General features: G+C 43.2%; 1 protein-coding gene across 2 annotated transcripts; it reads left to right on the top strand.

Annotated features, from left to right (window-relative positions):
- The first annotated feature begins 46677 nt into the window (after window positions 1-46677).
- KLHL14 (kelch like family member 14) lies at window positions 46678-111453 on the top strand. 2 transcript variants are annotated; one of them, XM_049823742.1, is made up of 9 exons: window positions 46678-46715; window positions 48426-49408; window positions 65355-65476; window positions 95871-95960; window positions 100460-100538; window positions 106947-107137; window positions 107296-107454; window positions 110210-110367; window positions 110841-111453. In XM_049823742.1, the coding sequence occupies exons 2-9, from the start codon at window positions 48471-48473 to the stop codon at window positions 110979-110981; spliced, it is 1878 nt and encodes a 625-aa protein (XP_049679699.1). In that variant the 5' UTR covers window positions 46678-46715; window positions 48426-48470; the 3' UTR covers window positions 110982-111453. The 2 variants fall into 2 exon arrangements, with proteins under 2 accessions (XP_049679699.1, XP_049679707.1); XM_049823750.1 differs by lacking the exon at window positions 46678-46715 and adding an exon at window positions 47364-47403.
- The last annotated feature ends 32726 nt before the right edge of the window (window positions 111454-144179 follow it).

Here is a 144179-nt window from a genome sequence, read left to right as displayed (position 1 = left end):
AAACAAAAGTTTTCCTATGGGATGAAATGGAAACTGTTAGGAAATTGGTTTGCATGGAAAGAGGGGGGCAGTTAGAAGAAAATCAAGCATCGGATGCTCAGCAGGTACTAATTGGGTGGTTAGTTGTGAAGAAACTGCTTCCCCCAGGTACTGGTATAAGGCAGCACAGAAATGACTTGAAATATGGATGTGACCCAATACCTCCCTTTTAATTCAATCTTTTTCCAGCCCATCGCTGGAATTTACACAACGTTTTATTGACTATGGTATCAGAAGCTATCAATTTGCTGCAGCCTCATAAAAATAAAATAGTGATACAGAAGAGAAACTGCTGTGTCAGACACACTTCAGCTATTCCCAGCTTTCCTCGACCCCTTCATCTACCCTCTCATCATAAACATCACTATTCTGTTTGCCTCTTGCTTCTCCTAACCGTTAAAACAGGGAAACAAAAACGTAGCCCCAGAAGCTGTTAACACAAGCCCCAGAAACGTGTCAAATATTCAGTATCTGAAATATTTGTTGGCATCTACTAGTAGGAAGGAACAAACAAGCAAGCAAATAGCATAAAACCAGGTGTGTCTGTGGGTAGGAGAGAGATAAAAGCAGGGCTATATATTTAAAATGGAGCAAGAGTGTTGTCTCATACCATGATTGCTGTGGTAATTACCCATTTTAACGCATATTAGTGCAAACAGCTGTGTAAAATTCATATAAATGGTGGAACATAAGTAATACTCTTTAATTAAAAAAATTACAAGGGAATTTTTTTTAAGGAGTTAAATGTATTTTCTCATCATGCTTGATCCCTTATGACATGAATATTTCCCGAGGAACAGTAACAGGGGTGCACAGTAACCATTTACCTCTTGGTTTAATTCCACATGTATTAAAAATACCTTGGTTTGGTGAATTCAATAGTATGTTTTGGAACAATACCTTTGTTTTGACGCTGAAAATCACAGACCTTCTGCAATACCAATGCTGTTTATCATACTTTATACATGGCCATGTGTCAAAGACAGAGCATTTAACAAAAAATAAAATAGCTTGGGTTTGGGGGAGTTATAATGCTTCTGTTGTGACTGTGCAAAGTGGGTCTGGTAAAATATATTTAGCAGCAGGAGCTGCAGGTATTTGGACAAAAACTATGGCCCTGGGTGACTTGAAGCCATGAGGAACCACAACATATTGCTTTCTATAAAGAGGCAAAAATGTTTAGGGCAAAACATAAGATGAGATCCTAAAATTGTATTTTAGGGTCTGTGCTTAATAACAACTTGAGGGGAAGGCCTGGAGCATGGAGCCCCTGTTAACCTCATCGCTCAAACACTGGGGCTTGCAACATTCCCCAGGAAGTTTCAAGTCCTTCAGTACATGCATTTGCTGATGAGAACTGTTCCCTTAAGTATATGCCCAAAGAGATAAACTTTATGCTGTATGCCAACTTTATGATGTGATAAAAGTTTGTGTTTGAGGTATCTTACTGATTATCTATTAGGTGGAAGAAAAAGAATAAAACAACCAATTAAACAGTAGCTCTCATATCTGTATCTTAGCGAACGTGGTAATTGAAAAATGGCCCCCATTTTTCCCTCCCCCACCCATTTCTATGTAGCATTTCAAGAACTCTGTCCAAGAATATCACTATATGAAAAAAAACATCATCTCAAAATTATTAAAATCTCTGTGGGAATTCATGATTAATTTTAAGGCCTGGCAGATTAAAATACATTATTATGTACACTCTAGTGCATCCTTTCAGATATTTTCAGAATCTGATTTTGCTCTCTTGATACACACCAATGATTCTACATGTATCTAGTAGATTGCAAGGAATAGATTAGCATTAAAGAGGCAGTATTGTGTTGTTAGGTTGTTATGTGTAACTTGTGCTCATACATTAAGAAAAATGTAGCTGGCATTCCCTTGGACATGACCAGACCCCTTAAAAAAAGGAGAGAATTATTAATAGTTGGTTGTAATGCATTTGTAGAGTACTCCTGAAATTTTGACCTTTAGTACATTAACTGGCTGTTTTTATCCAGCTACCAGGCAGAGTAAGATCTACGGCAGCCTGCTTAGGAAATGGAAATAATGGGCTTATTAGTAGGACTTGTTAAACCTTCAATTTGTGAACATTCTACCTTTAGCTCTGGACCTAACTTTGCAGCGAATCTATCACTCTAAACAGCAAAATCAACAGCATTCAACATCAAGAAGACAGAAAAAATATTTTTTTTATTTGTGACAGACTGACCAAATTGATCATTACTGCAAAGTCATTCATTCACAGTTTAGCTTTATAAATGTTAAAGTTCCAGCTTCAGGCCCAGCAGCTGTTGTATTTCTGACTAGAAGTCTGAGGACCCATCTAGCATCAATTTTCCATCATTCGGAAACTTCTTTGTCCTCCATCCTGACACGGTAAGTAGATAGAGATCCTTAAGCCTTTTTTTTATTAAGGCATGTTTTCTCATGTAATTCTAATGTAATTATCTTTGATGCTTTTCCATGTTCCACCTACAGCTCGGTATCAACCTGTCCGAGTTGTGGGCACATAAACAGGACAAAGGACTTCGACAGCATTATGGCTGACATAACCAAATCCCTCTGTCACTGCATAGTCTCCTGTTTATATGCTTGGAGACCACACCGGGTGCAGGACAATACTGGAGTTCATGACCAGTTGACCAGTCATCATGATTTCCATCTTTTTCACTGCCTCTGTTATGAAGATAGCCCCTCTCTTTCAAGTAGTTTCCCCCCAGATACTGCACAGACAGCTTTAGTGAAATTATACTGGTTGTTTGCACCCATTGTCCTAGCAATCAGACCCTCCTGCGGCAGAGATCTCTCGGGGTCATTATTTAACATGGCCCCAAATGTCATGTCATCTGCAAACTTTATCATAATGATTTTATGTTTTCTTCCATGTCACTGATAATGTTAAATGATATACAGCCAAGAACCAATCCCTGGAGAACCCCACTAGCAACAAACACACACAGTGGTGATTGTTGCTTATTATTATATTTTGAGACATATCTTTTAACCAGTTTTAATGCATTTAACATGTGCCATATTGGGTTTGTATTGCTGTAGTGTTTTAATCAAAATACTTTGAAGTACCAGGTTAAATACTTCACAAAAATTGAAGTATACTACATCAATATAATTATCAACTAAATTAATAATCTTATAAAAAATGTTAGGAACTTAGTTTCACAATAACTGTTTTCTATAAAACCATGTTAATTGTGCCTAATTAAACTACTTTATTTGTTAATCAAATCCTCTGTCAATGATCCTATTTCAAAACTCCGGACTGACATCAGACTGAGAGGCCTGGAGCTAATGGGGTCATAGTACTTGCTGTTTTTTAAACATTGGCACAACACTGCCTTTCTATTCCTCCTCTGCAACATCTGGATTGTTTCAAAATTTATTGAAAATCAATGCTAACAATCTAAAGAGGTCCTTGGCTAGCCCTAAATAAAACATCTGATGATTTTAAACATCTAACCTTCATAATGGCTACCGTCAGCCTTACAAGCTGTTGGGAATGCTGGGAAATAGTTCAGTGACAGTTTCATATCATATAAATATAGATCTATTTTTTTCCCAAAATGAAAAAGAGAGAGATTCCTTGAATGCTTCCACCCTTTTATATTATAAATGTTTATTCTAACATTTCCATCTTCTTTAAAAACACCTTTCAGTTCAGACCTGGTTTATTCTTCTAAGTCTAAAAATATTCTTCTTTTATTTTTCTTTTAACTCCTTTATCTGTAAATTTCCTCTTTGTGTCCACTGGCTTTATTATTCCATTTTCTGTATTTTTCTGCTATTAATATATATTCATTGCTTTTGGCATCTCATTTTTTTAACTTTTTCGTTTCGTCTTGGTATCTACAGCTGTTTATATTTCCATGCTTTCTTAGCTCATACAGCCTTTCTTCTGGACTTACATGAACTTGGTGAGGTAACTATGTCTTAAACAATTTACAGTTATCATTCATATTTTTCAGCTTAAATTACGTGGCTCAGATATTTTAGGCTGTGTAAAATACACCGTTTCTAAAGCACCAGACAGATGTACTGGGGGTTCGGGCTGTATTCTGTTTTCCCATAACAAACAGCCAATTTACAATCCTGAGCAGTTGTCAGATTTTATTTCAGACATAAATTTCTCTTCCGCTGTTAGATGAACTCCAGTATAACTTTCAACATGTTGGATACAACCGGTGTGGGGTTTTCATTTTTTTTGGAAGTTATGAAGTTGTCATCCATGCTTTTAAAAAATTCCAAGGACATTTTAGTTCTGCCAGCCAGATACTTCTTACACATGTCAATCAGATTGAAATCTGTTCTTCTAATACAGCTTCCCCCCCCCCGCCCCCCTACAACTTAAATATAGAAAGATGTTTAAAGGACTGGACATCCTGTTCTCTTGTGTGATTTGGTAGCCCAGAGTAGTTGTCAATTGTCACTTCATTTTGTTCCTTATCTGCTATACCTTTGATCATAAGTATTTAAGATCATTTGCTTTAGAGCTGCCAATGACTCAGAAGCAAGTACTGGTGTAGGTGATACAGAGTGCTTTTCTTTCTCTTCCTTTGAGTGTTTTTCTTTCTATTCCTTCGCTCATCTGGTCCTTCCTTAAAAAAAAAAAAAAAATCTTAACTTACCAGGCATGAAGTGCTTTCTATTTCATAATAACCACTAGGTCAAATAAAAGAGTTATTTGGAAAGAGGACTGGCATTTAAAATCAAGGGTTCTATTCCTACTGATTCACAAAAACATTTTCTACATAGCTTTATTTATAGACTCAGGACATTCCCAAACCAGGGGGACTGTCCAAAATGTGGTTTGGTCTCATTTTGCAAAGACATAAGCAATAGCAAAGTGCAAAACAATGCAGAATCAGGTTAAAGAGAGGGTAAATTACAGACAGTGTTATTTTCAAAGGTGGCTCCCCCTCTGAGTGCCTCAGTCCCTGGTATCTGAGCAGCACGAGGGTATCTATCTGCACTATCAGAGGCATTGTACATCCCATTCCCACTGTAACTTATTAAGATCTCTGAAGTGCAAACTCTTAGGCTGGACTTACTTCATTCCCTCCTCTCTCAGCCTTAGGTGTCCTCAAGGTAGAAGTCAAACATTGGCCATGTGAACTCTACTTCCAATCCCTACTCATGAACCCAAACTAGAGACTGGTTTTGCTAGTATGGCTGTTTTCCTCCCTACGCTTCAATGCACCTGCTTCTATGAAGCAGAAATAGCGATAACACCTGGTGTGGAGAGATAATACTGTAAGGGGTCTGACATCTGAAGGGACGAACCCTGTAGAAGTATGATTATGGGACGTGCTCCTGCAGCTCCAGAGGTACCTTCTGAAAAATGTAGAATGTCACCTGCTGTGAAGGTCAGGAGTGCTGATGACACTTAGCATCTTGCAGGAACTGGCCTATTGTCACCTGTTACTTTTTTTTTTTTTTTTTCCCTGCTTTCCATTACCTTGCAGATAAATTATGTCTGTGTCTTATTTAGTGCAGCTCTGTAGAAAATCTCTCCCTCCTCTGCCTTTCTAATTGCCTGAATCTTGGAGCTCAGTTAAGTAGCCCCAGCATTTTTGATGATCCCCACAGCTAAGCAGTTGGAAGGGGCAGGTCAGCTTTGTATCCTGTCACCCTCCCATAATGACCAGGTTGACTGCGTGGGCAAAAGGAGGGAAATAACCTACACCACTTCAATCAGAGAAATAATGTACGTATGCCTAAATAAAGGTTGGAAGCAAGGCATCAGATCCTGGGTTAGAACAAATTTGTGACATTTGCTTGATACCCAGATCTGAGACTTGCATCCTTACTACAGTTGTTAAATGAAAGACAGAACAGCAGGTTGATGGGCTGATGCGGTATTCTGCGCCACAGGGCTCGTCTCCTCACCAGCAACCATGGGAGAACGAGAGCCAGGAAAAAGGACAAAATGGTAAGGCAGTGATACAAGGTCAGCCTAGACACAGGAAAGAAAACAAAATAAAATCAACAAACAGATGAAGTGGTCACTTCTTGAGCTGTATCTGAAGGTTTGCTTTTGAGCTATACTGCAAATTATTTGAAAAGCTCTTTTCTTTCTTTTTATTTTCTTGGTTATGTGTGTCAGAGACTGAAGAAATGTATGCAAGAAAGTAAGAAGGAAAATTAATGTAATCAGTCATGAAATGGAAATGAAGATTTATAAGAGAATCACATAAGAATCTGCCAATAATGCTTACAATCACTTTGATTTATAAAAAAAATAATTCTGGCATTGGTGTATATTTTATTGCTCTTGAAATATTTTGAAGAATTTTTTTTTTTTTTTTTAATTAAAAAAAACCCTGCAAGAACTCAAGCCATTTGTGGTCTGGATTCTTTCCTCCACAATAAAAATGGCTGAATTTTTTTTTTTCCTGTGTAGAAAAACCCAAATCATCATACCGTACCAACTGTCTGCTGCATCTCCAGGACTCTACTTCAGACAGACCTCCTCTTCCTGCCAAACTTGTGAGACCTCATCTTCTCCACCAACCTGTCCATGCCTGGCTAGGAGGTACCATTATTTTGTACTGCTCCTTTGCACCAAAATTGACCCTCAGTTTCATCTGCCAGGTGGGAAGAACAAAGTTTAAATATACAGCGTCTGCAGTGACTCAATAGGTACATTTAGTGCTTAGCAGCTTAAATATCTCCACAAGGAGTTTCATTCTGGGTACTTATCTGTCAGTGACCCAAATGGACTAGAGAGGAGGGATTTGGGCATGGAGGAGGTCAGGGCGGGAAAGTTATAGTACTTGTGTCAGGAGGTGATCAGAAAGCTGATGCTGTGCACTTTCCTGCTCCTCAGTGAACTGATTCACTTTGAATGGTTCATTTATTTATGTGACCATCTAGGGGGAAAAAGTCTTTAATTGCAGGCTCCATAATGTGTTCTTCACATTAAATTCCAAAGTGCTGATTTCAGTTGATTCTGTTTAGAGGTCCATATAGTTTCGTTGGTGAGCTGTGCTCATTCTTTAACTCTCTTGGTTTTGGTGACATTATATTCTTTATAACAATATAAACCACCTTTGGAAGGCAGCTAAATATTATGAACTCCTCCGTACAGAGTAATGTTACAGTAATGTAAATTTGCCCCAGTACAATCTAAGTAGGGACAAAGTATAACTAAATATAGGAATGAGAAGTGAATTCTGTATTTTGGAGTAGCGATCACCTTCTTAAGTCCTATTGTTCATGGAGGAAGATCCATGTTTTGGCAAAGGTAGATATATTCCCCTCTCTTTCTGCAGCCAAACTTGGACACAGCATGCAAGACTTGTTTCTCAGAGGTGATCTGATTGCTTTGAAATTCCTCCCATGAGAGCTTGAATATCCAGGAACTGTGCAGTGCTGTTTCCTCATCCCTCTTCCCATCCTTCAGCAAGTTGGTTTTTTGGCCCCCAAAGACGTTATCTTTCCACGTGTTAACACTGCTCTTGTAGCTGTTCTTACAGTAACCAGGAACAACGGTGCAAAAAGGCCATCCAAATGCTTGCTGCCTTTCGCTGCAGCCAGAGATCAGTCTCCAGATTGCAGAGACCTCCATGAGGACTGAAAAGCAAAGATCAGTCTTGGAAGGTCAGCTTTTCCCAATGTTAGAGATAAGTTCTTCAGGAAACAAAGGCCTGCCAAGGATTGTTCTGACACAAGTGTGTTTATTAATGAGCAAACTTGCTTGCATCTCTTTTCCAGAAACGCAAATGTTGTATATGACACATGACCCATCTTCTAGGTTGTGAACTACACTTAAACCTCTTTCAGAGGTGCTAAACTCAAGGGTGACAGAGAAAAAAACTGTAAGGTGATCTTGCCATGCAGCTCAAGATTTTAAAAGCATAATAACTGTACTTTTTAGATAGTCAGAACTTAGTGAACCATTGAAAGTGACCCAGTTCATTGAGCGGAGCTGAACAGATGGAATTCCAGCCTCGCCGTGCTTGGGTGACTCTCTGAACAATACAAAATCTTCCTTCAAAGCCGTCTCCACCAAGCTTCCAGCCTCACGCACGTAACATTTGGGGATGTTCTGGTCACATCTCAGTTCAGGTCACCATGTTTTGGGGTAGAGTAAGTGACAGACTCTTAGCATTGGGCTATTGCTTGGGTTTTTTCCATTAGGGCTTTTAAAACTTCTGCTGTTTCATTTCAGCCTTTTTTTTAAAAAAAGAATCCTATAGTACGGTGGGTTTTTGTTGGAAAATGTCTCACCAGGCTGTAGCCCCTGAAATGCAATGGCTACTTTTTCTTTTTTCATTTGAATTGCCTATCACTGAATGCTGACAAAATATATTTACTGCATTTTTGTGATTTACCGCAAGCCCCTTGCTCAGCAACTCTGAGGGACATGGTGGGCCCGTGGCTGCCAGACAGAAACCACCAGCTCCACCTGTAAGCTGCCTGCTACAGCAGGGAGATGAGAGGGAAGATAAAGTAATTATGGGGAAAGTAAGAATAAAAATGGACAGAAAGCTGCCATCACTTCCTATGGGACAAGAGCAGAGAAAGATGATGGATGGAAGGCTTTGGGTAAGGTATTGATTTGCTAAATCAGAGCTGAGAGTGGCAGAGACCTCCTCTTGGAGCTGTAGTATTGCAGGTTCTCCTAAGAGCAAACTGTCCAGGGCTTGATGCTCATGGACTGACAGCAAGAAGCAAGCTTGGGTGAGGCAGGCTTCAAGCTAAGTGCAGGAAGGTGTGCACGGAAATACTGTAGGGCTTCAATCTTCCCACATGCCTGAATACCTAAAAAAACTGGCTCTATTTCAGATTCATTTTGAAGTGCCTGTAGCAAGCTCTACGCTTCTCTTGGTTAGAAAAGTTTTAGGGTCTCAGTGTTTGTTTATTTTATGGTAAACTGGGAGTTTATTGATTAGGTATGGCTTGGGAAGAGAAGGACCTGTACTAGTGCATCAAAGGGTGACTATGAAAAAACAGTGTGCTGAAGCCATGCCACCTGGAATGAATGTATCAGATCAGATAATTGTGGCACACATAGGGCACTACTCATCCACGGTGCAAGGCAAAGGTAACATCTGAAAAAGTGATGTGATTAAAACCCAAAAAAGGAGCATGGTCTGGGCAGGTACAGAGAAGGGCCGGGAGGCTGGTCAGGGAAATGAAGATCCTTTTGTATGTGAGAACAGAAGGTATTAATTTGTGTAAAAAACAAAGGCTCTGAAGAGATATTTTCCTTCTGGCTGTGTGCATCCACAAGGCAAGGAAAAAGATAAACATGGGGATAGAGAAGAGCTCTTTAATCTAAAGGACAGTGTAGGCAGAAGCACATAAGGGTATAGGCTGGTTAGGAGGGTTTCTAGCCAACTAGAAGGTGGCTCTGAACCACAGAATAAAGCTCACTGCCTTCCTGCTAAACTGGGGCAAGCAAGACCAAGTAGAGCTCAGTGGGTATATCTGGCATGGCTTCGCATGAGGAAGGGGTCCCTGACCCGGGAGACCTTCCACTCCAGTCCTTCAATAAAGATGCCTGCACCTGTAGCTAGTACTTGGTATTTCTCCTAGTGGAGACATCTAAAAAAAGAGACAAAATCCTCCCTCTTTTCCAGGTTGGTGTGACGGCCCACTTGAGAGGTGATGCAGACCAGGTTTTGCCACCACCTTTGCTATAGCCGTTCAGCAGATAAAAGGCTGTTACTCAAATGCTTTTCACCTGCACTTTGTTCGCTGACTTTTCTTTAAGAACAGGTCCCTGAAGTCTGCCTATGTGGTAATGGGAGACGGTAGAGCTACCTGTAATCTAATTAACCCCAGTACCAATAACAGTTGCTAATAACCTTAACTAGTTCCTTGGCACGTGGGCAAGTTCCTGTCTTCCTGGAAAGGTTTTAATCAACTTGCACAGGTCTCTCCTTCTGCTGTTTCACCTCGTGCGTACTATAGTTAGGTTACAGATAGCTCTGCTGCATGCAGATGGCTGCAGCCACATCTGCAATAGCACTGTTCATCACACAGCCTTGGTCAGCAGCCCCTCCTCGGACAGGCACCCAGTGCTGAGTCATGAGCACATCTGCTCTCTTTTGGGGAGTTGGCAGAGGTACCTGCTCTATTACCTCCTGGCTGGACCAAGAAGGGAAATTAAATGCAATGAACTTATTGATCATCAAAAATAGTAACTCACAGGAGAAGAGTTCTCCTCTGGTAGCTGTCAGCTCAGACTATAAAACACTGGGAGGATGCTCCAGTGGCTGGGTGAGGTTTATATCCATCCCCTGAACTCACCAAGTACTCCTGTTTGTGGTACTCTGAGATTTAGAAATGCTAGGTGACCTACACCGTAGCCCTGCGGTAGGTAAGGATCATACAGGTTTGATACCGTACACTGCTCCATGGCAAAGCTGAGGGTAACATGGCCAGACGGGATGCTAGAGTAACCTGACTACTGCCTCACAGCCCCCTTTTCTGTCCTGTCTGAACGGTGACAATAGGCTGTCCTGGCTACACGGCTCCATGCAGCCCCTGAACCTTGCAGCAGGCACCCTAAAGTCTGGGGGGCGGCTGATGGCACAGCCGGGGTTCAACTTGCCAGCTCATAACCCCTTGGATGTGCTTTCCTCGCCGGACAGAGGGCAGGGGAGGCACTGCTGACCCCCCCTGTCCAGAGTGCCCTCCCCTCTTAGTAGGCTGCAAATTCTTTTCTGGAGGCAAATAATCTTTGCTAAGTCTCTGCCCCAGCCACAGTGGCATCCATTTAACCGATAGAGAGATGCAAAAAGCAATCATCTTGTTTGATCCAGCGGGAAGCTGGACAAAGAGAAACTATCCCCAGTACATTAAAGCCTGGCATGAGCCTAGTAAGTGTTACAATTAGGTGGCATTAATTAGTGCTGGAAAAGACTGTCATGTTTTATACCAAGCCTTTGGTTAAAAGATAGGAGCAGAATACTTTTCTTGAAAAAATTCCATGTATATTTTCTTGTTTTACTAGTAGGGATTTTTAATCAGTTGAATGAACTTGTATGTACTAGTTAACTTTGCTGGAGTTTAGTGGTTGTATTTAAAGCAGATTTTATCCTAGAATGATATTAATTTGATAGGATCCCTGATCTGTAAAACCATTGGTTATCTTGGTCTCTCCTGATAAGAAAAAAAAAGTGCCGAGGGTTTCCAGTTGGTGAGCACATTTGGGCAGAATCTTTCACACGTCACAAATTGCAGATGGGAGGCAGTGATCTCGAACATGCAGTCACATTGCGTGACCATCTGACACCTTCCATTTAGAAAAATAATACTTTCCTCACAGCATACGCTCCCTGCTGCAACCAGCACCAAAAATTATGCCTGGGAGAGCTGTTCCTCCTAGACTAAGGTCTTAAATATTTCTTAGGCTGCTTTTAAAAGATTCATGCAGCAGCACCACCTCACTCACATCCTGCTAAACCAGAGAAAATACTGAAATTCTTCCCCAGACAGTGTTAATCACAAAATAGCTGAAAAGAACAAAAGGGGGGAAAAGACAGCAGGAAATATATATAGATATATACTCACACTAGCAAGATGAACAATGGAAGGCTCTTGTTGTATGTGTAATTCAAACATACCCATGTAAAACACCACAAGGAGTTATTTCCTATCGCTACCAGTTTCTCAGCTGCATAAAATCCCACAACTGTGGGGAAGTTCAGCTTTCAAGCGCCCTGGTTTTGTGCATAATTCCTTTTGACAATGTGGTGTACTGACGCTCATTCATTTGAAATAGCAATGACCATTTCAGGGTGTCCTTTGCTATATATTGAGGTGTCAGTAGTGATAAAAAAAAATCTTTACTGTTTAAGGACAAAGCCACGTGAATTTAAAGGCTGACATCTCGCACTAGCCTATTGTGTCCTCTTTGTTACTATGTCCCAGTAAATACCAAGAATAAAAATTAACCAACACTCATTCTTTCTACCCAAATTACAAGATTGACTAGGAACACATTTTTTTAACCTATGATATTATCAGCAGTAGGGTGGTGTGACCTGAAACAGGAGGCAGCTCCTGCTGTCCTACCTGACCTTACCAAGTGTAGCTATCTTAAAGACTGGGCCATGTTTTCCCATTTGTCAGCTGAGCAGATGTGCCCCAGCAGCCACGTCAGGCAAGCACTTAATTTCTGCAGAGCGCCTTCCTCCCCACATCACACCGTCACCATTTCAGGTCTGCCAGCCCGTGTCTCTTTTCAGTCTCTGTGTGCTCGAGTGCCATTGATATGTCTGTGAAAAAGAGGTGCCCGTGGGTGTGGGTGTCTTCCTAGGGAATGGGGCACTGGTTGGTTGTTGTCCTGGTGAAATTTAGCAAACTGATGGTAGGGCAAACATATCTCCCCACTCTATACAGGTGCATGACCCTCTGGCTGCCGTGGGTGTGACATGAGCCATGGCACGGCTCTGCAAGAGTCTCTCACACCCACCCTGGAGGGCTAAGTGAGGCCCCAGGGCACATCCCTTCCCGACACCCTAGCGGGGACTCCTCCAGCCTCTGGGAGTTTTAGTGACAGTTTTGTCTCGCTGCAGATTTCTGGCCGTCAGGGCTGGCCTGAGCCCACCAAGCAGCGTTACAAACACCCATCATGCAGAAATAGCAATTAGTGTCTGCTACCATGGGCCAAGTTTGGACTCACAGACCAGAGAGGAAAGGCTCTATCTTCTCTCCTGTCTTCTGGCACAGCCTTTCAATGCCCCAAGCCCTGAACCGGCTCTTTGAGTGATGAACTTCTCCAAGCTCTATCTTGTACTTTCCAGCCCAGACCTCAGCAGACCTCCTTCCCACAGCATCCTCTCCTGTGAGGTCCCCCTTGCTAAGCAGGTGAGAAGCTGCAGCTGTGTGAAGACTTTGTGCTGCTTTCACAAGACAATGGTGACATTCTGGGTGCGGTGTTACCTCCTGCCATGCTCCTGGCTGAGCTCACAGGACGGTGAGCACCCTCCCTGGCAAAGCGATGTGTGCTGCACCTCTAGTGCCGAGGTTACGTGTGGTGTGTAGGTGATATGTCTGCACCAGGACCTACAGACTAGGGGAGCACTATGCCTGAAAGCTGGGAGGACAGGGAAGCACTGTTTCAGGGCAGACGGCCAAGGTCGAAGTGAGGGAGATGTGCAGCTGCTTAACTACTCCTCTAGCCCTGCTGTGGACATGCACGCTACCGTGGCTGGTGCCAGTGTCTCTCACACCATCCTCACAGGTGGGTCTCACTCATGTGGTGTCTGGTGAGACAGAGGCCCCTTCTGCCCCTTCTACCAACAGCTGTGCTATATGTGCTGCTTCTTCCTAGCCCTACAGTTAGCTCCTCCATCTACCTACAGGACTGCCTTGTCCAGCCTTCTCGTAGGGCACAGGTTGCAGTTTTAGGGTGCTGCAGGACTGATCAAAGGGTCCACTTTGTGCACCAAGACAAAATTTCTCCCCTTGGAGCCAAAAGTGTCAGATCCTGATGTATCTCCCTCCTGGGACTGTTTAAGCAGAATATGGACTTCAACGTTTTGTTTTAACAGTTTATAGGCACCTATTTAGATCACCACAGCCTGTGACTGTTGCCTAGTGAGGATTACAGGCCTCAGGTTTAGTTCCCAAAAGCAAAGATCAAGTGGTGGTCCTAATGCTTGTCAGAGGAAAAAAAAAAAAAAGACCTAATGATTTCCCAGAATGAGCCCTCCTTCCCTGCTGTGGTACCACCTGCAGGGAGGAGTGTGGGGCACTCGGAATGAGAGCCAAGTCCTCTCTGTGGCTCCAGACAGCCTATGTTATTTTGGGGCAGATGGTTGGATACCCAAACGCCAGACTTTTCCCCCTTGAATCCCACTTTTCTGATCTGTTAGCTTAAAAGTTGTGACCTGCTGCTTACATCTCATCCTTGCGCCTGCCAGGAGTCATCGCTGTGTCTGGATCAGTAAGGCTGAGCCAACTGGTGAACTTGTCTCATTATCTCCTTGCTGAAAACTTACAAGCGTTACTTATTCTTGGATACTTGTAGTATTTATGCTTTTCCTACCCAGAAGATTAGCTCAGGCATAGCAGAGCTCAGAACACAAACCCATCTTTTGGCATTAACTTAGCCTGGGCTGGCTGTCATTTTACAGTAGTTGCACAAAAAGAGTAACTAGCAGCAGCACTTACAAATCATAGATTATGTTGTATTGGTTTAGCTCATATTGTTTGCTTTAAATTTATATTGTGCTTTAAATGCCAGCCATTAAAATTATTAGGGCAAGGTTTGCCCTCAGTTTACAGTCCCTCTTCCCAGCAGCTCGTAAGAGAAGCTGCTGCGCAGTGGTCCTCATCCCTCTTCAGTTGTGCAATAGAAGTTAGAGAGGGTGTCCAGAGAGTCGTAACACAGCCTGGAGCTGTTTCACTTCCATACAAGATTTCCATTTGGAAATCCAGGTACAGAACCAGTCAAAGTGCATTAGAAAGCTGCATTTCATTTGCTCCACCTATTCACCCCACCCTGACACCCACCCTAAATCCCTGACATCTTGTCTGGGTGCACTGATGCAAAAGAGATTAAGGGACTGAAAAGCCCCACCCCACATTGTCTTTGGCAATAGGTTTTTCTGAGTTGCCATCTAAGCCTAAGGAAGACCATTCCTTTTTCTAGGAGATTATTTTATTAATGTATTCTTTTTGACTGTTATTATCCTCTCTTGTATTGCTTTGCATTTTTCTAGTCTGTCCTCACATTTCCTGTAAAACATAGTTCTTAAATAGCTTCAGTCGTGCATACAGAACTTTCTGTGGATGTTCTTAATCTGTGAAAACAAGATCTATAGCAGAGAAACTAATGCAGCCCTAAGCACAGAGATGCCAGTGACACTTCTTCAGGGCCTTTAAACTGGTGGATATGATCTTATTTTGGCTTGTGACAAATCCCAGTGATGAAATGTCAGCAATGTTTACACAGAAGTCTCCCTATCAGAGACAGCGCAAAATTAACCCTTTCTAGCACTGCTGTCAAGACAACAGAGCCGTTGTGTTCTTCTGCAAGGATCAGGCTGGCAGAAAAGAAGGAAACGGTTGTGGAAGTATCGCCAAACACCAAACTGGAGGGCAGAGACCCTGTGAAGCTGACCACACTCTGTGTGACAAACTGAACAAGACATGACTTGCTTCAGAGTTGTCCTGGGCAGAGTTTTCCAGACATACCTGGTGAGGGCAACGTCAAAATTTGTCCACAGTTCCTCGGTGGAAGTTTGAACCAAGATCACAGCTATCTTCCAGGCACAGTTTGCCACTACATACGCGATGTCCACGTCTCTCAGCTTCTGTAGGATAGTTTAGGTGTGAGACAAAGCTGGACAAAGTTTCAGTGGGAAACTTGAAATATATTTTGACATGTAAACCCCTGACTGTGCATTAACAGCACACATGGCGGTCTAGGGACATAAAGGCAGACACAGCCCATCTCAAGGAGCAGGCAGCGGAAAAGAAGCTAACAGGTTCCTTCTGTCAAAGATCCTGATTTTGTTGAGCATTAGGTCTACAGTGTATATTATATCACTACAATGACTGAAAAAGTCCATGAAAGAAGCAGAGGATCTGCAAGAGCAGGGAGTGGGTAGCCAGAGCTGAGCTAGTCGGTGGGTGGCAAGATGGGAGGAATACACGAGTGGTAGAAAAGCACTAACACTTCCCTTAGGAAGAAGCACATCAAAACGGCCTAGGAGAAAATGGGACCTGGAGATCCAGTTGTAAGAGAGCAGCCAGTGGAGGTGTCTAAGTGAGGAGAGCTGAAGGTGTCTCTGCAGGGGGAAAACCACATGTGACAGGTACAATGGTGTCCCACGTGAGGTTAAGGTAAAGAGGGAGGCAGCAGAGGAAAAAAGGAAAATGTTTTGTGCAGACATGATGCAGAGGAGAACTTTTTGTAACTGCAACATTAGAAAAAAACAGGAGGAAAGAAGAGGATTTTAGGAGCGTCAGAGAGGGTGAAAGAGTGGAACTGGTCCCCGCGTGGGCCTGGGAGAGCAGAGAGAGGACAGCCCAGGTTTGTATGGTGGGGAAGCACAAGGAGACGGCAGCAGCCCAGCCATGAAAAACGCTGTTGTCTCGTGCCTCTTGCTGGAGATGGAGATGGAGCTCTGGCAACAGCTTTGGCTGGAAACTGTGCTGGAAAATCACAGAGCCTCTCCCGCACTGCAGCAGGAGCAGTTTGTGAACTGTGTCACCCTGAGGTCAAGAGATAAAGGGAGCAGGGGATGCCTTTCACAAAACAGGCAAACTCTGGGAGGCATGAAGCCTTGTGCAAACCTGACGTTTTACTGTTGCTAACTGAAATAGCTGTAAGGCTGAGTTGTAGGAATAGGCCAGCTTTGAGCTTATGTGGCAACACACATATAGGTTTATAGGCTTTGCTGCTTTCTCGTAGGCTTTTTGGGGGGCAAAGGGGACTGCTAGCTGTGCCAGAGAAGCTGTGGTGTTCCCTGCACTGGTAAGGGAGGAAAGTGTTAAGAAGGAAAATATTACTTAGTCAGAACTATTATCCTGGCTCTTTCAGAGACTTTTTTACAGCATCACCATCTTTCTTCTTCTGGATATGCTGAGCAATTCTAGATCCTGTGAAAGTTTAAGGTAGGTACAGACATTTAGCTGCTCTGAAAAGTATTCAGAGTAATCCTCCCTGTGTGAGCTCTGTCCTTAAATGCTGTATGGACACAACTGCCCTATGCCTCGACTCTAAAATGCAAGCTCAATTAACATAGCCACCAAAGGCCGTTACGGCTTCTGTGCCTCAGTTCATGCTTTGGCAAAATGCAGGTACCTTTTACACACAGACAAGTATGACAAGGCATAAGCTTCATACCTAATGCCAGACACGCCGAAAAGCCAAAACACAGTGAGAAGAAAGAGAAAGATAGGAAAGGGAGGGCTGACCCCCCCCCAAAAAAAGGGGGGGGTGTGGTGTGAGAAAAACAGAATGAGCATATTGGAAAAAGAAATTGCCTGTATGGGGGTGGAGAAGAGGCACAGATGAGGGGCAATCTAGTGCCGACAGGATCTTGTTGAAACGTCCCATATGCTTTGCCCTCCCCTGCAGCAGTGGCTCTTCCAGGGAGCAGGGAGCCGGCGCTGCAGGGGCTGAAGCCTGCCGCCGGCAGGCAGGGCAGGAGCTGCTGGGCCAGCCGCAGAGCCCGGCTGTGCCTGCCGGCTGCTGCGCCAGCAGTGCTTTTCCAAGTGGGGTTGGAGTCAGGAGGCAGCTCATTCTCCGGGCTTCACTGAATTGTGTGGCCGCCTATCAAAAACATTCAACAAATCCAGCCAGTGCTCTTTGTGCTCTATGATGTCACCGGAAAAAATAGATGGAAATGTGTTCTACTGGGGACAGAAGGGGTCTGGATGTTCCCTTCCCAGCCTTCTTTTCGTCTTTTAGGGCTTTGCTTTAGGTTTCAAATGCCCTTTATAGAGAGAATCTGCAGCCCTGTTCCTGAGGCGTTCGGGTATCCAAACTCCTCTCTCCTTGCTTTTTGGTCACTGGTTGTGCTCCTCAGAGGCCATTTCGTCATGTTGTAAGGTACAACAAGGCTGTGACCCAGATTCTGGTCTCTTGGGTGCTGTGGCTCAGCTGCATATACTAATGTTGCTTGGGGTTTCACTGTTTCCACCCTTCCTACTGTTCTTGTAAATTTGATTTCCCACTGCAACACATAAAGAGCAACAATACACGCTCCGAGGCATCGTCTCTCACCTCTTTGTCCTCAGCCATGAGAAAAAGTCTCTTTTAAAAACACCTTGCTTGTATTCATTTGGCTTCTGCTCTTTTTCATATTATTTAATATTTTCGTTGCATTTTTTCTGGGATTCCCCAAGACCTTAGATAAACCACAGAACACTAAACAGAGCTGCAGTTGCTTCCCAGGACAATAAAAGCTAAGGGTCAAATGAAGAGGAAAACATCACTTCAAGGTAGGCCTATAAAATCTTGTGCATTTCAGGGGCAGTGCGGGAGTCTGCAGCACAAGTGTCTGACTAACAGCTGGTTGCCATGTCCTACAAACACTTTTCCTGCTGCAAGTACATTGGAAGGCATTTTTAAGGCCAGTGCCAGCTAAGGAGAGTCAGCCCAACAGGCAGCACCAAAGGATCACGGGAATCTTGAATGCAGAATAATTCCCAGAGGAGCCTTTTGTATTTCACATGCCACAGTATTCCTCAGAATTTCATAGAGCTTTACACCAAATAACAATACGTCATGTATCTGTGTTATTCTGTATTTTTCACTGGTTCCTTACAGGGCCCTCCCTGTCCCTCTCCACTTGTTTACTCAAGGGCAAGCAACTGGAATTACATATCCCTTGTGCTCATCAATCGAGAGAACAAATTATTGCCTGCAAATCTTTCTGGTTACCTACAGAGCAGGGAGAGCAAAACAAGCATAGAGCCAGGCATGGCTTGAGAAGAGAATCCCCCTAGTCATGGCCAACTTATTTGTTGTCATGAGAGACAATAATAATGCTAAAGATGAAACAGACAACACAGTGATGACAACTTTGTTCCTTAGAAAGGGATAAAGGATTTTAAAAGGTTCTAAAATGTTTTCCAAAGAGATTACTTTGCCCATGACAGAAATGTGGCAATTGCTGTGGTAGGACACCACAGCTGGGGAGTAAGAGCTCGCCGCTTCATTCTACTGTCTGGAAGGGACATATGAACATCTGATCCCATTTCACCAAATCATCTTCCATGCAAAGCTTGTGTCTATGTGCTGTTTCTTTCTTAACAGCAAAGAGAGGCTTCTGAATGTGCACATCGCATCTGACCCACACTAATATTTTTTAAAGGCTTTAAGGTTTCTGCCCGACATCTTCTCTGCATGAAGTCCCTTTCTTCAGACAACTCAAGAATACTTTGCAAATATTTTTATTGTCATTCCGGTGCCCACAGCATAGGGAGCATTCAGAAGGACACAGTTCACTGGACTGGAGCGATGGGGAGGGTGGAATTCAGCCCCCTGCACGCTTCACCAGGCTGTGCCCTGCCAAGCTTTCTTCTGCCTTGCCTCCTTGGAGCTGCCCTGCGCTTATGAGTTAAAAGAAAACTGCAGCCATATTACAGAGGCCAGCAGCATGAAAGTACAGCACGAGAAGCACTTGTCACCATGAATAAACAGTGAAATGCATTTTTTTTGAAGTTGCTAATTCCACTTGGCATTTCTGAGCCCAGCGTTGGAAACATCCATCTTGTTAAAAACTGATGTCATTTGTGACACTAGTAGTATTAGAAGAGACTGCAAACAAGTTTTCAACCTGCTTTAATAATGATTTAACAACCAGGAAAGTAATCAATATTTTAGGGATAAATTTTCCACTGTGCCTTTAGCAGACTCCATTTCTGCCCATACAGAACCATGTCTACAGATCTGCAGGTGAAAATACCTGAGTGCATGTGTCAAAAATGTACACGTGAAATATTACCCATGCAACACCTACTGCCCAACACTGAGTTTATATTGTGAATTTGTAAAGTGAATTAAAAATCCCTTTGTCTTTCCCCAGTCTCTGATAAAACCAATTCTGCCTATCTCTCCAATGAATCTATAAAATAAGTCTTTAAACCTGTTTTCTCTTACATATTTTTGTGTTTAAAAAAAAAAAAAAAACACAAACAAAAAAAGCTGGGGAGTTTTTGATATAGCACAATATCTAGCACAAGGCACCATAATGTCATTTACTGATAGAATTGGATGACATTTGGATTTCACATCCTGGTCACAAAATGAGATTATGGCATTCTAAACTGCTTGGGTAATTGATGTGCAGATGCTTTTTAAAAAAGTGGATAATCCAAACTGATTGGTTTACAAAGGAAAAAAAAAGGGAAAGGAGCTCAAGTTTCTTCCTTTTTTAATGCTGATTCATTCCATAGCTATGTCACTGAAAGCAGAAGCCTTTCACATGGCTTTGGGGGTCTGTTTGTTTGGTTTTGCCGAGTGAATTGTTCTTATGCAATTTTACTCCTACATAAGAAATATTCTTATAAGATTGTTTAATCATTGGCAAAGTTCCTGAAAAGGTAAGTGTGGAATCTATGTCCTCCCTTCTTGGGAGACATAGACTAATATTTTCTGAAGTACGTAGTAATTAGATTAGTTAGTGTCTTAAATTAGCCTTTTTTTTTTTTTTTTTTTTTTTTTTATTGAATAGTGCTCTGAACTTTCCAAACCTGAGTCACTCAACATCACTACTCCCCTCCAAAGTCTTGGTCCTGCAGTAAAATTCTGTGTATGACCACATTTCCCTAAGGGTCTTTTTAATGTCTCGCCAAGCTAGATGACTTTTGGATCCAAAATACTCACGTTGTTATTGATAGTAAGTCATACCAAAGCTAGTAGCATAATGAACTTTTGTTGGTTTGTGAGACGCTTAAAAAAAAAAAAAAAAAAGATTATTTTAGATAGTCTTTTAGATAATTAGAAAATAATTAGACAAAGTATATCTGAAGTGTCAATTTCTGAGGGCCCCACTCCATGTATGTTCAATTCATTAAGTCACATTCTCACTTGGAAGTTAATAGGAGTCTCTTTACCTATAGCACTGTAAGATTTGACCCAAGGTTTTGGACACCACAATACTGATGAATAATTTTGCCAGCTTTTCCCACAATTAAAATCTTTGTGGGTATTTGGCCAGCCAATGTCTCGTGGTGGTAATGTTAAAAATCTCGTTTACGTCTAGCAAGACTAATAGCTACATTTTCATTTTAGAGCCCATGTGAGAAAAACACACCTCTGGAAACTGATGCTTAGCTCACCTGGAGCTGGATTAGTGACTATTATTAGGGGCAAGGCAATTGGATTATGCCATGCAGGAGCTGCTCTGAACTTAAGCTCAAAACTTGATGTCACATACAATAAAGTGCAAAGAGAACCAAATGACCGCATGGACGGCTCTACGACGGGGAGGCTGGGAAGGCAGGGAGGGGAGAGCAGAGCGGCTGGGGAGCTGCTGGAGTCCCCACCTTGGGACACCGGTTGGAAAGCCTGGCGCGGACCGCAAGGCACAGGTGGGCACTGCTGGGCCAGGCGTGGTGGAAAGCTCCGTGCGTGTCAGGAAGAAGATGTGCACTCAGGGTTGGCACTGTGCCCTTCTCGGTCACTGCGTGGTGCTCAGCGTTGTGGGGAGGTTAGGTGGGAGGAGAAGGGGCCCCTCACCTATGGGACAGATGTTGAGTTGAGCAGCATTTGCTAGCAAGCGGCAGAAATGAATGGGGAGGTGGTGGCCAGCTGTGGATAGAGCACAGCGCAAAAAGGATTCAGACTGCAAGTGACAACAAGTGAAAATGGGGAAATCCCGACACAGGGATTTTGCTTAAATAATTTTGCTATGGTAAAAGATAGCTCAGGTGGGGGATCTGAGATGGAACTTGACAGTAGGAGTCCCAGAAAGCGAAATGTTTCCTTTCCTCTAGTCTTTACTCTAAATTTATCTCCGATTTCACTGTATGGAAAGGAATATCCTTTTTCTGACTACCTGTTCTCCAACTTTCATTAATTCTCAGAAAACAACAGATATGACCCTAGTGGTCATTCAAGACATCATTGACTTGCATCAGTTGTGTACCCATATATATGTGTGCATGTGGGTGAGCAGATATGTGAGAGAGTCTGTACTCCCAGTCCCCAGTACAAAGCACCAGCTTAGTATTTCTAACCTGACTTAAATTTGGAAATCTGTGAAGTAGAGTGTCGTGGTTTAACCCCAGCCAGCAACTAAGCACCACGCAGCCGCTCACTCACTCCCCCCCATCCAGTGGGATGGGGGAGAAAATCGGGAAAAAGTAAAACTCGTGGGCTGAGATAAGAACAGTTTAATAGAACAGAAAAGAAGAAACTAAGAATGATAATGATAACACTAATAAATTGACAACAGTAGTAATAAAAGGATTGGAATGTACAAATGATGCGCAGGGCAATTGCTCACCACCCGCCGACCGACACCCAGCCAGTCCCTGAGCCGCGATTCCCCGCCCCCACTTCCCAGTTCCTATACTAGATGGGACGTCCCATGGTATGGAATACACCGTTGGACACTTTGGGTCAGGTGCCCTGGCTGTGTCCTGTGCCAGCTTCTTGTGCCCTGGCTGGGGTTGAGAAGCTGAAAAATCCTTGACTTTAGTCTAAACAATACTGAGCACCAACTGAAAACATCAGTGTTATCAACATTCTTCGCATACTGAACTCAAAACATAGCACTGTACCAGCTACTAGGAAGACAGTTAACTCTATCCCAGCTGAAACCAGGACAGAGAGAAAATGTTTTCTTGTGTGTGGTGCAGAGAGACCCTTTTGGGAAGTAGAAAGGTTTAGGCAGGATGTCATGGGTATGAAGACAAATGTTTCAGTCATCCTTCTGAGCCTGTTTCCAGTTATCTGAGCGAGTGTCTATTCATGTTCTTGCAAAGAAAAGCCTTCAAGGTGTGAAGCAGCCAATGGCACTTGGTTCTGGCAGAGGGGCTGATGCAGCTGCTGGGAGGTGCAAATGGCGCTGGTCCATGGTGCAGGGAGCAGCATGGTGTCATTTTGTCCTACGACCCAGTCAGGCTCAGCAGCCAAGCAGGGGAGCCCTGTCCACAGTTGGACGGGAGATGAATTGGGAATCCTTGGTGTAGTGCAATGCTGAGGAAGGTCTAACTTCCCACTGAATGGGAGAGTGATGCCAAGAGTAGGGTGTTGTCCTGGTAAGCTATGCGAGCCACACACAAAAAGGGGATGAAAACAAGTCTTTGCTCTCCACACTGGGCTCAAGGGGCTGGCCAGCCAACCTAAAGTTGCAGTATGAAGTTCCAGTCAGCTGGCGATTGTGGAGACTTATTTGTTCCCCCAAGAGCTGTGGAAGTAGTTACACTGAAATTAATCTGGCCAGAACATGTACAAGAGCAGGTTTCCACTGGAATATATTACTTCCATGACGTGGCATTTTCCTACGAAATATGCCCCAAAGGTCTTCACTAGCTTTCCCACTCTTTTTTCTGGATGTGTGAATCCGCAGCCTCCCAAAGATACCCATTTCCCCACGTTCCCTCAGTCCACTAGGCAAAACATCTGCAAAGCACTTTGCCAAACCAGAACTTTTCAAAAATTTCTCTTCTGTAAGAAACAAAACAACCCAATCCCACACCCCAGCAAGCACCCCAGTTTGGGAGTTTTCATTTTTATTTGGAATAAGAAGTATTTTGAATACGTAAGCATCCCTGCATGATTCTATTGCCAAGTTGGAGGCGAATGAGGATATTTCAGATGTCACTATTCTTAATATCTCTATCATGTATGTGTCCTAGAAAGGAGGAGTGGATATGAAGAGGAGTATCACGTCACACAGATCTAGGGGTTCGCTGAAGGGTGGAGAACACTGTGCAGAGGAGACAGTCACGGGACTATACATAGACCATTAATCACAGGGCTTCCTGTGGTCCGATTTTGTTTAAGGTGTGTTTGGCCTTTGAAAGCTTGAAAAGTACAGGAGCAAGGGGTGACAAATGGTTTAATGATTACAGGATGGTAGGCCACATCACATGTTCTTGGTCCTTAGCCTGACCCGACTCCTGACCTGTTATTCGACTGTAAATAAATTCTTTTACTGTTCCAGTCCAAACCCTGCTGTCTGCATCCAGGCAAAACAGTCACTACAATAAAATTCTGTCTTGCTCAATGTTTTATGGTAACCATAATAACAATGTTTCCTTCCTCTTGCCCACAGCAAGATCTTCTGGTACCACAGTCCCCTGAAGGACAAGGCTAAATGTGGCACGATTTGGCGACAGGCTGTGATCAAAATCAAATCTGAACACCAGTGTATAGCAGTAGTGACCCACTTTCACTCTTTATTTCCTCGTCTCGTCTGTGGTTCTCGAAAATCACTTGCCTCTAGCATTGTCACTTCTTTAACTCCCAGCCTAGAAGATCTGCTGTGCCAGAGCACCCCATGACTCAGAGAGATCCAAAAAGCCTGAGCTTAGCAGCATGCCTACTGAACTGAGACAAATAAGATGAGCAGGTCAGTCTGACGAGCTAATCAGAACTCTCCTCTAGGAAAGATTATGCTTCCAGGACATACTCCACATATTGCAGAAAGCATGTGGAATAGAGCCAAGGCAGAGATACCAACTCCGGCATAACCCATGTTCCCTCAGTCTTGCACATCCTCAAGGACAGTTTGTCTTTTGACCTAATGCTCAGAACCTTTATAAGTACAAAATCTCTCCCTTTCCCTTCCTTCTCAGTGGGGGAGTCTTTCTCATCTCATCACTTTTTCTGGCCCCAATACTGGGGATTCTGCAGCTACTGAAAAAATGTCTCCAAGTGCCCAAGACAGATTAGGTACAAGACCAAGACAGACCCTCTGATATTCCTCACATCTTCATGTGACCCCTTAAGGCCTGTATTTGTGACCCTAGTGAGTCTTGGAAGGTTACTTAGCTGTGGCAATAGGACTGGAGTTACTACTTCAATTCTCTGTCTTAGGCAGGAAGAGCACATGCTGTGACAGAAGACCTGTAGATGGTACCTACTGAGTCTACACAGCTTCATGAATGTCGCTTCAAGTCCAGTAACACTGCTGAGAGAAACATCCTCAAGTCTGAAATTCATCATCCCTTTAATTTCTTTTTTTCTTAGACAACCTACAGCACATTTCTCAGTCTTGAAAGCACAACAGAAGATCTCTGTTGAAGGAGAAAATAAGCTGTTGATCTACAATTCCGTATTTTCTAAACTGAGCTCCTCTTACCTAGGCACCCTTACCAACACTCACTATTTATCAAAATATCAAGTATCAAAAATATAGCATATTGGCTAAATGCCACTCTGGGGCTCACCCACCGTTCATACCTAGCAGTGGTCATATCCATTCCACGCGTGGTTTGGCTTTCCGTGGCTTTGGAGAATGGCAGAAAACTGATGAACAGCAGCCCACCTCTGCCATGGTGCATACTGATCCACATACGTCTGGCTAACAGATCTGTGAACCCTTTGGAAAAAAAAAAAATCACACAGCCATTCCAAGAAAAGGCATTAAATGAGGTGGCAAGATTTTGTTTTACTTTGCTTCCCTTACATTTTGCTTAGGAGAGTTAGTGCTAAGTCTCCATTTCAGAATTTCAAAGGTTGATGTTTTGCTTTGGGTCACAAGTGAAACAGCCTTTTTTAGTTCCATTCTTCTTTATAATTTTTGCATTGGACAGGAATAGTAGACTTTGCACATTTTTACACACATGATAAGGGAAGATCTGTAAGAAAAATAATGCCATTCTTATCTGCAATATGCCTTTTTAATAAGACTCACCCACCACTGTTCTTCAGTTGTTGTAGCACCAAATTCACATGCAGGTCTAATGCTGAAAATAAATAAGCAGTGAGTTGTGTGTGCGTGTGGTGTGTATAGTATAGCAGATACTGGGGCAGATCGTCAGCTGGTGTAAATCAGCCTAGGTCCATTGACTTTAATGGAAACTTGCCAACTTACCCCAGCTGAGAATCTGATTATTGTTTTGCAAGTTCTTGCATTAAAGATAAGCATTCACATTTTGTTCTGTTACACCGGTGTAAGTGGGAGTAACTTCACTGAAGTCTCCAGAGTCTTGCTAGATGTACCTTACCTGGAAAGCAGAATTCAGTTGGAAATCTTAATGAGAGTTAAAGCAGTTTTTACCTCTACTACATTTCAGCTCTTCCCTTTTCCTTAAAAAAAAAGAGACAAGAAAAAAAAAAAAAAAAAGGAAAAAGGAAGAAATATCAGGCTGTCATGGAAATTCTCAACTATATCTTTTTTCTCTGACTCTCATTTCCAGGCTTTGTGCAAATAGTTTATTTGATTTGACACCTACTGCACAAAAGGTTGCCCCTTCTGTTCTATCAAGGCTGGTATCAAGAAAAGAGAGAGAAAAATCGCACAGCTGGTAATACAGAGAACCCAAAAATATACAAAGACGTACCAGAGGGAATAGTCATCAACATAAAGTGAACAAGCACCCAGACTATTGATTACATGCTGCTCACAGAACACTAGGCATTTCTGCCAACTTCTTTCCACTCTTACACTGAGCTGCAGACAGCATGTTGTACTTTGCATCATCAGTTTTGATGAATAATGCACTGATAAACACTGCAGCCAATATTCTGGAGGAGCTGAGAAGCCAGATGTCATCTGGACCTCCAATAGTTTTAACCCTGGGTCTCTGACAGACACTGAAATAAACACTAGACATGCACCGCAGAATGGGCGATGCCCAAATGCGAGGTTAGGTACAATATTAAGCTGGCAGGCATATGAAAAATGAAGGGGCATTGTAATCCTTCCACAAACAACTTCCAGAGGTGCTGAGATAGTGAGAAAGCAGCACCCCGGCGCAAGCTGCTCACTGGAAACACCTGCCAGGTGCAGCATCCCTGCGTGAGTAAGGGTGCCCAGACAAAAGAAATGCCGTTAGCTGTGTCGGCTCAGCCCTGCGAGCCGCTGCCCGGCTCCATTTTGAAGGGAGCGAGCAAAGGGCTCGGCGGACTCGACCCCCTGGGGAAGCGGGATCCCCGTTCGGAAGAGCGGATGCATTCTTCCCGCGGCTGTGGGCTGAATGTGTTAGGATGGCAATCAGCTGGGTATCTTAGCGATACACCAGAGCCTTTCTCCTCACGGGCAGCGATGCATAGCAAGGTTTCTCAAGCCCTTAAACCTCATTTGGTATTTACCTTACCTGTATCCTCACCAGTGAGACCTGGCTTTTTTTAAAATAAGGAACCTCTAGGCCCCCTCGGTCTACCCACTGATAAGGTCAGTGCTCAGGGGACCTCAAGGCCTGTGAAGGTTTCATTTCAGTGAGTCTCAGCAGCACTGGGTACCCTTTAAAATCTCACATGGTTTAGCAATATCATCACTGAGATTATGCAGTTTTGGAAGTAAGCTATTCAACCCACCCATCTCAATAATCCAAGATCGCAGCATGCCACGTAAGAGTAAAAGTTACTTTTCCTAATAAATGAGGGAAAAGGCTCTACCTTCCCCAGAATTACAGTGTAAAGGGCTCATTGCTAACTCAAAATTCTGTTTAAGGAAGATCTGCTTATATAAAAAGCCAAATTAGGCTCTCAAAGGCTGAGCGTATGCCTAAGCAACGGAAGAGTAGTTTCTGTCTGCTGGCACTGCAACACTGCTAGGGTCAGGAAGCCCCCTCATGGTTTGCTCACCAGGAGGAGGGTTGTATTATTTGAAGCATCCTAAATGTTCTGCTTTATTTTACCACCAGAATTTCCCAAGAAAAACTGCATGTAGAAAAGAATATATATGGCTTAAATATGGAGGGGGAGTGTTTTCCCTCTATTTACTTTCTCCACTTTCTTTTGCACCTGAGTAACCATTCTTGGCATAGTTGGCAAATGCTCTAAGACATGCCCTACTCCCACATTGAGGGGAAATCCAAAAATAGGTAACATGCTCCTTGTAATGCTATATCTTTTCCATTCAGCTTGTCAAATAACTGACAAATGTGAAGCATGAATAAGGACCTCTTAAAGGTATGAAACAATCCAAGAAGAAAACTGGCATGCACCTGGGAAGTGGTTAAAACAAAGTAGTAGATCAGGAAATGCTTACATTGATAAGGGGTAAGCTGTAAAAAGGCAGAGGCAGTGACTATAGTGGAATTTCAATTATACTGACATTGATGGGCATAGCAGTAGTGGAGTCATTAAGGATGGATGCGTGTTTCTGAGTGCGGTACCAAACTGTTTTTTCGGTTTGAGGAGCAATCAACAAGACCAGGGGCTATTTTGGACTTAGTCCAAGGAAATGAAACTAGGTGAAATGAATAATATAGAAGATAATAAACCCTTAGGGCTAGGTTATAATATCATCAAATTGGAAACACTTCTGAAAATATTTGTGAATGGTTATAAAAGTACAATAATTTTGAGGACAGAACGAGTTGAAGAAAGTTGATTGGAATCAACTGTTTGTGGACAATAATGGAAAAGCATGCAGTATTTAAGAAACGGAGAGGCTGCTATTTCTATTCAGTTTATTAGAATCAAAGTCAAAATGATAGCAAAAACAAGCTAATGTGGCCTCAAAAAATGTAATAAAGGTATCAAAATGCTTTCCTTATTTAAAAGGCCAGGCATCCTTGAAAAATGGGAAGGTTTGGCAGTTTTAAAATGAATGAGAACAACATCGAGAGAATACCAACAATGAATAATATCCATTAAATATTTCAATCAAGACTGAAGCCAAGTTGCTCAAGTGTATGCATGCAATGTAAATGGTAAAAAAGAAGAAGAAGAAAAAAAAGGAAAAGATGATAATGAAACATGGAGCACTCATTCGTATCTATTTCCACAAATAAAAGGACCAGTGCTCAGGCTTTCATTCAGAGCACAGTTCCCTGTGGCTGCGGCAGAGTAAGAATATGAGGTAGAGCTATTCCAGGAGTGTACCCTTAAGGAAGCTGTCAGCAGTGGGACACCAGGATAACAACTTCCATGCGGAAGGGCCTGATCCTACTGTCGCGGTGCTGAAAACCACTTAGAAGTGGCTGCCTAAGAGTTGGTGCAGGGTCTACCCTGGCAACGTGGTGGTTATTCTCACTTGCTGTGACAACGTGGAAGATTCAAGAGGAAGAAATACCTCTTGATCCATACAAATTACTCCAAGGGCATGGTCAAGTGATCAAGTGATCAGAAAGGTGGTTCAAGCACACGTATTTCATTTTGCAGAAATGCAGTCAAGTGCTCTGATCCTCCTGGGACAGCCGCAGCTTCCAGCTGAGGGGGGCAGTAACCTCTCCCAGTGAGCTGACTCAGTCCTTCCTCAGTTTACCTCTGTTTTCAGCTGACATTTCTGAGCACACTCTCTGTAACTTCTCCCGAACGCCAGAGTTTGTCACACCAGAGAGGTCTCTCTTCATTCAGCTCAACTAGCAATGTGAGGGCCACAGTCATCTGGCTAAATCTTACCCTGGGAAGGAACCCGAAGACGTTGCCTAGTAAGAGTCTAAGCAGAGAGACGGACAGACGGCAGAAGCTTGTGAAAACAAGAGGCTGTGCAGTGGGTAAGGGGAATGTGCTGAGGGAGGTACTTTGTCCCTTCCTGGGGAGAAACAAGATGTCCTTGGTGAGAGCGTGCTGCAGTCAGCAGAGCGCCTGGCCAGGCAGAGATGGGGCTGGCCATGCCTGGCTGAGCAGCACTTTGTGCCCCGTAGGGATGTGTTGTTCAGCTGGCAGCATCTCCTGCTGCTGCACAGAGCCCGTGACGGGGATTGCTGCTTCTCCCAGGCAAGGAGGTGCCAGAGCCTTCCTCCTTCTTTCGGCACAGCCACGTATTTCTCAGCCCACATCACCAGCCAGGCACACCATGAAGTTGAACTCCAACGTTCTCCAGCATCCAGAAAGGATGGAATTACTTGTTTCAGTTCAACCTTGCAAAGTGGAGAGCTCAAGATGCCAGGTTGCTTTTTATAGCCCTGATTTCAAAGCAGGCCTCGTATCTAGCACCCAAGCTCCAAGACAACTCTTCTGATTTTCCAGCGTGCTTTAGCTGAGGACAAAATGGTGACTTTTCCTATGCTGCAGTGATGACTCACAAACAGCCTCAGAATCTAGAAAAGGACCAATTTAAGTGGGTTTTTTCTTCAGCTACAATTTTTTTACTCCGTTCTCACCAGGTACCTTCAGAACACAAGAGCGTTGGTAACAGAAGAAGAGCTTTTGGGGAGACACCAACTCTCACATGGGTGAATCTCCTTGTAAAATCCTGATACCATGTGCAGATGTATCCTGAAGACACATGGTTTCTGGTTTTCATGACTTGAAGGACCTCTCATTGCTGAATCGCAGAGTTAGCCCCATGCCCAGGTTTCCATGATGAAGGCCAAAAGCAAGAACAGACTGTGGAGGATCATGAATGGTCTCTGGACCATGCTGCAATGGTTCAGTGGGAATTAGGAACAACATTATATTTGACAGAGTTTTACACAGAAGTAAACGTGGTACAGGACAGAGAGGAATCCAGTACTTAACCCTCAGACTGGCAGAAATTGTGGCTTTGGCTTCAAAGGTAAAGATGAAAAGCAGTTGATTTTGTCCAGTCACGTGTTGCAGAAATGAACCCAGCCCTAATTAAGCTTACCAAGTCCGCAAATTGTAATGGGGACCTTGCAGTTTTGTGTTGGGGTGTGAAAGGTGTCCAAATATGAGCAAGATCAATCCTTTGTGTGCCACCCTTCACCCATCACCTCTCTCCTTGAGAGAGAGGATGGCCCTGAGTGAAACTGGAGTTTATTGCACGAATCCTCTCCCCTCAAGCACTTTGGCACCTATCAAGCACGGAGCATCCCCCACCTCTCCCCACAGCCTCCTCTCCCTCCGGCTGCTGCACCACTGATTCACATGCCCTGCCGGAGCTTGCAGGACCCCTGCTAGCCTTTACGGTAAGCTGGCCTGAGGAGATGGTTTACACTGTGCTTGCAAAACCCACAAAACTCGGTGGAAATTTCAGCCCTGCGATAATGATCCAAATTTCCATGAGCCCATAAAGCGCTCTAAAAAATTAGCAGGGAGAGTGCAAGATCATGCATACCTGTGCAGAATTACTTGTCGCCTAGGCAGGGAAGCAGAGAGGAGGATGTAAAAGGAGCAGAAGCAAGTGCAACAGCAGGGCTACATCTTTCTCTCTACAAAATTTAGAACTACAGAGGTGCAAACAACTGTTCCCAAAGCAAATGGATACTTTTTTTTAAAGTAAAGCCTGGAGAAAAGAAGACTGATAGTGGTTCATAAAACCCTGGGAAGCTCAAATCAGGGTGTCCTCCTTTTCTCCAAGCATCTGTATAAAGTGAGGAACAAAGAAAGGATTGCACAAGTGTAGAAACCAGAGTAAATTTTTATTTATTTTTTTTTAAATCCTACCGCACAGCCTGGCTGCGGAGAAGTGCAAGCTCCAGCCTTTGTGGCAGTGGAACCTGCCACATATTTGCCCTGGGTAATGAGCTCAGAGGAGGAGATTTGAAAGAAGACTTTGCATTGTTCGAGGAGGCTCTGGAGCAGAGGGAGGGTGGAATTCCATCTGTTCACTTCCGCGCGGTTCAGTGAGCTGCTTCACTTTTAATGGTTCACTAGGCTGTGACACTTAGCAGAAATTACGGTAAATGTTTTTTAAAACCTTTACATTATCATTTAAGAAGCCACATGACAAGATCACTGAAAAGCTAACCCTTTGATCTCTGTCTCTTGTGAAGTTTTTTTGTGTGATAATGGAGACAATGTACCATGTGCCATTGAGGCTGGATAATGTGTTGGTGTGCTTATGTTCACTTTGCCCCCTGTCTTAATGGCATTCTCTATGGTGTTTTTTTCACGCCATCACAAAAAAAGCAGACTGTTGCCCTTAAAATCTATAGTCACCTCAGCAGGTCCCATATAGCTCTTCATGCATTAGGAGAGCTGACAAACAGCTCGCACACCAGCTCAGATAGGAAGTCCCCTATGTTACCGATCAGGTGGAATTCCACTTTGCCTGCTTGAGTGACTCTGTGAACAATGTAAATCATTAAGTAAGTCTTTGCAATGGTGCAGAAAGGTGATGGGGGAAGGGAGCTCTGTATCTGGTGCTTGTTCAATGCACTTTCACAGGAAGACTGTTTATTTTCCATAAACCTCTGAAGAAGACCAAGTAGCTGTCAACAAGTTCAACTTGACTTGAAGACAGGGATGGGAAGTCATGGTAAAATCTTGTGCACTTCTGTGTTTAATCAGCACTTAGGACATTTTTTTCTCCCTATGTTTTATCCTTTCCATCGGACTTTTCAGCACTTTCTTGTGTAAATCGGTCTTTTCCATCAGGAGAAAAATCTATGCAGTGTCTGGAAGACTTGGAGCAACCATTTGGATGTCTTCACTGTTGTAGAAATTGGCCCTTTAAGTACCAAAAGAAAATGTTTATCTTTCTGCAAAGAAGAAGGGAAACACATACAAATGAAGTCAGACTCCACACAGATCCATGGCTCACAAAGCTTTCTGCTGCCTTTGCTCTAGTCAAAGGAAATGGTTTACAGCTTCTTTAGACAGACCGCGCTCGCTCCCCCATCAACTACACTGCACAGGTGGCATGTCTGAAAAAACAGGCAGCCTGAAAAACAAATGGAGGCTACAGATTCCAGGCCTTAGAGATTATTCTTACCTTCTCCGACCCCCCCAAAATTAAACACTAAAGCCTGTTTTGGTGTTAGGGGACAACTATGGGCAGATTCAGAACCATTTTTTTTCCTTTTATCAGTTGTGTCTGACCCAGCCCAGGGGCATGGGTTCACAACATGAGTTCAAGCCCTTTGCTATGTGAAGACATCCCATAGGAAATAGATATCTCAAAGATACAGATTCTGAATTGGGATGGTGTTCACAGCAATGGCTTCATTTTGCTCACATTTTACCAAGGAGCATGGTCAGCACACTTTACAAATAGTATTTTAGCCATCGTGAAGGAAAATTCTGAAGTAAAATGTAGAAAAATAAACCCAGTGAGTTCTTGCTATAGCTCTGCTACTGTGTTGGCCCTCTTGATGAAAAATGTCCATTTTCCTCCTACAAGGTAGAATCTATCAATCAGAAGATAAAAAGGATGCTCAGACCATTTATGAGAAGCCTGATAACTACTCACTAAGAAGAGACAGAGAGAGAGGTCACCAGAGAGAGAGGGGGAAAAGGAAGCAAGGAATGCAGCTGGATTTCAGGTGGAAGAATATGGTATTTTGGACAAGCCAGTAGTAATCAAGAGGAAAGATGTAGCTGGGCCGGTTGGGATTCCAGCTGCAGTAGCTTCATATTGTCCCCTCTAGCTGCTGATTTGACTAAGGCACTACTGACCTTGAGAATTTGCCTGACATCTAAACCAGCACAAATAAATTAAACAAAAGCAAGCAGCTAAATATTGGCACCACAAGTCTGTTTTTCATTGCTCCCTGTATCATCTCCGTGCTGTGCGTTGCCCATGATCCCAGATCACCCACACAGCTCAGAAGCATCCAGGCTGGGGAAGCCCTCGCATCACACTGCTCATACGCTACTTGCCTCCGGCTGTCTCTGACTTGTCTCAAACAGACACAGAGACAGCAAGACACTCCTCCCTGCACCCCCCCCCCTCAACTCTGCTGAAATGTAAGTCCAAGTATTTCTTTTCAAGCAGTGCCCAAGACTTTTTTTTTCTTCCCCTCTTGAGGATTTGCAAAAGCCCATTTGAAATCCAGTGTCCCTGTACCGGTGCAGTGGCCAGTGAATGCTTTATGTTACAGGGACATGCTACCTCTCAATCTAAACGTGGAATCCTTCCTGCAGAAATATCCATATCTCATGAAGCTGGAAAAGCATGGCCAATATAGAGCAAATAAATCTATCTGCATGTGGACTTTGACTGGTATCAAACTGGCTCATTTATTGCCACAACTCTTTGCTGGGAGATTTTTGTTCTGCTGTAGAGCTGCTAAATTCCCCTTGAGTACTATTAGTGTTGCTGCTTTTTATGTCTCTCTCCATGACACTACTCAATGCAAGTTATAATTAACTCAGAGGAAGTAGAAGGGGATGGACTCTGTCTGTTTAGGGGGAGATGGGTACAGAACGGGAAAAGATAATGCCAAATAACCTTTGGGGTTTCTAGTATCCCCTGAACACTTGGACCTCGGTTATTTTTAGACCTCACCTTTCTACTGAGAGGCAGCCAAAGCCTGTTGTCAGCCACAAACTACAGCAATCAGGACTAATTTTCAGGGCTGAGGGAGGACTTGAATAACTTGACTTGTAAGACCTTTGTACTGGCCTTTTGCACAAGACTGGTTTTTAGCCTTGGAGAACTACAAAAGCAACCCCTGGCTGAGATCCTAGTTTCAAAGGTGAAAATGGGTCTGTTTTGCAACAACACTGGACAATCCAGAGAACAATTTATTGCTTAACTATTAAAGATTTAAATGTCAAATGCAGGACCTATCCCGACTCCCATAGATCCTCACATTTGTGCATACACACACAAGCTGGAGGGCTAGTACGCAGCTGAGGCATGCAAAGGCAGGCTGAGAGAGGGTAGCACAGCGTTTCCGAAGGTGCATGCACTTAAACAGGATCCTGGCAAGGTTTCTTGCATTTTTTAAAGTACTGCATTGTGGAAGAAGAAAAGGGTAGAAAAACTAGCAAACTAGTGATCACATTGCACGTGCTTTGGACGCAGAAATTATTCCCCTAGCAGCAAATGGTGAATGTGAATAGGATCTTAGTGATCAGCTCACAGAATCTTTGGAAGTTGACAAGAAAAAATAAAGTGTCCTTACTGACTTTGACATCTCTCCTGCAGGTACATACAGCCATAAGTAACTTTAAACAGCTGAGTAAACCTACTGAGTTCAGCAGGACCACTTTCATGTGCACATGACTCACCTGGTCTCAGTAATATACACTCACAGTCTAAATAGTTCATACTTTTGAACTATTCAAAAAGTGAGTTTCTGAACCAAGAAGCCATTTGAATAACTAGCGTGATATTTTGATCTGCATTCTAATTTGAAAACTCATCATTATTTACATGATAAACATAAACGGTGCGTTTGGAGTTGTTATAGTCCATCATGTAAATCCGTATTTAAGCATTATGAAAAAGAGGATTTGTGACTCAGTAGATCATATTAGCTGTAGAGCAGATATTCCTGTTGATCAAATCTATTTTCTTACTGCCCAACGTGCATCAAGTCCATGTGATAAAAAATTCTTATGACATATTTACTGCTGTGTGAAATGATGTGGTCATTTTTAATTTCTTTGTATTTTTCCTGTAATACTCTAAGCAGCTTGGCATTATCTGAGGAGAGCAGCAGTCTTACCCTAGGTGGCCCTACTCTGATCTCAGCTAGGAGACCACAAGTGATGAGCTCCCACAGGTTTAACAAACATGCCCACAAATATTTTCCCCCTCACTCGGTGATGCCTGTCATGTTCTGTGGGTATGTCCTCCTCACAAAAAAACATGCCGACTGCATATACTCCTTTCCCAGCCAGAAAACTTCAGTTCCATACCCTCATTTCCCCTGTTTTGAGCCATTATCCCATGAATCCGTCACACTTGCTCATCCCAATAACCTGGTAGCATTTAGAGCTGTTCTCCTTGACCAGCAACTGGTTTACGAAGCAAATTCAGTAGAAGTGAGCTTGGTGGTCCCTTGTCACCACTGCTTCCCAGGGCACCTAGTTCTAGTTCTGCCAGCGCTAACCCTACAGTGGCGGCTCAGACAGCCGCTGGGTAGGTAGTCAAGAGGCAGACTCATTTTTCCTTCCATTCCTCAGGCTGACAGTCCCATGCAGACGGATGAAGGTATCTCCCAAATGTCAGAAAGATCTTTACACCTGGTGCTGAAGGGAGAGGCAATAGCTCTTCTGTCTTGTGCACGGCAGTACACGCTTTTCTTGCTTCATACTGGGCCAAAAAGACCAATTTCATTCTTCTTGTTGCTGCTGTCAATGCTGCATCAAATACATGTGCCTTAGCATTTGGCCACGAGCTGGAAATTTTCCTTCTTGTTTCCACCCCAAGTGGAATCAGAAGATATCTGCAATTACTGTGACTTTATTTATACGGCACAAAGTTTTTAGGGACTGTTAATGAGCTAATGTTTTTAGGATACTCTTAACTGCCACCACTTTGTGTACATTCACCATGTATGCTTGCAGGGGAGACAGAGGCAGATTTTTGTCCCCTCAGCCTCCTGCAGTAGAAGTACTCTCTATTCTTTCCACTCTCTCCACTTAGGTCACATTTTTAAGGCTTGTTTTGCCAACTAAGGGGAAACAAACTTCAGTCCAGATCATCAAAGATTTCTAGAAACCAATACATTCAAGAGAGCCGATGCTTTGTTATTAAAACAGAGATTATTTTCACAAAGCCCCAACAGTTGTTGCTGTTAGCCAAAGCTTGTGGAAGACCCCCCCCAAATGCTGTCCCCATCTTCGATGAGGACAGCAAACAGCAGGGTGCCACCCCATATGCTGCTGTGCTTTTTGACCTTCTTGGGTGAAATCTATCGCAGTCAGAGAGAATTGAAGGAACAAGGAAAAGGCAAGACAAATGAAATGGCAAAATAAGGGCAACGTTCTGCCTAGCAGATGTTCGGTATTCCTACAGTCTCGTTACCTTTGTTTAAATGTTTGAATCAATGCTCTTAGTTTAATAAACAAAACAGATGCAAAATTTGCAGCTAACTGTTAGGAGGGAATGTCAAGGCACAGCGAGCAATCTGCATGTCCCCTGGGACTGTGGTTTTTGGTCCAGGATGGGAAACCTGTTGTTAGAATTGTTCCCAGATTATATCCCACTGGCCCTGATTACCTTGATGTTGGGGAAATGTCTCGAGGGACATAAATTGCCTAGAATCATTTGCAACAGCTGCCAGCAACTGCGATTCTATGTTATTACAAAAGCAATCTCCCTTCCTGGGAATTTGATTTGCAAAAATAGAAGAATTAATAGGAATAGAAAGAAAGGTTTTAAAATAGGATCGGTTTCCAAAAACCAGGTGCCCTTTTTGACACACGCAACCCTTATGCTCTCAAATGGGAATAATTACAGAAGTGACTGTCACAAGATGGTACCTGCTTATGAAAAATAAATCCCTTGAATTTAGGCAGGCTCGAGTCAATATTTCTTGCAGAAGAAATCTCTCCTTTAAGCTCAGTATATTTTCTGGAACAATGGATATTGAATTGTGTCTGTTAATATAATCACTTGACATCTACCGTTTTGTATATTTCGTGTTCCAGTGAAACCTTCTCTGTATTGCTAATGAAATAATTTTTTTATGTTCTCAATAATCATTATTCTCTTTAATGAAAAGTTAGGGCAGATCTTTCAGTCCTTACATGTGGGAATAATTTCTACCCTCACATTACTTTCTTGAGTAACTTAAGCTGACTTGAGTGAATTAAAGTTTTGTAGGGATGGCTTGTTCATAACTTAAGTGCTAATTGACATCTATTTCAGAACATGACATTCCGGAATAAACCCTACTTTAAGACATTAATGCAATTACGGTTTTTATAACAATTAGTATAATTATGTTTTGGGTAATAACTAATAAGACATTGCAGTGGAATGTAAGGTAATGTCTCCTGCCAGCTGCCTTCAAAAATCCTCTGTCAGAGACAGTGAGAAAGATCTGTCCTGAGTCACATAAAGCATCTCCCGCAAACACGGTGAAATAAAAGAATAGGAGACACAATACTTCTGTCTTTTAATTCTGAGGCATGACTAATTCTCCTGCTAGGAAATTTTGGAGTTCTAGTATCATGAACAAATCAAATTGTTTCATTTCAATGTCTTTGCATCAGATAAAGAGTCAGGTCCAGATACAGTGGTCAGTCGAATAAGTGATTAATAGCTAAAGTGAGCCACTGGTACTTTATTTCCTATCCCCTGCTCTGCCTCCTCTTTAACACTCAGGTAACTGTCAGAAAGGGACCCAGCTATTACAGATGACAAGGGGTAAATGCCTTCATGTTGTCCTCCAAAGGTTAAGGTTTACCAACCTCAGTTGGAAGCCACAATCTCCAATAACCATTAATCCACTAAACTCCAGTACGAGTGAACATATTTATGGCTGCAGTCACTAAAGGGTGAAATAAAGATTAGTTTTTAGTTAGGAACGCAAAGCTTTTTAGATCAATACAGACCCACTGCTGAAATCAATCTAAAGTTTGGAATTTTTAAGTAAAGATTTACTGGGCTTCCTTGTACAGTTAATTTTCCAAAGGGGGAATAGTCTCAGCAATGTTACATAGTAATCAAATTGAGTAAACACTAGTCAGTTCGTAAACTGACCTCAGTTATGTGCATAGCAAATGAGTGTACAGCAATAAAAACACCCATAATGTGGATAGTAAATTTGCCAATAAACAGGTAAAGCCAAAATGCACATATAGACTAACATGAAAAAATATTAGTAGCTACATTTGCCTATTTGAAAACATAAATAATCAATAGACATTAATAATGAAGTTGTTCGTGCGTTTCTTTATTGCTGTGCATATTAAGTGTTCCAATTATTTCTACTTAGTTTGATAGATAAATGTATATGCACATTTTATGCCTTGAAAAGAATATAGGATTACTCTTCAAAACAAAAGCTACTGTTTAGATGAAAGAACAAGTGGACTGGAAATACACAGCTTGTTATACCCCTCTGCTGTTCATGTTTGATGCATGTATACAATTTATTATGCAATTTCTTGAGATTTGACAAAGTAATTGTCTGGCAAACCATAGCTTTAATGATGGTTTTTCTGCTTCATACAAAAGGTCTGAAGGTAGTGTAGGAAAATGACTTAATAGATCAGTGTCTATAAATGCTGTTAATGCATATTATATATGTATGTGTGATGGTAACCCAAGTCATTTTCTGAGTTACCGCACAATATGTTGTGAGATTCCATGTGGTAAATTCGTTTTTTTGTCATCAGAGCTACTGCATGAAATCTTATACGTTGAGCTGTAACTTCCAAAATAACTCGGGTCACTACCCTAGCTTTAGTCTTGGTGTCTGTCAGTGGGAGTTCTTGACGGTGGACCAAGGGCTGTGAGAAGCCTCGATGTTATAATAGCACCATGGTAGCTTAAAAAAGCCAGAATTTCCATTGCTAATCCCGTTTTAAAGGGCTTGTCACTTGGCAGTTAAAATCCATTCAGCTCTGAAACCAAAGTCAAGGTGCAATATATAAATTTCCTTTTAATCATACTCGTTTTAAATCATTGTGGCTATTCTTGAGATAAGGAGCACAGAAATCCTAAAGTTTTATTATTTTGAACACTTTTGCAGTCTTTTGTAACTAAAATATGTCTAATTTTAAAAAATGAAATTTCTCAGCAGAGGGATGTTCTTCATTTTGCCTGTCTCCCTGGTTTATCATCGGTAAAAGACTATTGGCCAGATTCATAGCTTGTGTGAGTGAGCACTGAGTCCACTAGGACTGGCCCTTTACATCAGCAATGAACCTTTGTCTGCTGATGAGCTGTACTAGAATGAAGTTAAAATGGAAACCTTTTTCATTTTTCTCCAGTGTCATCTCTCAGCCCTAGGATATTTGGGATGTTTATTTATATCTTGGTGTAAATGAATATGAGGCATTGGGCAGACAGGAATATGTTATCTTGTAAGCAGTAGGTACCTGAAAATCACTCAGGCAACTTGAGCCAAAGAAAAAAAAAAAAAAAGAGATGAAGTTCGGTGACTGGGCTCCAACATCAAGTATCGCTTTATTCTGTTTCATCTCAATTTTTTAGAATTAATGGTATCTACCCTCATATCTGCTTTTTTGCCTTCCATATATGGCTCATGAATGAGTTTGTTGATAACAGGGAAGACTAAGACTGAAGTCTCCTCTTAACCCTCTGGTACAACAGGCTATTGATTTCTTCGCATTCCGCATTTGGCACCACGGAAATATTCAGAAAGGTGAGGGGGGGACAATTTCCAGCTGTGAATGGTTGGCATATCCTTCATGCCAAACCAGACCACAGATGATCTGCTCGTATTCCAAGGCAATGTCACTCTGAGCCAAATACAAGGACATTTTTATTATGTGAACTAGATACTGGCCTGAAACAGCTGACGGGTGACACATAGAGCCCTGCCAGCCATTCAGTGATGACTTCTTTTTGGTTTCTACTGCCTGGGCCAGATTTGAACCAGGAAGCTGGACACAGCTGAGAAGCAGAGAAACACTTCAGCAAAGGAAAGAGATTATTTTCCTGCTCCCATTTTCTCCCCTTTCAGAGTATCTGCTACTGAAGTTACATCTTCCCTGACAAAAAAGAAAGTGTATTTTTACAACACTACACCAACCTCAGGTTGCTATTTTGCAGTTGGACCTAGCGAAGACAAGGCAGAGGTCTTTGTTTATCTGAGTAGCTAGCTGGGTTAAGTCAGAGCCACTACTGGAGCTCACCAAAATCACTCTCACCAACTAGTGAGGGTCAACACCAGTTAGGGGAATAATGCTTGACCTTCACTGGCTACATAAAGTTAAAGATTACCTGGTTTTAATCTCATGAAGCCCTGTCTCCATGTTTTGTGTTTGTTGTTTTTTTTCTCTCAGCAAACTAGCTAACTTGAGTTAGCAGGTTCTGATTTAAAAAATACAGTTTGGAATATGGGGGAGAAGCAGCACGTTGACTATTTCACAATGGTGAATAGGTCTGGTTACTGAGAAAGCAATGATACATGATCTCTGTAGGGAGATCACCTTTTTCCTTTCTGCAGCAGAACAAGACAGTACTATTTAAGCACTGCCCTGTTATTTAAGCAGCCGGGTCAGAAAATGCTCTCTGTTATCTTAGAAAGATGGAGTAAAGCAAGGGGAGACCATAAACCTTAAGTTGCATTTCCTTTGCTTTTTTATACTTCTGTTTAACTTACGCCCCCAAAATGACGCTAATGAATAAGTATCTCGGTAGTCAAAGTTAACATCACATTTTATTTTAAATCATTATTTCCTCATGAGGGAGTTGACATCCAGTGAGTCCTCTCTGCTACATCCAAAGGGAGGAGACCATCTTGGGGCAGTTGAAATGGAGCACTACAGGAAAGGTTTCTGTCCCCAGAGCCCAGAGCATTTAGATGTGATGGAGAACAAAAGTCTTTGTCAGCAGACTTTGCTTGAAAAGGAATAAAAAAAAAAAATTTGCAACTCTTCTCTCCCTTAAAAACTGTTAGTGCTCCCTTGGGGCTTGTGAGAGCCGTGTTAAACCTATGGATTATGTATTACTTCAGTACAAAAATATACTCTAAATCTAGCCACTGCAATCCAGCTAGTTCCTGTTGCTCTGAAGCTTGCCCTTTCCCCCATGTGTCTCAAAATGCTGCCTCAAGAAACCAAGCAACTGGGATGGAGCACTCTCCCACTTGGGGATGTCTCTTTACAAAGCTTGACTGTGACTTTAGAGCAATCACAGTCTCACTTGGCACCACCATATCCTCCTCTTAGTTCTGCAATGAGTCCTGCGTGCAGCAGGCTGAGAAAATTCAGCCAAACTGAATGCCGAATGCAGACTACATGTCCCATTCCAGGAAAGAATTCCCTTTCAAGACAGCACTTAAGAATACGCTTTAAGAAATGCTAAAATGCTTTCCTGAACAGAAATGGACTTAAGCACAGGAGAGTATCCCTTAATTGGGAGTACGGTACAGACACAATCACTAAAGCTCGTGTGCCTGAATATTGAGTCCCAGAGCGTAAGCTTTTCAGAGTGATGGTTAGAGGGTTCCTAGTTGTAGCATGGTTCTGTACAGAAGGATTTGCTTAATCCACCTTGCTTTTAGATTGCAATTTCCCCAAGCTTAGCTGCTTCTTTTAACAGTTCTGAGTTCTGCCCCCCAAAGTTATTTTAATAACTCTTTCAGAGGCAATACCTTATATTTTGATTTTTCAGAAGCTACTGGTTTTCGACAAACTTTATTCATGTCATTTTAACTGCACAGCACTGCATTGAATGGCTTTTTTATTTTTTATGTAGTTTACCCTATTGCCTTTTCAGGGACTGCGAGAGGAGGAAGAACAGTTTGTCTTTCGGTGTTCTTAGGATCGTTCATTTAGGGTTCTGTTTAGCAGCTCCCAGTTCACCCCCACCAGACCTTTGGGAAAGCAGGGCAAAAGTCTGAATACTTAATGGTATTACGACTCTTTCTTACAAAAAAATTTCTGTTCTGCATACATTCAGGCATAGAAACAATACTTCACAATACGTCTGTGTGTATAAATAAAACCAGTCAGTATTCCTGGAGGAATCTCAAAGCACTAGGCAAGCATGGATTAACGAGGACACAACACCGGCGACCAGGATGCCGGTGACACCTCTGGGGCCAGTTGTGCCAGTCTCTAGAGCACACAGTTGCAGCAGCCACTGGCATAGCAAGCGTAATAGTAAACATTCAGAAATACCCAGCTGGGGGTGGAGCTGGGCAGATGTGCTCATCAGGGCCGACGGGCCGCAAGCTGGGAGAGTCTTGGACTGCACTAATGAAAACCCTCTTTAGCATTTGTCAGCTGAAGCACAGAGATATTAAAGGATGCACCTGCATGAAGGTTGTTAGATCTGTATTATTAGACCCAAGATAACGTTTGATTTCAGATCTCCCTCCCTCCCAGCTCCTTGCAATGCCTCACATCTCCTCAGTTTCCAGGCAAAAGGCTTCCTCAGGGAACAACAAGGTACCTGCAAGCTTTGGATGGTTCCCAGGCCCTATATCCAAAGCGTGCAAGCCAGTGTAGGTACAATCGCTGTGTGCCAGGGGTGGGAAACCAGACGTCCAGGCTCGTGGGCCCTGGCTCTAACAACCACCACCACAACCTCCTGAAATCAAGCTGCCATTCCTGCCCCACTCCTGGACTGACACTACCTGACAATAGATGAAGTGAGTAGTTAGTTCATCTGTACTCCAGGAACAGTGCGGCTGTGATGCCACGTCCACCCTCGGAAGCGTGAGCTTACAAACTTCCACATCAGAAACTTCAGGGTGGATTACACAGCAGTGTTTGACATGAGTAGCAACGTTACTGGTAACAGCCAATACTGCCGTTGCTCATCTCTTTGTACAGTACATCCACTACAAAAGGGACCTGTGCGCTCAGATCTGTCCAAACAACTAGTATGGCATGTTGCCCAAAAAACCCGATCCAGCTTACCTGTAGTCTTTACCTCTCTAGAAGGCCCCCAAGAGGACTTTCTTCTCCTGTGGTGAGAGATCCCATCCACATACAGGTGGCTCTGGTGAGTGCTATCATCTCTGTCATACCATTTGAAATGCAACAGTGGCAGAAATGCAGATGGTTGAGAGAGTTCAGCAGGCTGGACGACAGGCACAAAGGCAATTTCTGTGCCCTGAACAAGGGAGCCAGCTGAGTCTCTGTTTCTGACAGCAGTCTCAACGACAAAGGGGCAGGTGTTCAGAATTGACACTTATTTTTGTTCTTAATAATTAAGATACTGTGCACGTAACTTGATTTCTGAGCTTTGCCAGGATATCGGTGCATATTGCAACAACGAAATCTGAAAAAAAATCCCCCACAAAACATCAGTTGGGCAGAGATATGTTTCATACTACCAGCACAGATAGTAAAGGAGTTCTAAATTTATCTTTTTTATATAATTATTCTTACTGAAATACTTGCTTATTTACCAAGTTTGTTCCCTGGGATTTTAATGGCAATGCCTTACACTGTCTTGATGAAGGCCTCCTTTGCATGAAGGCTTCTTCCTTTAATTGCAAGATGTGATTCAGTTCCTTGTGCAGTATTGACCTCTCTACTACAAGCTTCTGCAATGAGGCTTCAGTAAGTGGAGGAGTCTGCATGGATGGGAAGACATGAGCAAAAGGAAGACAAGTAAAAGCACAACACCTATGAACCTCTGGCTTTGAGAAGATGAAAGCATGGGGCACTGCCCGCTGTTCTTTGGAAATCCTGCTTAGGGATAGGGCCCTATAGCTATGGTAGGGAAGGCTTGGGAGTTAGTATGTGTTCAGTGCCTCGCGGGACACGCTTTTCGCTCCCAGTGGTTTCCCTGAAGTCTGTGATGGTTTTAGGCTTATAAACCAGTTTATAAGGGAAACAAAGTCCCTCCTTAAACCAAGTGGCAAGCACATCTAGTTTTGCTCCGAAGAAAAAAATGGATAAATTTACATGGTGCAGGTCTGGGAGTAACTGCAGGAGAAAGGAAACACACAGTATTTTCTGCTGACAGCTGCTGTCTGTAAGAGACAAACTTTAGTTTTCTACTTTGCAGATAAAATGTGTAAAATTTTGAAAAGCACCCAAGTGAGTTAGAAACTTTGACGTCTCCCTTCAAAAGCATTCAAGCCCATTTGGAATATACCATACCAGGACTTTTGGAAATACTTCTCCAAATACTTGTCCAGTGTAATTCATAAGTGACCACTAATCATATACATAAGTAAGACTGAACTTTATTTCAACTGCAGTTAGTGTAGCAAAGTTAAATAAAAATTAACCAGGTCTTTTCACTAATGAGCAAAACATACCAGTATGCTGGTCCCAGAAACTTGCTACACATTGGCACAGACGTATTTTGGCAGCTTACAATGGTATAAGAGTGTGTGACACATCAGTCAGTGAAAACTGATACAAAACCCCGTGGGGATTATTTACAGCCATTACAGTAGTAAAGTTCAGCAGCACAAGCATGATATAAAAATTATTCTTCCCATCTACTACAGCTGAGAGACAACTTGCGTCACTGAAGACACCAGCTACTATCGAAATGGAGGCATCTTACAATTCACGTTTCTCTTCACCTGAACAGGGTCAAAATCTGGGTGGCCAACAGGGTAATACTGGGAGGAAGAGGAGGCACAATGGGAGCAAACCACAGAAATCAGTTTTAGAAGCAGCACAGGATAGTGTCATTCTTTTGGGAAGAATACCATGCCCTAAAACACCAGCTGCCTAATTTCTCTTGGAAATTTCTTGCAGAAATAATTGACATCCAAGGGAGAAGAAAGTGAGCTATCTGGTGAAGAAAAACACAAAGGTATGGCAGAACTTATTTTTTAAGGTCACCAGAAAATAAATAAAAACAAAAACTGCCTTCATGCCTTTCAGTTCCAGTCCTTTGCATTCCTGAGCAATCTGACTCCAGCTCTGTAAATGCATTGGCATCCTTGGCCAAGTCAAAGAGAAAGACCATGAGACCTGGCATTCAAAGTCCCACTCCTGGTGTGTATTTTAATTAATGGGAGCCTGAGTATTATCTGGGAAAGGGGATGGGGCTCGTGGCTTCCACACCAGGCAAAACTTTCTGTAAGTGCTCGTTCCAGTCTCCTTTCATGTGCATTTCATTCAAGGGCATACATTCCACCTTTTTTTTTCTCTCTCTCTTTTTTTTTTTTTTTTTTTTTTTGACAATTGGAGGTTTGACAACAGAAGAACAGAGCTATAAATGTGAGGGTGCAATATATCATGAGATAAAGTGTGGAGAACATGTCCTCTACCAAAATGCCCCTTGGTGGAAAGAAAAAGCCCAAAATGCTTACAATGAGAATTCCCTCTGCTTCTTACAACTATAAAGGAGCAAAAACCAAAACAAAGCCCCAGCCCATGGGCTGTGCTGTGCACGTTTCTAGGGTATCAGCTCTGGCAGAAAGTTGAAAGGTTACGTTTGTGAAATAGCAGCTGCTTTCCTGCCATTTGATTCAGGCTTCTGCATTGCAAAGTCTCAAAACCGAAAGACAAATCTGACAATATGCTAATCTTCTAATAAAAAAAAAAGTGACTTCTGAACCCTTATCTGTTGAAGAGCTGACAGTGAAGTTCAGAGACGGTTGTCTAACCAGACAAAACGATAGAGAAAATATGCCTTCAAACAAGATCATAAATCTTGAACAGTGCAGGGGAACAAATGTAAAGGGAACGTTTTACCACTAACACCATTTAGTAGCCTCACTTTCTTTCTCTCCCTTCCACCCCTCCAGCCTCATCATACTTGCAGGGAAGGAGGATATATACTGTCAAAACAATAATATAAATACAAGGGGGGTGGGGGTGACAATATATCAGGTACTGAAATCAGACATTATTCCCATCACATCTGGGGTGTGGAGTGAGAGCAGAGACACAAAACAAATACAGTGCAACCTGAATAAAACAGACTCTCCCCCCCCCCCCCCCCCCCCCAGCAACACACACACACACACTCGCACATAAAAAGTTTGCATATTGCACAGGGCGCTTGAAGATCATAAATCTATGCATGAGAAAGATGTAGTGGAAATTTTTGGGGGGATTAGAGTTTATTTTTGTCATCTCTGTGAGACAGCTACTCATTCATCCAGATCACAGCTAAGAAAAAAGCTGGTCACAGAAATTAGCAGTTTCAGCTCAGCAGCAAAGTCGCCAGCCTGTGAAGGCAGAGAGAAATTGACTAATTAGCAATGCGCACTAAAACTTGACGGTTCTTTATAGAGAGAGAGAAGAGAGAGGGAGAGCGAGAGGGAGGGAGGCAGAGAGGAGGGGGGGGGGGCTCGCTTTTTCCCCTTCTTTCTTCCAAAGATGTTTGAAATCGCAGTCATTTACGCTCGACAATTTTTACAATAGCCTTGAGCCATAATTTTGCGAGTCTCTCCAGCATCCATCCCCCTGTATGGTCTCTCTCCACTGGCCATGCACGACCGTTTCTCTCCCCAACCGTGGATTTCCTATTACTCTCGTTACGACTCACTGAGCCCCAGGCCCAAGGATAATGATGTGTTGTTTCTTGGTAGCATAATTTGTCACACGTACATTTTTTCTTCTTCTTCTCTTGCAGAAAGCTCTGCGCTCTCTCTCTCTCTCTCTTTCTCTCTCTCTCCTTCTCTCTCTCTCGTACATTTTCTTGCTGTTGCTAATTCATGGTGATCAAATGATGTACGACAAAATAAATTGTAAAGAGTGACTGCTCCGAGTTGGGAACCAGAAGGTTTTTTTTTTTTTTCTTTCTTTCTTTCTTTTCTCTCCCTCTTTTTTTTTTTTTTTTTTTTTTTTTTTTTTTGGAAGGAGCGAGCAAACCTTTAAAAAGGAAGGACAATTGATTTTTTGGGGGGGGAGCTTAAGTGAACCTTTACTTTGGCAGCTGGTTGTGGAGCAGGTAAGTTTCTGGCCTTGTGTCTAACCGTCTCTGTGCATTTTCTTGTGTCTCCTGATTTGTTTGTTGTTGGGGGAGAGGAAAGGGGTGTCTATGTGATCGGGTGTGTGTGCTGGAAGTGTGTGCGGGGGGGGGGGGCAGTTGTGTAACGAACGCGTTTGCAGAATAAACTCCGATTGCAAGAAATGGGCAAAACGAGGAAGAAAGAAGGGGAGGGAGAAAGAGGAGGAGAGAGTGTGTGTGTGTGTGTGTGTGTGTGTATATATATCTATGTCTGTGCATGTATGTATGTGTGTGTGTGTGTGTGTGTGTGTGCGCGGTGGGGAGGGGGGGGGATTGACCGGGTCCACTTAAAGGGAGCGGCTCCGGGAGGTTTCTGTAGCCGGCGGCGGGGCGCGGAGCGGGGCTGAGCGGCGCCGGGCCGGGGAAGCGGCTGGAGGGAGCCCCTCGCTGTGCCGATAAATGGGGGGGGGGGGGGGGGGAAGGGGGGAGCGAGGGGAGGCAGAGGAAGCCCAGAGCTGGCGAGGAGCGACTGAGAGCGCTGCAATGGCAGGAGCAGGTCTCGGCGGGATCCCGCTGAGGAGGAGGAGGAGGAGGAGGAGGAGGAGGAGGAAGAAGAAGAGCGGCGGCGGCGGCGCTCCGCCGGGCGGGATGCGGCCAGCGCGGGTCGGTGGCTGCGCAGCCCCCGCAGGTGCGGCCGCAGCTCGGGGCTGCCCCGCCGATCCCCCTCGCCGGGCCGGGCCGGGCCGGGCGCGGGGGCCGGGGCCGGGGCGGGCGGGGGCGCGGCGGGGCCCGGCCGGACCGAGGGGCCGCCAGGCAGGGCCCTGCTCCCCGCCGCCCCCGCCCGCCATCCCCCGTCCTTCCCCCAACTTGAACTTCACGTAGTTACCGGAGTTACGGCAACGGCGCCGTCTGCTGCGAGGAGAAGCGAGCCGGGCAGGACAGCAGCGGGCGGCCCCTCGCCGGGCCGGGGGCTGCCGCTCCCCCCACCCCGGGCCCTCCTCCTCCGGGGTGCGAAGCATTGCAACCCCCACCCCCCGCGCTGGGTGGCGGAGAGGGGCTCAACTTAGGTGCCGGCCAGCGCCGCCCCCCCGGCCCCGGGGACGAAGCGGGTCCCGGCGCCGCCGAGTTGCCAAAGCGGCCGGAGGGGGCCGGGGACTGGCGGCGGGCAGGGCGGCAGGGCTGCTCGCCTTCCCGGCAGAGTTTCAGACACTTCGTAGTTTCTCTGGGCATCGCGGAGTTTGGAGGGGGGGGGGGGGGGGGGGGGAAGCTTATTTTGTGTTTGATGGCTTGGGTGGTTGGTGCGGGTTTTTTTGGGGGGGGTGGGGGGGGGGGGGGGGTGGCTCAGCTTTGAAAACGTCCCCGGCTTCCTCGCTCCTCCCCTGGAGAGCAGCCCGGTTTGCACCGAGGAGGGAGGAGAAAGGGGTGGTGTGAGTGTGTAGGGGGGGCGGGAAGAGGAAGGGGGGAGGCCAAAAAAAATACATCTCCTCCAGCCTTCCCAAGTTGCGGCCCCTCCGAGCGAGCCCGTCCGTGGCCGGGGCGGGGGGGCGGCTCGTCGGGCAGAGGGGAGCCCGTCCCCCGGCTGCTCCCCCCCCCCCCCCCCAGTGCGCACACGGCCGGGATGCGCCCTCCGGGCCTCTAAAGCTCTGTGTTTATTGTTGTGTCGTCCCGTGTGTCCCCCCACCCCGCTCTCCTCCCCACCCCTCTGCCCAGGTTGGAGGAGGGTTTAAAAGGCAGGTGTGTCGGAGGCCGCTCGCCATGTCCAGATCCGGGGACAGGACCTCCACCTTCGACCCCAGCCACAGCGACAACCTGCTGCACGGCCTCAACCTGCTGTGGAGGAAGCAGCTCTTCTGCGACGTGACCCTGACGGCCCAGGGCCAGCAGTTCCACTGCCACAAGGCCGTGCTGGCCTCCTGCTCCCAGTACTTCCGATCCCTCTTCTCCAGCGGCGGCGGGAGCGGCGGGCACCCGCACGCCCTGGGGCTGGGGCCCGGCGCCCAGGACGGGCTCGGGGGGCCGCCCAAGGAGCCGCCGCCGCCGCAGCCGCAGGAGGAGCCCGGCACCCCGTCCTCCTCCCCGGAGGACAAGCTGCTGGCCAGCCCGCGGGCCATCAACAACCTGGTGCTGCAGGGCTGCTCGTCCATCGGGCTGCGGCTGGTGCTGGAGTACCTGTACACGGCCAACGTGACCCTCTCGCTGGACACGGTGGAGGAGGTGCTCTCGGTCAGCAAGATCCTGCACATCCCGCAGGTCACCAAGCTGTGCGTGCAGTTCCTCAACGACCAGATCTCGGTGCAGAACTACAAGCAGGTGTGCAAGATCGCCGCCCTGCACGGCCTGGAGGAGACCAAGAAGCTGGCCAACAAGTACCTGGTGGAGGACGTGCTGCTGCTCAACTTCGAGGAGATGCGCGCCCTGCTCGACTCGCTGCCCCCCCCCGTCGAGTCGGAGCTGGCGCTCTTCCAGATGTCCGTGCTCTGGCTGGAGCACGACCGGGAGACCCGCATGCAGTACGCCCCAGACCTGATGAAGCGCCTCCGCTTCGCCCTCATCCCGGCGCCGGAGCTGGTGGAGCGGGTCCAGTCGGTGGATTTCATGCGCACCGACCCCGTCTGCCAGAAGCTGCTGCTGGACGCCATGAACTACCACCTGATGCCCTTCAGGCAGCACTGCCGGCAGAGCCTGGCTAGCAGGTGAGGGGGGCGGCGGGGAGGGGGGGGGGGGGGGGGGCTTTCCTCACAGGCGCCCCCTCGGCGGCTTCTGCCCGCGGGAGGTCGGGGGAGCGGGGAGTCCCCGCAGGGCGCGGGGCCGAGGCCGAGGCCGAGGCGGCGGCGGCGGCGGGCAGGGACCCCGCGGGGGCCGGGCCGGGCGCCCTCCGGCGGGGCAGGGGGCGGCCGGGCCGGGCCGGGCCGGGCCGGGCCGGGCGGCTGAAGGGCGGCGACGGGGTCGAGCGGTCGCCCCCGGCACCGCCAAACTTTTCGTGCCCTCCCCTCGGCCCGGCGGGCGCGCTGCGGCCGGGGGCGGCGGGGAGTAGGGGGTGGCCGTTGGCGCCCCGCAGCGCCCTCCCCGGCGCGGGGGGGAAGGCCGTTGCGCGGAGAGCCGGCCCGGGCCCCGGCCCGGGCGCGAAGGCGGCCCCAGCCGCGGGGGCCCGGACCCCCGGCGGGGCAGCGGCGGGGGGGGGGGGGGGGGGGGGGCGGAGGCCCCCCGGGAGGCGGCCGGCGGGGCGGGAGGCCGCCGGTGCCTCCCGCGGCGTGGGGTGCCTCGGCTGCCCGCGCGGGGAGAGCGCGCCCGCCCCGCGTCCCGGCCTCCCGGCGCGGCGGCAGCAGCTCCCGCCGCCGTCGCCGCCGCCGCCGCCGTCGTCGTCGCCGTGGCTGGCCCGTGGGGCTAACGCGTGAACGTGAGGCTTCGCCGTGCGTGCGGGAGCCCGCGCCCTGGGAACCTGTTGTGATTATTCGTGGCAGGCCACGTTTACTTATTTTTTTCCCACGGCGGTACTCCCTAACGAGGAGTTGCACCTCCAGGGCGCTTGGAGCCGTAATATCCTGGTCCTAAATGTAATTAATTATTTTCGTAAATAAGCGCAGTATCCGCGCACACCCCGGTATGGCTGGTGTCCGTATTGCGCGTGGAAACTTGTGACTTCATAGTCCTTACATCTATGACATGTCAGTTATTTTCATTTAATAAGGTAATGAATCATGATGTCAAAGATTCGCTATATGAGGTTGGTGTTAGGAACTGAAAGCACAGCATGTAGTTTAATGAGCAGTAAATATACCCGAAATGAAGGGGATATTTATTTTTCTCCTTTTAAAATATGTTTAGACTTCATTTCATTCAAAAATGGAAAGATAATACCATTTTCCAAGTGCAGTGGCACGGTAGCGCAGAAATCAAAGCACACGTCGTATTTTTCAGCTTTTTAACTAAGAGGGGGATATTATTAATGACTTAGCAGCAAGAAGAGAAACTAGTACATTATTAAATATTTTAGATAATACGCTCTGTTAGCGTTAACGCAGAGGATTCTTTATATCTTCTTGTAATAGGTACCCCGATGATTTAACTTTGGAAATGCTGTGCCTTCTTTTATTATCTCTGGCTAGCTTGCTCCGTTAGTGTTCTGTCGTGCTTGTCACTTTGCTGTCCAACCGATTCTCACTCTGAAATCCTACAGTAAAAAATGAATACCAGCATTTTGCAGTGTAAAGTATTTTTGAGACGCCGCCGCTGTAGCTGGTGTGTACCTTTTGCATTTCTGTATTCAAAACTGTTGACTTTCAAAAATGCAAAACCCACCACCTCCTTCTCAGTCGAGATTGTGCACGCCGCCTGGGGCATGCCAGGGCTCGTGTCCTGGTGGATTGCTGAGATACCAGCCGGCTTGGTTCAGTGAAGATACCTTCCAGCTTCACTGGTCCATGTCATTTGAAGGATATGTAGTGGTGTTCTGACCACTGAATGCTTACAAGTGTCATGGATGCTGCAAGAATCTGATACTCCTGGTGCTGGGAGCTGGCTTTCCCTGTACGCAGGAGCGTACACAAAAGGATCGCACTTTAAGCAGACCTAGATTAGATTCAAGTTGCGCTTGCTTAATGACTTACGGGGGATCGCAAATACCACAAATACCACGTTTTTTGTTTGTAATAGGTCTGCACGCCTGTGCAGACAGTGGTATTTCAGAGACCCTTAACTGTAGCGGGTGAAAATATACCATCACCTTCCCAACTTTAACGTGTGTTTAATGATGGAATCGTAACTAGCTTCTCTTGGTTGGGTTCTTTGGTGGCAGTGAAATTGGAGCAAAACCATTTTGATTTCTCTTATTTATAAGCAGGCATTAAAACTTACTCAAAATGTTAAAATGTTGGAGATGTTGAAACGTTCTGTGATATAGCATACAATAGGTATATTTTCATTTTGGGTCTTGGTTGATATTCCTGGGAATTCATAAAGGTCACGAAGGCCCGTCTTTGAATCTTAATCATTTTAAGATTTCATCAGGCTGCCTAAGTGTACAAATGCCTCCTTAAACATGAACGAAGAAACAAAAGCACACCCAAAACTATACGGATTTCCAGACTTGCCCTTCTTGTTACTCATAGTTTCTCTAAAGGTGCAATTTTGACAGGTTGACATTCATTCAGTAAAATTGTATTTTAAGGAACAAAATCTGTGAAGAGTTTCTTAAGTTACTAATTTGCAGAAGGAGATCTTTAAAGTAACTAACAGTATGTGTGCAAATAGATAAAAATTGCTACACAGAAAAGGACGTCAAAACTTTGACTACCTTTTCTGTGAGCAATGGTGACCTTCGTAATTTGGAATTTAAAGTTTAATGAAAGGTCATTCACAAAAGGTTCACATGTCTTTAGAAAGAGATTAACTGTTTCTGTTGTACAGTATAATATATACTGCACAGTACAGTATGGGTTGGTGAGAAATACAAGCAGCACAGTGCCATAGCCACCTGCTTACTGCATGTTGAAGAAATTAGGAGAATCGCGCTCAGGATTAGAACTTGCCAGTAACTTCTCTACATTTTTAAAAAGAACGTATTTTTTTTGTAACAGGCTACTTTAAAAAAAAAAGCGTGTACACATACATATGTACATATCCATACGCACACTACCACTTTGGAGAACTTTGGAATTGGGGCTACTTAATTTCTTAAACAAGATTAGTATAATGGGAAGCTCGAAATAACGGTGATTCTCCTCTGAAATGTAACTGGAAAGACAGTGCTGGTTCTTTCTTTAAGCTTGTCCTTTATGTGGTAAATCACACATGCTCGCTTTTCTGCAAACACAAGTTTTTGCTGTTATCAGGGCTAGAGGAAAGCGATTTTGGATCATAAGAGCCAGTCTGTGCACTATGAACAGAGTTACTTACAAAGTTTGTGCTACAAATACAGATCCTGCAGCGCAAGTGGTGCTGGGGCTAGTAGGTACCCGGGTTGTCTTTTGTGCTGCAGTGAAAAATGCTGTTTACCTGCAGGGAGAGCAATTTCCCCCCCCCCCCCCCCCCCCCCCGAATTTTCCTGAGAGAAGGTAACACTTCAACGCCCTCATGCATTTTTGTAAAATTATTTTTCAAAGTACAGCAACTAAATGATCGTCATTTAAAAAGTTGAGGAATGATGTTCCTGACTTGTGAACCTTGCTGTGCACTCTGAGGTTTAGGACTTTATCGCAGAGGGTGGGCGTTTTGACTCTGATCTGGCATTTGATCAGATGCTCAACTCTAAGCAAAAAGTTAGTAATCCTGTTGACTTTGATCTCCCTTTTCCAGGTTAATGGTGGACCTTTCTGGCCTCTGTGATCCTCACCTACAGTAGGGCCTCAGCACACAAGCCGCTATTAAAGCCTCTTGAGGCACAGTCCATTTTTGACATCAGGAGGAAAAATCCCAGTTGATTTCAGCACGGAACGGGTTGGGCCCATTATGGTGACCCTGAACATTAGGCTTAAGTGATGTTTGTCTGTCCCTGAGGGACACAGGTAACTCTGTGCTGTGTCATGTTTTCTGTAGTTCTGGGAAGAAAATGCATTTATTTAGAGGAATGCTCGTCTTCCTGTTATTTATTTGACTCTCGGGACTTCACTAGAGTATTGAGTTGATTAAAATGTCTCTGTGCTTTATTGTGTAATATAATATATTTTACATAATACACGGTATATGTTTTCAATTTTTAAAAAGTTCTGGGTTAGAACATTCCTGTGTTGCTGGAAAGATTTTCACTTTAAAAGATGAGTGAGCTAATGAGAATTATTATTGCTTGCATGTTTACTTGCAACAATGAAAATGGTTAAAAACACATCACTGCTATGAAATGCCTAGCTTTTAACTTTAATTTTGCTTGTGCTAAAGCACAATGTAGCTGTAGACAGAGAATGGAGCATTATAGAAAAAAAATTTAAATTATGGAGCTTATTATTAAATGTTTTACCTAAATATTGTTGCCTTTTTATAGAACATTTCCATGATTTTATGGTTTTGCTCTCCTGTAACTATTTACAAAGACTTCTGTTCCAGGCAGACATGAGAAGGTAGGCTGGGTGGGAAGAGGCAGCCCCTTATGGCCTGGGAATTGTTGTTGGCTGCAGGACACATGCAGCTCCTCTCGACATCAGTGGGTGTTTGGGCTGGTCAGCTCCTTCCAGGATTTGCAGGCAGAGCAGCAGTTAGGTGTCTGTACAGTTGCATCAGGTACCTGGAGGCAGAGGGGAGTGAGGAAAGTAAAGCTGGGAGAGAGGGGGAAATGCAGAAAAAGAAAGTATTTGAGATACCCCAGGACGTAAGTAGCAGAAGCAAGGACTTACAAATGAGTGAAAAGGGGAGAGGAGAACAGTCTTGAAAGAAGAAAAGTGAAAGAATAGGATACCAGACAGGAAAAGACGCACACAAAACAAAAAAGACCCTGGCAGATAAAAAGAAGAGAGGAAATGAAACAAAAGGGGGACACACCCCCCCCCCAATTCTTGGCAGAAACAGCATCTGTTGTCAATAACAGCCGAGTATTTCTGTTTCTGGAAAAGCTATTTCAGATGTGGGAGAGGAAAAGTGGATGGGGATCAATCAACTGACCTGAGATGGGAAAAGGCATAGGCAGGAAATACCGAATTGAAGAGTAAAAGAAAGGAGGAAAATAAAAAGACAAAGAGATAAGAAGGCTAAGCCTGACTGTGTGATTCTCTGGGTTCAGCGAAGTCCCAGCATGTAGAGACCCAGCTGTTTTTCTATACTTTTGTCCCCTGGACTACTGGACCTTGGGGAGGTTAGAAGTGCAAATTCTGGTCCTGCTGAAGCTAATTGTAGAGGGTTTTATTTTTCTTTAATTTCAGCAGTGAGAGGGTGTCATCAAGACTGTTTGGTGTTAGGCAATATTAGTGAAAGTGACAGCAAATTAAACAGTGACAGGTGATGAAGAAGATATGACCAGTTTTCACTCAGTAGGGAGGTGGTAACTGTTGATGAAGAAGGAAAATGTAAAGTGCTAAACAGCATGAGATGCTAGCATTTATGTGGAAGACATATACCCAGTCTGTTTTACTTTCTACAGAGGAGATTAAAAATTTGAAGAAACTGGCTACATCCCTTGGCAATTAAATAATTTCCTTCTTGAATATACTATTTTGTCTACAAATCTCACAGACTGTAGTTCAATCTGACTTCTTTTTCTGCTGCCATTTTTGTAGGATCTCAGTAGGGCATGTTTGGGGGTTGTAAAAAAAATTGCGTATTTTTTCACTGAAATACATTGTTGTGTGTTCTAGTAACAGCCACCTGCCTGTCCCTTTGTGGTCCTGACACCAATATTTGGATTTTTAAACTAATATTCCTACTCAGGTTTAATTGCAAGTGAGAAATATTTCAGGCCCCAAATTAACATCCAGATAAAAAAAAACATGCCTTAAAATGTATGAGAATTATTAACATTTGCATTACGGTGTGGATGAAGTGAATGTGAGGCTCTGGCTTATTTTAGTGGGCTTTTGATCAGGTCTTACGTGCTTGAATTAATATCAGGAAAATTGTACCTGTGCCAGGACTCTCTCAGCTGAGCTGCAGAAGGGAGACTGACACATTAGAGGCTGCGGGGAAGTGAACCACAGACCTGTAGTCAGTTTAATCCTAGTTAGTCTCACCTACTTGCCTTACTTGCCTTATGTGCGTTCATTTGCCTTTGGAGACAGGCTAGTGCTGAAGCGTAAGTGGAGAGATGTTGAGTATCGAAGAAGGAGGGAGGCCTGGAGCTCAGGTTATGGTGGGAGGCAGCACCTTTGTCCTAAAAGGACTGCTGTGGGTCAGGACAGTCATTGGGAGCCTTCTTAAAGACATGTATGTCCTGGCCGGTAAAATCCTTGAGAGCTGTGGTGGCATAGGTGGTAGCCAGTTTCTTGGCCCAGTTACAGCACTTGTTAGGAGAAACATAATTTATGAAGAGCATTTAATGGCCTTTCTTCTGGACAACTGTCTTTCCAGCTAACAGCTGTAGATGAGGAAGGGGTGCCAAGTACCATGTGCAGATACTCCCCTTGCCCTGCCAGCCAGCGTCCTGGTCAGAGGCACTAGTTGGGATAGTCTCCTTTGTGAACTGCTGATTTATGTCCTTAGGCAACACATAGTCCTGATACCTCCAGCTCTTTCCCCACCTCCTGCCTGCCTTGCTCCAGAATTTCAAAATCCCCTACTTCAAAGCCTCTTTTGAATGACCAAACTGCTCATTTTCCCTTACCAGTCTGCCTCACAGGCTTGTCCTTGCTCCCAGGCCACTCTGCCAGATAGGGCTTTTCCCCAGATCCAACGTACCTGAGCTTCACCTCCGCCTGTCCCTTCTCTTGAATCCCCTCCTACCATGGCCCCCGGCCCGTCAGTGCCCCTTCCACCAGGCTCCCTACCTCGCACACACCAATGCCGAAGGCTCCAGACCTCTCACCGTGGTCCTCCAGAGGCTGCTGCAGCTGGTTGGGCTGTGCTGCTCCTTGGCTTTCCGTCACCTTGTCCTTTTTAGCACTTGAAGCAGCTTCAAGTATCTGCATCTCCAAACTCTTTTTCCAAGAGGGAAATCTTTCATTGGATTTCAAGCCGCCTCGTTCTAGAGGGAAAACTAAGTTTAAAAAAATAATCTTACTAAGCTACTCAAACTGAGAGCAAAGTGCCTGGCAGAATGGGAATTTCTTCCTCAAATACTGTACTTCAGCAAAAATGCCCCTTTCCACCACCTGCAACAGTCTGTGCAGCTCATTTACAAATCCTGCAGGTCCCTAAAAGAGTGGAGCTGTCTCCCATGAGGTCCTGTGCTGTTCTTGCCCGTGCTTCGGCAACACGATCCAAGACTGTCATGTCAGGGAGAACATAGATCACAGGTGTTGCGGAGCCTCCTAGTTAAGGAAGTTCCCTCTCAAACAAAGTCCTCCTGCTATGGTTTTTACTTAGGGTGTACCTTTTGGAGTGCTGTAGGATCATGGTGAGCATCACACACACCTGTCTTGGCTGCCTGTGTGCCCTGTCTGAAGCTTTTCTGTTCACTCTCTGCCTGATGTGCATCCCTGTCACGTGGAGAGAAGTGATGGAAAGGAGAGGGTCTTTGAAGGCAGGCTGTGGCCTGGGGTCGCTATAGTTTTTTCCTTATAGCAGAAGAATATGGAGGTTCTGAGTCTGTAACTGCTGAGCAGTAAATGGAACAGAGCTGCAACAGTGTAATTGTTTGGATTTGTTCTTGAAGAGAAAGTACAGTGAGCCTTGGGGGCAAGGGGAGTGAGGACAGCAAACGTAGAACACAAAATCAACAGAAAATAGTTTGCCAGGAAAAAAGCTTTGGTTCTGTTAAACTCGCGTTACAGAAGAAAAATCCTTATGATCTGTAAAAACACCGCTTTATCTTTTCAAACAACTCCCGTGTTTTAAAAATCAGCAGTTTCCTAAATCAGAGCAAAGTTTGTTATTATCCTTTGCATAGTGTGGCCTGGAAAAATTGAGGAGGGAAGTTAATAGGAAACCTTGAACAAAAATTTTGAGCTGGACTCCACGCTCTGTAAACATCTCTGTCACTGATTTTGTTGAAACAGATCCTGTCTGGTATTACAGGACCACCTAAAGAAATCAAAGAAGATCGGAAGTTGAAATCCATTAGTTGATACTTCCTGGCATCATTTTTCGTATTTGCTGCCTCCCTGAAATTTTCTTTAAAGACTGTCATGCCTAGTACTTAGCAGTCAACACTTCTTGCTGTATTCTTGGAAAGCAGACAATAAACTTTGAGCAAATATTATCAGCTGCCAAGTTCAATGGAAGCAGACGGTTTGCAATGAAGCTGGAAGTAAATAGGAGTTGGTGCCACAGTTGGTTCTTCCTGCCTTCCCTGACTGCCGCCTCCTTTCAGAAAAAAAAAAAGGCAGTGGAAAAGGTAACCAGTCATAGCTTGGGTGATGCAGCAGCAAGTTGTGTTTCTTCTCCTCAGCTTCCTAAGGAAAAGGAGCCTCAGTTGGGGAGAACACAGCCTCTGATGCAGAGACCTCCTGTCATCATGGACTTCCGATAGAGAATCAAACAAAAAAAGGACCTTCTTGACTTTTTACAGTCTGAAAATCAAAAAGAAAAATTGATTGAAATTTCCTAGGGGGAAAAGGAGGATTTGGCCACCCTGAAGCATTCTATGAACATTTCCATTTTACCACCTCTGCCTAAAACAACAACAAAAAAAAGAGGTGGGGAAGGGAAGGAAAATTGCAAAAGTATCTAGCTTTGACATTTTCTTTAGTTTAACTTTTAAAAGTATTCAGGATAAAGGGAATTTCTTCAAGTTTTTTTCAGAACTTCCAACAGTATGGAAAATCAGTTGTTTACGTAGTTTTGCCAATAAGATTCATGACATGGGAGGTTTTGTGACTTGTTTACCAATATAAGCTTTGCTAGTAAAATTCCTTTGATTCAAATCCCTTATAATGCTTCAGATACTCACTGTGTGGCTAGTAAGGATATCTTTATCATTCAGATCTCAGAGAATTTGAAGACTCGTGTTCAAATGATCTATTTGTGTAGATATTGTCACTATAGAAGTACTATTCATGATCTCATATAGGCAACACATCTATGTAAGCCTGTCTTAAGCTGTAAGGAACAACAGTGTTGTGTGTGAATACAGCAACCTTGGCAGGACTCCATATGGGAAAGGTACTGGGCATCTTTCTGGGGAACTGTACCAGTCTCCTGTCAACATGAAGAATATACTGGTAATACCAGGAGACAACGATGAGAAGGACATTCCTTTGTGTTCCTCCCAAAGGAACGCTGATGGTAGATGCCAGTCTTTCAGGATAGTTGTCCACCCCTAAGCTACCTGTTAGCCCAGAGGCTCTTTTCCCAAAAGGAAGGGATGTTCTCTTTAAAAATCTTCCAGCTAAAAAAATATCCTAACTCTTCAAGATTTACTCAGAGACCATTCTAAACTAGTAATGGCAGTGGGATTGGATTCATAAAGAAAAAATGGGTATTTATAGCTCAAAACAGATTCTAAGTTATTTTAATACAGGGGATGGAAAATTGTTTGGCTACTGTAGAAATAAAGGAAAGTTTAGCATATCAGATAACTGCAACAGTTAAGTGTGGCTTGTCAGACAAATTATTCACTTACCTTTAGACTTCTGCTTTTTAGATAGAAAAGGAAAGATTGTTGTTGGAGCAAACAGTAACTCTCCTTTTTTCTATGCGTTTATTTAAAAAAATGCATTGGACAAAAATAAAAAGAAATTCTAGTAGAGTCAGAGGACAAAACCAACAATCAATGTCTGCAGCGAATCATTCCCAACTTAGTATTTATGTTCCTAAACTTCAGTCTGTAAGTGGTCAGCAACATGTATTAAATGAGCAGGAGAGCAGGTTTCTTTTGGGCATCACTGAACCTCTTCAGTGAACAGTGTGGTGAGCTCTGCTGCAATGAACACTTCTACTCAGGGCCTTCTGCTAAGCTTGCCCACATTGAGGATGAAAAGATGAAACCCAAAATCTTCATGGCACTGAAGTGAATGATAAGACTGGTTTTCAGGTACAGTATTAATAGAAAGTTTTTTCACATTCTTTCAAGTGTGCCTTGGACATCAGGTGTGCCTTAGAAGAGTCACAAAAATCCATTCATAAAGTAACATTCATACATTCAGCATATGTTTGAGCATATTTTGACCCTAAGAACTAAATAATTTCTTGGTCATAATTTGCAAGAGACCTCAGCATGCTTTAGGTTTTGACAAAATCGAGATACTCTTTTAGGTCTATACTTTGCCTATAAGGAGAAAGCTATCCTGGTGGGTCAGAGGTCCAGCAGAAGTCTGATCTGCAGGACTTGGTCTGGTGGCTGTGAGAGCTCAGGTCCTTTGCCTGGCAGTGTTGTAGGATTAGGAAGAGATTCTGGATGCCTATTTACCTATAGGTTGTGATGTTCATAAATTCTTCTTATGTGATAACAAAACCTCACAAAATTTCTCCATCCAAAATAAAGTTTACATTGTATCTTAAGGCTTTCGTCAAGTTCACAGTTAAACTCCTGGATAATGATATTTTCTATTAAACATACTAATCATGGCTATCTTTGCAGTCAACTGTGGAAGCCAAAATCCATGGAAATCAGAAGTTTTCATATGACACTTTTGTTGCACTGAAATGCCTACTGTCCTGCTTTCAACTGGGATGGAGTTAACTGTCTTCCTAGTAGCTGGTACAGTGCTGTGTTTTGAGTTCAGTATGAGAAGAATGTTGATAACACTGATGTTTTCAGTTGTGGCTAAGTAATGTTTAGTCTAAAGTCAAGGATTTTTCAGCTTCTGATGCCCAGCCAGCAAGAAGGCTGGAGGGGCACAAGAAGTTGGAAGGGGACACACAGCCAGGACAGCTGACCCAAACTGGACTTATCTCAACCCACGAGTTTTACTTTTTTTTCCTGCTTCTCTCCCCCATCCCACTGGGCGGGGGGGGGGGGGGAGTGAGTGAGCAGCTGCATGGAGCTTAGTTGGTGGCTGGGGTTAAACCACGACACCTACCCAGGAGCAGGGAAGGTAATTGTCGAAGATCTCATCACATGTTCTGTGATGGCAAAACAGTTTCTTCAGTCACGCACCAATGGATGCCTGCAGCATCAGTTCAGATTTGCAGACTGCAACTAGATTCTCCATTACATTTTTTGTTGGACACAACACTCCTTCACATGCCTTTTTAGAAGAAAAAGGTTGCTAAGGACTGTCCTGGTTTCTGAAGATTAAATTAAGTGTTAAGAAACAAAAGGTCTGCAACTGAAATGCTGATTGGGACAGTCTATTTTATCTCTTTGTCTATTACCTTTAGACTGGTATCTAAACCTCACTGCAATATTTTGTTTCTGCTGCAGGTTAATATAGCCACTTTTTCTGAGATTCTTGCTACATTTTGCTTTGACAGTATCACTATGTGTCGGCCTCCCATTTCTCAAAGGCTTTGATGTAATGAGATTTGTGGATTTAAGTAAAATTCATCACCCATTCACCTGCTCTTGCTGAACCTGGGCTGGTCTTCTGGCTGGTTTTGTTTACACCTGAGTTCAGTGAGCAAATACCTGAAGTTCAATTTGGCTCTGCTGTGTTTAAGGTCAGCACTCAAGCAGGAGTGAGGCATCCCATGTCTATGAGGTCCCTGGTCTGAAGAGCCACCTGGCTCCCTGTGTACTCAAAGCCATGGTGATAGCCTATATTAAAAGAGAATTAATGATCCAGGTTTTTCGTTTTATTATAGTCCTGGGTTACAAGGAAAGTATAGTTGGATAGACTTCTTTTTTTTTTTTTTTTTCCCATCGATTACTATGATCACCTCTATGTCTAAGATGCAGTTTTCTTTCTGATGTGTAACACTACACCGAATGCATTAAGAACCACAGGATTGCCACTTCATTGTTTTATTCTTTCCATTTCTTTGCATTTGCTAATGCAGGGAGGGGAGCCTTATTGCGTTGCTTAAAAACTGGAAGAGTCTGGAGCAAACCTGTTGTTGGTGGGGCTTGTATTCTTGCCAGCCTTGGTAGAATGAACTTCTACTGACTGCCCAGATAAAGAAGACCCATCAGTGCAAGATTTATAGATATGCTAATAAAGAAAAACAACGTACAAGAAGAGTATTTCCCACTCATGCATTTTCCATTAACATGAGGCTATCAAGGTTGCAAAAGACCTTTGGGAGGCAGTGGTTGTCAGGAGTATTGAGGTCTGTTACTGTCTTTTCTATTGGTTCCTTGTGAGTTGATAAACTCCCTTGGGCTCAGTGTTTTGTCTTGTGTATTCAAGGTTAGTTTTGCCTATGGACTAGTCACCTGAGTTTCAGAGCTGATGCACATCTGCTGCTACCTTTGAAGTGACTAGGATTTAGGTATGTTGGTGGATATTCAACATCGCTAAAAATGAAGGCACATAGTTCTCAAATTCCTAGGTTTGTGTGCCTGAAGGAGATGATACAAGTTTGAAAATGTTGACTTTAAAATATACTTTGGTTTCCAGTCTTGTAAGTAGACAAAATAAATTTCACACCACATGGGATACCCTGGAACTTAATTAAGGTGAATTAAATGTTTTAAAATCTTTGCAGAACAGAAACTGCAAAGTGTGTGCAGAATAATAACAGGTGTATGTTCCTCAATGAGAACTAGAGTTTTGGATTCTAGGTACAAGAAATACTTCTGCGATAAGATATGGCTAAGTTTATCTCAGCTTTTTGTCAAGACGTCAGCCTGCCTGGTTACAGTTAACATTATTTTAGCCTTCCCTGACCAGGACCCACTGCTGTTAATTGAACACAAGATGATCACAGTAGCCGTCCTAGGGACACTGTGAACCACAGTATGTAAGTGAATATTGTATTACGCTGTGAAATAAGGACTATGAAAAGAGAGTGTTTCAGATGTAATGCAGTGTGTTTCACATGGTAATCTTGAGTTATCCAAATAGCAAACATGTAATAATGCAAGAAAGGGAGAAACTTTAAATTGCTAAGGTATTACACATGTTTTTAAATCCTGCCTTCATCATACTGTTTTACTGACTTACATTTTTATTAATATTTGGAAAAGTCTTCTGCATATAAGCAGTGATCATTTCCATGTCTTTCATATTTTAAGATGTGCTATAAGATTTTAACAGTACTGCTCAGTGCAATATGAGACACAAATATAATGTAATAAAGAAAATGTTTTTTCAAAACCTGAAATGTAGCAATTCACACCAAAACTTAAAAAGCAGAATTGGCTCCAAGAAAACACATCGGTTTAAAATATGCATATCTTTAGTCACTTATTATCTTTACTTGGTTCACTGGAAATGCTCTCAGTATAGATGAATTGGATACTTTGAGTAAAAAAACCGATCTCTGCTTTGCCATGTAAGAGTTCCCTGTGCTCTTGGTAGATACTGTGCTGGCTAAGAAGTTCTTACTAAACATTTATTAAGGGCTTCTGTTCATGCTACTTCCCATTTTAAACATGTAAAAATACTAAATATTTTTAAAACTTTCCCATATAGCAGTGCTGCTCCTTCTCAAGAAACAGTAGCTTCTCAGATTGTTTAGCTGAAAAAGTAATGTTAAGGATAGTTGCAGCTGCCAAAGTCTGGAAACTCAGAGTTATATCTGACATTTCATTCTTCACCTTAACTATTGAGCCTTGGCCATTCATTGGTTTTTCACAGTGCTTTGGAGTTAGAAGGGAGTTTTACAGATGAAAGATGAAAATCAAAATAAACTCCTTTATCAAGTAAACCTTGCAAGGGCATTCTGAATTTTACAATACACAGGGAGTTGATTGTGATATAACATACAACACAAGAGGGTTGGAATAAACAATTTATTCTCTATTGTTAGGGATGGCCATGCATAACTGACTTATGGCTCTGGTTTGCTCTGCCACTTGTTACATGTGCAGTCATCCCTAACTCATACCAAAAATAGTTTATCATACTCTGTGTTGCATAGTTTTTATCAAATGTTCTCTCATTAAAAACTTTGCTCGGGAGATTGAACGTTTCAAGATGCTGGCAATGCTTATGAAAGCTTTTCCCAGAGCTTGGTCTCACTGAGTGGAGTCTGTGCCGACATTGATCATGAGACGGTTCCTGATATCCTAAACAGATACAGTCTGGTGGGCAGGTAACAGTCATCATTTGACAGTACATAGCAGGTTCAGTGCAGAGGTCAAAGGCTGGCTTGTCAGAAAGACTGAAGGACCGCAGGGGCTCCCCCCAAGTCGGGAGTGAAGCAGGGGAGTAGGACAGCGTGGGACAGTGTCACTGCCCCCGTGGTGTAGCTCCTGCCCCTGCAGTGATGGTTTTGTTTCCTCCACCATCAATTCAGGGCCTTCCTTGAGCCCTAAGTCCGTTTAAAAACAAACAAACAAGGCTATCTGCCAGATAATTCCCTGGCCATCCTTGTGACAGATGTATCTGCAGTCTGTAGTTATCTTTTGGATAACCATTTGAAAGGTTTTATTCCTAAGCGTCATGTGGATCAAGCCTTCAGCTGCGTGCTCCCTTCCTGAAGGAGGTTCCTTTTGGGTAGTGCCTGTCTACGGCACCACCTAGTTCATTCTACCCAATCTTCTCAAGAGAGGATGAAATCCTGATGCAAATGTGGATTGGTGGTTCCCCATGACTCATTCTAGGTAGTGGTTGGAGCTAAGCCACTGGTGTGCCTCAGCAGTAAGGCACCCGCTGCCGGAGTGCACTGCTGAGGTTGGAGCTCCTGGGTGGCAGCTTGACCCCGCCGCATGCAGTTGTGGCGGTGGGCTTTGGTTCCTGGCAGTATGTACCTTTCCTGTCCAGGAGTGTTTGCTGCGGAATGATACACCGGTTGCTACAGTGATGTTGTTGCGCTTGGAAAAACGTTGGTGTTTGGCACAGGTGCTTTCCATCAAATGCATGATCCCCCTGCGCATTCGTTCATATCGATGCATTTTTTCTAGGCTACGTCACCTTCCTGCTTCACGGGAACATTTTGAGCCTTTATCTCAGCATTATCACACCCAAGCTTAGTATAACTGATGAAAGTTCAATTATATGCGAATTGACTATTAAAGCATCAGGGCTCATCTGGGGGTCTGGGTCTCCCCTCCCCTTTTCACTTACAATTGTGCTAAATCCCTTAATGTTGGAAAGAAATCGTACATTCATCAGGTGGAGCGTTGGAGGCCAGGGTGCAGATAACCGCTTTTACTGCATATGAGACATTGCAGTCCTGTTCTTAAGAACTGCCAGGCAGATTGGGAATCACGGTCACGGTTAATAGCAGCGAATTGCCAGCTCTTGATGGGTGGGTAGTCACTCCTTTCAGTGGTTGCCCCCTGGGGGAGAAGGTAGAAAAACAGAGGGAGGGAATTAGAGTGACTTTGCACAGTTGAGCAGGTTCATGCCGCTGGATCAGTGGCAAGCATTGGCAGGGCTCCACTCTGGGGAGGCTCACAACAACATCACAGTCTCATTTTTACCAATTGGTGTTGCTATAGCCAGTGGTGCACAGGGGGAGAGCAAAGAGAAGGGGGGGAGCCGGGGGGGAGAGTGAAAGCAAGAGTCTGGACTAAATTAAACAAACAAAAGTGCTTGTAAGTACCATTTAACCCATAACCATTAGCCCAGTGCTGCTAATTGTACTAAACTATATATCTGAAGTTCAGTGTGTGATTAAAGAGTTGGCTCACAAACTCTCTGCATAACCTTAATTTTTTCAAGGTTCTTTGAGTGTAGAATGGCTTATAATAATGATTTTGACTAATACGATTTTTGACATGCAACTTTAATGCTTAACCTTAGTACAACTCCAGAGCATTTCATGTGTATTCAGCTGTAAAGAGTGATGATTTAAAGGGATAATATAAGAAAAAGGTCGTTCTAGAATGAACCTCTAACAAATTGCATGAAGGAAGCTTATTATTCCATGAGTAGAGAGATATGCAGCTTTTCTGATCATTTTTCTGCTTGGTTCAAAAAATTGTTGAGACATGATTGGGGAAAGAAACACAAAAAAATGAAATAGAAAACTGCAAGCAGTGAACATTCTTTTGATGGTTATGATTTTGTTGCCACTAAAAATACTCCTCAGTAATGTGGTTGTTCATCTTTCCTCTTGTTTTGGGTGAAGAATTCGTTCCAATAAGAAAATGCTGTTATTGGTTGGAGGATTGCCTCCCGGACCTGACCGGCTACCCAGCAATTTGGTTCAGTATTATGATGATGAAAAGAAGACGTGGAAAATACTGACAAGTAAGTGGTTTATTTTTGTACAGTTGTCTTGATGAATTTAAAAACATGGTTAATCAAATTAGACACTTTATTGATTTGTTTCTCTTCAGAGATTTGTTTATGTATCACAAGGGGGCTTCACAATGGAGCAATAAATTGAGATTGCAGAAGATGCTAATTTTATAATAGGATAGGCCTAAATTAACATTGGCTTAAAATCATTCCAGTAAGTTTTTTAAGTAAACTTGTAAGTCTTTCATACTGCAACATGAATACATGCATATTTATGCACATATGAATAAAATCTGGTTAGGAAAAAAAAAAAAAAAAAAGGCAATGTTTGAGACAGTTTTCTCAGAGTCAGATCCCTGGTAAGCCATAGTACTAGAGCACACCTTTGATTCTCTTTTGCATTTTCATTTCCTTCTTCCAGCTTTATCTGTTGTCCACAATCATTAACGAAAGGTTTCCTCTGTACTGCTCTGTGTCCATTGCTGACAGAAGCATTGGTGGAATATATCAGCTACAATAAACAGTGCACAGAGGCTCCTATCACAAAAATCTTTCTCACCTTCTTTTAAAGGTTGATTGTATTTTAGAGTAAGTATTTTGCCTCGAGCATCGAGATTTGGAACTTATTGTTATGTTGGTTGCGATTCCCAGTCTGACTTGGTCATGGAATCAAATCATAGCTTCCTGAGTGCAGCAGGCTGTGTGTGCATTAGTCCCCTTGTGGCTAAACTGGCTGCATTGGTCAATAAAACTAAATTTTAACTGTCAAAATTGCCCAAAGCAGTATAGATAAAATAATAAATGAACAATTTTGATCCATAAATCAAAGCCATACTTTTAAAACTGGACAACTGGTAAAACCTGGATTTCCTAATATACCTGCTTTTTTTCCCCAAGTAAAATACATTTTACAGAATTCTGTTCCTCATCCCTTATCCAATGGCCTTTAATGGGATATATCCATATTAATATTACATGCACAGGTTAGGATGAAAAAGAATTAAAAAGACTGCTATGATGCAGGACTTGAAATGATGCCTTTGCAAATTCCTTTCTCCCATGGAAAATTTAGAAGCCTTTCTCAAAGTGCTGCAATATAAAGACTTCTTAGGTATAGATGCCCTGGACTAATAGTTGAGGGTATTGTATAAAAATGGCAATTACAAAAGGTCGTATGAACTGTACATTAGAAAAGACTACAGCATCTGTACTAGGGAACATAGTGTGCTTCACATTTTTTAGAATAATGAAGTATGATACCTGTGTGTGCTACTGCTAAGAAAATACTGAAGACGGTAAGTCAGTGAAAAATCAATGATACTACGTAAGGCAGAAGTGTTCAGGTTTTTTTAATTTGTTGTGTCTAATCCAGTGGCTCATGAGGAGAGGCAGGAGAAATGGATGTCTTGCTTCAAGATGTGAACTCTCTACTGAATTAAAGTAGAAAACTTTATTCCCAAACTTACCTATCTGTAGATATGTCAGATTTTGTAAGAATGAAATTTACTCAGCTCTTGATTACTTACATTGTGGTACTAACTCCAAGACTGTGGGATACTGGACCCAGAGGTGTGATACGTAAATGCTCTGGTTAAAAGACCATCTACGGTGGTGTTGAGAGATGTTTATGAATAATTTTATGTAATTTTATCAAAAGAATGTAATCTTTTCTGTGTTACCTCTAACAGTAAACAAAAAATCTCTTTCCATTCTGGTTAATGCATGTAACCTTCTGTGCTGTGATTAAAAGATAATGCATCTGTTACAGTCCTAGCTAGCTCATGTTCAAGCACTTGGTGCTCAGCACTGGAAGTCCTGAAAGTCCCAGGATCTGTCTCAGTGTCAGCTGAGACAATGGCTGTCAAATACACAGCCCTCTTGTGACATAGAGTAATCCTGTTCTTACAAAACCTGCTAGAAAAGGATGTCCTTTTGGCCTGGACTACTGTTCAAGGAACACAGAGGAGAATGCTTGTCTTTTCACACTGAAAAAGACTGAATGTTAACAAGCATGATTTTTTAGCAAATATTATTACTACTCATCAAATGGTAGCAATAATTATTTTTTAAAAAAGTTGAAGTAAGAGTTTGAAGTATCCAGTGCTTTATTTTGTAACTTAATATAAGAGAGGATGGGAAGTGGAGACAAGTTGGAGTAGAACTTTTGTCCTGTCCTTTCCATAAAACACTGAAGGACTCTACAGCATAGGAGTGCAGGGACTTGAAGAACTGTGACTGAGCAGTTTTAGGGAAGACCACAAACTAATCACCTTATAACATGGTGATAGTTCAGTGCACTCATGGTGTTGTATGACGTTTACGGTGTGGAGGACTTTAAGGACATTGTTCTATATTTATTTTTCATGTACTTTTTGCAATATAGGAGGAAGTACATTTATATCCTTCCTTTACCCTTTTACCTCACTCCCAGTCCACAGTTTTGGAAAATAATTGGTCTGTTTATTCTTATCAGAGATGTACAATCAGCAGTGAAGGAGGAAGATTCTTTTTTCTGTTTCTTTTTCACTTGTTTAGACAGTGCTGTCAGGCCTGAGGTTTGTGGTGGGTTGACCCTGCCTGGATGCTAGGTGCCCTCCAAAGCCACTGTCTCTCTCCCTCCCCCCAGCTAGACAGGGGAGAGAAAATATAACAAAGGGCTCGTGGGTCGAGATAAGGCCAGGGAGAGATCACTCAACCTATTACCGTCATGGGCAAAACCAGACTCAACTTGTGGAAAATTAACTTAATTTATTGCCAATCCACCAGAGTAGGGTAATGAGAAATAAAACCAAATATCAAAACACCTTTCCTCCAACCCCTCCCTTCTTCCTAGGCACAGCTCTACTCCCAATTTTCTCTACCTACTCCAGCCCAGCAGCACAGGGGGACAGGGAATGGGGTTTACAGTTGTCTCTGCCGCTCCTTCCTCCTCAGGGGCAGGACTCCTCACACTCTTCCTTTGCTCCACCTTAGGGTCCCTCCCACAGGAGACAGTCTTCCACAAACTTCTCCAATGTGGGTCCTTCCCATGAGCTGCAGTTCTTCACGAACTGCTCCAGTGTGGGTCCCTTCCACAGGCTGCAGTCCTTTAGGCACAGACTGCTCCAGCGTGGGTCCCCTGCAGGGTCACAAGTCCTGCCACCAAGCTTGCTCCAGCGTGGGCTTCTCTCTCCATGGGTCCACAGGTCCTGCCAGGAGCCTGCTCCAGCGCGGGCTTCCCATAGGGTCACAGCCTCCTTTGGGCACCCACCTGCTCTGGCGTGGGGTCCTCCATGGGCTGCAGGTGGATATCTGCTCCCCCGTGGACCTCCCTGGGCTGCAGGAGGACAGCCTGCCTCACCATGGTCTTCCCCACGGACTGCAGGGGAATCTCGGCTCTGGCACCTGGAGCACCTCCTGCCCCTCCTTCTTCACTGTCCTTGGGGTCTGCAGGGTTGTTTCTCTCACATGTTCTCACTTCTCTCTCCTGCTGCCATTTCTGTGCCTGCTGCAACTTTTTTTCCCTTCTTAAATCTGTTATCCCAGAGGCATCACCACCATCGCTGATGGGCTTGGCCTTGGCCAGCAGTGGGTCCTTCTTGGAGCTGGCCGGCATTGTCTCTATGGGGCGTGGGGGAAGCTTCTAGCAGCTTCTCAGAGAAGCCATGCCTGTAATACCCCCTCTACCAAAACCTTGCCACACAAACCCAATACAGGTTGCAGTTCACCCCCAGGTCATCAGTGCAAATGAGGAGTTTGCTCCCTGGTGAACAGGGACAGAGCAAAAGCTGTGTCCTGCTCATGAGGTTCTGTGATGGGAAGAATCTCAGTCCTTGCAGTCTGGTATTTTAGGGTGTTCTGTCTTATTATCACCTTAGGTGTATTTGATTTCCTCTTGTAGTAGTAAACATTTACAAAGTCTTCCCTTTAGCCTTTTTCCTTCCAGTAGACTCCCCCACGCACCAACAAAAAGCCAGGTTTTGCACTTAGAGACTTACTGATCCAATGTAAATGTGCACAGAAATTCCCCTTTCCCTCCTCCAAACCCACCTACATTACTCATTTTCTGCTGTCTGTGCCGGTGGCATTTGGAGGTAGGGAAGGTGGGAAAGAAGCTTGCAAACACTTTGTCCTGGGTGCAGTGGCAGGGCTGTTGAGGAGGAGATGGGTGACACGAGACGGAACCTCCTCCTGTCACCTTCCACTGAGAGCAGCCCCAGAAGCTACCCAGCAGGGCCTGCAAGCCTGTTTGAGTGGGAGCTGCTTGCCTGTTGCCTGTTTCCTTCTTAGTGTGGAGAGCAGCTGTTGCAACCACTCCACTCAGTTGCTTAGGGCTCTCTGTCCTGCCTTGTGTGATGCATAAGGAACAGGAGAAGATCAACCATCAGAAACTACTGACTCCATGTAAGCCGTGGCGCTGCGGCTGGAGCTATGAAGACAGTTGCAAGTGGAACAGCACAAGCTATCGAGTATGACAGCTCAGCAGAGGAGCAATCTCATTTTGTTCCTGCGACAAGACTAGATCTATTGGCAGGGGATACTGCCCACCTCTCTCTGCCTGGCTACCCAAAGCACCAAATGCATCAGTACTAATGGGAGTAATTCTAAAGGTATCAGGAAAACAACTTACCTTGTTCATAGATCCAGAAGAGGAGGGGAAGTATGCACCCATTTCCAATTTTTAATGTCATCATCTATAGGCAAGAATGCTATGGCTCAAGGGATCAGTAGATTTTTCACAGTCTAGTATTACTGTGTATTTTTCCTGTCTGATATTCCTAGGAGTTATTTTTAATATGTTGGCAACAAAGAATAGAGACAGAACAAAGAAAAAAAAGGAGAAAGTAAGTGTCATTTTACAAACATTTTTGCCACCTAATTTTACTTGATGTGGGCACAGACCTAATCTGAGGTTCATAATGAGCATGTTGCTGTTTAATTTGAAATACTACTTATTGCACAGTCGTGTCTGAGCAAAGCAGAGGCTTTTATAGACAGTATGGCAACGTAGAGCAAACAGATCTTCACTGCGTGGTTTCTTTTCAGGCTTGCCTACGTGTGCACAAACACCAGATCATTTTTTGACTGGGTACTACCTATGTCACGTAGCAGCAACAAGCTACTACTGCCCAGTGACACAAACTGAATGGCTGATGGGTGTTTGACAGTCCTTAGTAGCAGCAAAAGTTCTGCTCTGTTAGTGGGGTTTCATTATTCCATGGTATTTCGCAGTCTTCATAACTACTTACTGGATGTGGGGCAGTGGGGGGGGGTCTCAGTGTCACCACCTCATGCCTCACTGCTCAGAACCAGCCACTGCTGCTTCGGTTTTAATTACCAGCTACCATCCTGCCAGGAGTCCTTGTTTAATCCTAGAACTCCTTTGGTTGTTTGGTTTAACTGCAACATTTAAGATTAATTAAACTTTAAGGAAGTGAAACAATGTTTTGTTTGTTAGAATTATTCAATAATAATTGCAAGTTTCAAAATCCAGAGCCTAAAAAGATTTTTTGTGTTCAGAATTGCATAGCTCTCCCAAAAACCCTACTGCTAAGGCAATGATGTATTACTTTCACTTTCATTATATGTTTTTAATCAGAGCGTGACTTCACACTAGACAAAGCGATGCTTTATGCATGGTCTCCCTTGTTTTTTGCTAAAATCTTTTGACATGATTAATTTTACTTTAATGCTTTTGTCTTGTTGTAATGGTAAGGATGATGGGTATAAACCAGGGCAAAAAATACATGCTTTTCTGTCATAATGCCTCTAAGCATTTAAAAAATATATTAAATGAAAGAAAAAAATATCACGAGAGACTGATCCAACTGGAATTAAATTTCTTGCTACGTGAACAGAGAATGCAAGAAATAAATAAAAATGATGCAGTCATTGTTTTAGGGGTTTTTTTTGTGGTTTTTTTCCATAGCAATGTATCCATCTGTCTGATTAGAAGCGATGAGTAGGAGAGAAATTGTGTCTTACAGATTTCTAGGTATACAGCAAATCCTCCTTTCAATGTAAAATTCCTTTTTCTCTAAAGCACAGACGGGTAAAATATTGGAAATATTACTGAACTCTTACATGGCATGTTCCATCCATGTGAAGCTGCAGCTGCAGCAGATCTTTCTTTCATATCAGTCCTTTGTTTTTCAGTAAGGTACTAATTGTAACATTCCTTAACCTCCTTAGTTAACCACATCATCTGGGTAAACCACAGAGAGGATTCAGTGAGCATCATAATAGTGGCAAATACATGCATGGGCAATAATGCATTTATGCTTAGGGATTGCACTAGATTTGGATTTTAATCCAATGTAAAAGCCAACATCATTGTCCAATGAGAAATATGACACAGGTAATATGTTTGGATAGGAAAGACAGGGAAATGTCCAGAAGGTCACAAGACTGGAGAGTTTAGTCAGGATGACCAGCACCTCATTTCTGGTTACCTCTTTTCCTAGTTATCCCTTAGTCTTATTTGCAGTTATCTTGACCTTCCTGCCCTTTGCTAGGTATATTTAAGTCTGCTGTGTTTGGTTAATGTGTAAGGACAAACAATGAATCAGGCATTTCGATTTCCTTCTCCATCCATCTCCTTCATGCCAGCAGCAATCACACAATATCAAGGAGTTGTCATTTATTTGTCTTCCTCTGACTCACTGATTATAACAAGCAGCTGGTAACCTTTTCATCCTCGATGCTCCGATAAAGGCGGTTGACTTCTCCTTCCTTCCCCAGGTTGGCTGTGCTTTCATTTTTACATGAGGCAATCTCCACTGCAGGTAGTCTGGTCTGAATACAGTATCTTTTTATTCCTGCCGTTCTGACTTTTTAAATTTCCCTTGAATATGTTCCGTGACAGTACAACCTCCTGTACAGCAGTCCTCCATCTTCAGTAACAACATTTTGAATGTCAGCCAGCACTTAGGTATACTGGTGGTTCTAGAAACCCTTTCAGCATCATTATTTATGTATTTTATCCACAGGGAAGTCAAGTAAAAGGAAAGTAGAATGGTTTGCTTCATGTCATAGTCAGTATCACAGAACCTGGGTCAGTTCACTCCCCAGCCTACATTGTTTCTGCTGGAAAAGGTTATATTTCTTTATTCTCTATTTTCTTTGGCAATTCTGTGGTGCTCAGTTGTATCAGCCTTTCCTATACAGAATGATACTTTGTCCTTCCTGGGCAAATTAATAACAAAACTCCTATTCCTCTCTTTTTCTGATATGGCTTTGGAGTCACTAAGAGCTTCTCGGTCCTTCATGTGTTGGAGTACTTTATCCAGTTTTCTCTTTTCAAAGTTGGTTACTTACAAGACAAACAATATGATTTATATGCTCACATCAGAGGTTCTTGGGAGAAATTTTCAAAGGCTTAAGTGTCAGCTTAAGCACCACTAGGTGCTTAGCATATATTGTGCCTTTGGAAATGTTATGTCTTTTAAGTAAATAAATTCATCCACAGTAGCGCTTTTACTTTTTAGAAGAATGATAACATGTTAGAAGCAAAGGTTTCCTCCTTCAATTTACCCCCAATCAATTGGTAACTGGATAAAAGAAGTGGTGTTTGCAAAAAGTGAGTCGAGTCAGATGGACGGGTTCTCTTGACATATGCCAGTTATAAATTCTTTCCCCTTTTTTTTGTCACTTGTGAGAATAGTGCACACTTGTGTTAATCAAAAATGTGTCTTGATGATCCCTTCTTGGCAGCCCTGATAAATTTCATCTCTCTTACTCCATTTATCCAGCAGTCAGGGATGCTGCAGCTTCTGCTTCAGTGCTGTGTCGAGGATGGTTTCAGCATTGCATTGAAAAGCTTGAGCAAGCATTAGCATATTGCTAAGGCAGAAGTCTTTATATAACCCACTAGATAGATTTAATAAATGTGGTAGATGTATGTAGAAGTTGTACATCTACACGTATGCACATGCTTGTATCTTCCTTCTTAAATAAACACACTGATGGTACTAAAAGCTAATTTGAAACATAAATTCCATCTATATTTTCCATCTTTATATTTAGACCCTTTTGAAAGGTTCAAAACCAGGAAAATATGGTCGCAAAAGAAGAGAGATTCATACACAGAAAAGTTGAGTGATTGGTATGACTGTCCAACTTTAAGCCTGGATTTAGGAGATTAATTCAAGGTGGTCGGACACACTGCTAATAAGCCACATGTTTTACACATACAGGGAAGTGAGAATATAGAAGTGAGAAACAGAAATAGAGTGAACAGTATTTTTTTATGTGTGACATACCAGAGGTTAGCCACAACTCCCATTCTGAGGATGATGCATGGGAATTCAACCATGCAAGTGCCATTAATGGTGCACGCCTGTGTATCTAAGAGCAAGACAAGCTCTAAGAATGAGTGAAAATGTAGCATGTTCTCACAATGAAAGCTATATTTGTGCATTAAATATTATTTTCTTCTGCACTATCATATGAGATAACTTTCCAGAAATGTCAGCCCTCTTTCTGTGCATTTTTCTTTTTGATAACAATATTGTTAGCTTCTGCTTTTACACAGGTGTTACTTGACTGTGTGTGTCTTTTGTGATAACATCTGTACTCTGTGCCTTATTTGTAAGTGTGGTGTCTTGTGGACTGGATAGCTTTCTCTTCCTGTGTTCCCAGTCCCTTTATATCTTGCTACGCTGTGTCTTTGAAAGGGCCAGTCTTATCACTGCATTCAGTCTGTTTGTGCTGAAGCCCTCAACAGTCTTTCAGCTTCTCTTGGCTACTTTCTGCCCTTTGTTACGGACTTGTGAACACCCACCTCTCTGGAAACCAGCCTGTTCATTTTCTTCTGCATATACAAAGATGCCTCTGAATCTACTTGCCTTCGTCCTCAGAAACTTCACTGGCAAACAGTTACTTTCAGGCAGAGTCCAGAAGTGTTACCCAAATATCCTGTTCCCTGCCCATGCTCAGCCAGGACTGTTTGTGGTTGAAAACCTGAGTGGGACAAGAGAACAGGACACAACCCTGTTCCAGGACATCCTTAGGCAGGGCACCAAGACAGTGCAGAGTTGAGCCATGGGTGGCTCCAAGTAAGAAGGCGGCAGGTGTAAGACGGATGAGTTATCAGATGATCTGTGTGCCATTTCCAGAGCAGATGCTGATGTCAGGCTTCTGTGGAGACATCTTACAAAGAAAGCTGCCGACCAGCTTCCTGGCGATGCCGCTTCCTGCTATATGCTTGCAAGTACATCAGAACCTTTGATTCAAAACCTTCATCCTAGATCACAGAACTTACCTTTCTCTACCTCATCTTCCAACTTGAGTTACATATCTTTACAGATGGCTTGAGGATGACGGTTCCATTTTGCAGCAACTTCTACAGCTTTGGTCCAAGGCGAAAAGAAAAATTCCTTCGAATGTGTTTGCAAAACCAGAGTTGTATCAGAACGTCCCTTCTCATCTCAACATATCTTGTGAGTTGGGAAAGAGGCAGACAATTGAGGTTCGAGTCCCTTCTTTGCTTAAGTCAGAGTACAATTTTTTAATTTACAAATCCCTCATGTATGTCCCAATGGGTATTTCACAGCCCCACCAGAGAAAGTTTTGTCTAGCTTTGCAAGGCTAACTGCAAACCAGAAACTGCGTAGCTACAAATAACAAGTTGCTATGACTTCACTGGTAAACCCAGGTGAGCAACAGAGCATAGATACTTGGGCTTAATGCAGCCCTAGAGTCTCTGCAGCTTTTCGAGTCATCTCAGCCTATGGGCATCGTATGTCTGCTATGAACACGCATACATATCCTGGTCCAGTCGGAACTGGGAACTGCGTTGTCCTGTCTTCTGTCCATGCAAGTGTCCCACCTGGCTAGATACAGATTGCAGTAAAGTCACATAATTTCTAGTGAAAGGAAATATTTGCCAAAAAAGTTCTCACCAGATCTGTTTGTGTAGGTTCCTTAATACTATTTGGCCACTGTCTCTAAAAAATCAGCCATCTGGAATAACTTCCACGCAAAATTATGTGGCATTGTGTGAATTTAGTGCTCCCTGCAAACATGGCTTTCTGTTTCTTAGATGATTGCAGGTAAAATTTATGTGTTTATTCTTATCTAGTTTCTCTGGGATTTATGTAGCATTAATGGGAGCTAGGCATGTATGGAGATGAAAATGAACTCTGGTGTGTTTCTAGTCGCTTACTTTAGAAAGCATTCCCTTTTTTCAGTATCTAGTGTGACATTTATTTATGTACAAATGGGTTGCAAACAGGATGGCAAAGCACCGCTAGCTGGGCAAAATGTAATCATAAAAAATTCTCATAGAAATCCCCAGACTTTTTTGAGAAATTGATACATGGTTTATAAATTTTCTCCTCTCAAATGTTGCTAAAACAAAAGGCAGTTTCCTTCCAAGAAGTGTTTTGTACACAATTATTTGCAATACAGATTTTGGAAGCCTGCCTTAGCTTTCTCATTTTTGTAAGTACTATTAATGGCAAGAGGTGCACATTTTGCATCCTCAACTTTATTTGCTGTTGTATGTCCTTATTGCATTGTAGTGGCTCATCGTTTGTAGGAAGTCATTCTCCTTTCAATTTTCCTCTATTTTCTCACAGCTTGATTAAGTTCTTTTCTCCCTTCCCTTCCCCATCCCTTCCCCCTTCCCTACTGGCTCCCCTACTCCCGTACCTTCCCTCTGTTTAAGACAGAAATAAAATTTATTACAGACTTGAGAGGGGTTTTTTCTAAGCTTTCTGTCTCATACCAGGTGTTGCATGAGCTACTGCTTTCATTTAACTGAATGCTGGAGTAAGTATCTGCAGGAACAGACTAATATGTCTTTACGGGAATGGTTTTTGGTATGTTGTTTTGTCATATTTATATATAGTGATTCTACTCCCAAATGGGGATTGTGCTACTATAGGGTATGCAACTGCAGAATGACTGTTCACACCGAGAAAAAAAGTGTTAACAAATTGAATAGTAATGAATTAACCTGCAGAAAAAGCATTTTGCCCTAGTACACAGAAACCCTGCATAACTAGAGCATATAATTTTAAATGAAGCAGGCTCTAGGAATGCCTCAATGGGTGTGATGTCGACAGTAGCTCATAATTCATGGATATGAATTATGGCTGAATATCAGGAAAAAACTTCCTGACATTGAGATCTATTAGGTTGTGGAATAATCTCCCATGGGAAATGGTGGAAATCCCATGGCTTAAGATCAGAATGAGCACTAGGAAAGGGACAAATCCTGGCCTGGCCTCAGTCTTCTAGGGCAAATGAATTAATTGTTTTAACATATGACTTCCTATCAATCTAGACAGTGATGTCTTCTGATAATCTCCGGGCAGGAGTGACAAAGGCAGCTGTAGTACGAGCTACCCTACCTTGCCCCGTGACCATGTCCCCTCTGCTTGGGAGTAGATCACCCCCAGGGGTAGGAAAAAAAAAAAAAAAAAAAAAAAAAAAAAAAAAGGGGTGACTTTGAGTGCCTCCAGGGCTGTCCTGGAGAATCACTGTGCTGCCTTCTTGGAACCCGTGGCTTGGGACCTGAGGGTCCCTGCTCAGCTTGCGGCTCTGCTGCCGGGGGTCTCCCAGCCACCTTCCACACGTGGCGCAGGTTGCCTTCGGTCCTCCACCTCGGTCTCCTCCAGCGCTGCCCTAAGACTCCTACTGCTCTTGTGAGTTACCTTGAATAAATGTATGCACAAAGGGGTGGGAAGTGCTGTCACAGACTCCCATAGTGGTCTCTTTATAACAGGACACCGAGGCAGGGTGTCGAATGCAGTAGGTTGTGTCACAAGAGCGTTTGAGGGTGCAAAGCCTAATCGGGTGGTATCGGTGGACTGGGGCGAGTGGCAGAAGCCTGACGTCGGGTGGACTTGTCCGTAGCGCCTGCAGGGAGCAGTGTGTGAATAAGACGGGCTGTATTTTTGGCACGGAGAGGGCAGTTGGTTTCCAGCTGCGGTGCCCTGTGCATCCGTGTGAACTGCATGTGAGGGGTGAGGCGTGGGAGCGAGCCTGGCACCCTGGCCGTTTGGCGTGAGAGACCCTCACTCAGGACCCTTGGCAGGTGGTGAGAGGGACCACCAAAGGGGATCGGGATCTTTTCCACGGTGTGAACATCTGTTGTCTGTGAACTGGGTAAGCCTACCCCGACACTCACTGAGCTCAGCAAACACACAGAGCTTCCAGTGGCTGATGCGAGCCTGTCATTTTCAGTAACAAACTATCTGTGAATCATTTTAGAGTTTCCCATTTTGTTACAAGTAGTTAATGTATTTAATGCACGCGATTTAGATTTAATTTAGGGGGAAAAAGTCTTCAACTCTGAGATGGCTACAGCTAAAACTATTAAATCAAGCCTGTTGCCTTGTGAGTAAAAACTAGAGAAATGCAAGTGAAGTGGCAGTTTTGCAGTGATTACAATAACCAGCACCTTAATGTCTACAGGTAGGCCAATGCTCTCAGTTCTGATTATTTGAAAAAAAAAAATGTTTTGACTCCGAAATTTGAAACTAGGAGATGGTAAATGCTCCTCCCTGGATTAAGCAGGAAGGGAAAAATTGAGATGCGCTTGCATCACTTTCAGGTGGGGAGGCTTGGCAAATTATGTTATTAGAAATCATTAAAATAGATTTAAATAGAATTACCATGATAAGTGATGCAAGAGCCATGTTTCTTCTCTTCCTCTCCCTCCCTCCCAGTTTTACATGCAGAAGAACAGAGTGTATGGCTCCGATCTGTACTCAGCAGCAGCTGCTTGCTTGCTGGTCAGGAATTACAGCGGCTGTATGTGTACAGCCTTAACAAACATATATACCATATGTAAAAAATATTTTTCTGATTGAAATGACATGAAAGGAATGTCAAAGAGCTGCCAGATCAGAAAGAATGAACTGGATTTTTTTTTCCTTGACAAATCATTAAAGACTAACAAAAAAGAAGTCCAATTAAAGGTCATGGAGCAGTCTTCTGCCCTTGTGCATGTGAAAGGCATTGTGCAGGCATAACTAAGGCAGAATTTGACTCCCAAATTAACTCATTTGCTAGATGCAAAACTGAAGGAAAATCCTTATGACCAGCTTATAAGTGTATATAATGAAAAATTACAGCAGCAGAAAAATGTATTAGTATCATATCTCTAATTCAGCAAAGTATTAATCACACTGATGTTCAGCAGTGTGTTTAAGTACATGCTTAAGTACTTTACTAAGTACTGCCTGTAAACAACTCTATATGACGGTGCATTAACATAGGACAGAGTTTATCTATATACTCTCTCCAGAGAACTACAATTATTTTAAGCACTGTGGCAGCCGGCAGCCCAGAGCTGGATGATCTGTGGTGTCCAAATCCCAGCCTTCTGGCTAGTCCCCGTGCAGTCCTTGTCTCCCAGCTGCATTACCATTAATGTCTGCACAAGCTCGTTTAAACTTTGTTTTATTCAGCAGAATCACAACTGCTGGAATCAGCTGGGCATTTACTGGCTCCTGTTAAGTTCAGCTCTAGGAAAGAAAGAGATGTCCGCGGCACAGGTGTCTCATGTAAGGGCTTATACAGTGCTCAAGACTCCAACTTAAGTCTTGTTAATGTGTATGGTGTTTCAGGGGCTTTCTGCACTGGGACACATTTCACCCAGCAAGGTTGGAGCCACCGTCCTCCTGTCAGCTCTTGGGCTGTCTCCAGCGCAGCTCCAAGAAATGATCATTTCAGCGCTCAGAAGTTTGATTTTTCTTAACTGCAAAGATTTACAACAGCAATAAAGCCCTGACATAGCGTCCCTTTTCCTGAAGCCATGATTTGCCTTCACTCCAGCTGCTTGATTTTAACAGCCTGGCCTCCTCTGAGAGAGGCAGGGCTGCCGTGAAAAGGGGTTTCCCCCCAGGTAAAACAGCGCTGGTGCCCGCTTGAAGCAGTTGCAGTCACTTGAGGGCTTTCATTTGAAACTTTCAATATTGGAAAATAATTCGTTGTCCTCAGAGAAAATAGCGGATTCCTTAGAGAAGACTCTTCTGGCTTTACATGGCACAAAACAGTAGCGTACAGCAGGAATGAAGATACATCTTTAAATAATAGAAAAATTTGTTTGAATAATGCTAAACTCGCTGTTTCAGGAGAAAATGTTTTTATACAGAAAACGTCTATTGATCTATCACCTGCTATTGATTCTCACAAAAAAAATTCTGCCAGGGCTGGCCACTTAACCGTACGATACCATGGTTATTTGCCTCTGCTTCTGAAGTCACTAATTACCTTTTTGCAGTGTGCAGAAAGTGTTCCTCAGAGCTCTGCATTTCCCCTGACGCTGAGAGGCTTTGCGGGGTGCTGTGGGGTTACGTACCAGCGGGGTGCTGGAGCTGCTGGGGGGTGCACAGCTGGGGATGGGAAGCCTCTTCCTCTTTGCAGAAGCAAAGCTGTAGAGGTAGCACCAAAGTACTGGAAGCCTAAATATTGCGCACCAGTTCTGGGTGTAAGGAGGTGTAAGGAGGGTGCAGGCGAGGTGAAGGAGTGGCTGGTTTTGGTTGCTGGGGTTCGCTGCGGGTTGCGTACTTGCAAAAGGAGGGCAGAAGCCAGAGCTGCCTGCTGGGTCTGCAGCTGGAATTTGTCCTGGGTGGGCTGCGGAGGCTGGTGCAAAAACGTCCTGCAAGTGTCACGGGAAAAAAACACAAGCAAAGGAGAGTCTGGGCTATTAGAGGTAAGACAAGTGAACTGCGTGGATCAAATTCATACCACTCCATGAAATCTATGGATGAAATCTATTACAAATTTAATGTTCGTGCTACTTAAAAATGATTTGTGGTTGTCCACTGGAGCAACCCACGGACAGATACTAAAAATCTTGAAAGAAGTATTTTATTTAACCATTTGTTGATCGTTTCTATATGCCTTTTTAATGTGTTGTTTCCTGCCACTGGTGGATACAGCACCTGCTGAACTTGCGCCCCGGACCAACTGGAACTTTTAAAACAAAAGAGAACCTGAGAGTACAGCAGTTGGGTCTAGGTCAATAGCATGAAGTTAATTCAGGTATCGCTATACCATACCGTAACAATTTCGGTACTCACAGTTCTTACCCTGGGACTGTCTCTTCAGAGCACAACAATAATACTGCCCTTTGTCATGTGTCTGAATAAAGCCTGAGTACCTAATTCTCATTATTTCAGGGAAGTTGCTGCAGAGTTACATTAGCAGTGTTGCCAACAATTTTATCTCTGATCTTGCACATTTAGTATATTAAGGCGAAGCTTTGTGATTCAACTGATTATTTTTTAAATGGGAGGTTTTGATCTTATGGTTGAAAATTAAAAGTAGATTGAAAGTAAATTGAAGAAAGTAAATTGAAGGGGCATCAAGCATATGTAGTGTCTTGGATTTAGTGGTCTGGATTGTAATTTTTTAAAATGTTTTGGGTTATCAGCACTTGTACTCCAGAGTAGGGAGCAAATAACTAAGCCCACAGGATTTGTAATGTGATTTGAAGACAAGTTTTTTGCAAAAATGCTTAGTATTCATGTTTATCAAAACTGCGTTTATGCACCCTGGTACTGCAATAGGAATTAATGTATTTGTGAACCACCAGTGACATGGATCTCAGCAAGTGTCCCAAACAGGTTTTTGTAATCGCTCAGAGGTTCTACTTGCTGCAGAACACCAAAAAGTACTTCTTTATGTCAGAAAACAAAATAAATCAGAGGACTTGCCAATCGAAAGCTGAACTCTAAAGTTCAGCTTTAAGGACTCTACAGAATTTTAACGAAGGTATTTCTCTAATGAAAACACCACTCTGCTTCTTGGGATATGTATAAGCAGTGCAAAATTTCAATGTTTCTATGTTGTGTAAAAGGTACGCTGGCACAAGGAGTAGGCTAATTTCATCAGCTCATTTTGCAGGTAGTTGCTATTATTGTTTGTCATCTGCGGAATTTTTCTGAGTCTGGATATTTTATGATTTTGTTATGGTCAAAGGATTGCAAGAGATCTAGCTCATCTACTTTTCTCCAGGGTAGCACCCACTAGTTGAGCCACAATACCTGCTAGTGCTCATGTTCCTAGGTGGTTACAAATGTAAAGTAAAATGTGCTCTTTTAAACAATCTAATCAGTGCTTTAAGGTAGTTGAAGCTAGTGGCTTTTTCTAATTGTAAGAGACTAGAAGCAATTACTGTAGCCCAGCTGATAAGTGGTGACTTTCACAAGCACAGCGCTAAACCAAAGCAATTGCGTTGATCATCTGTTCGTGCTCTGTAGTATGAATCAAAACTGTTTGTGTCAGTGGTAACCTAATTTGTGTAAAAACACATTTCTTTTAGCCAGATGTGGATCAGCAGTGTCCATATGAATATATATGATCAAATGCACTGCATTTGGGATTATGTTCTGTCTTCATTAATGTATAGGAAGACTGCAAACTGCTCAGACAGGATCGGTCTGTATTAATGTCCAGTAATAATGCACTGCACATTTTGTCAGTGGTTTTGCAATGAATTAAAAAAAGAACTCCTCAAGTGCACTTTTTAGTTTTGTTTCCTTTGTCTTTCTTTTTCTGTGACATTTTTTTCATCTGTTCCTCTTTGTGAAAATCCAAATTCATCAGGAATGAAGGATGAGTTGAGTTTTCACCTGCAGGCTATGTGACAGGACATACTGTTGGGCAGCACAAATCTGTCTGCCCATGCTTGTCTTCCAGTTCACAGCTGAGATGTAATCCTGCCTGATCAAGTGCTGCATTGCCGCTTGGGTGTACCCCTCCGTGTGGCTCTTTCAAGATGGCTTTTGGGTCACTAGCAGGGATATAGGCCTGTGCAGCACTGGCTGTGACAGGCTGCAAAATGCAAGTTATCCCATTGCTGGGGTAGAGAGGAGAACTGGGGGTGTACTTACGCCCGTCAGTACTGCTGCCTCGTGTTAGGAGCATCCCCAGCAGCTGCCCTCAGGGAGGCTTCCTATGCTGAGTAGGAGGATGACTTTCTCTACCCATACCAGCAAAGAAAAATAAAAGACTGACTTCAAAATGGTCCTGGCTTTTTGCTCTCCTTCTCTTGGCCATCAAGAAGAAGAGGAGTCTGCAGGAGCTTGCAAGGCTGGGCCGGGTCATGAGAAAGTGCTGTATAGGGGATCTAGGATACCTGTGTTTTCATAGGAAGCTGGAAGAAGCTGGATGTTGGGAAGGAGTGCTTGGCTGTATTTTATATACAGGTTTAATAATAAATAGTGTTACCGGGATGGATGATGCCTTGAGAGGGACAGTTCTTCTTGTAAGCGGTTGGGAAAGAGTGAGAGAAGGTGTAATTCGGCAGCGGTGTGTATGCAGGTGAATAGCAGTCCATTCCCACATTCCTGATAGAATAGGTACACTTCAGCTGCTGCACGCCTTCCCCCAAAAATTGTTCTTTAGGGAGATGAGAAAAGAGCTGTAATCTGGCCACCTTTATGCAGGTCAGTCTGGGATTAACCTTGAGTAAAGCACTGTGTTTCCACTGGAAAGGAGTGACTATTTTAGAAAGGATTCTTTTTTTTTCCCTTTGATTCCGTAGGTTATTTTTTTGCATCATGGTTTCCTCACGTCCCCTTTCCCCTTCCTTACCCCTGTAATGAGGAAGCACGCTCTTTGTCAAAAGCGAGCATGTTGTTTTACCCATCTTCCAGATCATTATTAAGAGAGAGAGGGAGAGAGATTTGGCGGCGTGTTGGTGGGGAAGGGAACTGTGCCTGCTATATTTCACTGGGACTGGCGCGTGGAGTAGAAAAGCAGATGTGTGTGGACTGCCAGAGAAATCGCTGACTGATCCTCGCGCAGTCTGGGTTCGGGGAGCTGAGACAAGACGAGGCAAAGCAGGTATGACTGATAACTGTGCCAAAGCCTGAGCACCCGCCATGCCCATTGCAGGCAGCGGGAGCCGGGGGGGGGGGCTCAGCATCCGCCAGGATTGATGCGCCGAGCGTTCTCCGGGGTTTGTGTACTCCGTTTGATTTCTTCCCTTTCACGCCGAACACGAGGAACAAGCAGAAGTTAACTGCTTGGGAGGAAGCTGGCTATGTCTTTTTTTGTGCTGCGTTTCACCTCTTTGTTTTTTGGTTGGCTGCAAAACCCGAAGCCAAGAGATGATTGAAATGCCTCTCCCGGGGGCGGGGGGAGCCGAGCACACCGCACCCCATCTAGTGGCTTAGCCTCAAACTGCCGGCGAGGAGGAAATGCGGCAGGAGGAGGAGGAGGAGGAGGAGGAAGAGGAGGGGGGCCTCTGCAACTCCTGCCACGGGCTCGGTACACTTCGGACTCCACAGCACCTACGTGGGCGATGCAGAGATGCTGAAGCAGCTGCAGGGTAAGGCAGGCGTCAGCTGCCTGTCAGACCTAGGGTGGATGACACACGAGGGACTTGCGCCGAGCTCGAAAAGAGCGTTAGACAGACGGCGATACCAAGCCCTCCGGAGTTAGGAAATGTGAGAATTAAGCTGCTTCTGCAACCTTAATTCGGCCTCTGTTTGCATAAGCATTAAGATACGATCTCTAATGATATCGCACACTATTCTTTGTCACGTGTCAGTGCACAGAAGGGACCGTGCTGAATTTCTGCTCACAGTATTTCTTCTCTGTTGTTCAGCGAGTAGATCCTGTCTGTCACACGCTACTGAAGTCTTCTGAAGACAGAATTTTTTCACGAGGTTCCCTTCACAGGCTTCGTAACAACAGGGGCCAATTGCTTCACTGGCATTCGTTGTGGTATTTTTGCACCATCCTCTTTGTGAGGAGCATAGTCTGTCATTGTTCCCATTTCGTAGATGAGGAACAGAGGTGCAACGAGGTTGAAGTCGAAGGTAGCCTTTAGTTTGGGGTGCCCGTTTCAAGACCCGTCAGACCATGCCTTCCAGACTGCCTCTCCCACCTGCTTCAGTTACAGCAGTGAGCACAGAGCACTCCTACCTATCAGACACGGGGATCAGATCGGGCTCTCCGAAAATGAAGCACATGTAGTTAGTGTTCTCAGAACAGGGGAAGCGGGTGGCTGTGGAAAAAAATAGCTTAAGGGACTTGTCTAGCACCACGGTAAAATCGTGCGGCAAAGGCAGGGACAGGATCCTGTCCGCCAGCTCAGGGCACGGCTGCCTTAACTGTGAGAAATCCCATCTGCTCCCGCAGCCCCCAGCCTCTCCCTACACACCTTCCAGAAGTGAAGCAACCTCTGGCAGCCAGAGGTCTCGTTCAGTGTTACCTGCGTCAGTCATAGCGTGGCTTCATCCCCTGCACGGGGGCTGTGGCCATGTGGTAGGTGAAGCTGTTGCTGTTGTTTCAAGTTCCTTTCCACCCAAAACCTATCCCATGGTCTTGTCTCCTCCTTCACGGCAGCGCTGGAACTCATTTGACTCCTGCGTGAGCCTGCTCAGGGCATTAAACCAAAATGAAAATATACTCTCTTGTTTTCTGGGTTATATTTCCACCGATAATTGCTTTGAGAGGGCTCACTGCAGGGTGCTGAGGAGAGACTATGCTGGCACAAAGAGGGGCCTGGATTGCCGAGGCTGTGAGAGGGACAGGGCCACAGCAACACTGGGTTAGACCCATTTAAATGGTTTGGTATTGTGTGCCGAGATTGTAGTTTCACAACCATGAAAAGCTGATGCAAGTTGGTGCCACTGCTGATACATCAGTCCTTCTCTTCTTCTCATAGCCTCACTCTCCTGCTGTCCTGATTTTGGCTGGGATAGAGTTAACTTTCTTCTTCGTAGCTGGTACAGTGTGTTTTGGATTTAGTGTGAGAATAATGTTGAAAACACTGATGTTTTAGATGTTGCTAAGTAGCGCTTATCATAAGTTAAGGATTTTTCAGTTTCCCATGCTCTGCCAGCAAGCAGGTGCACAAGAAGCTGGCAGGGAGCACAGCCAGGACAGCTGACCCGAACTAGCCAGAGGAATATTCCATACTATAGAACATCTTGCTCAGTATATAAACTGGGGGGGAGTTGGCCAGGAGGGGGAGATTGGTGCTGGGGCATCGGTCAGTGGGTGGTGAGCAATTGCATTGTGCATCACTTGCATATTCCAATCCTTTTTAGTATTTCTATTGTCATTTTATTAGTGTTACCATTATCATTATTAGTTTCTTCCTTTCTGTTCTATTAAACCATTCTTATCTCAACCCACGAGTTTTACTTCTTTTTTTCGGTTCTCCTCCCCATCCCACTGGGAGTGGGGGTACTGAGTGAGCAGCTGTGTGGTGCTTATTTGCTGGCTGGGGTTAAACCACGACACGTGCTCACTCCAATTTGTGAGGCCAGGCAGGGAAGCTTAGTGGGGAACAGATCTGGGTTAAATTCAATGCACCTTAAAAAAATAGTGTGGTTTCTTGCTTGTTTATTGCTTGGCTGCATGCATGCGTCAGCCATCACAAGGAGTGATGGGACCTGGGACATGAAAGGGCAGAAATGTTTCTTGCAGTGGCAGCTTCTGCAGGTCTCTGGCATTCTTGGGACTGAACCTTCAGCAAGATGGGCAGTTGGGAAGTATCACAATTAGCTCTTTAAGGACCGTACAAGCATAAATAAACAGAGAGGTGCCAGAGGAGATGTGCCCTGAAGCCACTCATAATGGCAGGCCATAACTTCTGAATGCCCCACATCTCCTCAGCATTTTCATAGACTTGGAGGTGAAACTGCCTTTTCAAGGTATGCTGAGAAATGGTGTGTCGTGTAGGCTGGCTTTGTAGATCTGCTGTACACATCTCAGCCTTTTTTAACTCAGGCTGTTGCTGGTGAGAGTGGAGGCTGTGTGTCCTGGGAACCAGGGGGTGTAAACAGCACAAGTTTCTACCCAGATGTGCTGACACTGGAGGAGTGGGAAGAGCACAGGACTTGGGGCTCTGGATTAGTATGTGCTGCTGTGTTCGCAGATTTTGCCATCTTTTCCTCCAGTCGTGCTCCTTTCTGCCACGTCCCCTCTGACCTGACCTGATCTGAGCCATCCCTGTCTGTTCATTTCAGTTTCATTCCATTCTTGAATTCAGTCTCCACCAGAACCTGGTCCAAGCCATGGTTACTAGCACAGCCCCCATTTCATTCATGTGGTCTCTGTGTCTCATTCCCTGCTTCCCTTCACCTAGCTAACTGAAGATGATACTTTCATGAATAATACTGTTTGCAAAATTAACTTCTTCAACAAAAAATGCAAGCCAGTTGAGGACACTTAGTTATGTGTATTTTAAGTATTCGGGATTGATCACAACAACTTTCATTTACTCTACTGTACATGTCAAATCCTGCAGTCCTGGCATGGCCAGTGATTTAAATTAACCTGACCTTTCATCCTGTTTGTCAGCAGTCCATGACCATGCACTGGTGTGTCATTTGTGAATTATTTGTGATTCTGTGTGAACATGGTTCAGCCCATGAATTTTGACACCGCTTGACTTAAATAGCAGCTTGCTTGTGCTATGATACTCAGCTTGGTATTCAGTTTTGAGAAACACGGTTTTGCTTCTGTTTCCTGATTGGGTGCTTTCTAAATCCACAAAAAGTTTTTGAGGAGATGGAACAAATTTTTCTGATCGTTATGATGAGGCATCACAATACATTTTTCGTAACAGTTTTGCTGAAAATATTAAACAATACTGTTATTATAGAACGCAGAAGAAAATTAACATACGCTTACTCCAAATTTATTAATGGGGTTTTTTTCAGATATACATTCTCATTTCATCTTCTGTATATAGATTTGCAAAGTAAGTATTCTGTACCAATTTTATATGAGTATGTGGTTTTGCTGCCCAGGTCAAACTTCCTTCCCTGAATTTGAAAACTGTCTGTGGGTCTGTCATTTCCTTTCCTTGGGAGCCCATCTGTGGGGAGAGGTCTAGGAGAGCAACATTTCTGCCTGGTTTCTGTTGAAGAAACCAGTCCTTTGTGTTACCTAATTTATGTGGATTGATTCCTGTGTTTCCCTCTGTATTTGTTTGCCTAGTGGTTAGAGTATTTTAGAGTGGGCTCTTATTGTCCATCCTGAGCAAAAAGAATATTATAAATTATATTTAATTCTGTCCATCATGGAAAAAGTGTCAACAGTAAGACACTCATTTCCTGGTACTCGGAACGACCATTTCGGTGGTGATGAGAACGTTCAGCTCTGCCGGGGCATCTCCAAGTGCCTTTTTTTCTCAGGGTGCTGGCAGGGACGTGCAGAATCGGGGTGAAGTCTGGGCTGCAGTCCTTGCTCAGACAGCAGTGTTCCCACCTATGGGCACGTGTCAGGGCATGGTGGGGCCTCAACACACGTCCAAAGTCCATCCAGGAGACAAAGTCAGGACTGGATATGGACTGCCGCGTACCTGCATGGGGTCCATCCAGGCCAGGTCGGGGTGCCTAGGCCTGAGCTGAAATGGGGCTCCTGTGCCCATGGGTGAGAGGTGTTGGGGAAGACCCTAGGCTGGTCAGGGCCATTGGGTCCTGTTGGTGCCCTTAGCACCCTGACAGTATGTTGTCTGACTGCCCTGTCCATTAAAGATTAACTCAGAGCCTTCCTTGGGTCCCCGGCAGGGACTCGAGCTTTCTTTAGACAGCCTAGGAACATTAACATAATACTACCTGGACATTTCTGCTTCTGCATGCTGTGCTTGGGCATGCTGGAAGTTAGGCATGTTGGAGTTTCTTCAGATACCTGTTCAAGGTATATGTCTTCTGAGAAAGAAAGCATTTTTTAAGCTTTTTTCCTGGTGGTAAGCATTGGACAGATCCTTCCACTCTCTTCCGCTTTATGTCTAGTGCTTTAGGTATGTGCTGGACTCTCTTGGAAACAAAACCTTTCATTTGCAAATACTGAAGTATTTAAAAGGAAAAAATCTGTAGCAGTGAAGGTTTCAATTTATCTGTTATAAGTGAACTTATGTATATCAAAACTGCTGTTCTAATACAGTGAAATATGGGCACATCCCTCCTCCATGTAGAGTTTTCCAAATGGAAAATCACATTTTTCTTCTTCTCCTGGAATGACTTCAAGACTTAGTGAGAAGAAAAAAAGACTTTTGGTTGCTCTGAAATAATATGTTAGTCAAGAGTGGAGAGCAGGATAGGAAGTACTGAGACTGAGAGAGAAAATAGTGAGTCGACTTTTGGAGCAGTGGGGCCCAAGTAAGATCTTGCTGCATGTGATGAATTCTTCTAAAGACCTGGGTCCCTGAGCAGTACCGACAGAATCCGACCAGGAAAATGCAAGGAGTGGTTACGGTTGTCCAGAACTTGGAAGATTAGCTTCAGAGGAGAGCAGGAGAATGCATGCATCTCAAGGTCAGTTAGAAGCTGAGATGCAAATGGATGCGACTGGTCACAAGCAGTTGGGCGTTAGCGCACTGCTCCTGGTTGGGGTCTTCTGTCCTGTGGCACTGTTAGAAGAGGGAATGCATGTCCTTGAGCTGACGTCTTGGAGGATCTGAAAGCCTCCTGTGGGACAAAACAGTATTTCTTTCTGGAGCTTTCTGGCAACTCTGCCATGGTTTTCTCCCATCCGGGACCATTCATCATTTCCTCCATGAGGAGATTTTGTTGTGCAAAATGTCACACATGAATGTTTCGTCGTGAGACTGTTACGATGTGATGAGATGTCATTCCCCAGTAATGTAAGTTGGGCTGTACTTTAGAGACCATAAATCCAGGCCTGAGTAGATACACAGCATATTCTGCTGGGGAGCAACCATCACTGAGGTAACATTGCATAACTTACGGCGGTGGACAATGAGCGTCTTCTGATAAACGGTCTGTGGGAATCGGTGGGGCATCTGGGTGGCCGGGAGCAGCCTTCAGCAGGTTGACTGGTAAGTAGGGGGTAACAAAACAAGAGGAGCTGTTGCTTTGAACCTTCCCAAAGGACTGTGCGTTACATCCCCCTGCTTCGCATCGTGCCAAGACGTTTGGTGTATTCATGTACCCGTACCTCTTGGACGCTGTATCAGCAGTTCAGCTGCATGGAGTCATTTCCATGGGGAGGGAGGGCGGCAGGGATGAGCAGCAGAGTGTGTGTAGGTTTGCTGTACACTGCACAGGGAGGGTTGTGTCAGGATTTTGGTACAGGAACATCAGTTTTTAAGTGGGAATGCAGTATTTTCCTACTTTATTCAGACACTGCTGATCCGAGTAGGCAGCTTTATTTTATTATTCAGATGAAATCCAAATGGGTGCTTGCAGCTTTGAAAATACATGGGTAAAATTTGTTCTTGCAAACAGCCAAATGTATGTGTTGCTGAAAACCCAATAGAACATTCTGCCATTGGGTGAATTTCACCCATGGAAGCAGACAGGTCTGTACTCAGAATTTGCATGCAAGTAACTTTAAAACAATTTATTTCAGGGGGGAGCTGAGCATGCCAGCTATTCCTGATGTTATGTTTGCCTGATCTGGTGCATCAGCATGAATTTAAGTGCCTTATTTTAGATGCTCACGTATGAAAAATTTAGCCCATTAAAACAATTAAACTGAGAACCCCGCTGAAAAAGCCTGGCTGGTGTTATTCCAGAGAATATATCAAAAGAATAACTCCTGACGTTTGAATGAAGAAGTTGGTATTTTCATTAGTAAGAAATATCTTCATAATGTAAATTATCTTAATTAATATGAAATATCTTAATTATATGAAATACCATTCACTATGTTGCGAATGATTCCAAGGACTTTCATTTGCTCAGGTAACTCTTTCCTAGTACTTATCTCCGCTTGAGGGTAGGTTTGGGTGGCATTTTACCTTTGCTTACCTGCAGCCTCACTTGAAGTAGGCGCTGTGTCCTAAATGAACTCAGCTGCCCTGTGCCCATACTACCTGTGATGGCTTGAATGGAGTTGCCACAAAACTGGCACAGGGATGAAGAGGTTGTGATGTTTCTAGCTGAGCTGATGGAGTTCTCTGTGGTGCAACTGGACCAGAGCTATACCAGTTATTTGTTCTCAAAGGTGACTTTGAGGCGCAGTGCTTCATCTTAGGATTTTCTGCTTATGACGACTGCTGTTGTATTGTCCCAGGCTTCCCACACTGAGTTGAGCTCAGACTCAAGATTGGCATTTGTGTGTTACTAGAAAAAAAATACTTCACACGTATTTGCTTGAATTTGAGGTGACAGGATGCAATGGGGCCATAGGCATCTTAACATGCCATCAACTGTTGATTATTCTCCTCTTTTAACTTTGTTTCATTATCTTTTCAGCAGAAAATACCAGTGGGTGAAAACCCGATGCCTTTAAAGCAAAACTCCCACCGTGTTCACCAAGCCTAGAATTTCATACTTACTGTGGTCAGTCTTTCCCCACAGTTATTAAATAACAAACAATTGAAGTGAACAATTCACAGAGGAATCCTAACGTTTATTTATATAACCTCCTTGGTGAGAAATAACAAGTAACATTCAGTAATAAATGCATAGTCTTCCTGCAAATGATGTATGAACCAAAGAAAGGTGAACAGTATCTGATACTCTTTTCTCAAGAAATAATTGGACCGGCTGTGGTCTGGCCAGCATTTTGCGGAGAGGGTTGGGAATGAAATGAATGTTGTGTCTCTGCCATGAGCAAATTACAGTCTCCTAAAACGAGTTTGTAGGTGCCTTCTGTACTGGAAAGAGACATCTCATATTACCCTGCCCTTTGGAGAGTCGTGGAAATAACCAGTTTTCAAGTAGCAGTAGTTGAATATTATGCAGCCAACAGGTTAGGCCGTTAATATTGCGGAAGGTCATTATTGACTCCATATGTCCTCTGGTAATGACATTCCAGTTCTGGAAACACACTCTTCTCTTGCGTCATCTGCACAGGTCATTAGAGATGATAAGCGTGACTTCTTGGTGTGTACTGAGTCTTGAAGGGGCTATGCTAAAGCTGTGCAGTAGCTGAGGAAAAGATTTCCTCGTGGTACCTCTTGCATCCCAAGCAGCTGAATGGATCAGGGCAGTGAAAAATCTATGGATTTAAAAAAAACAAAAAAACCACCAAACCAAAAAACCCCCTAACAAACAAAACTCTTCTTGAGTAGAAGAATCAAATGGAGTTTCTGAAAGGAGTTTTTAGCAGAGCAGGGGAATGGCTGTGGGCTGTATCACAGCTTTCAGATCTCCTGGGACCAGAGCTCATCCCTCCTCCTGTCGAGAAATGCCATTCCTGTTTCCCCTTCTTCCCTGCTAGTTAGTGTTGAAGTGACGATAGACAGGGGAAGGTGTAAGGAGAAGGAGGAACTGATGACCCCTTAATTAATGTATGGAGAACAACCAGATGCTGTTTCCTAAATGTGCAATCGTTGGCAGAAACTAAGCAAAACTGGGTAAGACGAACAGCATACGTTATTGTTTGTTAGGTGAGTGAGGTGTGACTGTCACCCCCATACAGAAGTTGGAGGTGACTTTGGAGCATCATTGCATCTGGCGGACCTCATAGGCATTATGGCTGAGAGTGTTTGGTTTCATGAGCATTTGGCTATAAACTGTAGACTCTGTTTTTGAAAGTAGGTCCCAGAACACTATCTGGTGCCTTTCATTAACTAAGGTTTGGCATATTTGAGGAGTTTTTGCCTGGGACAGCTATCCTGATGTGCAGAGTACTGCTGTGTCTTCCACCTGCATCTGCATCTGAAGAACATCCATGAGTGTCACTTCCTGTACAACATCACTGATGTTTGTGTAGCGAAGTATTTCTTAGCAAACACCACTGCCATCTTGGACTCCACTGCCTTCCAGATCATTCTCAAGTATAAATCACCCATTTGGTTTTAACCTAGAAAGCTCTGTGTGTTACATATCTACCTGAGAAATTGCCTTCCACCTTACCGAGGGTCTGCTACCAGTCGTACGTAAATTGCGTGGGAAGGGGCTGGTGGGGGTGTTGTCTTCTGTAGGGCTGCTTGGACTCATTTGTGCTCTTGGTCCAGGAAAGCACAAGTTTGTTAACCACGGGCCTCCCGAGCTTTGGGAAGTGTGTGTGAGGGGCAGTGGCTTAGATGAGGCAGTTTCTGCCAGCTTCCTGACTAATCTGTTCATATCTGTCCGTCTCACGTAATTCTCTGGCACCTATCACCTTGGTAGCTAAATATGTTTCTCAGATGACCATGGCTTTTTTTCATCTTCTCCTCTTTTTAATAGTGTTTTCTCCTTCCTTGTAAATCGGTCTTTAATAAAGTTGAGAATTCTTGCACAGGGTTTTATAAACATGTGTTATTAAATTTTAAATCTGTTTTGAAAGTGCCTCTATCCTACTCCCTCCTAGTAAAGTGACCTTTTTAAATGGAGGGAAGTGGGTTTAGATGACAGTCATGATAAATGCGGTCATGTTCACTCAATAAAATAAGGCCCAGTGCATTTGAGGATAAATCAGTGAAATGTACAGCCCCACCTGTCTGTCTCCATCATTCATTTCCACTGTCACTTTCACAGTGGCTGATGGATCACAGTTGCTGTAAAATTAGACAGCCTTTAATCTCATTTCATCCTGATTAGCTTCTCCTTACCCTTTCCCTCTAACTCACTGACTGACACGCTAAAAACTCACACCGGGCTGTGTTTGAGCGTGGCGTACAAACTTCTCTTCAAATACCCTTTTTGTGGGGCAGGCAGGTGTTCCACTGAGTTGAAATAAAAAAATGAGAAGATGAAATTTTCACATTATTAAAGCAAAACAGCAGACAAAGGCTCGTATAAAATTAATGAAAGCAGCAGCCTGACCAGACCGTGTGATGGGCCAAATTTTCCTGTTACACCCTGGCAAGCCCAGTGAATTTGAAAAGATTGTTCCTACTAGAAGCTGCATTTAGCATGCTCATTGCCATGTAATTTTGACTGTATCTATGAAAAGTTAGGTCCTATATGGGTGTGCGTTCGTAAGGAATTACAGTTTACACCACAGGTTTTCTGGTGCTTTCAAGGGGTGTTTTATAGCAGTAAAAAAAAATTGTTCATGCCAATAGTTTTGATTTCTGTGTATAACTGATGATTCTGAGGGGGATCCTGAAAATAGTCAGGGTGAAAGACTGTGCTGTTGGCAGTTCTACGATTTCAGTGCCCAAACTCCTTCCCTCTTAGATGTCCACAGTGTTGCTCCGTCCTCCCTGTTTTGTCCAGACTCCTCCAGCCCCGTGGGCAGATTCATGAGACCAAGCACAGAGTTTTCCCCAAAGCTCTGTGAGAAACAAAGGTCATAGTAAAGGTCTGCAGTGTTTTATTGCAGTCACCTTTCCTTCTGAAGCCCAAATACTACCCTCCTTTCTAAGACAAGCTTCCTTTTAGCTTTGCCATGAGTTACGGATGGTAGTTCGGGTCATTTGGGCCCAATCCCCTATCAGTGGGAATGTTGCCATCAAGTTAAGTAGGAGCCAGGATTAAGCCCTTAGTTTTCAAGGTTTAATTATCGTCATAAGTGTGGGAGTCTTATTGCGTAGTTTATATGCATGGGAACAGCAGAAAAGCTTAAAATATAATTTCTTCCTCTACTGGCCCTGTTTGTGTCAATATGGAGGATAAATAAACAAAAGTGTTTGCAAAAATGAAAACACAACATGTGAAAAATATGCATGTGTGCTGCCTGCAGACAGTTCTTTCACTAAATGCTAGATCTTTCCAGATCAGCCAATGGAAGAACCTGGTTCAGGGTACAACCGCTAGCTTGGACCTAATTGGAAACCTTAATAAAGCATTGGATTAGGTAAGAATTGAAGCCCCTGCAGACTGATCCTGAGTAGTCTCTTCTTGAGAGGAGGGGTCCTAAAAAGCATCTAAGGAAGACAGCGAATTTCCTGGGGGAGACTCAAATTCATTATGTAGTACAAGCATCCACAAAATCAAGGAAAGTGCTGCGGTTTTGAGAGACAACATTTTAAAATAGGAAAATGTCTGAGATTAAAGAATGAGATAAATATGATATGGGGGCTAAGAAGATAACAAAAATCTTTTTCATTCTTTCATCCCACTCTAGGAATCTCTAGGTAGTATAAAATCTTATGCAGCACCTGGTGTAGGATTACTTCCCAGTTATATAAAGTGTACTAGTAACAAATAACCTTAATTAATGCACTTTCACTGTACCTGTCTGCCCAATTTAAGAACTGCTTCACTTACATGACTTGTAAGAGCACAGACTATGAAAATGATATTCGACCTTTACTAGAAACTAAAAACATACCTTACTTATTCATCATTGCCTTGGCAAAAACTTCAGTAAGAAGCTTAAATGAGCCCACTTGATCTTTAAGAAAATGTGTCCTAAATAACAAAGCTGTGCGTATTTCTTATTATTATTTGCATATGCTATACTGCACAACTGCATTCGGAGAAAAATAAAAGATAATAAAACAAATGAAATGAGAGATATATCACCCAAAATAATCCAAGTGTGAGATAGGCTGCCTCTTTTTTTTTTTTTTTTTTTTGGCATTGGCAAAAGAGCACAAAGTAAGAGCTGGCCCTGAGTCATATTGATTTCCCACTGCACTGGTTTCCTAAGTGCTCTGTTGATCCGTGTCAAGCAATAAGTTCCCTGCCTGTACATGCACATCACCTCCCCATTTGTCCTCACCTAGATTTAAGGTGCCCATATGATGAGCTGAACAAGGACATCATTTTTCCTACTGGTGTCACTGGGCCAAAACTACTCTATGTGGTATGATAACTAATGCTATGTAAGTTTACATTTACCTTATAATATCACAATAGTGCTGTATGGCACACCGCAATAATATGTGCATATTATGTATATCTAAATCCTTATTTTTATGTCTTAGCATTTGAAGTGGAAAATGTAAATTTAAAAAAATAGATTATTGCGACTGTAGTTGGTCCACAGTAATCACGATACCTCCAAAAAAAAGGGATATTGCAAACCTAATGCCACAGTTTTGATCTTTGTTAACAAAGGGCTTCCTGATTAGATGAATAGAAAATGTGTGATTCTGCTGCTAATGACATTGTACAGGAAATTAAGCGTATACATTTGGAAAAGGCATTAAATCAGCAGGACCTTAATTTAAAAACTTAAAACTGTATGGAAATGCAGCTTGTTCATTGCTGTGTAATAGAAAGCTACTGAACATACTGACTCTTCTTGTGGAAACATTACCAGCAGAACAAAGCTGGGCTGAGGTTTTTTTAATGTTTCCTAGCATACTAGGATTCCTAGCATCTGCTTATTTTCAGGGAAATATCAGGCAACTTCACCCCCTTTTACAAGTTGTTTTTAGAGCAGCATATATGGCACTTGGGCAGGTGGGGGGGGCACTGAGGGACCCTAATTCCAGCTTTTTTTCCTTCATTATTTGCAAGATTGAATAGTGTCAGGTTACTAATAAGTGGCTTTGTCTGCTGCTAAGTCAGTGGACATACATTCTTGGGGTGATGCATTCCCCTATTATTTCATACAGGTGTAATCTCAGTGTTGTGTTTTGTACCTTTGGAAATACTTGATGGAATCAGTGCCCTGAGCTGACAAAGAATTCTTGATTTTCTTGCAGTTATGCCATATAACAGTGCCCATCACTGTGTCGTGGAAGTGGAAAACTTCTTGTTCGTGCTGGGAGGAGAAGACCAATGGAACCCTAATGGTATGTATAGAATATCAAAAGGCACAGGCAGCATCTGCCTTCCTCTGTCTGTCTGTCTGTCAGGTCAGCTGATGTAGTCATTAGCAAGGGCTTTTGAGGACCCTCAGCCTAATTGTTGAATCCAGTAAAGGCTACTTTAGATATTGATGTAATAAATATCTGGTACTTTAGCATTAGCATTTCTGTCATTCATCAGCTCCCATCCCTTGAGAAATGCCACAGGCAGCAGAACAGACTCTTTCAAGTGCATGCACCAGGCAGCAGCTGTTAAGAATTTTAACCTTCATTTCCAGTCTCCTTCCAGTCATAATATAATAATGCAATTGCAGTAGATGAATGCTTCTTTTCTATTGTCAAACAAGATACTCGCAGCTAAAGTTGTTAATGTGTTAATTATCTAGACTCTGAGGTTCTTAAACTGGTCCTTTTTTTAGTCTTGTGCAAGAGCTTCTCATATAGATTATCTGCTGCTACCTTCTTTGATTTGATTACTTCATAAATTTACCGCAAAGAGAAATTAAACAATTTAACAGGCTTCTGAGCAAAGCAAAAGGAGAATACCATGCCTTGCAAAATTCACAAAATTGTCAAGACATTGTTAAAAAGCTTGCACACGAAGAAAGAGTTGTAGTTGTAGCAGTCTGTGTAACAGAGATAATTATGACTGAGAAACCATAAAACAGCTTGCAGGTACACATTTTTACTTTAAAACACCAGAGGATCCAGCTGAAATTACATATACTGCATATATTTTATTGTGAATGCCCCATTTCAGCATCTGCACTAAACCAAATTATAGAAAATTGTTACATCTGTTCACTTCCTAAAACCTGAGACAAACAATCCAGTCCACCCTATAAGCATATTTCCGGTGTAGTTAAAAATAACACTAAGTGTCTTAGAGAAGACCCCTTTAGTCCTAATGTTGAATCTCCTTAATATTAAACAGGAGAGGAGTATTATTAATATTATTATTATTATTACTACGGGAGACAATTATTATTAGGACCATCAGCCACATCCAACAACTGAGGGCCCCTGTTGTGCTTGGTGGTAGGCATATGGATAATAAGAGGCAGACCTTGTTCCAGACAGTTTATAATTAAATGGCCATGTCACATGAAGGATAAAAGAAAAGAAGTGTAATTACCCACAATTTAAAGATGTGGAAACTGAGTCTCAAGGTGATGGAGAGATGCTAGAAGGCGTACATACCCTGCATCTGAGGTAGGAGTCAAGCACAGCTGTTAGTGAGATGGATAGTACCTTAGGTGTAAGGTCTCACTAAAGACATCTAACAGCTTTCTTGTTCTGTGAATACCAATGCTGTGATTTTTCTGTAGAGAAGATAGGAATAAAAGAGGTAGGAGCATTGCTAATACTGATCTCTTTACAAATTTACCCTGAGAGAAATGGGTCTTGTCACAAAAAATGGACCTGAAACCATAACCTACATCCTGTGCTGTTGCTGGGCTAGTTCTTTCTTGGAACTGCTTTGCTCTAAATGTGCAGCTACATGGGAACTGCTCACATGTACCCGCTTGAATTTATGTAAAGGTCCTTGTCTGCTATCCTCATAGCACAGAAGGGCCTTCAGATGGACCTGGCTGGAACTGTCTTGCCAGAGCATTACAAGGCTTTTGATTTGAATGAGGCTGTGCCAGGTGTTTTTCCAGTGGAAAGAATTATCCTTGAGATGGGGACAAGGGAAGGAGCACCATACGTTTCTTTAGCCATCAGACTGACAGATTGTTGACAAGCTGGGTGGACCCGAGGAGCGCCCATGCCCACTCCATGCTGCTCCTGTGATTTTCTGACAACCTAGAGAGCATGGGAGACATTTTTTCTCACTTTTTCACATCCTCCTATGGCTATGCCTTTCCAGTCACAAGGGATCCCCGCACGAGTAAACGCTGATGAGAGCAGGTTGCAGAACACAGGCATGGATTTAAGACCGACCTTCATGACCTTCAGAGCCCTTCACCTTTTGGCATGGCTGCAGAGACTTTCCTGTAGAAGGCAGAGAGCAGCATCTGCCTCCTTTTGTCCCACTGTCTTGATTTGCTAATCCTGATTTCTGATCACTTGTCACAGTCTCTACGTTGACAGGTGCTTCCTAACGTGTAACCTCCTGACCAATGAGCAAGGCAAAATAATAGATTCAAACTGAAGTCCAAAATTAAACTGGAGTCAAACCAGTTACACCAGGCAGCTTAAGTAGGTCATCAAGTCCTTTTCCTGCCATCACAGGCATCATATAGTCCCATTTTGTAAATTTTCTAAGCTACGTTTGAAAAGCAGTTGGATTTTTAGCCCCCACTACTCCTGTTGGAAAGCACTTACAGAATCCAATTGCTCTAAATGACTGGGAGCCTTATTGTAATTTCCAGTAAAATGTATTCTTTGACTGTCTAAATCGCCTTGTTCTCATGCCAAAGTTGGCCTTTATCTTGATGGTTTTTCCCCTCCTGGAGATTTGTTCCTCTCATGTATTACGAACAGCACTCCTATCCCCTTTCAGCTTTTGTTTTCCTAGGTGCACAAGCCAAGTTTCTTGTCTCCTGCCATAAGGTAAACTTTCTGTTCCTCCTGTCACCATAGTGGCTCTTCTTTCTGCCTGTTCTAGTTTGATTTCACCTCCCGTCCTCTGAAGTGATCAGATTTGTATCCTGTACTGCCACTCTAGGCTCACTAAACCCTTCTCTTTCTACCCTGCGCTATACAATCTTGTACACACATGGTATTTGTAGTGAATATGTGTATGACACGTGTCATGTTAGGAGGCCAGGGTCCCCAGATCATAGGTTTGTATGACAACAATTAAAAAGCTGCTATATAACCAGTGACCACTGAAGTCCCCAGTAGCTCTGAAGGATGTAGTGAATACAGCAGCATTGAAACCTCCTACTAGAAGTCCAAGCTTATGATCAATATTTACATTGTTTTGAAATCCTGCTTTTTTAAATAGAAATAGATTAATAAGTGTCATAAACAGTGAGACCTAGAGCCAGTGAGATGCCTGCTGTTATTGTTACACTATTTATTGAATCTATAGCTCTCAATGCCTCTTTTTCTAAATTGTCTGTATAGACTTAAAGGAATTCAGAGAGGGACCAAGAGCAAAGCCTCACTTCGCTAAACACAGTGGCAAAATGACCAGTTGCCCCTAGTGTAATGGGGATCTCACCCTGTGTCTTGAGATGTGTTTGAGCGGTGCTCAGCATAAAGGGCTTTGGTCCTCATTAGGCACCACACTGGATTTGAAGGGAAATGCTGCATTATTCATCAGTCTTCTGCTTTACCCTCCTCATATAGAACATGCTTATGACATAGCGAGGGAATGAATTTGCTTCCAGACGGAGTGGTCAGCATGGTTTCTTTCTCTGTTTTCTTGTAGAACATGATCTTAAATTATTATGAATATAAATTCTAGCTGTATCGTTATTCTTCTCTACAATCTTGATGGTCTGTTTACACATGCTGAAGTAAGTGTGGAATGAAACAAGCAAAGCGAGCCAATCCTACAGAGGCTTGTCCGATGCAAAAATATTCACCTTGTAGAATACCCAGCGACCATTTATAGAACTGTGACATACGCAGTTGGGTTATTCTGCTGGCCTGTGAAGCCTCTAATTCAATTTTTTAGTCACACATACGTAAACAAAGGTTTCTGTTTCCAAGATCCTCATCTGTTGAAGTCTCAGGTGTTACAGGAAATTGCCATACACTCTCTTGCTTCAGTTTTCTTGCTTTGATGTCAATCTGCATGTAAAATAAGGTGAAATCTTAATATCGTGAAGACATGAATACAGTTCTTGGGCTTGACAGCAGGGATAAGCTAGTTAGCTGGTGTCTATTGCTCATGTTTCATATTTTAGCTAACACACTTGAAATAAAAGTCTAAGAGTGTATTCCCCCTTCGATGCACATGTGTAATTCCTTCTAACTTACACTGAAAGTGCATGGTAGAATAAACCATCTAGTGCAAACACTGCATACCCCATGCTGATGGCTTATGCAGCTCCTGGTTATTTGCACAAGGTTTTTTTACCATGTTCCACATAGAGATGATGTGAGGAGAAAGAAAAGCACATGTTCTCTCTTTGATTTTTTTTACCTGACACAAAATACTCTAGTCATAAAAATACCATAGGGATGCCCTCTTTTGGGCAGTAATTTTCTTTAGTGCTATGATTTATTGTGGCTGTGAAAGTACCACAGCATCTATAAGTAAATTTAAATACACATTTTCAAGATCTTATTACAGAGAGCAAGAATAATCTCTATCTGCTTTTACTGCTAGCAATTGCTAATTCAAACCTTGCAGTGCCCCATTTGTTGAATTATTACTGTACACATAGCATAATCATACATTGTTGTAAAAGGGGGAACCCTTCATAAAAGCTGTCAAGTTGTGAAGTATATGTAACATATATTACAATCATGATGTTAAATACATGAAACAAACAGCTGAGTGTCAAAATAATCTATCTTTACAGGGAAACACAGTACAAACTTTGTTAGCCGATACGATCCCAGGTTTAACAGCTGGATACAACTTCCACCCATGCAAGAGAGGTAAAAACCTGCTACATGTTTTTCAATATATGTTTTATCATCCTAGGAGCAGCTGAAGTTTGGCTTAGTTCTGGGAGTAAGGAGGCCTACAGAACCGTTGAAAATACTGAGATAAAACTGCAACATGCAGTTACGTCCCATTTGTCTCCTAATTTTTTTAAACTTTCCAAATTCAAAACTCCACATGCCAAATCCTGCAGTGCTAACTCATGCAAAATAACCACGGACTTTGTGCAATTACTGGTTGCCTGAGTACAGTCTGAAGGATTTTTCTGAAGTCTCCATAGTGTCCTGTCATGTTCCCTGACTGAAGTGTCATGATGAGTTTGCAGTAAACAAGCAGTAATTATAGTCAGATATCTTAAAGGGAACTGAAACCTTCACATGTTGACTCCATCCTGTTTCACCGTGCCAGCCATGAAAAGCTCTCCTGAACATGTCTTCCCTTGTCAGAGGACTCTTAATCCTAGGTGGTCTTTGAGTGAAGTTTCTGTCAACTAATGCATATTAGAGTAGCACATGTTTTAATCTTACGTGTACCAAAGAGCAGAGGTGCATGTGGACTTGAGCAGTGACCCATAAAGACAGCGTAAACTTAAGTCTAGATCACAAGTCCTACCCTGGCAGGAAAAAAAGTCCCCCAAACCTGAACTGAATGATGCATGTTTCCTAAGAAGAATCTCAAAGGCAGAAGATCCAAAGTTACAACGTTTTATGAAAAAGCATTCAATGTCCATCCTTCATTTCAATACCCATCTGCTCATGGATCCAATGTACGAGAGATCTCACAGTGTCTTCCTAAGATACTTTCCTTATTTCATGTGTTGTCAGTATTACAGCTCTTTTTCTGTTGGCTCTCCACAGTGTTCAGGTGTCTGGCAGTCATAAATAATACGTATTGACCTCGGTGCAACCTTGCAATTCAAAGTGTGTATTACGAGATGCATGGAAACATGGCTGTCTTTTCCAATTTCCAGAGATAAAATGTCAGTCTGTAGAGTTTCTGAAGGGCCTTTGTTCAGGATTCAGTTTGATTGACCTAAGTCCACATGCAGACCCATGTGCGATGCTTGTCACCAAAAAATACTGCATAGTACCAGTACATGAAAAAGCGCAAGTGGAACAGATCTGAGTAGGTTCCCTGTTGGAGCTGAGTGTACTGATAAATCTAGCCGTATAAATAGAGACAAAAAAGAGCATCACAGTTCATTGTAGTCTCTGGGTTTATTAATAACATCGTCCTTTAAAACTCCTTTACTAAAATTCCTTTTTCTTTCATAGTTGTTAATAGAGCTAGTCCAACAGCAGGCTTTAGCTAAAGAGGTGGCCCTGCTTTGGCAGCCCCCAGCCTTCTCCCTCAGTCCTGCCAGCCCCGTAGGATAAACTCACAGCTGGGTTATTTACCTTAAAACAGAGGGACGCCTTCCCCTCTGGTTCAGCTCCCCGGACGGAGTCACCGCCAGCTCCGGTGTTGGCGTGGGGGAGACAGGAGGCGTGCGTGAGATTGCACATCGCTGTGCAGGTCATCCTCAGTGAACCGGGAGGCTGACTGGTGTTTGTACGGAACCTGGCGCTCTTCTGTGGAGCCTAATCTGTGTCCTAATTAGTCCCTCTGCGTATCTGCAAGCAAAACTCCTGAGGGGCATGTGCGGCTGGCTGAATGGTTACGTTTATTTGGCTGACAAAGCTCAGAAGGCAGAAGTAGGTAGTTGAGTGTCAGAGAAAGCAGACAGTAGGAGTTTTTCCACCTCCACAGTGGTCAGTTGCGTTTCACTAGAAATACAGTTTATAATCGCAAGTGCAGAATATGACTTACCTTGTGCTCTGGTGGAAGCTGCCGCCTTCAGCCAAGAGTCAGAAACTCTGCTGCGCATTGTGAGTGTTTAGCAGCTGCCCGGTAATAAACTGTAATGTATTAGCATCTCAGCTCCTTACAGTGTTATTTAAATGTAATGGTCCACTCACACATAGTTCCTTCTGCAAGGGGCTTTACTATGACAACGTTAATTGTCACCTCTTCCATTCAGGAGACATAACTCATAGGCTTGCCCATTATTTTTCTTTAAAGGCTCCTAAACATTGGGGCTATTGTTGGAAACCGGGGATTTTCAAATCACTTTCTAAAATGTTTTTAATGGTTTATTTGCTCATCCCTAATGACTTCCTCAGAGTTGTTGCAGCCTTTAGAGGTAGGGTCTGGCCCAGTTTTTAGAAGATCCTACAAACAAGAGAGAGCTTTTATGCAGTTTCCTTTCCCACCTTCTTTACTCAGATGAAGTTCCCATTAAAGTCAACAGGCTATTTTTTCCCCCCTAGGAGTACAGGGTCACGCCCTGTCTCTGCTGGCATAATGCAGGCACCATTGACAAGACAGACTGTTTAATGGGTTTTTCTGAGTCATTATGGTCCATCAAGTCAAAACCTACTTAGGAATTTTAGTCTGAGAATAATTGGCTGGATAGACTATAATAGCTCTTTTGGAATGACTGCCAGGTAAATGTGGGTCTCATTCACAGGCAGTATGTTCTCAAGTTGAAAATCTGTCTGAAATATTTGATGAGTAAACTTTTATCTCATATGCTAAAATCTATATCTGATTGATTTTACTGTATGAACTATAAAGAAAAGCCTAATCCCGTTATGGATTCAGAGCCGTCAGTTTATTTTCTTTAAAGCCAAGTTTGGTTTCTTTTCATTTTGAACATCTCAAAAATACATGCTATTGAAAAGTATGTACTATTTTCAGGCATGTGTTGTTTAGAGAAGCAGCAAATGACTCATAAGCCTTTGAAATACACATCTGCCTGACAATGCAATAACAACGGGATGCTTTTTGGAGAGGAGTTCAGTTAGACTAACAGGCCTGCTAAAGGAGTGGTCTTTGCAGCAGACATATCTGAACTTGTGGCATAAGCCTCAGCTGGACACCTCAGTCAATACTGTTGGATGTTGCCAGCTCAGCCCAGAGCTGGACAAGGTGTGTGGGACAGTAACATTTAAAACATCTTTTTTCTTACATTCCAAGTAAAAAGTTTTTGTTTAAAGACCAGCAAAAGCCATGGCATTGTACCAGGGCCTGAAGAAGCACAAGTGGAGGTGTGAAGGTCAGTGTCCTCACTGAGGCTGAGCGAACTGATAAAAGAAGACACAGAAAAAGAGATAAAACAATTTCACATTTTATTTTAGCCTTTGACTTTAATAATATTGATGTTAACCCTTATTAAGATGACTTTAGTTTTTAAAAGGCAAACCATACAGTCTAAAAGTGACTCTGAAATCGGGGCCAGATATTGCAATGATCAGTAAGAGCATTAGTGGTTTTAAACCTCAGACTGGTTGTTGTATTTCTTGTTTCAGGGCATTAATTCATCATCTATGGAAATTGGAAATAAATTCCTCCCTTTTATGTGTGTGTACTTTGAGAAGAAGTTAGTTGGGTTGATTATTGAGTGAAGGGATGTGAAGGAAAAGCATTTCAGGGACCAGTGACTGTCGAGTACTTGCAAGTCCTGAAGAAAACAACAAAATAATTGTCTTATTGTCCATATACAGATCCTGAGGTGCATTCCAGTTATCTGATTAGAATGGATAGCGTCTTTCTGGTTTTGCTGGAAAAGTTGTGCAAAGATTGCTGTATTATATTTTAATCTGAATCATATTTTACGGCAGTTTAAAAAGCCGTCACTTAACAGCATGCCCCTTACACACTGTATCATTGAAAAGTAAAAAACCAGAAAGCTTAAAATGTTTGTGACAGGAGCTACTGAGTGAATATTCACGTCCAAGCAGAAGAGTGAAGCATGCTGATGCTTTTATTTTTGCTCCTTATAGTGACACTGTGTGGATGAAACCAGGAGTACACATAGAGGATAATGTCAGTGAAATCCTAGTTAAGAGAATGCCTGCCAGTTGTACCTACCTCTGTTTATTAAGCCTGAACTAAAAAAAACCATGCTGAGAACAGTTCGTTAACAGGTTTGTCAGAGGAGGTGTGAGAGGACAGACGAGGGGATGCGTGAGCACCCCAGGCTTCGACGACAGGCACCCTGTGGGCTTGTGCCTTGCAGCTGCCAGACACAGGAGGGTTGGAGAAAGAGTGCCTGCCCATGCAGGCTCTCTGATGTCTAATAAGATGTGACCTCTGCAGCTTTTCCTACTTTTGGGGCTGCTACGGGCTGTCTTGCCTCTGGGCTGTCACGTATTCTCAGGAAGCATATAGGCACTTGATTGCCTGTAACGCCTATACCCTCTCTGTCAAATTAGAGTGAAATCAGCCAGCAGGTTTTTGTTGAGGAGACAACGCTCAAGCAGACATGGGTACACGTACAGAGTAATCAAATAAGCTTTGTTTCCATAGAAAATCAGGGTAAAAACATAGATGCACAATTTGCTGCCCGACCATGCAGAGCAATATATGCCATCAGCTTCTATCTGCCCATTGACAGATAAATTAAATGGTCTTATTTAATTCGTCAGCTGAGCTGGAGGCACTTAGCAGTATTCCTGTCCTCCTGCTCACATCTTTTTTTTCGGTAGCCTTATCCCTGTGGTGGTGGTCCCACTCCCACTCAACAAGGGGTGCGGGCCCGCGCTGTCCAAGTTGCCCATGTGCAGGCAAGGTGAAAGCAAAGAGGTAGACAGGAGGTGCTCAGTGACCCTGGCTGGTGAGGAGGCCTGTCAGGTGTGCACCGAATCCAAAAAGTAAGGCCAGAAACAGGCAGCACTGCGTCAGGTCTGCTCCCTGAATGCCCAGCCAGACTTGCTGTTTCCATGGCTGTATCTTCATGTCTGCCTGACCTCTCCTCCAACTTATAAACCACCAGCCAGCCTCAGCCACATTTAACAAAGAGGGAAATTTCTCCAAAATGTTAAAGCATACTACAGATTTTGTGAAAATAGACAGCTGTGTAAAGGAGAGAGATCTTATTCCTGCCTTCACTGAAGGAAATGCTGCTGAACACATGGCTGGCCAGATGGCAGGCTAGAGACATGGCACACCAGGCTTTGCTAGCTCACCTGGTCATGGCATGACTACAGGGAAGCTCGGGGAGGAGCTGGGACATACCAGAGCTGTTCATTGCAAGGTGGTGTGCTCTGTATGTGGACCACCGCTCATCCCGAATGCTTTGCAGCTGTCTGCGGGATCGAGCCCTCGATGGTGCGGGTGACCATCAAGCCCCCAAGATTCACCGTGCGATTCAGGAGCGCAATGTACAGCCGCTCCCAGATTCAAATTCAGGTGCCTGGGCAGGAACCGGAGCGGATTGCGTCAGCCCACGGAGCAGGGTTTGGCGAGCTGCAGGCACACTCCAGCGTGCCTGCTTTGCAGGAGCTGTCAGGGCTGGACCTTGCCATGCCCGACCTGCCTGCTTGTCTGTGGGCTCCCGCGCCATTCCGGTTTCACCCAGGAGAAAATTTTAGCTTTGGCGCTGACAATTCTTGTCATTCAATATTTTGTACAGGTCTTCATCCTAGCCTAGCTGTGCTCTTTTGCAATGTTCTTTCTCATATCATTGCAGCTTAAAATTAAAGGCCTCTACGCTAGCAAACCTTCCCGCTTGCTGATTAAGCCAGGGAGCTTTCCCCGAAAGTGGATTACACCAAACTGGGTCTCTCAAACCTGTCTACTGCTCTGTTTTTACTTCAGCAACAGGCACTCACCGTTAATTTTGGAGGCACGAGGAAGATGAACTAATATACACCTAGCAGTCCTGGCCAGAAAAATTAATTCTTTTCTTGCTTACCTGAGTTGCATGTGAAAGCGGACAGGTGGCTAAAACTTTTCTCAGTTAGTTGGAGGCAGACCTCTTCTGAGTTAAAGGGTGGAAATGTAATATTGTACCTAGTGTAAGGAAAGTTGTTCTATTTGCAGCACTGCAGAAAGAAGAAAAAAAAAAGGATAATTGAACAAAAATTTTGATGATGTGGTTCTCTTAGTAAATTGGGAACAATGACCCTTGAAGGACCATAAAGAAAGTGAATGTCAAGATAATTCATTATTGTTACATTACCTACCTCATTTTTCACTTTGTCTTACTGAGTTGTTATATCCCTTACAAGGTAATGCCCCAAACATTAATGAGCACCTTTTTATCTTTCACGGGTGTGAAAAAGCAACAAACAGCTTTGAAAAGGGATATTTTCTGCCAGGTTTATGTGTGCTTAATTGTTCTGACACCAAAAATGAAGTATTTATTTGATGTGGAGCATGTATTTGATTAGTCAAGCAGCCACAATTTTTAGGATAGCTGTAGACCTGTGAAGCTCCTGGACACTTCTCTCTGAAGTAGCATTTGAAGGAGCAGCTACCTTAGTTCGGGGCATCAGCTGGAGAGGAAAAAAAAAGGGTTGACGTGGCTAATTGGTTTGTTGTTGGCTTGTTTTGTTTTGTTCTGCCCTGTCCTCCAGGAGAGCCAGTTTCTATGCCTGTCGCCTTGACAAGAATTTGTATGTAATCGGTGGAAGAAATGAAACTGGCTACTTGTCCAGCGTGGAGTGCTACAATCTAGAGACAAACGAGTGGCGTTACGTGTCTTCGTTACCGCAACCTTTGGCAGCCCATGCAGGAGCCGTTCACAATGGCAAGATATATATTTCAGGCCAGTGTCTTTTATAGTTCAACAATATATATCAAAAAAACAACCTAAAATGACCACCAAAAAATAAAAACCCAGAACCCAAAAACATAGAGCTAAATTCCTGCTGCAACGCAATGTCTTTATTTACATTAATTAACAGAAGTACATTTGCTTTGCAGGAGGTGTTCACAATGGAGAATATGTCCCCTGGCTGTACTGCTATGACCCCGTGATGGATGTCTGGGCCCGAAAACAGGACATGAACACAAAGCGAGCAATCCACACTTTGGCTGTAATGAATGATCGACTGTATGCAATTGGAGGAAACCATTTGAAAGGTCACATTTTTAACAGCGAAAAAGCATTTCAGTGTCCCCCATCTCCTGATAAAGAATATTTTTGTTAGACAGTCATTGTTAAATACAGGAAAAAACAGGCAACACAATTTAACAGGACACTTGAGCCAGCAATTTTAAAAACATTTTATGCAAATTATTTTAAAATTATAACAGTACATTAAATATGAGTAATGAATGCTTTAGATAATAAAAATGGGAGCTTCCATTACTCAAAGGCATGGACAATTTGTCATTACCAAGAATTCAATGAAACAAACAGATTATTCTTTGACCCGAAAGTATCAGCAATATTTTCCTCTGTAAATCATTTTCCAAAATGTGCAGTTAGAGAGAGCTTTATTCAGAGCAACACACAAAAACAAGCTTCTGATTTAATTAAGAGGAAAAAAAACCTCCAGCCATTAAATATTAGGACTAGGCTCTTTAGATCCCTTTTTAGTATTAAATGTAGCTTGTTAATTATAATTCTTTTTAGAGGTCTCTTGTTTTCATCTTTTGAAAAGGTCTCATATTAAAATAACTACTGCTTAGGCATCTGGTATTTTTGTCTTAATACCTACATGCCATTGCTATTACTGCTAAAGAGATTCTGCTTAATCCAGCTACTTATACAAAAAGCACAGCTCCTGCTCCTTTGTCCCATGACAATATTTGACAGTTCATATTAACATTTTTTTCTTCTTTCTCATTTCTTGCTTAAAAAAAAAAAAAGCTTCACCACAACAAAAGGGAAGTTTGTAATGGGAAAGAGAAAGTGATGTTAACTGCCAGTAACACCAGGCCATGTGCCTCAGTGACTCTGGCACCCGAGTCCCGGTGAGACTGAAGCCACATGCTGCTTTTGAAGATCTGAGTGTTTGTGGAGCATGTAGCGGACAAAGTCTCAGATGTAAATTCTTCCTGGTAAATAGTACTGGTGCATAAACCCCTGCAGACAGGTGCAAGGCTGTTGTGCCTCTGCTTCCCACCCCCAGTTGCGATGGGTGTTCCTGGACTGGACCTGACAGGGTGAAGGGGGTAAAAGCTGCCTGCACACGTGCACCTGCAAATTTTGTAGAGGTTGCAGAGCTCCACAGTGTTGGCTTTTTCTCCTACAAAAGTAAAAGTTAACATGTCACAGCTCTCCTATAGCTAACGCACATGCTTTGGTTTGCATAGCCTTGAATTGCTTCCATCCTGCCTTCTGCTTTTTTTTTTCACCCTGTTTCACCTACCATCCTCTGGGAAAGAAGGCACTTCTAACAAACATTGCATTTTTGCCTCTACAACTGTTGCCCTAGGTGCTTTTGTTACGTATGAATTGCTCACTGTTGTGAGAGGTATTTAACATCCAGGCTTCTGGAAAGCCACGGCTGTCTGATAGAAGGGCTTTTTGGAAAACTGGTTTCTTCCGTACAGTGAAACAAAAGGAGGAGCTGCAAGGAAAGGGAGGAGGGAGGGGACTGAAGTGCGGATGAAATGCTACAAATTCTCCACCGGGGGGGGAATAGCAGGGTTCCATGGCAAAGCCCTCCTTTGTGAAGCTGGATCTGTATACTAGTGTTAGCAGTGCATTTTACCACATCACAGCTAGTCATGTGCGTACCGCAGTTCATTACAGAGCTTTTGACAGATTCTGGGCATGCTGCGGTGGCCTTTCTATGGCCCCTTGAAAACTTTACAGCAACAAAAAATTATTTCATCATAGCGATTCATTCCTGACATAAATAATACTCTTACAAGTAGCATCATTGTGAAGTACCAATATCACCAAATGCGCTTTTCCAAAAAATCTAACTCCTGTTTTCTGTCATACCTTGATGGAGAAGAAAGTAGTGTCAAGTAGGCATCCCAGCATATTAAGAAAGCCACAATTTTACTGCGGTGCTCTTATAGAGAAGGTAGTTTGAGATAGAAAAATGCCTAAATATTGGAGCAGGAACCAGGACTCCTGGGTTCTATGTCTGTGCTCCGCTCACTTGACTGATACTAATTGATACAGCTTGGGAGTCTTGAGCTGACACCCGTCTGCCCTTTGGCGATTAGAAAGCAGCAGGCGCATGGAGCCTTTTTTGGTCTGTCACGGAAAGATGGGACCACCGTTTTTTTTGGTTATGTTTTCTGACACCTTAAAGACTTTGTCACATCACAGCTGCGTGCTTAGGGTACACCTTAAATCAGCTTGAAAATTGAAACTGGTCCTGAACATCACATCCATCATGCTAAGCACCTTTTTGTCCCTCTGGAACCAAGTGGCATGAGTTGTCTAAACTCTACCTTGGCTCACTAGACACTGGTTTCTGAGCAAGACTTAATCTGTTGATTTTTTAATAGATCAGATCTGCTGACTTTTGAGAAAGGCTGCCAGGACAGTCTTTTCCTACATGTTCAAACGCGCGTTAGCACCGATAGGTGAGGAGGAATATTGCTTGAATCTGCTTGCATCATTGATAGGTTATTACTGAGTATTACCTTCTGATGTGTTCAGGTTTTATATGTACTTGTGATTTGTAGAAAACTGTAGAAGTAATGGTAAAAGCTTTCAACAGATTTATTTGAACTGAAATAATGAGACGTTAATGTTACAGAAGATGGCTTGAATGTACATGGCAGTATTTTCTAGGAGAAAGTGTAACAATGATGGTGTAATTGTAATAATGTAATTGTAGCTGTAATTTAGTAAATTTAACAGTAAAACAAATAATAAAACAGTAAGTCATAATGCACATTCTCTTTTCTCAATGCCCTTATCCAGGTTTCTCCCATCTTGATGTAATGCTTGTGGAATGCTATGATCCAAAAGGTGACCAGTGGAATATCCTCCAGACTCCTATTTTGGAGGGTCGCAGTGGCCCTGGCTGCGCAGTTCTTGACGACAGTATTTACCTTGTCGGAGGCTACAGCTGGAGTATGGTGTGTACCTGCTTTCTGCAATGACCCTTCCATTCCTTCTGAGTTCTCACAGCCAGTCTATATTACTCAGATGGGGCAGAGAGGAGATGAGGGATGAAGTAGGTGCAGGGGCAGGTCTTGGTTTGGTTTTCAACTTGTGGAGAACGTGGAGTATTTTTTCACCTTTGTGCTTTTCTATTTAGATGAGTTCTTATCTAGACCATATTCACTGACACGGAGTAATATAAAAAAACAGATGAAATTTGGCAAAAGTGATTGATGGGACTATATGTTTATAGCTCTGCTTATAAAGCACTTGTAAAGGAGCCTAATTTGCAGAGGCTGGGTGCTCAGCCCATATGAAAACCAAACCTCTTGAAGGGCTCCTAAATTAGAGCTCAAAACCATGAGTCACTTTCAGACATCTTTAAAGCTAATGTTTGACTTAGGTTTTACCAAAGCCACATTTAATATGTCTTTTTGTTCTACTACAGGGAGCCTACAAATCTTCTACTATTTGCTATAGTCCTGAGAAAGGGACTTGGACAGAACTAGAAGGAGATGTTGCTGAGCCACTTGCAGGACCTGCTTGTTCAACTGTCATATTGCCAGCCTGCGTACCGTACAACAAATGATGGTCAAGGAGCACTGACACGAACACTGATTGCATTTGGGACAATAATGACGGGTGACGTAAATATTTTATTAGAACAGGATTCCTGTTAAAACAAAGCTACCATAATTGACCCCTTATTCCGTATTTATGCTTTAGGAGCAAACTGAAAGAAAACAAAAATCAAGTGTTGTCCCATCTCAGATAGATGCCGGTGTCTTATGAAGCAAGTAGCTAAAACACACCGAACATTACATACTGACAGACTGCCATTTCAGACTGATTTTAACTTTTTCCTGCTGCAGAGATATTCCTCACATCAAATTTAACTTTAAAAAAAATGAAGGCTAACTGTTCAAATACAGCCTGAAGAGACAAGATCAGTATTGTGCATTGTATCTACCTGCATGTGATCTGTGTTGAAGTCATGAGGATGTTGTTTTCATGAATGCTTCAGAATTCAGATAGTGAAAAGCTCACACTGCATTGCAGAATTGTCTCCTCCTCTGTAATCCTAACCTACAGCTACTTCACATGCTCTGCAAGCAACACAGCATCAGAAGATTATAAAAGGTAAAGAAATATCATTCAGTTTTTGCACAGTTTGGCAACTAATAACACTCTGCCTTCAAAGTCCCCGTGTGTAAGTGCAGCGAAAGCAGGCTACAATGAAAGCCATGCTTTACAGAGCACTTCTTGGAATAGCAGCTTAGGGATTAGGATCAAATTCTTCTAATCACACTTGTGTAAAGTCAGAGTCATTTCACTGAAATCACATGGAATGACTGTTTTCACATTATTATAACAGAAATTTGGTCCTACACCTTAAATTCTGGGTTCGTAAAGTAAGTTATTTCTATGACCACTTAACGAAGCACCAGAACCCTTACTTACTTTTCACTAACCTGTTAGATAGGAGCATCCATGCTAGTTGCCTCCAGAGACAGAAAGACTGCATTTAACTATAAATGTATTACTTTGGACTCTTAAATGATTGTGCACAGTTTTGGAGAGACACTGGTAAGTAGTTAAAATACTCCTGTGTGGCCGATCTTAAAATGTACTCTGAAAGATTTTTACTGTTGATCTAAAGTAATACGAGGCTAGATTTTCCACTGCCTTATAGCTTGTGTAACTACTTATTGCAAAGTGAATTTGGAATGTTACCACATGGGACCAGGAGCATTTAGGACTGGCTTCATGAATTCATAGTTGCTTGCACAAATCAAGCTGGCTGTGTTTTAAGCTTACGTCTTTCTGTCCTGGCTTTGCAAAAGCAGTGACAAAATCTGAGCCTGATTCTTCACTACCTTGCAGTTAACATAGACATCTACACATGAGTAAAGTATATGCATAATTCTTCCATTGTGGTTTACTGATGCTGCATCCATTACCCTCAGGACCGTCCTCTTCGCTGGTATAAACTGACGTTGGTCCATTGAAGCCAATGGATGTACTTTGTTTTATGTCAGCCTAGAATCTGGCCTTTAATTTGCCTAGTTGTAACTAGCTGCACCAGATAAAAGCTAAAGCAGACCCAGATCCTGCATTTTCAAGCCTGCACATCTTTCACAACAGGACTTAATGCTACTGCATTAAGCAAGGAGCAGGCAACTACTGGAGGTTGGTTTCTGCCTCAGAGGCAATAGATGGGAGAAAGAATTCATTATTTGCTTTGCAAAATAGAAAGAGGGTGAATGTCCACAGAAATTACACTATATATTGATGCTTGAGAGCAATATAAATAATGGAGAGCAAATACCATGGGACTGTTTCTTTCTGGCATCAGTCCAGTTTTATTGCAGTGCAACTCCCTTCCTTGCAGCAGAATTACATAGTTGTAAAATTGGAGTAATGCAGTAAAGGCTGATACCATACAAATGCAATAACCCAATTGATGAGGTAGCTGCACGCCTGGAAAAAAATTGTTTAAACAAAATAATTATCTGAAGATGCTAATATTTGAATGTGCCGTTGGGGAGTTTTCCAGTGAGCATCACTAAGGAACTCATAAAGGTGGAGTGTATATCCTGAAATCTCAATCCATTTCTACTATATAGTGCAATCTTAGTTGGTTTTGTATTTATTTATATTGTTCAGATCCAAGGGATCCCTTGTACAATATATTTGGTGCAATCATGACTTTTTTTTTCCTTTCCTGTTGAAAGTCTATAAATATAAATATATATAAAAAGGAAACTGTTAAGATACTAAATGAGGAAACCTTGAATGACAATTAAGATCAGGATAAGGTCTGCCATTAAACACTGACTGTCACCTGTCTCTACTAAAATGTACCATTTTTAAAGGATATTTGTTGTCCTTTTAAGTGGTTCTTTTTTTTACCAAGATAATTTAAAGATTTATGAGGACTGTATGTAAATCTTTCTATCTTTCAGGAAGGCATGACCAAGGAAAGTGCTAACTGAATAAGTCACACAAAGAATGTAAATTTTGTACAGTACTAGACTGTGTAAATGAAGCTTGCTTGTAGGGGGGAAACTTTAAATAAAACTTTATGTACTAATTCAACTGTCTGCCATATTCCTACTGATAAAGTGTATGTATAAATAATATCTACATTAAATTCTTTGGAACTTTTTTTTATCATGTAGATGCGTAAACTTCTTTAATTTTGTGGCCGTACATAACAGCCTCATTGTTCGCCAAGTGTCATTACTCAGTGCTTGTAAACTCAGCGACGCAGTAAAATGTAGTGAGTCAAGAGTCTTCCCCTGAGCGCACGTGCCTGGCCTGTGGTTCCAGCAGGGAAAGCCCGACCTGCGTGCCCGTGGGCAGGGTCTGACCTCGGAAGCCTACGGATGCGATGGGATCCCTGTGAAATGCCTCTGCCTTGCGCTGCTCTGCCCGTTCCTTTGTCCCACGGTAAGATAAGTGAAAAGGACACCGCTTCGTTAAATACGGTCTTGCTTTGGGAAATTTAATGTTAGTTGTGTCCCTCTTCAAAATGTCCCTTCAGTGGTGATTGACCCTTCTAACTATGAGTATTTCTGTTCTTGGAGGGGACGTGCTGGCACAGGCGAGCAGCAGAGTAGTTGCCAGACTGAGAAGACAAGGTGAAGGCAGGGGTTTTACCAGGAAGCAGAATCATTATCAATACCAGTTACTATGCTACATGTATTATTTATTCATGCCTACCACCCTTTGTCAGGGACCAGAACCTTCCTATGCAAACCATGTGGGTGCACTTAGCAAACAAAAAGGCAGTCCCTGACCCCTGTGCTTGTTGCAGTGAGCGTGAGCTGTGGTGAGGGGTGGCTGAGGCACAATGAAAGAGTTGGGTCTAATGAGCGCGGATCAGTCCTGTCAAACCTTTTATGAGGAAAGGAAAGGTGAGCCAGCAGCAACTACAGTAAGATAGCACAATGAATAGGACTGTCTCATTAATGAGTTTATTTCAGAAGAGAAGGGAAGAGATTTATGGTTTTTGTTTTTTTTTTTTAAGTAATGTGGGAGAAGAAGGAAGAGGAGAAGCTGGAAGCAGTGGGCAGAGATAAGATTTAGAAAGGAATGGAGTGAAGTGAGAAAGAAGAGGTAAGAATGAAAGGGAAAAATAGAAGAAAAGAGCCTGCAAGAGGAGAAAGTAGGAAGTTCTTGTGGATCAAGGGCACAGAGAAAGTAAGGGTTGGAGTAATAAGGAAGGCAAAGGTGGTTTCTGAGAAGCACACATCAGAGAAAGCCTGTAAAGAAATGACAGGAGAGGTGATACAAAGAGCAGAAGAGAAACACGAGAAAATGCCATAAAAGAGGACATGAAATAAACATGAAACTAAATAAGCACTTGGTGACAGTACCACTCCTATTTTCTTCAGCTAATCATTTACAGTGGTCTAGCTGTCAAGCAGAAGGATCAAATCAGCAGAGTACTTAGGTGTTGCAGCCTTCAAGCTTTCAATGCACAGACTTTAGTACAACAAAAATCATGAGAGGGATGCCCAGCAGCACCTCGCTGGGGTGCCTGGGCTGTGGCAAGCACCCGACTACAGCCAGCACCTGTGGCAAGGTAGAAGAGCCGCCGCTGGTGGTGAGAAGCAGAGGAAGAACAGATGTATCGCAAGTCCCAGTCCCCGCTGGGCTGGAGGGCAGCATCTTCTCCATTTCTGATTCACAGATGAGAGTCATCTTAGGGAGCTCAATACCTGGACTGTTCTTCCGTTCTCCTTCTCTGCTGTCCTTCCTGCCAAACATTAATCTTCCCTTCTTTGTCCTCAGCATGACAAACTTGCCTGGGTACTTTTGCAGAGCTGGGCCTGTAAAACAACAGAGCAGTCAATGGAGCTATTTCCCTAGTCCTGAGCTGTGGTCCCATCCGCTGCCCAAGAAGCGCGAGAAGGCTGGATTGCTGCTGTCTTGCAGCCCATGTGCATGCCCTTAAAGAGGGCAAAGACGGCGTTTCAGAAGTACATTTTTCATTGATTATACCACTGTCTTCAAATGTGCTGTGCACCCACCTCCCAAAAGCTGGCATGGCTTTTCTTCACGTTTGTTCCCTTTCCTGCTTTTAAGACAATGATTTACTCTGTTAGCTGCATCTGTGAGCCAATTGCGGAGAAAAACCCATGCCAAACCTCATTATATATACCGGTTTGTATTGTGTTATGATCACCACCAATATAGTACTCTAGTTCTCTTGTTTTTAAGGGACAGACCACGTTTCAGAGCTTTCCGGGTACAGACAAAGGAGACAGAAATCCCAAACAGTGCTAAAGTGGCCAAGACAGTAATTGCTAACATACACGCTCCTGAGCAGTTCAAGATACACGTTCTCGTTTCTGTTGTTAGTGCGGCAACGGAAAAGAGTCGGTGTTTCAGCCTCTCGGGTCCAGACTAAGGAAGCAGAGATGGCAGCGCTGGAGGTCAGAGTGGTTAGCGGGAAGGGAAAGTACACTAATGAATTCTGGAGGGCTTGTAATGCCATAAAAGATTCAGTTAATCTGCAGCATAGATGTTGATCAGCGAAACTGAACCTAACTCTCTGGACCTTGTCAGATGTATTCTGTGCATGTCAGTGTTCCACACCAATTACAGATTTGAGAAGATGCTCTCATGCAAAACTATGTGCCCTAATATATAAACCAGCTCAGATGTAACTAAAATTAAAATCTGACTGTGGCAAATCTCTGTGATCCTGATATATGAAAATCCAAATAAATGATTTGTTCCCAGAAATGAAAAATAACTTCAGCAGGAAATTTCAAAATTACTTATGCAGGATTAATCCAGTTCAATGAATGCATCTTGCGTTGATTAATAAAGCAATCCTGAATTGCAAAGTAAAACGAGAGGAGACTTCTGGTGCTGATATATTTGTGTATTTCTGAAGCTAGAGAGAAATGCGCGCTTGCAAGAGATGTGGTCAACCAGTGTAAACAGAGATTGAATACAAATAGTGATTTTCTAATTGTCTGTTTTCTCCCTGCAGCAGAAAACTACCTTTGTGTCACTGATCCTTCCTTGAAGAACACAGGTACTGTGTTACCTGCCACAATATTGAATGAGAACAGGGCATCTAACACGATTGTACAATGACGCCAATTAGCATCCAGATGACATCTGCAGTCTTATCTAGCAAAAAAAAAAAGCAAAACTTGAGCTGCTTTCTGCTGATTTTCTTGCCACACAGAATAGAAATTTTGGTCAAGTAGCATTAGCTTTTGTGATCTGCTGCCCTTCAATTTAATTGGACTTAGAGGTGAACAGATACAGGGAACCTATTTAGAAAGCAAAACCAAGGGAAGGCAATTTAAACAAATGTAGCATTTTCCCAAATTTTCTTAAGTATACACACACAGACACAAAAATCAATTGAATTTATTTAAAGTGGTCTCATCACTTAATCTAAAAACCTGATCTTCTGTTTGGAGACCTACCTTCAATCATTGCAGTGTTTTCAAAAATAATATTTATTAATGGTTGAGGTATTTTGCAAAATACCTTTAAAATCCTTATGTCTTTTTTCTTTAAGAAATGGTTCCTTGTATCACCCTTAAACATCTTCCAGAAAACCCTACTGGAAGGGTCATATTTGTAAAGCTTGCTTAGTATCTCGGTATCTTGTGTGGTATTCATTCAGTTCCTGATTCTTTGCAATTCCGTTTTTGTTTGCATTTGTGCAAAACAATTCAGTTTTCAAAAAACTTTGGCTGATCAAGAATATTTTGTATGAATGGAGTAAGTGAACTTTAAACGTGCTTCACTGTGAATAGTGAATACCGAGACTGATGATCCATTGCATAAACAGTAACAGGAAAATTGTTGCTTCCTGTGTATTTAGGGCTTTTGAAAAAGGTGTATAAATATACACGTACACATTAGCACCCGAAAAATGTCAAATTCATAGGCCATAGCAAGGACTGCTGTGCCATTGTTTTTGCTAAAACTGTAAACTTGGTAACAGCACTGAAACTTGGATGTTTTTCTTTAAAAACCACCTCTTTAACTGCAAAGATGCCATTAGTCACAGCAGGGAGCATAACCAGAAGGAGGATGTCTGTAACTATAGCAAGAGAGCACATTAAACTGTAGGTCAAAATCACGACTGACTGATTACCTTCAGGGTGAAAATAAATCTTCAGACTTGCTGGAGTGATAGCAAACAGGACTGACTGGGGCTTGCCGAGGTCATCCCCTGCCTCCCCCATGCCACGGTGGGGTCGGCGATGCCCAGCGCACTCCCAGCAGACGTTTGCTGACTCGTCTAACCTTCGTAGTGATGTGTGACGGGATGTAGTCATCGTCATCATTAGAAAATGCTTCCTAATGTCTAGCTTAAATGTCTCATTAGTTTAAGAGATGATTCCAGGAAGAACCTAAAAGAGAAAGCAAATATTTTCCAAAAATTTAAGTCCACAATTAAATCATCTAAAGCTTTCACAAATGAAAGGATCTTCAAAGCTGCTTTTCCTTCTCCTGCTCTCTCTGGATAAGAACTGTTCATTCCCACTCTTTTTGCAGCAGCTTTTTTTTGCAAACCCAAAGACTACCAGTCTTCACTTTTCTCTAGGCACGTGACTCAGTCTCTCCTCCCTGACTATGGATTTTACATCTACCAGCAGTCTGATTTTTCCCTTTTTAGCTGATCTCCAGCTGGCCCACATGTTCAGCTGTGCATTGACCAGTGCAGAGAAGACCAGAAGATTTCTGTCTAACTTAGAATAATGCAGTCCAGGGTTGCAATGGACTGAAGCTTTGCACTGAGGTCTTTCCATCCCTAGTAAGCCTCCCTGTCACTCACCCCGATCAGAGCTGATCAGACTGGTATTTTGGCACTATTCAGGATGAAACATCCTGTTATTAACAGCACTTCCACTGAGGATGAGGATGAAAACCATAATCTGGATGTGCAGGATTCAAGTACAGAGTCCAATCCAATAAGCATTAGTGAATGGAGTTTACATACAGCACTGCATAAAGATTAATTAACCTGCTGTAGGAAACTGTGGCACTTTTATCAGTGGCTGGGCACTCAGAAAAAAATACTGTTGTCTTTTAAGCTCTTTTGCTTCTTTTAGTGGAATAAAATGAAAGACATTTGTGAGGAATTATGTCTGGCACACCACCACCTCTTGTGAATTATTCTGCAAGCATTCACTTTTGCCATGATATATTCCACTGGTTTCAAGAGCTACTGAGCACTGCCAGTACCTGAAATGAAAAGATACATTTCAACAACAGTAGTCTATTTTGACTAGCACAAGGGTGTCATGCTCTGTATTCCCTCCTCTTGTTTTTAGATGGTGGCTCGAGGTAGAACAATTTTCATAGCTATAGGTATTCATGCTTCCAATCACGAAAACACCAGCTCTCCTGTTTGTCCTGTGAAAAATGTCATTGGACATCAACTTCAGTTGATTCCAGCATGCTTACTTATTCTCAGCATATTTACCATCGCTGTGTCCATCCCTGGCCCTGTAGTTCAGAGTTTAATCAGAAAACCTTTTGTTGCAATCGTTAGTGATACTGGATGTGGTTACTGAGTCTTTGCATTCAGGGTTGTGATAACACTGGCAATTCCTCTTATAGCAGGGAAAAAAAAAAAATAAAGGGTTGTAGCCTTGACCTGCAAACTGAATTGTGTATTAGACTGCACATCTAGTCCAGCCCGAAATGTCGGTGAGTGAAGCCTCAGACTAGCCTACACCCCAGTCACTATAAATCTCGCTTTTCTATGCTAGCCCATTGGGCAGGCCATGGGCTGCGTGGCTTCACTCCCTCCTCTCTCCTCCATTCCCTGGAAATGTGCGACAACTCGTCCAAACGGTCTCCCAGGGTGCCCCCCCACCCCCCGACACAAAGTATTCCCTGGGCTGTGCCAGCCCTTGCCTTCCCGAGTGCCCGTCGCCCAGGGCCGGGAAGCGGCGCTGGCTTTGCCACGTGGCAGGGACTGTCGCTGTGCCCTGACCCTGGCCTTGTTTCAGACAAAGCGATTAAATTATGCTGGTTTAGGGAATTAACCGTGCAAACATTTTGGGATCCAGCTGCAGAAGAGAATCGGCACCCTCGTGCTTCACCAGAGGACACTTATTTATAGCTATGGAGAGGACTCACAAAATCATTTTTTTAGACCTGAACAACACTTAATAGATGAGAAAGAGTCTTCATTCTGTACTCATTGGTTCCAATTAGAGGATGAACTGTCCTCTATTTTCCAAAGCGTGTTTAATTTTGAATGGGTTTCTCATGGACAGTGGGCTACCATAGGCAAATCTCATTTCAACAAGTACTAATTATGGACAACGCAGTGGCAGACTGTAATCTCTGTCATGAGAGCTATCAACAGGGATGCAGCGAAGGCTTTAACAGTGGGTGGCAGTACTCTGGGTCAAATTAATCACCACCATAATGACAATGAAATCAGTAGAGCTTTGGGATGTTAAGTTTGATAAAAGAAGCCATTCTGTTCTCTGTCTGGCTATTTACATTGCAGCCTGGCCTCAGTTTGAGCTAATCCTTTGTCACAGTGTTCAGGGCTGGCTTTTTTTGGGCACGGGGGAGAGAGAACAAAGAGCAGCCCCCCTTGCAGAAGCGATGTTTTCATGTCCCGATCTGAGTTGCTGCAAGTGGATTACCTAAGTGTGAAGCAGACAGCCCCAGATTTGCACAGGCTGCTGTTTTGAGGCACGTGAAAGGGCTCAAAAATGTAAGTGGAATTTTGGGGGGATGCAACCTCCGAAGTGCTGATCTGTGTGAAGTCAGCTCCGTCTGGCTTTGGCTTTTGTCAAAGAGCTTTGGGAAGGTCTGTTCTGCCTCCTTTCACCGTGGCCACAGGGCTTGAGGTCTCAACAAGTACCCCATTACAGCATGATGTAAGCAACTGCCAGACGAAGAGACATGCAGTGCATGCAGACACAGCTAAAAAAAAAAGAAGTTCCTAGGAATAACCAGGTGAGCTGATTCTGCAGGTAATGATGCTACATACACTAAGCTGTGTCAAATTTTAGCCCAAATCAGCCTTGCCCTACAGCTATGGGCTTGCTCACCAAGAATGCTTCATGCTGCTTTATTCTGCTCTAGATACATGTTTCATGCTCTGCTGCTAATGGCTGTTTCTATAATACTGAGCCTTGGAACATTTCTCAGCACCCGTACCAATGCACAGGCTCCCTCTGGACCCCCAGAAATGACACGTGCAGGGGCAGGACAGGAGCTGCCACCTTGCCTAACAGCTCTCCAGGCTGCACAACCAGGCCAGCGGGGCCCGAGGCATCATCCAGCTCATCCCAACAAGTTCATGTGGACACAGACGCAGTGACAGGCTGTGCAGCTCGTGTACCGGTGTGGCACAAACACAAAACACCTCCTCGTTTTGCCACACAGGCCTCCCCCATCCCCTGTCCTACCCCACTCGAGGTCATCTCCCCATGTCCCCTGCGTCTTCTGGTAACTTATCAAATACTGCTTTGATGAGGGTGATGTAGCCCAGCTTTTTGTCTGGGGCTACAATGGAGAATTTTCATTCCTACATCCACAGTCCCACATAATAGGAAGAACCAAGTGTAAAACAATGCCTTTCCATTCACCTGTTTAGTAGCAGACTGGCCACAAAATTATATATACATATGCCCTAAAATCCAAATAAACTGCCAACCGTCTGGTTTGGATCCATTTTGTAACTATGCAGAATAATCTATTCTTTTATTAGAGTGGTTAAAGGAGATTTAGAGGGAGGAAAGAGCATGGTGACTTCCAAGGGAAGAGTGAGTGATTCAGTGCAAAAAGGGTAAATTTCATCTGCACATTCTTAACTGCGAGGACATTCTGCACATCTCAGGAGTGCACTAAGTGGTGCAGTAAACCAGTAAATTAGAAGAATGTAAATTCTTTAGTAGGAATTGCACGCAAGGGAAAAATGCTTCCTCATGCTCATATTTGTTTTCATGAAAATAATGTACACTCTTCCTAAAATCATACTGGTACAGAGCTGAGTAAGACATCAAAACCAGTAATAGATATTACACTGGACTAAGAAACGGCAATGACACAATTATCTTCTGTGTTTCTGATGATCACTGCGATAAAGCAAAGAGCTGGTGTATTTAGAGCCTGGCACTGAGTAGGGAGCCTTGTAGCTCCCTTCCCCTCTCACTCTGTCTGTCTTATTTATCTCTCATTAAACTAAATTGTGTTCTTATTGGCTGACTGACCTCTGATATTGTTATTAATTGATTTATATAGTGCCTTTTGCAAGCCTCAAGGCACTTCAGAGAATTGCAAATATATATAGGGATCACTTCACCAATCATCTAAGCGCAGCCACCTTTGGTGTGGAAACCAGTGGCCGTTGCAGTGGCACTGGCAAGACTTTGGGTTAGAAAGGAAGGCAGACTACCGGAGCCAGGACTTCTAGCAGTCCTACTGCCAAGCAGCTGCCTTGAAATCAATCTGGAGGGGTTGGAAATCTTTAACAAAAAAGACTAGTTCTGGTAAACGGTGAGTCTACAGAGCACGTTCAAAAATAAGCGTGAGGCAGGATATTTTCATGGTGAATTCAGTGCCCAGGGATAGTTGTGGTAAGGCCTGTATTTTTTCACGAGGTCCTGATGACCACAGAACCCCCGCTGGGCATCGCTCCCTCAGGGCTTCTGCCCGGCGCTAGCCCTCCTCGCCGCACTGCCTGACCTCCCCGCGGGCTCGTGCAGAGACGTGGCTTTCGTCCCCAGCAGTGTGCGTCTGCAAGCCCCACGGTGCCCAAAGCAATGCTGGAGGTGGTGGCATAAGCAAACACCATGTACAGGCGTGATCGCTGTGAAAACAGAACCACTGATGCCATACAGGCATTGCAAATTGAAATACCTAGTTTGTCTCATGTAGTGATACAAAATTGAATGGCTCTTGACTTACTACTGGCTTCACAGGGAGTTAATACGAGCTGCTGTACATATGTAGATCAAAGCAGCAGAATTTCTACTGATCTAGCAGAGATCTGGAAACAAACAAAGATCTTACATCAGGTTATGAAGGACAATACGTCCTGGGGGTTTGAGGAGTTATGGCACAAACTTACCTCATGGCTACCTAATTGGATTTGGTTGAAAAATCTGTTCATTATTGCAATAATTGTAATCTGTGTGTGCATCTTAGCCTGTAAAATGGTTCAATGCTGTAGCTGTTGTAGTCAAGTGTACATGAAAATTAAGTTTGGGTATTGAGGCTTTGGATTTGTAGGTACAAAGTCTCAATAAAAGGGGGGAGCTGATGCCTTGAACAAAGGCTTGAGAAGGAAAAACTTTACTGTATCGCTGTAGTGATGAACTTTTGCTTGCTTGAATAACTTCAAAATTTTGGTATGTACTGATTAGATAAGAAAACCTTGAGCTTTGTCAATGGTATGCGCTAAAGGCGCCAACAGACAGGAGGCCTCGGGCCTGATGTGCGTCAACAGACAAGTGCCTTGGGCCTTGATGATAAACTGAGTTCTGCTGAGTTTTTGTAATTAAAACTTGCCAAGGCCAGCTAACTAGGAAAAAGAGATGACCCACACTGTGCATGACCAAAGGGTGGACACTATGTAAATGATAATATGAATATGTATACGACTGGAACAATATAAATTTTGCTTGCTGTAGGTAAATGGTGTGCACGATAGGTGGAGTGATCCCCTGTGCACCCAGCACTGCAATAAAGAATGCTTGCTTTCTAAAACTCCAAAATCAAGTCTTACAGAGTTTCTTTGACCGGCTTTTTCAGTAACAGTTGAAGAGCTACAAGGAGCCAGGCCTGGTGCATCCTCCTCTCACCACGTCAGGCACTTGGAAAGCAGATGAGTGATTGAGAAAAAGGTTAAAATAGGCTAATGCACATAGCGGGTGGCCACCAAGAAAGGAAGGGATCACACACACCAAAAAATGGCACGGATCTCCACAGAAGGGCACCCGGCCCTCCTTTTCTTACCCTTGGCGGTGAGTCCCAGCACCACAGCAGGACCACATCTGTGGTCCCTGTGAGCATCAATGCTGACTTCTCAAATGTGGGGAGACTGTAGTTTTTCAGTATAAAAGCTTGAGCATTCACATAAACATTTTTAATACTTTCCCATCAATTATAGATGAGAGGGCTTTGTGTATTTTCAGAATGTTATAGTTTTGTCTTCATTTGAAACATCTGAATGCCTCTAATTAAAAAAAAAAAAAGAAAGAAAAGAAGTCTTTCTGAAGGTGCAAACATAGCAGAGAATATCAGAAATATCTTTGCTATGTTAGGTCATTAAAGTTACTTTGACCTGACTGAAATGCATTGTATAGATCTGAAGGTTTTGAACCCTTCCCCATTAAAACAAACCCTGAATATGAAAAAGTGCACCCCTTTCCAAAGCAGAATTCATTTCACTGGCTCCATTAACAAGCAGGTCTGCTCTCGTCTTATCTTTCAAGAATTCTATGCCTGATTGCATTTATGTTCTCATTTAGCATCTCAAAATGGGCACTTTCTTTCAAGAAGGGTTAGTGCATGACTCACCCGCTTAGTTAATCTGACTAATTAGCATACTGTCACCCATTAACAGCATTAGAACAACAACTGTAGCTCTCACTACCTTGCTGTCTGGAAAACACACCTCTTCTAGTTTGCAAGGACGTTGGTTGCTCCCCATCTTTTGGTAACTGTGGGGTTATTTATCACACCAGCACAGGATTTGCAGATAGCTCTGGAAGGGGCGATATAATTCTTAATATCCTGCAAAACCCCTCAGCCCATAATGTTTCCTGGTGACTTATTGGAAATTATTCTAAAATTAACTCCTTAACCCTGCAAGAAACCTCTCTAGCATCCAAGCTGCTCCCATGCACCCCTTCCAACCTCATTGAAAGAAACTGATGGTGAAAATTAAAGAAGTTTTTCTTATGTATGATGAGTCACAAAAAGTGTATCGATATTAAAATCTGTACTTCAACCAGCCAAGGCAGTCTTGGAGTTATTTCCCACAGCTATTCTAGGTGCATCAAGCCACACTCAGACAGAATTAAGATTTGTGGGTCCTTAGAAGAGTAATTTTCTAGGAAGCATGCCTTGCAAACCAGTAATATTTTTATTCATGGAGGTGATGCTGGGAACAGCAGGTTAAAAGACTGAACTAGGCAGGCCAAGCTAGCAACTGCCAGAGCTCCTTAAGACAACTGCAGAGCGCCCAAGGTACTCAAGGAGATTTACACACCTAATTTCAGCCTGCCCCAAATAGGCTGAAAAGCTGTAGGATCCAGGTGTGAATTTCAATTATTTATCTCAAAAGGTTGTTCACGGGAAGCCTAATTATGGTCACTTAAATGCCAGGACGGTTAATCATTTCACTGCTGCTCACCCTACCAGAAACACCTATCATCTAACAGGCTTTCTCCACGTCACCAGCACGCAGGTGAAACCCACCAGTGCCACACACCTTCACACCACACTCTCAAGGAATAAACCAGCAGCCTGCGGAGGCCAGCACTGCCTGCACAGCCCTCGGACGGTGCTCAAAGTGCGATGGGAAGTATTTTATCTGCCTCGCTGTTAGCATGGAGCTGTTGGATGCTGGTGTTTGGCTGGGGTATTCAAGTGACGCTGGCTTCATTGCGTGCCTTGGAGCCAGCACTGGCACCTCCAGGGTGTGCCCAGAGCGGACATAATAGTTGAAAACATGGGTTTCAACATAATATCACAAGCTTTAGAAATCTGAAATGTTTAGTGGACCTGCGTGTTTCACCTCATGGGAATGTCCCTGTTTGCTGATGACAGCAAATCTATTTGCTAGGGAGGCTCACGTTGGACAATGCCAGAGCTCACGCTGAGTGAAGTTTCCATCTGCTTTGAGTAAAAGCTGAGCAACAGATCCCCTGACCAAAAATCTCTCGCAGAGCGCTGGTCCCTGCAGGAGGCGACGCTGCTTGTACACCCCTTCTGCTGTGCAGTCACGCCACGGCCACTGGTAATGACTCTCCCTGCTACAGCTGAGGCTGAAAAGCGAGAGCTCCTAGCACCGATGGAACAACACCAACACGTTTCAGGAATCTGAGTCTTGGTTTCAAAGTGCCCCTGATGGTACCAACAATGGTTTTGTCCAACTCACATTAGCAGCTAAACTAATTTCAGGACCAGTGGAGGGCAATATTGCTTTGGCTTCCTAGAATAAAGGGACATAGGCACTAGCTAGGGCACTGAGCTGGTATGCGCAAGGCAAAGTCCTTACTCTGGGCACAGGATGACTCTTTTTGCCGCACAAAAAAAAGTCCCCAGGGTGTACGGCTGCTGGAGTATCAGCACAGTGTTGTGAAATGCCTCGCTCCCTGAACACCAGCTTGCTGTAGAAATCGATGCTTTTGTACAGGCACCATGACCCCAGACCAGTGCACAGGGAAAGACAAAGGTGGAAGCAGCTCCAGGGTGAAACAGATTCTCTGTAGGTACCGGTCCTCTTACGATTTTTGTTATTTTCCCCATTCTCAGCTTTTAAAAATTTCCCAGTTCCGCATTTAGCAGAAGTTCAAGTCTAATGTATAAACGAGGTAAAAAATGGAGTACTTAGGCCATATTTTATGGAAATACAGTCTAGTTAATGCAGGACCTGAAGTACTTCTGGACTTGAGCAAACTGTTGAGAAGGTGAAGTCACCAAGCCTATAAAAGTAGAAGATAACTTAAAACCTTTGCCCTTTATTTTAAATAGTTCCTTAGGCTTCTTTTGTAATATTAAATCCTTTATTTTAACATTGAGAAGGAATGTTCATATTTTGCGTTTTCTCTCTTAGCACTTTTGACCCGATCTTGCTGTGGTATGACTTATTCTGCTATAATTTCTCTCTCCTGTTTGAGACTTTGATTCCTTAAGTACTTCCCTGGAAAGAAGAGCTTTGAACTTGTGCTCAGTGAAGAGCTGTGGCATTTCTCCTTTTTCATCTTTGGAGTCTGTGGCAAGCGATGGTTGCTAATCAGTGCCCACGGAGCAGGTGGCTGCTGGGTGACTGCTGCTGCTGGGGCGGCGATTAGGCTTGCTGGAAAGACAGAAGAGGAGCAACAGGGCTGAAGGCTCGTCGGATAGAGATGGCAGGGACGTTGTCCGAACTAGGGGCAAAGCTGGGGTGCCTGATGGCTCAGGGGAAATTAAAGCCTGATGGGGGTTGCAGGGTAGAGGTGGGCTTTGTGGAGGCAAATGGTGAGGTTTTTCCCTTCCTCGCCCCACTCAACTCCCGCTGCCACATTGTCCCGCTTCCACCGTGTCCAGGGGGACGGCAGTCCCCATGGAGGCTGCCACAGCAGGTGCCATCGCAGCGCCAGCACACACCACCAGCAAGAACTGACGAGTCCCGCCGTTCCAGCTACAGTGGGGCAGCTCTGTCAGGAGATGATATCTTTGGTTAGGCCCACTGATCGGGCTGTAAAAACACAGAGAAGCTTTCTAGCTTTTTCTATCTGCAGAGAAGTTGGTGCCTGAAAACTTGGCTATTTTTCCAGCTATATCAGTTTCTCCAAGAAAAAAAAAAAGGTATAATTTCTTCCTGCAGTCTGTGCCTGTCGTATCTGTAGACCACATCTACAACACGATTAGGAATTTAGCAAATGCCATTCAGTGTGGGCTGCAGATCTGTGCCTGCTGAAATGCTGTCCAAGAGCCAGAAGCGTGCACCTTAGACCATTTTTGAAGTGTGAGGTATATGTGTTCAACCTTGCCTTTACAGGGAGCAGAATTTATTTACACAGCACAGAAAGTGATAGAAGATTGGAACTGAAGCCTGGAGAGCCTTAACGTGCTATTGGGGTTCCTTTTTGCATGAGAGAAGCATCTGTATTATTTATATGTAATTATTAATGATAGGATAGCAACAAAGACAAGTGACTCAGTGCAGGCTAAGTAATTTCTCAAAAGCCATGGATTGACAGAAAATATCTCCTCTTTGTCTTTAACATGTGACTGCAAAGAAAGGTTGGCAATGCAAAAATCATTCCTCTTATTGATCCATTATACATCCATCTTTCTGAGAGAGTTTTGATGTTAGAAATATTATCAAAAGCTTTAGTGAAGACCTGAAATCTTTAATCACCAAGCAGGTCCTTCAAAAACCTGAAATCAATTCGGGCTTTGAACTTTTTGTCTTGTGATTCCACCAGGGGCCCAGCTGAACCACAAAGGTTCAGCTGCTTTTTTATCCCTTGCTGTGTGTGACACTTTTGTCCCAAGGAGTCCCGTATTATTGTATTACATGTACCACGTTTCTGGCTCCAGAAGACAGGAAGGAACTCTGTTGTAAAGCCTCCACTTTTAATGACAAGAAGTGACGACCGATCCTAGACTTCAAGAAAGTTTACTGTACTTACAAAGACTTGCACCTCTGCACATCCTAAACTCTGACCAAAATGGGGGAATGCAAAGAGGCTGTACGGCTATATGACTGTTGGCACATCGCACGGCATGAGAATGTGTTGGTTTTACCAACCAGTTAGTGTTTTACTGATACCAGTTAGTGCCTCTTGTAAATCCATGCCTCTCCATCTGCTTAAATTCACATACTTGCCAACAGCCCTGCTGCAGTCAGGCTAAGCATGAAGGCAGGAGTTTGCAGGGTTAGTCTAAAACTTGTCTGTGAAAAGCTGAGAAAGAAGACTTTCTTCTCTTTTATTACATCTAGCGTTACATTACCAAAAATATTGAATTAGAACTTTATTTAGATAGAATTATTAATTGTCATATGGGTCTTTAGCTCGTTACATCAGTGCATCCAATTATCTTCAATTCACAATCCAGTTGGCTTATAAAACATGATCACAGAGAAGGACTTCAAACATCCTCAAATTCTCTTCTGAGATGTCTGTTGAGAAAGTCACAGAGTAAAAGTTTATTGGGAATGGTATCTCCCCCTTCTGCAAAGCTCGCACAGGCTTCTCAACAGGGTAAGCAACATACAAGCATATTTCTACTCCTGCCTCAGGAAAAGCAAAAGGAAAGGACAGTGCTGGACTGGACCCAAGGTGTTGATACACCCTCTTCTTCCAGAGGATAGAGGTAATGCTCCTGGGAAGGGTCCTTCACCCCAGCACGAGCTCGGTCAATCTGCCTTCCACTCCCCAGCCTGGCTTCCCGGGCTCTGGAGTAAGCAGCACAGAGAGCAGGATTGTGCTGTTTTGCTGGGGTCAGTGATCTAATAGTTCAGCCAGATGCCTACACTGCCTATACAAAGGGTCAGTTCCCACTCTACTTTGCCAAGGACAGGAAATTACAACATTGATGTTCTGATACTGAAATCCTACTATTACATCCAGTGGCTGAAAACTGTTTTGAGTTTCTCTTATTATGCTAATATTTAATCCAACACATACATAGAGCCATCATAAACAGGAAGGGACTTGGAAAGACCACCTGATGAGTGGTCATCAGCTACACCTAATCTTTCCTGAGCAATATTCAGTGTTTCCTAATCAGAACCTAACCCTAACAATGAAGATGCTAGCATCTGCCTAGATAACCTGTAACAATGCCTCATTGTTGTTGCTCTCAGACATTTCATAATATCTAACCAAAATCTCTCCTGATGCAATGTAGACTCCTTACTGCTTGATGACAGGTTATTGTTGTCCTCTTTGAGGTTATTCCTGCCATCTTTGCTATTTATGTCTTTGAAGATGGTTAATCTGTCTGCTTTAATTTCTCTCATTTAGGTCAAACAAGCCTGGTTCCTTTAATTTTGCCAGAGTTTAGAGGAGAATAAAGAAAATGGCTGGATCCACGTTACTTCACTTGTTTTTTTCTTTAAGTGCTCTACGTGTTTGAAACTGGACACCGTTCTCCAGCTGAACACCAGACCTCCACTGAGCAGAGGAAGAAAACTTCATATACATTGCAGACAAAGCGCCTTTTCTTATACAGCCCAGTACAATGTTCACCTTTTTTCTATATTGTTAACTCATACTCACTACAACTTCCAGACCTTATCCATTACTTTTATGTTCTTTCAGCTATTCCCAGTTTTGTGGGTTCTGGAGTGCAGATTTTCCTTGCTGAGTGTAGTGCTTTTCCTTATGAACTTGCAGAGTATTTTGTACTCATTGCCTTCTCCAAGAAAGTGGGTATAGTCTGGATCCTAATTCTGCCTTTCAAAGGGTTTGAAGCTCTCTCAGCTTGGTGTTTTCCGCAAATTTAACTAATATGCTCTTCATTTCATCCGCAATATTGTTACTGAAATTTACTCTGAATGAATATTCAGCACTCAGTATTACCAGGTCCATGACAGACCTCTTGGACATTCCCCTTGAAACATGCCCCAGTGCAACAGTGATCTATTAATTATCCCCTTTAGTTTTTGAAGTGGTTTTGGACTGACATATCCAGACCATATTTCCCTTACTTGCTCATGAGCATTCCACATGTAACTGTGACAAAAGTCTCCCCAAAGTCATGATTTATGGACTCTTATCCCTTCTTCCCTAATCCACAAGGCCTGTTATCCTGTCATAGAAGGAAATTAGGCTGGTTTAATACAATTTGTACTTGACAAATCCAATTTGTCCTTGCAGCTAGTTTGATTATTTGTTCCATGAGTCTCTGGCTCTTCCTTTCCCCACTTTCTAAAGATAGCATTAGGTTTATAATTTTCCAGGCTTATCCCATGTAACTTTTCTGCCACACATTTCATTACTTGTTTTCATCTCTAGCTTCTTCTGCAGGTGAGATTTGGTCAACTTCACCGGTCATCAAGCAGCACTCTTTTAAGCTGACACACTCCTGTGCGCTTTGTAATGTATGCGAACAATGGCTCCAGAAGAGCTTTGGAGCACTCCCACACTGCTAACTATCCTTATTTCAGAGAAAATATTGATGGTCACACTTGTGGATAAACTACAGCCACAGTTGCCTCAGTCTCCACAACCACAGCACCGCCTTTGGCTTGCCAGCTCTGTTTTGGTTAGCCACAGCCGGCAGTAGTCCAAGGTAATTTTGTTCCTCAATCTAAACAACCCCAGACTCAAAAGTACAAATTGAGTCATCTTTGAGGCAGGTCACTTCTCAGATTTTGATTTAATTTAAGAAAAGTCATGCCCCCAGTATAGCAGAAACAACTATAGTCTGTAAAGGACAGAAGAGTCAAGTTTCAGAGTCTGCTTCAATTTTCTCTCTAACAACTCACCAGCCCCCTGTGTCCCCCATCGTTGCTTCTCTCACCTCTTTGGTCCTCCCATTACACCAGGTCCTACCTACGCCTCATGAAACACAGTGTTGGAGAGATAAGCAAGGTGGAAACCCCAGGAAGGGTATGGGAGATGATGGATGAGGCAGCTGTGAAAACAGGGTAAGCAGAGTTGTACGGAGTAGCATGTGGGGAAAATGGGAGCTGTGCGTGTGACCGGGCAGCACATCATCAGCTCCCCTGGTCATACTCCTTTAAAAAGTCCTAGCAGTGACTTCAAAATTTCCAGTGTACAAAAAAACAGAGAAGCTTAACAAAAATAACGTTGAGCAGAATGGCATTCCCTGAGAAAGCACCAATTAAAGTTTCCAGGCAAACTGCAAACAGATACATTTTGGAAATGTAAAATTAATTATTTGCTTTCTGTTGGAAGGGGGACATGAGTTTGTCACGCAGGTGTACAACCTGTGTGTCCCCCTGCAGGAGTCTGTTTCACTAAACAAGGCACGTGGGACTTTCTCAACACTTTTTTACTGTCTCTCCAAATGACATTCAATTGCTTAATCAATACTTCAAATGATGTGCCCAATCGCTCTTTCACCTTTGTGTGTGTGTGTGTGTGTGTGTGTACCTGGATGGAAGTTTGATTTGTTTTGACTGTAAATCAAAGAAAATGTACTTGATTTAAAACAGAGCTTTTACTTAAGGGAGGCATGTCTTCAAGAGGATTAGGCTGAGTTAGAACTGAGCATTGATCATTTCATACCTTTGTGGCACGACTGCATCCTCTGTTACATCTCGCTTTCAACAGGTGCTAAACATTCATGTTCATATAGCTTCCCTCCCTTCCATATGTCCCCCAACATTTTTTAACTTTTTTTTTAGAGGGGAAGAGGAAGATATCATCCATGTTGCTTAGGAAGCTGTAGAGGCCGAAAGACAATTTATTTATTCCTGCTTGCTCTACAGTTACTGTTCTAATACCTGATCAGAGCGTGTGAGCTACTTAATTACATTTCACCTTCACAAAGTGTTTTATTTCAAAGAACAGCATGAGAATGCTAATCCCTGAAGTAAGGCTAACCAGCTTGTGAATCAATGATGTCACCAAAAAGTAAAACATGTGATAAACCATCAAATTTTCTCAGGTATATTCCACCCTAAAGGCACATTTCAGGCACTCTTGCTCCAGATTCCCAAGGAGCAGTAACCAAGCTGATGGCAGGTATATGATGTTTTGCATCAGAGGGCAGCCTGCCAGCACTGATGGCCAGGGCTTGGCCGTGCTCCCCCTCTCCGGCGTCCAGACCACTCGTGCAAGCTCCCCTAGCTCATGTTAAACATCTCAACCTGTATCCAAATTATCTTGGGAAAACGATCAAAATGAAAATGTTTTCTGTGGATACATGTGGACAAAAATACTTTCTTTCACCAGGGCAAGACGGAAGCCATCTACCATCCCAGGCTCCACCACCAACTAACCTACCACTGCGTAAGTGGCAGCAAGCAGAAGAGATGCTATGACCACAGTGGCCCTCCCAGATGGGCTCAGCAGTCTGTGACCAGATCTGGGCCCCAAGACCTTTGATCCTGACAGAAATTCCAAACACAAGGAAACCCCCTGCACTTGCGTTGCTCACTTGAGGCTATACAATGCTATCCAAGATACAGAAAGCTACGCTAAAATTTTTAAAATTCTCAGCATATTTAAATTACTTTTAAAAACTTTTAACCTTAAGTTATATCATAAATTAAAAATAAATTCTAAGCCAATAGCTTAACATTTTGAAATTATTATTAAACACTTTGCAATTTTGAAAAGCTTGAATGCTGTCATTTAGTGAATAGTTTTATCTGCTTTCAAGGTAGCCTTAAACAAAAACTACGTAAGAACTGAATAATAACTTAAAAATCACTAATCTCTCCCTCCCAAATGACTCAAAGTTGTTTCAGTGGAAATATTATTATATAAGAAATAAATAGATTGCATTTGTTCATACTAACAAGACATTGTCTCAGAAACACTCGTCCAAATGGTGCAGGCAGTGATAATAGGAAAAAGAGAACTTCCAACAGTCAGAATAAGCCAAGGGAAACTAGGAAGGAAGGGAAACATTAGCGAAATAAAAAGTAGAGAAAGAGATGAGGAATGAAATATATCCCACAAAGATCCTGTGTTTCAAGGACTGAAGTTCTCACGTGTAGAGTCTCTGCTTCAGACCAGTGAGGAACAACTGAGGGATGTAACAGGGGGGCTGCAGCAGAGTTAATTTCTGTCTTTCTAGCAGATTATAATTTCATTTTTACAGAACTGTCAGGTTCTTCAACTTCTGTGTTGACAAAATATATTTCCGTTCAACTGAGTCATGCAGTACAATCCCAATACGTCTTCTTCCCAGGGCTGCTTTCTGCAGCCAGCACTTTTATGGGACTTAGATGAGTTTTTGGTGATTCATAGTACTTAAACTACTCAAGAGCACTTTTTCAATTGGAAAATTCACTTGAAGTAAATGCATCATCAGCATGATTGTCCATGCATGAAAGAACTACAAGCAAAACAATGAGCACCATTTTTTAAAACCTACACTTAAGCCAAGAAAAACAGTTATCATGAACTATTAAAAGACCTTATTTTTCAGTTTCCATGAATCTCTCATGGAAAACATGGGTTATCCTTGTCTCTGCATCTCTTATTCTGAGAATCCCAAATTGCAAATGAAAAAAAAAATATAATGCGCACATTGTTTCAGAGTCGTTAACATGATACATAGCAACATAAATTACATTTTCTACAACAGATTAAGCTACTACTGATTTAGCCTTATTCTTGTAGCAGTCTTTTTCAGGAAGAAGCCTATAAGATCTAGGCATCAAATACTCTTATTATTCTCTTTTGTGCTTTCAGAATGCTAAATATAAATAAAATGCTATTTAAATCTTTTAAGGATTAATGGAAGATGCTCTGATATCTGCCCAGCACACTTTGGATTTGCAGAATATGTCAGGTACTTAAATGAAAACGGACGCCTGCATTTTTGACATTTATCTGAGGGAAAACATACTATCTGTGGGTTATGTGTGTGCATGTGCCTATATGGCATTTTCACAGATGATTTGATAGTGGTACTTCCAAGATATTTCTACTCCTAATAGCATCAATGCAATCTTTCACTTTTACTCCATTGTGGCAGTGTTTATTTATTTATTCACTTAAACAGATTTATATGATACATAAAAAAGGTCTATCTGCAACTCTGCGTGCTTTTGATATATAGGAAAATATAGTCAGACCGGTGAAAACAAGTATAAAACCAGCAACCTCCATTAAATCAGAAAAGAGTCACTGAAAAATAAATTAAAAACTATTCCCTGCTCCGGACAGTCATTCAGATAACCTGCACTAACCAAGACCACGAGGGCAATTTGAGAAGGTGACTTCAAATCGTAAGAGCCCTTAAAAAAAGGGGTCTACCAAGCCCCCAGCCCTGAGCACACCCAGCCCAGTCCCAGCTTTGCGCCCCATGACCAGTGGGGACTGGAGATGGGTCCAGCAGATCTGAAGGTCAGGGGAATCAGGCGATTTCACAGTGAAGTGATACAGTCCAAATGTGAGAGCGCCTCACTGGGAGCTCCCTGCCGGCATTGCTTGTTACTGATGACAAATGGGAGGATGCGTGCTCATGTTGCCCTTATGGCCAGGTTTGGGGGTAGCTGGGTGCTCTTGGGCATGGAAGAAGAGTCCTGCCCTGGAAAGCTGACCTGTCTGGGGAGTTGCCAGCTGCTGTACAGTTTGCTAATCAAGGCTCAGAGGATTAAATGCTGCCACGAGCGGATACCGGCGTCTCTCCTCCAAAAATGATGCTCCACCACAGGCAGCAGGGCTGTGGCCTCAACTCCACCTGTGATGGGCTGACAGACATCTTGGGGCTGGAATGGCAAGTCCAGATGTGGAAGACGAGCACCCGGCATGGGAGCTAGCAGGACTGGCCGTGGCAGGACACATGGAGATGGGGGCAAGCCAGTGAGTGATAGCCAGGGGAGGTGAGCTAATGCCTACAGGATAGATGGAGCATCTTCACTGGTTTACTCCTCCAGCAGCTTCGCTTGGTGAACTTGAACTGAAATATGAGTATTTCTACTAGAGGTGATACAGATGTAGCCTGTGTGTTCTCAGGCTTGTCTATAAGCAGACTGCTTGCATGGTTTCCTCTTTGTTTCCATTACGAGGTAAAAAAGTAGTGTGAAGAGTACGTAAAGCTTCCCATCAAAGCTGTCTGTCATGGCTGCTTGGCCTTTGGTATGTGACCTCTCTAAGCCACATACTCTATTTTGATCTTCTGAAAGCACTGTAGGAAACCATTCCCATAAACTGTGCCTACGGGCCCCTGCGAGGATGAATTCAGTCCTTCACCTCTACCTCTGCTCTGATTTTCTACTCCCTGTCTCCCTGATTTGGAGATCAATCAGCCCCCTCGGTCTACACTGCTCCTGACATTAGATGTGCTAAGAAAAATCAGAATAGGGCACATGTACTTAGTGTCCTCCCCCTAGTCCTTATGTCTTGATGATAACGTATCTTTCCACCTTCTCTTCCTTCTCTGGGCTTGTTTTTGTGATGTTAAGATGCTTCCCGATTATTTTTTTTCCAAATAATATAGATGCCTATGGCAAAGTCCCCTGCAGACCTGTTTTCCACAAGAAAAGAACAGAGTGGACAATTAGATGGCTGCTGTTTCCAGTTGCATGATTAAGGGTACTTTCAGATTTTGCTTCTCATGGATGGTGTTACCTGGAAGTCAGCCATACAACACTTGGCTAAAAAAATGGGGAGAAAACAGGAAGATAGGCAGGGATGCTGTTTACCAGGATACCTTCTGTATTGGGTTTGCGTGGCAAGGTTTTGGTAGCAGGAGAACTAGAGGGGTGGCTTCTGGGAGAAGCTGCTAGAAGCTTCCCCCATCTCTGACAGGGCGAATGCCAGCCGGCTCCAACACAGACCCACCACTGGCCAAGGATGAGCCCATCAGCAAAGGTGGCAGCACCTCTGTGATAACATATTTAAGAAGGGAAAAAAAAAGTTGCAGCAGCACAGAAACCACAGCCGGAGAGAGGAGTGAGAACATGTACGAGAAACAACTCTGCAGACACCAAGGTCAGTGAAGAAGGAGGGGGAGGAGGTGCTCCAGGCACTGGAGCAGAGATTCCCCTGCAGCCCATGGTGATGAAGACCCTGGTGAGGCAGGCTGTCCCCCTGAAGCCCATGGAGGTCCACGGCGGAGCAGATATCCACCTGCAGCCCATGGAGGATTCCATGCCAGAGCAGGTGGGTGCCTCAAGGAGCTGTGAACCCATGGGAAGCCCATATTGGAGCAGCCTCCTGGCAGGACCTGCAGACCTGTGGAGAGAGGAGCCCACGCTGGAGCAGGTTTGGTGGCAGGACTTGTGACCCTGTGGGGGACCCACACTGGAGCAGTCTGTGCCTGAAGGACTGCAGCCCATAGAAGGGTCCCACGCTAGAGCAGTTTGTGAAGAACCGCAGCCTGTGGGAAGGACTCACGTTGGAGAAGTTCGTGGAGGACTGTCTCCCATGGGAGGGACCCCACGCTGGAGCAGGGAAAGAGTGTGAGGAGTCCTGCCCCTGGGGAGGAAAGACTGGCAGAGGCAATGTGTAATGAACTGACCCCAACACACATTCCCCGTCCCCCTGCACTGCCTGTGGGGGGAGGAGGTAGAGAAATCAGGAGTGAAACTGAGCCTGGGAAGAAGCAGGGTGGTGGGGGGAAGCTGTTTTAAGATTTGGATTTATTTTCTCCTTATCCTACTCTGATTTGATTGGTAATAAATGAAACTAATTTCCCCAAGTTGACCCTGTCTTTTGCCCGTGACGATAATTGGCAAATGAACTCTCCCTGTCCTTATCTTGATCCATGAGCCTTTTGTTATATTTTTTTCTCCCCTGTCCAGTTGAGGAGGGGAGTGTTAGAGCACCTTTGGTGGGCACCTGGCATCCAGCCAAGGTCAACCCACCACACCTTCACTTCAGGAGATATGGGAAGTAAACATGGGAAATAACTTGTAATATGCAAAACAAAATAAAGCATAATTTTAGCCCTAAATTCTCTCTTATAATACACACACATCAGCATACACTCTACTAGAAAAAATCCTTAATTCTGCTGTAGTTGTCTGAGTCCAAGGCCTTCCCATGGCTACAGATGACTCATACTATACCTTAAGCTAACTTTGCATTTTGAAATGTCCACAAAGCCTAACTAGAGCAACCTGAGGCTATAAAAATCTCAGTACAGAGATTAACATCATGATTAGCATAACAAAGGTATAAAACTTGACTTTTTTTCCATTTTTTTTCCCTGTGTCTGCTGATGCAGTACTTTTACTGGGCCAGGAGAAGCCAAGGCAGGCAAAGAAGGAAAGAGGAGAGGGAAGGAAGAGGGAAGAAGACCAGGAAGCCACTGAAAAGGTGAGGTCATGTGAATAGTTTGTACATCTGTCTTCTCATACCATCCATGTACCTCAGAAACAAACAGATGTTACTTCTTTCTCTGTAACATATCAGAATCAGTCCTTCCTAGTTGTCTTTGTAACAGAAATATTTCTCTCCGCCTCAACTGCCTCTCACTCTGATTACAGAAATCCTCCTGTCTTTCATTTACTCATCTTACTTCTCTTCAATCAGCTGAAATTACCTGTTACCGTAGCCACCATGCTGCCTCTTTCAAGTATACTGAGAACTTGCTTTCCCCTTTTTATCAACTTTGATTTCTTGACTTTGCTATGGCAGAACCAGTTAGCATCTCTCACCTGCCCTGTTCTCACAGCCCTACCCACCACCACTAGCAGTACTTTCTGCATAAAATATTCTCCCTTCTCCAGTTCATTAAGCCACTGACCTACCAAACCTCTCCCCAAACAATCACTGCTTTCACTATGGCCAGAGATGTGTTAATAGCACATGGATTTTTTTAATGACACTCACCAGTCCCTCTGAACTAACCCGGAGCAAACAGCCCTTACTGCCTCCTGCTCCCAAGCTCTCATCTCCCCAGCATCCCTCCCACTGCTCCGTGCCTGGATGCGGCCGCTGTGCTTTGCTTGGCGCTGACCTGCGCCGCTCGTCCACACGTGCAGTGTGCGTACACACAGTGGGGTTGTGCCTCCTCTATACCATGGCCACATGTCTCTGGCTTTCAGCCCATAAACTATCTAAATCCTGAGAAGTGTTTATTTATTTCTCCTTGTTGAGCTGAGCACATAGTCAACATGAAGGAAATGATATCAAGGTGCACTGCATGACTTTTGCAGAGCCAGCCTGAATTCCCTGCATTTAACTGTTTTATCTACTCACATTCATTTGCCTTCGAAATAAATAATATTTTCTAAACTTTTGCAGCAATGTTTCTGCTAGGAATATAGTGCCTGACCTTTGAGCCAATATAATTTATTGGACCATCTAATAAAATTGGTATAATAGAGTAAAGAATCAGGACTATGATGCTCTTATACATGTTCTGCTAAAACCTTAATCCCTTTTTTCTCAGTTTATCATGGTAACACACAGTTTTATCAGTAATAGCTAAACAATTGTCTTTCAGTTTTCTCTTACAGTAGTTTCTTTATTTGAATAATAATTTTCAAGATTAATATAATCCTGGAAATACACAAAAAAGCCCTGCATCAAAAAAATCATTTTAGCATTTTCTCTCTGAAAAGATGCTTTCTACCACCAAGCTAACACCCATGTAATTTTTAAGGTCTGGTTGTTCCAAATGAATCCTATTCTTTTTACAATATGTTTCAACTTTTGTTTCAGAGAGAGTCACAAAATACTTATTTCGTAATTCACAGCAAAACACTTAATTTTTATTGAATTTAGAGAAGAGGCTGCAGGCCATAGGAGACACAACCTGACAAACTTCCTGGAAACTAGAAAAAAGAGAAGCTGCTAACTTGCATCCTGCAGATGGGCAAAGCATTTATCTAAAAAAAGGCTAAGAGTGAAGTTGTGAAATTATAGACAAGTGGCCTGATGTCAATGCCCAAAAAGCCAGGGGTAAATATTTCTTTTGTAAACTCACAGAGCTGAAAACCTAGTCTTGATGAAGATGAGTCATATCAAACCTAATTTCCTTTTCTCCCAGAGTTACTTGCTGCTTAGACAGGAGGCACCTTAGTCTACGCTCTCTTCATTTTTTTGTGTGGTTTTATGTGCATTCTGATGGCTTTTGAATGGCAAAAAATGCAAATATAATATAAATAAGAGGTACATGTAGTGCTTGAGACACCTGAAACACTTCTGAGCAGTGCAGAAACTCCCAAGTGTGCAGCTGGGGGTGTTCACCAGGGCTGTGCAGCGTCTGCTGCAAGCGTTCACTCCACATCGTCAGTAACTGCCTACCCAAAGACATCATCTCATTGCCCCCCTCTGCACAGATAACTATTGGCAACCCAGCACATTAAATATTTCAAACATTTCTATCTGATAAAAACACATTAGGGTAATCTTTATGAAGTATCTGGAGGGTAAATGAATCTTTTAAAGAATTAACTTTTAATATCTTATTGTCTAAAGCTCTATGTAGGCAACAAAATTAATTACTAAATTTCTGTGGGTCCAGCAGTTTCCATTTAGCATTTGTGCAGCAAGGTAACTTTTGAAGTTCCTGATATTAATTTAGAAATGTAACACTGAATAATGATTTTGAAAATCTTGACCAAATAATTAAGCAGCGACCCAAAGAAAGCACAGTTTTGAGTAACAGGGAAGTCAAAGAGACTCTGGGAGGAGTACATGTATTTAAAGTTCGTACTTCTCAGGCTGTTCAGTGAGCAAGGCTGACAGTGAGTGACTGACAGCAGTAGATCACTCAGATACTAGAACTGGTCAAAAGTTTGGTTTCCCAGAAGTTTCAGTTTTCATTTCATTCATTTCATTTTCAATACCAGTGTACTGGTATTTCAGTACTAGAGATGAGGCAGGCTCAAGCTAAGGGAAAAAAATAACATTTGTGACCCTGCCATAGATGTTGTTTTTCTGAGCAAACTTCAGGTATAATCAGGATTTTATTAACTATACAGATGGCAGTCAGTATGGTCTCTTAAAACAGCTATTCCTTCTGCTGCTCCAGATTCAGAAAAAAAAAAAAATATGCTGCATAAGATAGGGTACCTTTACTGATATGGGAACTATAATATTTTTAATTTTAAAAAAGTGTTCTTAAAGTTGCCGAGCGACAATTTTACTAGGAAGCTACTAAATATTCATAGCTAACAACTTCTGTGGGTCCAAGAGCAACAATGTTGGACAGGGCTGAGCGTCCACTTGCTTGGTCTCTTTGTTGGTCTCAATTTTAAGTTTTTGAAGGGGTCAGGACCCCTGATGTAAGGCTTGGATTACTTCAGTTTCTTCTGCTAATATCTGTCTTCCTTATTAGGTCAGAAATGTGACTCTGAATCTGGAAGTATCAAGGAATACTCTAACTGGAGATAATAAGCTAACCCAGTAAGTAATGATGACTTCTATTCTTAAGGAAAAAAAAATTAAAAGCCCCTACAACTCCAAACCAGGTCATAAGCAGCTATAAACAATAGGTACCTCATTGCAATCACTTTTCAACAGTGTTTTAATCAGTAACCCACAGTTGAATCATTCAGACTCAGAGAGGTGCCCTGTTCTCTGATGAAATCTTAAAAATTATATTCCAGTTTAACAGAGAATCCTCTCTCTTAAATAACTAAAATACTTTACAGTTGGCCCAGAAATTTCATTTAAGGATTAGTGAACCCTGTTTTGCCTATCATGAGTAATTTACCTCACTTTTGTCCACTCAAAAGTCGTTTTATCTCAACGCTAATGAAAGCAAAGAGTTTCACTTCGGTCACTTAACAGAATCTATTCAGTGAGTAATCTTGACATAAGCAGTGACTTAGTACTGAGGATTTTAAATCCAAATTAAACCTTGCTCTTTCTTCTCATTACCATTTTTAGCTTACACCTTCAGTTCAGGAAAGCTTGCATGAATATGCTGCTAATATTTGTAATTGCATTAGTATTCTAATATTCCATCAAAATAATTTCAAATGGAAATACATTTAACCTCTTTGCAATATTTTGTAAGCTTTATTTCATTAAGGAGGCTGTGGCATCTGTAACAGTACCATTATGTTTCAGAAACTGGGCTGTACTTCAACGCTGCTGTTTCTTCATCCTTGGTATATAGTTATGTTCATTGTTGGTGTTTCTTTTTATAATGGCTGCTTGCAAGAATGTGCAAAGCAGGCTTAGTGACAAGATTATGCTGGATGTGTTGCATGAAATATGCTGCTGAAGAATCAATCTGGTTCCTTCCTGCATTCAGAGAAATTGTCAGTAGTTTCTGTAACTGCACTGAAGAGTTAGCCCACCTTTTGTAGGGGTTTGGCTGTATGAAAAATCAGTTGCTGTAAAAATTCATTAACTCATCAGGAGAGATTGGGGTAATATGCCACACTAAAGCAAACCAGGAGGTGAATCCCCAAACTTGTGTGAACATTTTGCAAATTAAAAAAAAATGGTATTATCTTCTTTGCCCAAAGTCCTCCAGTACTCTGGGAGTAAACTGAGCAGTTATTCCTAAACTGAACATTCCAGATAAGAAGCAAAAATGTATGATATCTACAAAAGTAACACTAATCATTTACAGGTATTCAGTGAAAATGAATGCAATGTTGTAATAACTCAACATTTTATAAAATTAAATTCTAATAATTCTAGCCATTTTTCTGTGTGAAAATGAACAGGTAGGTTTAAATGCTATTTAAAATTATGTTGTTATTATTATTACTATTTGTCATGTTATTGGAAAGATAGAGTCAAAGAAATGGAAGTGAGCAACCAAAAACGCTGAATGAGAGGCAAAGACATCCTTTCCAAGGATATCTCAATGAATATCATGGAAACTTTGTTTTGTGCTTTGCACTGATTGTCTTGTAGCTGCATAGTCATTATTTTCAAGTAATTAGCTTCATTAAACTAACTTTACTTATTATTATCTCTATAAATACAGTAACATCATAAAGTTTACACAGATCCAGAACTTTTTCATAAAGCATGAAACATGAATTTTGAAGAAAAATCAAATTTCATTCATTGAATGGTAGCTTTCCAAGGAGCTAACTTTTAAATGGTTTTAGTCGGTGGTAAGAGATGGAAAGACTGTCCCCTTGTGGATAGGAATATGAGGAAAGTGATACTGTAACTCGCTGATAGCAATGGTAACCCTGGGCATTTGGAGTTTCGTTAGGAAATTAGCTAGAATCCTGCCTTGCACATTGCTCATAATCAACACTTCAACGTACAAAATACTGTGGAGAGCCTTTTAATTTAAATTGGTTGGCCTGACAGACAACAGAGGGTAAAGACTGAGCTAATGTAGCATCATTGCTAACACCATCAGCCCAGGCTATCATCTAAATCTAACTGCTGTAGGCAGCTGCAGTGTTGCCCTCATTTGGAGAAAGCTATTTTGTGAAGAACAGCTTTAGAGTAGAGAAGGGGAGAAGGCTCCACAATAAAGACAAAGTCTTATGGTGTATCTATAAACCAATGTGCTGCCCACATGCATGCATCTGCCAAGCCCATGCTAGAGCATCCACCTACAGGGCGAAGCACCAGTCTTGTCCTCGCTCCTGCAACCACATTGACAGAAGGACTGGAGCAGGATTGATCCACAGTTGGCTGCAGACACCCGTCTGTTGCTGCAGATGTTAGATTATCCATAAGTGTTACAGATTCCCCATACACATTGTCACCTCTGATCCATGAGAACTACCAGAAGATGCCTGATCCATGAGAGCTACCAGAAGATGCTAGCACCCCATCATTGCTCAGACCAACAGTAGCTTCAAATTTCTGCACGGGGAAGCAGAACTTCACAGGGCTGCTGAGATAGCAGGGGATGTTTCTCATAGGAAGAGTTCTGGTTTATGAAGTCCAGTCCTTCCCTGTTGCAGGTGGTTATAGCCTCCCTAACAAATTCATCTTGTTCTGCCTTTACTAAGGTTTTTCTCCCAATTACCTCAAATGCAAGAATTTTCTGAAATATCATTAGAAACCTCACAATTTTTAGCTTGGCCATATTCATGGTCAGTGTATAGCTATTCACTCTATTATCCTTTTGTCTAAGCAGCTTTTTTTACCTCCTTATCATTTAATCCCTGGCAGAGAGTAATCACACTCCCTCCTAGGCTTTGTTTTGTTAAACTAAGCAACCCACATGCCTGCAGCTTTATTGTACAGGACAGGGTCCCCAAATGCTTTCATAATGTGATGTGTTGGCTGAAAGCGTCCTGTAGGGTCAACTTCTTCTGCCAACAGTCATTCAAGAATGTATTCGGTCTCGCCAATACACAGCCTTTCTCTGTCCCTAATGGAAACACTTTGACTGATGCCTTCTTTGGTAGTAGGGGTTTTTTTACACAGTCACATCTCAGAGGTCACTCCTAAAAACACCAGCTAACTCAGTAGTTGATTTTATCAGTCATTTGCTACTGACTATTTCCCAGCTTGCAGCAGAAATTCTCATTCTTCCAGAAATGAAGGAAACTGCGCTGATTGAGAAACAAGTTGCTGCCACCCTTTGAAGATCTCCCACCACAAAGTCCTAAAGGTTTGTGGCTAACCAGTCCAATAGTGCCAAGTTGAGGTGTGGGTTGGTGTGTGGTTCAGAGTGGGGTGATGGGGAAGTAAGCCTGAAATAATACTTGGCCTTTGACAAGAAGACGTCCCGAATTGTGCTAGGTGGAACTCACCCAGTCATAAATTGTCCTCCACAAAAAGTGAGTATGTTACATCTACTGCTCTGTGACACATGAATCAATTGAGGGGTTGCTTGAAGGGTTGAAGATGAAAATGTCAAAACCTGTGGGGAGTCATTACAGGCCTAGAGAGCAGCGAATAATTTGTAAATGTCTGTTAGTACTTTAAATTCAAATATATCTCACTCCTAAACTTGTGACACTGGCCAGGTTGAGCATGCACATCGGCAAATGGCCAAGGGCCCCATCATTTGGGCAATGTGGGATTCTGGTAAAAACATCCAGACATACTGCGGCAAGCCTACACTGTAGATATACACATTTTTTTGTTTATTACAGGTCACTTTGACTGTCAGATGATAACGAATCAAAAGTGAAAAAGAGGAAATACTTAACACTGATGTCCCCCGCCCCTTTCTGTAATGCTAGGAAGTAATGAGAAACCAGACTGTTTTATTTCTGTACTTCACAGGGGAATTGTTACGGGGGTTGTGAAAGTTCCCTCTTTCCTCCCCGGTGATGCAACTTCACGAAAAAAAGGGCATCTTGGCATGATTTCATAACCCTAATTGAGGGCCACGGCTGGAGCGCAGCATGGGGAAGCCTGCAGAGGACCTGCAAGGGGTCTAACGCGGCCCAGTTCAGCGTGGCGATGGTGGCTGCCCGCCAGCGGCTGCCACCTGAAGCGGCTGTCTGTCAGTCAGTCAGTCAGCTGAAGCGGCTGTCTGTCAGTCAGTCAGTCACCTGAAGGCAGTCGACGGCCGCTATGGGAGAGCGAAGGCCCGGTCTGGAGAGGGCGGG

The sequence above is a fragment of the Accipiter gentilis genome, chromosome 2 (genome assembly GCF_929443795.1).
Source record: "Accipiter gentilis chromosome 2, bAccGen1.1, whole genome shotgun sequence".
NCBI classification, from domain to species: Eukaryota; Metazoa; Chordata; class Aves; order Accipitriformes; family Accipitridae; genus Astur; species Astur gentilis.
The sequence above is the reverse complement of the archived record's forward strand: the minus strand, read 5'-3'. Positions and strand labels throughout refer to the sequence as shown.

Excerpts from the sequence above, each read along its gene's own strand:
- KLHL14 (XM_049823742.1), top strand. The coding sequence starts at position 48,471 with ATGTCCAGATCCGGGGACAGGACCTCCACCTTCGACCCCAGCCACAGC. Across the intron at positions 49,409-65,354 it reads CGGCAGAGCCTGGCTAGCAG|AATTCGTTCCAATAAGAAAA; the intron begins GTGAGGGGGGCG and ends TTTTGGGTGAAG. Across the intron at positions 107,455-110,209 it reads TGGAGGAAACCATTTGAAAG|GTTTCTCCCATCTTGATGTA; the intron begins GTCACATTTTTA and ends GCCCTTATCCAG.